Genomic DNA, 115377 nt, shown 5'->3' with positions numbered 1-115377 from the left:
TGTATTGTAGTTTTCACGACGACTAGATACAATAGAAGTGGGTTTTATTTTAAAATGTATTGAATGCTATTCCTTTATGCTAGTGCCTCTGTATATTGGCTTTGTTGTTTTGAAGTGACTGTAAACTGCTGTAATGGAAGTTATGAGTTTCTTTTCTTTTAAATTTTGTTGCTTTTTGGTGTGTGTGTGTGTGTGTGTGTGTGTGTGTGTGTGTGTGTGTGTGTGTTTGTTTTTGTGTGTGTGCATTTAGCATCAGTATTTCAAACGTTGGCTGGGTTCACTCTTGGATTCTGTAACCGGTGTGTCATTGTTGTATTATCGCTTTCTTCTGATGACATAGCTTTTTTTCCGTTATGGACTGTATTCGCAGCTCTTCGTACTGTACAACTAGTGCCTTTCTTCAAACATGTGGCTGACAGATGACGTTTTGCATTTATATCAAAGCAGTCAGAAAAATTTGTAGATGAATTCCTTACAAGGGGATCAACTCCTATTTTCACATCATGAAACCCCAAAGTTTTTTGTTGGTTAGACTAAAATGAGGTCTGAAAACAATCTTTTTTTTTTACAGAATCCTAAGATAAAAAGTATAAGTCAGGGAATGTTTTATGCGCTCACCAAGAACACCGTGCAGTACTCAAGAACATAGGGCCTCAATATACACAAATGCAAAGCTTTATTCTCACACCGTGAATGTATTTGTGAAAATCGAGATGGTTTTTGGTTTGCAAATGAGTTATTTGTTGCATTTCTGATGGCTACACAGAGTTTTCTCTCATTTTGTGATTGGGTTGTTGATAGTTCCTGTATGCAGCTATTACCATAGGTAGATATCATCATGTGTTTCAGTCGGGGGTTCTTTCAAAATGCTTTATCCATCAATCATACTCAAAGTTTAGGTCCAAAGCTGTCTCATCCCTGTCTTCAAAAGCATACTGCTGCCACTGTGACAAAGATATTTGTTCAGTTTTGTCGCTAGAGAAACTATTCTTGTTTTCCAAGATCTTACAAGAAATTATTTTAGTAAAAATGAATGACTGAATGAAGGAATTTGGCAACTAGTAATTAGTAAAAAAGATCTTGTTAAACATGAAAAGGATCTTGGGGAGGAAAACTATAAAAGTTTCTCATTTTAAGTGAAAATATTTGTCATGGTGGCAGGAGTACACTGCCGCACTCATTTACGTAATGTATTACATTGTAATGGTTTTTGCTTTGTTGCTTGTAATGGTTGGTGTATATTTGTGTATTCGTCTATAATGCTACTGTGTTGACGATCCTTAGACAAACGGGGGCTGCACTGTTCGGTTTGGAGTGCAGCCTAGAATTATAACTGAACAGTAATCTGTACTTCTATTCCCATATGTCTATGTGCTTTATGTCAGCTCAGCACCTGTGATGAGATAAACACATGTCCCACATTTCGATCCCGCCCCCACTTTGGATTGATTGCTTGGGATATATAATCCTGCCTCCCTGCAGCCTTTACGCTGAAAGTTGCATTCTTAAAGTCACCAGTAGATCACACAGTCCCAGATCCAAAGCTCAAAAAGCACATGAGCCCAGCAGCCTTAAGTAACAAAGCAGGCCTGATGACTGTTAAACATGTGTAAACAAATATAAACAAACAAAAAATACATAAATAATTTTTTGGGATAAGGCAATAAACAAGGATTGGGTCCAATCTGTGTTCATCAGTTCTCAACAGGGTAGGCTGTACTCTGCTGACGGAAAATATGTTTTCTAGTCCCTGTAGGCCTGCTTTTACTGGGACCTCACATGACAATTACCAGCTCAACAAACATGGCTCTGAGCATCTCATTTTGGTACTGGGCTGGAAAATGAGTAGTGCGAAATCTGACTCCTAAGACACATTTTAAGGGTAGATTTTGTACCACAACTATGTAATTATCGGGTTGACATTTAATGTATTTAGACACAATTGTGTGGACATGATTGCTAAATTGAAACTGTTACTGTTCTAAATGTGTGTAGATCTGTGTGGCTTTTATGAGTTTATGTTTTGATTTTTCTTAAATGCTACACTAGTTTGACATGTAGCAACTGCACTGTGCAATATTCAACAATATGAGGACTGGGAAAATGATTATTGTTTGGATGTAATAATGTGTGTCTTACCAGTATGCGGTCGTTTAATTTTCCCCCCTCTAGTTCTCAGTGAGTTTTAATGTGACCAAGCCTTATGTACTTTGTCACAAAAAGCGGGTTCCTTCTTGGTGACTCTTATTGGTGAGTGTCAAATTATGAATTGATGGTGTACTATGTCAAGATTCACTTTGAATTAAAAAAGATCTTTTGCTTCAGCCACTGTCGTCTTTCTTGATTTTCACTGCCATGTGGTTGTAATGTCAGAGATTAACAGACATGTATGTTTGTATATTTAAATGTCGAATGAAAACGATTTTATTTCAATAGTATTTAAACGTTAATCAGCAAGGTTTCTGTCCCTATAGCTATTTACCTAAATGAAGTTGTCACTTTCTTTTTGTGGAAAGATACAGTAATATATTAACATGGATGGTCACCTCTTTGGCTCTACTGGTCAATGGTGTGATCTCCGAAAGAGATTGCTTTTCAAAATTGTGCATTTGTTCCCTTGCTGTTATTGTTTCAGGTTGCTTTTTTGCTCAAGTCTCTTTGAACTTTGTCCTCTTACTGCCAAGCCACCAAATTCCAGAGAAGAGAAGATCTGAGATGCTAATAATGATGGATACATGTCTGAGTTGCCCTCAGCTCAAAGCAATGAGCTTAACGAGCAGCAGTGAGCAACTTTAGACCGCTTTGCCTTGGGGTTCACTGCTCAGGCTGCATTACAATTACAATTATAGAGGCTGGGGCTGTACAGAGAACTGCCAACTTTGTTTTCAGTTTAATATTTAATCTATATCTTTATTTACGGCTAATATGTGCCTTAGAAAAACAACACTATGAACACTTTTAAATGTGAGTGAAGCACGCTGCCTCTTCAATACAAAGGTCAACATATTATTTGTACTATTTGTATTGAGTGTAAGCTTGCTAAAGATGTGCTATTTGTGTGCTGATTCCAGATATGTGACTCAAGACTTTCAGTCCAAGTCTCAAGTCAAGTTACTTTTTCCCCACAAAGGATACATCAGGCTAACATGCTTTTCTGCTGTTAATAAAGAGAAAAGACAAGATATTAGTACCTGTCTAGTAATGGTATTGACTGATTTATTTAATCTGTTCCAAAAATCAGAAAAATAATTGAATTCCTATGTTGTTATAGTGTATATAATTATAACATTTTAAATCAAACAATATTTCATAAAAGCTTATTTATTTCTTAATCATTCTCAATCATATAGGCAATCACTTAAAAGGTGTAAAAGTAAGACTTCAAAAACTTCAATGAAAACAGATGTCATCATATCCCAAGTCAAGAAAAATGTCAAGTCATGTATTTTCTGTCAAGTTAAGCTGCAAGTCATCAGAACAGTGACTAGAGTCCACATCTCTGTCAGATGCTGACTTTTATTTTGAGTGTGTTAAAGGGAGGGACATTTTTTTCATCAGAAGAAGAAAAAAAATCTTCATTGATTGATTTTGATGACTCAATAAAGCAAATCAACAATCCGTCCTCAAAGGAACACAAGTGCATACTACATCTTTGCCACCTATCTAGCTTCATACGCAGCTCTGGGGGCCTCATTTCCCTCTTAGCACTTGTTTGTTCAGTGATGGAAGGGTATTCATTAAATAGATATTTTGTGAGTTTGTATTAGTACCTTAACAGTATTGGAAATATTACCTTTCTGAGTTTGGACGTCTTTCCCAAAACTACATAGTGCACGTTTTAATGTCTTAAATGCAATTTCATGTCACTTGTTGGCCACTTGATATAGAACAATAAGCTCGCCTGTTTATCCAACTCTATAAACAACCGAAAAAAAAAGCAAAGTGAACTGACATTCGGCTAGTTTAATGCAGGGGGCAAATAACAACTGGAATAATATCAACATAAATTAGCTGATAACATCAATACTTTAGAGAAACTTACCTTGGGTTCGGAATGGAAATCAACTCAAAACCTTCACTTGAATACACTCTCCTCACTGCGGACATCTGCAGGTGTAATTCACAAGCTCACGTGACGAGCTGCATCGCGTTATTTGCGGGAATGGCGCAATCATTGCTGCAGGCTCATTAGCCCCACCTGCGACACCGGAGCGGACACCGTGTGGCGCCAAAACCGTCGTCTCTGCTTCCCGCCGGTCAACTCACATTCAAGTCCTGCACACAGATTAACAACAGGCTGGTAAGACATTTGCTTTATCTAGGCTGTAAACGTTCATGTGTCATATTTTCATTCCAGTGAGCAACGCCATTTTCTGTTAATTCCCCCCTTGCATCATTTCCACACCAGCCTTACCAGTCTCCCATGAATAGCCTCCTCTCTGTCAAAGTACTAAACGAGCAATTAATTTTGCAGACTGTTGTTGTTATGAATGTCATAAAATGGTGATTACTATCAGGGGACAAATTCTAGCCTGCTTTTTGCTGACAGGTCCTCATGTCCGGTGTAGTTGGGATACTTATGACCGTGCTGAAATTATCTAGCCTTATTATTATTATTATTATTATTATTATTATAAGTGTGTGTGTGTGTGTTTTCAAATTAGTCCGTGGCATTTGGTGAACGTCGGCAAAAGTTAGTAGTATGCTAACGTTTTTTTGTAACGCTAAAGGACAAGCCGGTCAGATAACTTCTCATAGGCAGTTTTAGGCTAATGCACTGTGATTACATAACACAGTGTTTGAATGTAGAGAGCCCGCGACCCCCCCCCCCCCCCCCCAAAAAATAAAAATAAATAAATAAATAAAAATAATGATCATACCATTATTTATTGTACAGTAAATAGGCCACAATGGGAAGAGGAGTAACTATGAGTAGTGTTTCTCCCCGGGGGTGGCTGTCATCCTACTTTCGTTACGGTGTACAGGCAGTGTGACTGTGCCCTGAGCTCCCACCAGGGGCCGCCTGTCTCCTGCTGGACTCGATCTGCCGGAACACATACGACAGAACAGCGCTGGCGTCACTGCGCGTCTTGATCCTTGGTCCCTTAATGATGCAGCGGGCTTTATGTACGGTTTATTATAGAGAAAAGGCGAGTTCAAGCGAGTGGTCTCATCTAACGTCTCTGTTTTTTTTGTTTGTTTGTTTAAATAAATAAATAAATCTTGAAGTGGAGTAATTACTCTGAGCGTTACCACCGGCCTGCCCCTGCCATTGTCGACATAATTACACCAAACACGCAAGCTGTCTCTACCTGCTAGGAAGTGTCAAGCTGGCCGCCAGTTAGCCAATACACGACCGGATGTTGGATACGTTACCTATTAAAATGAAAGTTATTCATTTTATCTTTCCACAAAGTGATGACTGTCATTTACACAGCAAAAAAAACTAAAATAAAAAAAAAAAAAACTGTAGTTTTGGTTAAGAGATTCAAACTCTGAATTTTAATATGTACAATTCTAATGAGGTAATAGCATAAAAAAGGTTTAGGGGGAAAATAAGGTCCCCAACACCATCTCAAGCTAGAAAGGTGGCAGATTTGGTCTGCCAAATATAAACAGTAAAACAGTATGAAATCGTGTTGTCCTAAAACTACACAATACAGCTTTAACAATCAGTGCTAAAGACAACTTGGACCAAACGTAACTGTCCTCACAGGCTTTAGCTTCGTCCAGAGCTCTTGTGAGAGGCTGCCAGAAAGTCACGTTTTTTATGTTGGATGGTTTCAGCCAGAGTACCAACATTTCGTGTTAGTGCTCCAACCCACATGTTTCATTTTTACCTAACTAAAGCCTGCATTTCACAAGATAATCTGGCTTGTGGCCCTGCTTTAATTGTAAAGATTGACAGATCCAGATGTGTTAAGAATAAGTCCTTTGAGACAGCACCACTGAGGCTAAGCTGATTAGGTCATGAATATTCTAAACAGAAAACATACACCATCATCTTTTTTTGATCATGCTTGAACTACTACTCCAGTTATTGTACTTCCATTAAGTTGAGGTACTCACAAGAGACTGATTAAACGGAATTGGCATGGCCATAATGCTACTTGATGAAGTTTAAATGTGTCTCCAAACCCTGACAATCCTAATGACATCATAAAGATTTTCTCACCTATGCCAGAGCCATTTCCAAGCCTTTGGGGGCAGATGTCAATACTGACATTGGGGACTAAAAAATTATTCAGTATAGGTATATTGGCCAGTATTCTGGTATAGGTTGATTTTTTTTTCCAGTGATCCCTCAAATGTGGTTATCAAACACCTGTGTAAAAGATACATGGCTAAATAATGAAGGCAGGATAACTTACAAATAAATATTTACAACAATCAACTTACAGATCAAAATAACATCACTGGACTGAAGCAGTTAGCTGGTCATTTGCTAATGTTAGATTACCTCAAGCATCTTATTTTTAATTTGTTCTGTCCAACCAATTTAAAAAAAGTTGAGGCACATATGTTTTCAGACAACATACAGACCCATTCTGACAGGCCAAAATGGGCTGACCTAAAGTCACTCTCTGAGCCAACTTGTATTTATAGGCTGATTTGTGGGCTACCTATACTAGACAGATGGTGCAAAATCAATCCGTGAAAGGCGTCTTTGCCTACACCATGCACATCAGACAACTTAAACGCATTTATTTTGAAGGCAGCGGATGCTTGTTTCCGGTCCTGTCTCAGTGTATTGATGCAGCTGCCAGCAGAGATGGAGAGCGCTCTGCGGTCGCAGTAGGGACATCAGACTTCACAGCGCGCGTACACTCAGAAACAGGCACAGTGAGACGCGCCAAGGAAAAATAAAAATCTCTTTGTCTTCTCATCGATCCCCAAAGCCTCCAGCTGGCTCATGGAGAGGGGAGCCCTGCTTGTCCGCACCGGGCGCACGTTGATCGGATGCCTTTCACAACAGCAGCCCCGTTAGATGATTTCCATTCAGGATTAATTGGTTGACCAATGGCTCCCAAACATGCGCTCCTCTCCAGCAACGGCAGCAGTGGCCCCCGGGTTGAAGGTGTAAATAGGCCAAATAAAGGAGCCTCCTGTTCTTCTTCTCCGGCACCATGGACCCTGAATGCGGGGATGGTGGCCGTCTGTTCGCCGAGGAATGGGAAGAGGACGCGGGCGCTGGATGGGATGCTGGCCCGGTGGATTGTGACCATCGGCGCGGTGCTGATGCTGATGATGCAGAGCTCGTTGGCCGCTGACGGTAAGGCACTGATGCTGTTTTATCTTTCAACCTGTAAGAGTGGTCATTTAATTCCTTTATTATCAAACAAATCATAAACACCACATGAGCCTGTGTGGCGTTGAATTCTTTGACTCCCATTCCAGTCTCAAGATGGCTTGATATCATCTTACTTATTATATTATTAATGCAGCTGTTTATTAGACGGTTGAGGAGAAAATACGTGTGGAAGATTTCATCAGACTCTGTTAGATGTAAATGATAGCCACGGAAAACAACAGAAAAACAGGGTTGTATAAGATGTGGGGGTCATTTTGATGCGTCCCGAGCTGTTTTCGTGATCTCTGAGGGCTTTGTTGTTATTTCTATGGCCTATATATGTTTTGTTATTCGATGTTTTGCTCTTACTGCATTTAAATATGGTTGTAATTCCTGTAAAACATCGGTGTGGTCGAACAAAGGCCCTAACCGATGTTACGTCCCCAAACGAGCAGCCGGAGCGCACAGTGGACCGCCGCGCCGCGCCGCGCTGCGCCGCCACTACACGCTGACCGCGGCCGTGTCTTTGCATACAGGAGGAAACTTTTTATTCATTCATGGAGCATTGAGCCCCGAGGTCGCCAACCTCGAACAACATACATAGGGGACGTTTCATAGTCGGCACGGATAAATAATTGATGATCTCCGTGTCTCACAGCCATCCCAGGAAGACACAAAAATAGCATCAAAGACGTTTACATATTTGAGTCATACTGCTTTGACTAAGGCTCTTAAAGAGGACAAGACATTTTTATCTCAGTAAACAGACACGTTTGTGGTCTTTATAATAATGACAATAAAAAGGAATATATAGTTCCCTACTTTGACATTATTTTGCAGTTATGTATAATTATTCAACCCTACAAAAAGTTTTATTTAAGGGACACATTTGTTTTTTTTGTTTTTTAAAATAACTGCAATGAGCTTGACTGAGCTCTCTGGCAGCTTAAACGTGAACTCCAAACAACCTCCAGGCGCCACTGTTTTACATTAGCAATCCGTTTTGACTTGTTTAAATCTGGGACGAGTCAAGTTTGAACTGATTGTATATGTGGAAAGTTCTTAAAAAACAAATGAATGTCAAGGACAGTAAGCTGAAAACACACCCAACACGGATACACACCAAAAGCGAGAAAACTGTCAGACTTAATTGCATTGGAAATTCATTAGAAACTCCATTGCTTAGGTTAGGTCCATAAGTGCTCAGAGATGCAACTGGATATTATGAATCACTGTCGACAGTTTAAAGTTGAATTTTATAAGTAAAGGTGTGGAGATATTAGCCACTCAGACTTCTGATGCCAACCCACAATGGATGTGAATGTTATTTCAACTTTGGTGCTGGCAACACTGAAGATGACATTTGGAAACCTAAAGGTCACATGTCTTGTGTCTTTCCAGGAATAATGAATTGGTTTTCTCAGAATGTTCTACTGACGGATATAGAATGTTTCAGGATGAGATGGAGCGGCTGAAGTTTTAAAAATATCTATCAGCTTTTCTCAATAATAATGACCCAATAGAACCAAAACTAAAGAGGAATACAAGTCTGCATGTATGTTAGCTGTCACTCTACATTATAAAGTACACTTTGTACTTTGTAAATCCAAAGAGGCTAAGTTATCTCCTGCTAAAGCTCTGCTTTAAATACCCTAACATATATAAGGTCAACATCACATTTCATACAGAGTGAATACGCATCATATCATGTTTGATGATTTTAACTGACCTGAATGAAACCCTTGACTCTTTGTGATGGCAAATTTGAAATGCAGTGGCCCATATTTCCCCATAGTACCCTTCTCCTCACTACTAGGCCTACATGTCACTTGAGATCTATTCATTGGGAGGTATTTGAAGATCTTGTAATGTCACATATAAACTGAAAGAGACTTCTTTTTCATCTATTGAAATGATTTACTTTCATGGTAAACAAAATAATTCCTTTGTAGGCAAACCAAATTTGGCACCACACAACAATGTATCATGCTTAAACACAGCGCGCACAACCACCCAGCAGTCCCACAATACTTATAAAATAAAAAGCCTTTGACATCATCCTCCTCATTTTCTTAGAGTAATATGAGGACAAAAGCTGAGCAAATGGCCCGTTTAAGTTTTACACTGACATCATAAGTCTGGTTAAATTGTTGAATGGTTTAGTGGCAGCTCTGCGGGCTTGCTCTATATTTTGATAAGCATTTAAGTGATTGACTGGCTTAACTTGAGCACTGAGAGTCTGAAAGTCAGAGGAACACTCTCTCAGTACCACCGTAGCAATCTCTCTTATTAACTTTCAAATTGGAAAATAATGAAATACTGACTCCTCCTGCCACTGCTCCTCACTGTGTCATTTGAGGGTAATGTCTGTGCCCCTATGATTAGCACAGATGCATTGAACGCATGTCTCCTTGTGAGGCTCCGGATGGACAATGAAAGCAGCAATACAGATATGGAGAAGATTGCCAAAGTATTTGGAAAAAGACAGTTTATCTGCCCAGCCTACCCATTTAAATCAGAGCAAATCGCCCACTCACTCTCAACATATCCTCTTTTATATGATGCTGCTGTACCACTTAAGAGCGAGCTTTTCCACAGTATGGCTTGGGGAGATTTGACTTTCTCTCTCTTACCTGGTTACTCAAGCATTCAGCTGTTTCAGGTCTTCTTAGAGAGAATGTTCCCAATGTATTTTTGTATTCTCTATCTCCATTTATAACAACAACAACAAAAAATATGTTTTTTTGTTTGTTTTTCTGATTCCTAGCTGGTGTGTGTGTATGTGCATGTGAGCATTTGTGTCTGCAGGCACACAGAATATGTGTGTGTGTATGTGTGTAGGTGTTTTCTTTAATAGGTCTACAGAGATCTTCATCCTCAGTCAATAGCTGAGATCTATTGGTCCGTGTTACCATGGGAACAGATCAGCAGCTAGTGCTTTACTCACAGTGTGTCTGTGTTTGTCAGCCAGGGATTGAAATAACATCTGAGTAAGTGTCAAGTCTGTTACCTAATAATCAGCGCTCTCTGAAGCACTGGGAGATTTGAACTGAAACCCTTCCAGCTGTTAAGCATCCGACTCTGGTCATCTGAGTCATTCAGTGCTGTTGTTTTCTTAGAATTAAACATCATTTGTGAATGTGACCCTTTTCTCACATCTTTCTATACTCGAGGGTTAGGGTTAGGGTTCAGCATTTCAAACTGGAATCTGAGAATTACTCAGCCAATTATCAAAATAGTTGCCGATTGATTGAATAATTGATGACAAATCAATGAAATGTTGCAGCTCTAAATGGCTTTTCACAAAAGGCTATGTTCAGACAAACAGCGCTTGGTGAAAATGTACCCCTCCACCTCAGTGGACAAAAAATGTTTAAAAAAAAAGTTTAACCTGACTCAAAGCTTTGCCACAATGCATGGAGTGCGATAGCATCCAGCAAGGTAAAGCATTGGCTAGTCATATGTGTACATGCCTTTGAACATTCCTATCAGATTACTTTGTAACATGAATCCTGCAATCATACTTTTTTTCCTTCCAATCAAGAGAGAAGATTATATGATTGACTAAGTGATTATTTTCCAAAGATTTCAAATTCTCTCTCAGAGTATTATAAACCACCACCTGCAGTGTTTTGGCAACTGATAAGCCCTCCAACTGCATGCCATCATTTGGTACTTGCTAGTTAAAGAATACAATTTCTGCACCTACTACTGTACTACAGACACATTTCCGTCAGTGTCAAAAAATTATTTCAGTTAGACACTCCACTGTAAACATCTGTCTGAGTTTGGAGAAATCGAAGCAATGACACGTCTTATGTATTTCATCAAAATAATGCAGTGACTGCTCTGATACTATCATTGAAATACAGTTTAAGATGTTTAAAACCAAAAGCCTACCCCACTTGATTTTCATGATATTGGGAGGGATGGTGCATTCTCTTACTGGCTGAGAACATAACAACATGTTAACATACAGTAATTTATTGGCTTATAATGGAGGAATTAGACAAACCCTTGCAGTCTAATAACCGGGGCAGGACAGTGAGGCATTGAATAGCTGGCGACATTGCTAAATCTTCTGCTTATAATTATTTATCTGCTGTCATCAATGAAAGTGATCGATTGTGCAGATTGTGTACACTGTAGCCTGGTTCCTGTCTGTTTCCTGTGAAGGAGTTGGCCGAGGATTGCAGTTCTTAGAGTCTGCACTCTCACAAACCTGATTAAAAGTTTAATGTCTGTACACAGACCCAAAAGTTTCTGTGATGCATCTGGTCAGAAGAAAAGCAATGTGAGAAACGTGACTGTAAGCTGTTGTGTTACCTGCATATACAAGAGAGACGGAAAGAAAGAAAGAGAGCCGATAATCAGTCACATTCAGACATGCTCTGAGGGTGAATTTAAATGTGATTGCATGATCGATACTATTTCAGCTCAAAGACAAGATTGGCACTGAGGTGGTCTTTTAGCATGCTGCTGTACAACATCCATTCAATCATGCACACACACACACACACACACACACACACACACACACACACACACACACACACACACACACACACACACACACACACACACAGTCAACAGTGAGATCAGGATGTTTAAAGCTGATTTGGAAACAAAAATGACAATGACACATACCCAATCTGGGGTTGCATTGAATGGTCAAAACAATACAGTCTGTACATATTTATCTTGGCGGAGCGTTTTTCAATGTGACACGAGAATGACTTTTCTGTGTATTCTCCTGCATATGTCCATTTTTTGTAGTTTTGACTCATAATTGTGGTGATTTCCACAAGGTTCATGGGGCACTTAAGAGCAGAGCTTTTGCTTTATGCATGGAGACTGTCAGATGTGGAAACTTTGATGACGGTTGACAGATGAGAATGCGCGCTGTGCTACAACCAGCTTTATTTCATGTCAGCTACTTTGCCTCATAAGGATTCTCACTCACACACCATCGCTCAGTTCATCGGTTTAGAAACCCTGACAAATTGAATGAATGGCAGCACACGCTGTCCTCCTCAGCAATGAAGTAAATAACATTTCCGATATTCATTCCAACAAGTTCCCAAAAGCCACAGTTCACTTCTGCTCAATTTCAGAGCTTGTCTCTTAAATATATTAAGAATGATTTGTCGCAGAAAATGGGAAAATAAAGCACAGTGCTGTGGTAAGTTTGGTAAGAGCTAAGAGATGTTTTCTGGGCCATAATGGCAACACTCAAGATCCATAGGTAGGATCCTCACGCTCTTATTATCTATTCTAGGACATTTTTGTGGACCATACACATACCACCCAAAAAACAAAACCATCCGTTATAGCTTACAGAATCAGGAATGTAGTAGAGTGGAAGTCTCCTGACAATATTAAGGGACTTACAATCAGCCAGTCAGAGTCAAGTATTTTCTGTGGATGTGCTATAAATATCAGTTTCATAGACATAGTCATAAGAGTTAAGTCCAGTTCCGAATAATCTGTCACTAATGAGAAGAACAAGGTTTAAAGTTTTCAAACTAAATAGGTTTTTGCTTTTTAAATGTTTAAATGTTTAAATAGATATTTTCTGGTTTCTTTACTCTTCTGTCACAGTAAATTGAATATCTTGAGGACGTCATGTATAACTTTGAGATATACAGAAACATTGTTAATTTTACATTTCCTGACAATTTATAGACTGAACAGCTAATTGATTTTATTGACAAAATAATGGACAGATTAATCGACAATGAAAATAATTATTAGTTAAGCCCTAACGATCAGGAAATATTTCAGGCCGAGAAATAATCTAACTATTCTAGGTGATTAACAGAGCCAATTAAAGTGCAGCATCTACACATTTCGATACAGTGGGCAGATGTTTTTTTATAGTATCAGAGGAAGACGACGACTGTAATTTGCAATACATGTTCTGCAAGGACTCTTAACCGTTGGAAAAATAAGTTTTAACACAACAAATCTTATTAGAGCTGTGGAATAATAAATCATCAATTTCTGCTCACTACATCTTAGCCTTTCTTACCCTCAGGTGTGCATAAACTAAAAGTTAGGAACTTCTTTTTAAAATATAACTGGTCATTGGTATCACCACGAGAAGCAGATAATTATTGGTTAATGGTATCAGCTGAGAAAAATCCATATTATGGGTCCCTAAAGATGAGAAGTCTTATATTGTTAATCATTATCACATTTAAACCATGGCCACAGTCTCTCCTTCATTCAATAAACGCCAGGAAGTCCTTTGGAAGCAAATATTTTCTTTGTCTTTTATATCCTTTGTCTTTCCACAAGTGCATCAAGAAAGCAGAAAAGACCGAGGCTAAATGGTTCCAGACACTCAGTATCATTACCTCAGCCTCATGCTAGATGTTGGCAGACATTTCATCAAGATGAGTGACAAGAGTTGGAGCAGAAATGTGACAAGAGAGGGAGGAGATCAGCATGATCAATAGTTAGTGCCTCAGGGAAAAAAGTTTCATGTTGCAGCTTTAATTTACGCCAGCTACTCAAACTCTCACCCCAGCTGTCCTTCTTTGCCTCATCATACTGCTCGATTGTTTCCCATGTCTGAAAGAGCTCAGGTGATCAGCAGCAGTGCATCTAAGAGGAGGATTGCAGTTGGAATTGATCCAAGGCCAAAGACCCTGCATGTGGTCCCAGAGGCGGGGGTGCTCGAGCACTGCATCATCCCTGCACATGTTCTTGGCATTAAAGCAGCAGTGGCAATTTTTGCATCGCTCCGCTTGACTGATCTCTGCTCTGTACTTCTTTGTGCTGCTCTGATTATGCACTGCTGGAGCTTTTCACACCGACAAGGAAATAGAAATCGGATGCAGCAAAATACAAGGCAGAACTATGAGAGTATTTTGAAGGCTTTTATCAGAATGCAGTAGAAGCTTAATTCAATCATAAATGTTAATGATGCTGAATAAGAAAAATGTTTTAGAACAAGATGCTTGACACTTGTTTTGCCAAACACTCCTATTTTCTCACAGTGTTGTCAGTCTTATTTGCACTATGTTCTCGTTCATGACACATCTGTGCCTCAGAGACTCTTCGTCACTGCAGGTGACAGTCATTACTCCCACTGTTGCCAGGCAGAAACACAGAGAAGCAGCTTTATAATACAAGGAAGATAAACTCTGATGATAAGACTCTGCTTTACTTACAACTTTTTTTTGCGATTGTGACCAAACGAGCCAGGCTGAATATGTCTGACAGAACGTCCTTATCTGAGTTGTTATGCGCCTCAGCCGTTTACCTTCTATCACACACATAACTGCGCGCGCGCACACACACACACACACACACATGCAACGCATCGCTCACTTTCATCAGTGTAACAGACATCTAATCATTTCTGGAACTTGTGTGTGTTCGAGTTTGAGTGAGGAATATGGAGAGAGACTGGAAGTCAGAAGGGGGAGAGAGAGGTTTCATATGCAGATCATATTTCCCCAGCTTGTACATTTAATACATTATGCATGGCAGGGCCCTGTTACAAATCATACGGGTAGGCAGAAGCTCTTTTGGATAAATTGATTTTTATAATCCCAATTAGCCACACTTTGTATTTTTCTAATCTGCGGGGGCTGCAAGAGGTTGCATGTTTCCTCGCTGGTATGTTTTCAGAAGGTTAATTATTTTCCGACAGTCTCATGTGAGAGGCACTTTGATGTACAAAGGCATCTATACATGAGAACACTTCTCATGTTCAAAGCTCATTCATGTGGCGTCAGGCGATGCAGTTTGTAAAGTATGTCCAGAGAGAGTTCACAGAATGCGGAAGTGTGTAGGTTTTTTAGTAAACTAGAAACATCTGTGTGTGTGTGCATGCTTCATGTTTCCCTCCAGATGTTGTGTCATGTTAGACAGCCACTGCATTTCCATTGCTCTGTTTATTGACCAGTGAACCTCTGAAGTGCGTGTACCAAGCAAAAAGGGTAACATTGATATTGATTGATATAGAGGGTCAGTTCACACCAAATCACACAACTCACACACACACACACACACACACACACACACACACTCACACACACACACACACACACACACACACACACACACACACACACACACTTTGGCACAAAGAAAATATAATTTCTTACATAACTTTAGTATAGTGTTTATCTGCAGAAGTTTCAGGTTGCTTATCTGCTAAAGAGAAGGTGCCTTTTGATAATCCTTTTGAGACTTAATTAGCAGGTATACAACAGCTTTTATCACCTCCTGCATATTATTGCAATCTTGTGAAAAACATTTATCTATGTACATCTACATTTATGTATAAATATATTTACATTGTGGCTGTGTGCAAAATTCCTCCCTTGATCACTCATACACCACTCACTTTAAAATAAACAATAAGTCCGGCGTCCATGAAATGGACCGCATTGACATTATGGGATTGTTGGCACAAAATAATGAACGTGCCATGAAAACTACTTTATTCTTCAGGTTGTGGGCAATTTTGAGGACACTATACGGAACACTAATTTCAGTAAACCTTGTACTCTACTATAGAACTCAGAACACAGTCCTAGTGTTGTTCATGCTGACTCACTGTAACACTTTAATCACGCGGTGCAGTGTAACACCTGTGCTTTTCCTTTTGTGACGAGTCCAAATGTCTGCTGTGATAAAGACCAAAAAGTAGGCTACACAATGTGTGGTCACCTCATCAACATAGGTCCAATCATCTAGTAAAGTTCACAACACCTGTAGAGTGTATGTGTATGTATGTATGTATATGTATGTATGTATGTATGTATGTATGTATGTATGTATGTATATATATATATATATATATATATATATATATATTTATATATTAGGACTGTCAAACTATTAATTTTTTTAATCGCATTTTGTCCATAGTTAACTCGTTGCAATTTTTTTGGCACATTTCTTTCTGTTCTAAATGTACCTTAATGTATTTTTTTCATGTTCTTAATACTTTTAACAACATAAGAAAGGGCAAATATGCTTGCTTTATGAAAATGTTTATTCAACACTTCAGATCATGCAGGAAAATGAAAGGCTCGAAAAATATCCCCTTACCCTAAATGGGATCAAAACATGGTGATGTCTGCTTTTGGTGGGGGGGGGGGGGCAGTGGGCTCTCCGCATCTGCCATGTGTTTGGCTTGCAAATGATATTTGAGACTCAACGTACTTCAGTGGTAACTCATTTCATGTCGACAGTACGTGCAGATAACTTTTGTCCTATCGACCGAACCATCTGGCAGTGTTTTGAAAGTGAGTTTGCCGTTCATAAGTCCTTCCCCATTTCCTTTCACTTTCACTTTTCCGTCCACCGTGTTTTTCCCGAACGCCAACCCTGCTTCTTGTTCTTCTGATTCCCTTTCTTATTCTTCTGCCACCCTCTGGATCAAGACTACAGGTGCCACCGACGGCCGTAAATCAAACAATGCGCGTTTCTTCTTTTTTTTTAATACATATATTAATATATATATATTTATGCAGTGATTGATTGATCACATTTCTCCTGTATTGATTACTAATATTATTGATTGTGTAAATTAAAACTTTAACTTTAACAGATTAAACATTATCATATAAAACTGAAATGTTCATGATATTTCAAAATGCTGACATGTATATGAGAAAAGGATTGTTTGACATAGACTAATAATGACAAGAATGAGGTGGCCTCAGGTTTTTAGATCCAGGCTAAAAGAAACTAATGGACATTTGGACATTATTCATGAAAACTTCAAGTCGGAAGATCAGTTTCGTAAAAATCAGAAATCAGTTTTGTACCAGCAAGTTGAGAGACCAGGTACGAGGTGTGTGATTGAATTGACTTGAAAAGGATTAGGCATGACACAATCCTGAAATGATTTTCATGAGGTGGTGAACCCACCTGCACAGGCAACAGATAATAGATGGAGAATGATAGAGAGCACACACTGTCCCTGGTAATAACAACTTGAGAGATGAAGTGTCAACCCTGGAATTGGAAATGTCCTTTTGGAGGAGTCGAGGTGGATGTGCCAAGCCTGAATGACAGCGCTGTAAGAGTTCCATATCCTGATTGGTTAGATAGGAAGTGAAGAGACAGAAAATGCTACATGTGGAAAAAAAGACTGACGGCATGAGACAAAAACAGAAAATGGAGTAATAGAAGCTGACTTCCTGACTCATTAATTCCATCACTCCATAATAGCAGCGTCGTCATCACCATCATTAACACTGTTGCCATCATCAGCCCTGTCATTGCCATATCGATTCAAATAAAAGAAAACCAAAGATTCGAGACACATAGAATAGGTAAAAAAACTGAAAGACAAAGAAAGATTCTGAGTCCTTTTTCGCCCTCCGGAGTCTGGAGGGTCTCTGCATGATCAATAGTTAGTGCTAGAGAGTCAGACTATGAGACTCCTTGAGAGATTTTTCCACACTTTTGCCTTCAGCCAGCAGACCCTTAAAAAAATATTTTTTTGTCCTTGTCCCTGAAATAAAATGAAATGAAAACGAGATACATTGCTTCTGTCTGAACTCCCTGCTGTACTCGTGAAGCTTTTACTGTATAAAAGCAGACTGATTGTGGAGTGTGCCTTCAAAAGCTTCTGTGTTTTTGCACCGGGACTCACTCTGCCATCCTGTCTTCAAGGTGTGTTTGTATCATTCATTTGAGCCTAGTCACAAGTCGTTCTGCTATTCATTTCAAAATCAGCTGCTTTAGAAAATCTTCCAGAACACAGGAAATTCAATCCAGCATGTGATGACTGTGAGAAAAATCAATCAGAATCAAAAGAATCCTTTTCAGATGAGGCTTTTTTTAGCTAGACATTGAAGAGTTCCTCGTACCCACAGGAGATTGTTTCAGCCTCGAAACAGGCCAACAGACAGGCGGCAGGGATTTGTTTCTGCTTGAGCATCTGAAAGAAAAAGAAGGGGGAGCGGCAAGGAAAGCGAGAGACAGAATGAAAATTTAATCAGCCCTCGCTTCTTAAGGGTTGACTGGGAGCGAGAAGGATTTATAGCTGCTTGGCCTCCTCTCCTTTTACTCACCATGTATCAGTGCAGCTGCTCACCTCCCTCCTTCACTATGTGCACCCGTCTGTCCAAGTGTCTTTCCATCAGTGTGTGTCATGTGTCATGTGGCCTTGAACTCACAGTTGCATGTGTGTAACAGCCACATTTCTATTTCCTTTCTAAGTATGCTATTCAGGAGTAAGCTTCATTCGCTGCACCTGCATTGGTTTCAGAGAAAGAGGACCTGGGTCTTATTTTGTAGTATTTGCTATTTTTCCAGTAATAACAGTAATAACTAGGCACTTACTATGTTAATTGCCGAGATGTAAGAACAGGGAGACATCACAAAGAATACGTCAGGCAGGTCAAGAAACACAAAAAGTTTGATGATGAGTCAAGTTTTAACCAACATAGTAGGAACCCAAACTACTCAAGAAGAGAAAACAAAGGCAAACTGAAAACTGTCATAGCAGTTAATGGTCTGACATAATTGGTGGTTTGACAATGCTGATGGTTGAGGTGGATGGTTTAGCTTGGAAGCAGCTGTTGTTGACACTGTAGGTCTATGCTTTTTTCCTGTCACTTACAAACCATCAACATCACAACCATTTTTAAAATGGTGATGTTAAACTCTTGTTGAAAAATTGTTGCATTTTTCCTGTTGGATTTTATTGACATTTTTGGTGTGCTCACTGTCAGTCAAAAAGTGGTTTAGTTAATATAGATAAACTGTTGGCTTAAAGAGTAAATTCACCCAAAAATGAACAACTCCTTGTAGCCCTTGAAACATTTCTGGAGCTTGACTTTAAAATAGTGTCTTATCATTCTTCTAGTTGATTAGGAAATTGAACTGAACTCATCATTTAACACAAACCTATCGCCAAACAGAATTTTAAACAGAATTAAACAGGCCTGAAAAATCTCTTATGAAACTCAATGACGTTTCACTGAGAGCCAACTAGAGCCTCACTGATATATTGGTCAGGGTTAGATACATCAGTAATGGTGGATAATATCCTGCCTCCTTCACATATCTTTGTCACAACTGTTTAATAGCCACATCAGAGGGATCATTGCATGGGTGTAAATTGGCTGATTTATTGATATCTGGATTTTTTAATCCCTAATATCGATATCGTTCAGGCTCAAGAGCCAACCTCTCTTTTTAGACAGGAATGCCCTGATCACACTCACACAGTTACACACATTCACACCTGGAAACTTCCCAGTGCAACTCTGGAGCAGTTGTGGATTAAAAGCCTTGGCCAAGAGCACCTCTGTGCTGGTATTGAAGGATGGGCCAGCACTGTTGTATTTGTCCCATAGATTGTGATTATATCAAACAAAATATGTGTTGGGAAAGGTTATGATCATAGCTAATACAAGAAGAACAAAACAACAAAACAACAAAAATGAATTATTGGATTGGGACACCATAATTCAGCTCAAAAGACCCATCTGAATATGATAATATAACAGCTGCAGTGTGGTGATATTAGCCTAAAATTACAATTTACTTTTTTCATTAGATAAGCTCATGTTTATTTCAGTATGTCTCCTCTGTTTCCATGGTGATGTTTGAAATGTTCTCTCTCTTTGATGGGAATATGAAGATGCATATAAACAGCTTATCCCGAATTTGACCTCTGCCAGGATTTTGTGTATTATCCTGCACACTCAGTGCATGTAAATAGCATCAAAGCCTAAGCGCCTTCAGAACTGGGGTAATTCAGGCCACAACATGTTTGGATGGCAGATAAACTACAATATTCAGAAATTATATTGAGCTTAAATGTCAGTCGAATCATTAAAAAATGATATTACGTTTTCAGTGTATCTCATTTGAGGTTCAAATCAAAGTCCTACAATCAGCAGCAATTAAGAGAATCCATTTCCACATGGCAGCTTGTTTTCCTCATTATGTCTGTTTGTTGGACCGAGGTTGCATTGCTGTTTAAACAGAACAATTGTTTTTGATGAGGAAGGTAATTATTCCCCCTGGGTTAATCAAAGTCAACCTGTATAGTTCTGACCTCCGCACACACTCTGCTGTCTACACACCAGCGCACAGAAAAAAATCTGCTCTGAATATTCATAACTGTGCATAATCATACATGCTGTTCAAGACCAAGTGTTAAGAAGCTGTAAGATGCCAATGCATTCAACAACCCAGATTAGATGTGGGTTTGTGATAGGGAAATGTTGAAAAAAAGAAACACAAAAAAACAAAACAAAACCGTATGCCTGTTGGTTCAGATGGCTGCATGAAATTCAGAGTAAAGATCAGAGGCAGTTAGCTACAGAGACATTATCAAGCCTGGGCCTGAGTTTAAGCACTGAGAGGCTTAAGATGAAAGGTGAAAACAGTGGAGAACAGTGTCTTTGGTTGTATTTTTTATATGCGAGGAATGAAGTAAAGTGCTGTTGCTAAATTCTGCAGTAAAATCACATTTTTAAAAAAGACTTTCGAAGTCTGTGATGTCTTCTTAACAGGCACAGACTGTCATGGGGGATGTTGAACTCTGTCACACACTCTGTATGTGCATGATTTTATGGTTCAGACAGTTACATAACGGTAGAGACTAATTAGTGTCGACTTTATTCTCTTTACTGTGGTTTAAAGAACTGAGACTTTATTTTCATCAACATCCCCCTCTTCAGCATCTCAACATCATAATAGGGAGGAGGCAGCAAGTGACACAGTATGAGTCAGGTTAGGGATAACGCCGACTACGCTAAATCAGATTAATGTCTACAGCCAGTAATGAAATGGCACTTTGTACTCACACCATATGTGCCTTTATACAACACACACACTAGTACGCACACATAGATAGTGTGCCACCACAGGGGACACAGTAAGGGCAAACACACATCAGAGGCTCAGGGCCAATCAAATTCACTCAGCGCACTTATTGGCTTGTGCACAGTCACATGGTGCATCCTGCAGCAGTTTTGGCATGTGTTTCTCCGAAAAATCAATACTGTGTACACACACACACACACACGCACGCACGCACACACACATACGCACACACACACACAATGTTTCTAAATCATCAGCCAAAGTGCTAGAACAACCCACTATGATTATTGCTTTTGCATAAGCGCGTGTGTATCTGAATGAGTGAGTGTCTGAGTGTGTATGAGTGTTCACTTGTGCGACGACATGAGAGTGTGATGTGTTCTGTTTTGAGGGCATACTTCAGTTAATAGGAATTCATAAGCAAATTAGAGATTTCAACCTCCCTTCCTGTGTGTTTAATGTGTATAGAGCAATAAGTATGTAGTGTGTGTGTGTGTGTGCGTGTGTGTGTGTACGTGTGTGTGTGTGTGTAGGGGGTTAAACCAGAGGTTGCCAGGCTGCCATATTGAATCATCACCATATGGCTCACCTCTCATCAGGAACCCCATCTGGCTGCTGAAATACTTCATCCATCCATCCCTTGCTTCATCCACCTAAACTCTACCTTAACCTCACTCCTTCCCCTCCTCTTTCTTTTAATCTTTCTCTCTGTCTTCCTCCGCCATCTGCATCTGTTTTTTCACAAACTCCCTCATCCCTGCACCTTTGTGTTTCTTTTTCTGTTCCTTCGCTTTCCCTTATGAGAAAGAATGAGTCCCATAGAGATAGGAAGAGGATAGAACCTTCATATGAATAAGAAAGCAGCTTAAAGTGCTTAATGAAAAGAAAAAAGCTTTATTTTAGAAGATCTGTGGCACTCATTTCAGTCAGGACCAAAAAACTTCTAGATGTGACAGAGCCCCATGAATACGACACAGAGCCAACATTTGCTGGCAAGAAAGTGGCAACTGATGGACATTTGATTTTTTGTAAATGATAGATTCTTCATTCTCTTAAAAAAACAAAAAAAAGAAGATTTCTAGTTGTTTATTTGATAACTGTAATGATTCAGCAGCAACCATGTAAATTAATTCATGTTGAAAAGTTTCCTTAGTGTCTTAGATTTTCAGGACAAATTTCAGCCCAGTCCAGTGAAAATTAAGCTATTAGTGTGGCTGAGAATACACATACAAGAAATCACTAAAATGCTGAAATTTATTTCAGAGGGCCAAACTTCCAAAATTCATAAATTAAAAGGTATTTGGATTACAGCTGTAGGATTTTATAGGGTCCCATGGATTTAACAGAAGTTTCAACACGCTTTTTTTCAAGAAAATCCATGATGTGAACTGGCAAAAGTTCAGGAATTTGAGTAAATTGGCATTGAATGACACTTAGGTATCCCTGGTTCTCATTTTTCTCCAGGTTCCACTTCCCTCCTTGTTAATTCTCAGTGTATAATCCAACCAGTACATTCAAACTAAAGTCACCTCGCCAAACATGAATCCTGCTTCGTCGGCCTCAGGTCTGCAAGGCTGTACGTATGAGCTAAATGCTAAAATCCTACCGCTGTACTCTATACTTTTTAAGTCATGAATGTTAAAAGTTTGGCCATTTTAAGTTGTGATCTGCAAATTTCCCTAACCCAATGAAAACAGACAATAACAGAGGTATTAGACAGGTAAAAACCTTGAGGTTAACGCTGTACAAATATACACTGATGAAGTTAAACCACTGAATGTGACATTACAGCCAGTGAAACATTCTTTTTTTGAATCAGCACTTTCTTGACCAGCTGCATTTTCAACAACAAAGACAACATGAAAAACTAAGACTCATTTCCTCAGCAAGTTCCCAAGTTTAGGGCTACCAGGCAAGCCCCTCTGCTTCCTCTAAGATAAACGACACACACGCTGCCGCCTGATTGGTTCAAATGTTGTCTCACGCTCTGCTGCTGCGTCTGTCTAGTTACAGCCATGATGGATTTTTCCTTTTTACTGTAGCATGTGTTAGGGCCGAACTCTGCAAGATGTGATGCATGGATACAGTCTGTACAGGTGTGCGTGTCCTCTTTTATAGCTTTCCCATCGATTTATGTTTTTTTTCAAGTGACCAGAAACAGAGGTCCCCTATTAGATAGAAATTTAGTTCCCTGTTAGCAATATTGACGTGTGTGTGTGTCCGTGTGTGTGTGTGTGTCACACTACAAAGAGGCCTGTCCTCCTTTCAGATATTCCTCAGAGGAAATGGTGGTCTTCAATAATTTGACAGTTTCAACATGTTTTTAGAAAAGCAGTACTTTCCAGCTGACAAACACATGACAGCTGTGTGAAGGCACAACCAGATGTGACTGGATTTTAAAGTAATTTGAAATCTGCCCTCCATATCAAAGGGAAACTATGGCTGATTTGGTAGGACTGAAATTTCAGGGATCATTTTCTCGATTTAGAGTACTTGTGTTTGTACATTACAGTTACATCAGTTCGAACAGAAACACACTAAGAATTGGAACATCTGTTAAACTGAGTTAAATTATCTTGACACCGGATTTTGAAATTAAACCACAAACAAACTCATGTCATTCATTGTTGAGTTTGAATACTGGCTGCATGTGTTTATGTAATGGCATACTGATTTTAAATTAATTATAGTTCTATTCATGCTTCAGATGAAAGAAGCTAAGTTTGCTGCCACTACACTGCCACACTAGCTATAACATTAAACTGGTACTTGTATTACTAATAACACCTTAAAAAGTACAATGAGCAGAATGGGGATGGTCCATTTGATTTTAAGCTGCACTGTGAATATTTCTGCAGTTCCCCCCAGCTCTAAGGAGTGTTTTAGCACCTTGTAGCTCATTGTTTTGGTTCCACTGCATTTAGGAGGCCTCTTAGAGCAAGAAAGCTCAAAATGAAAGCCCTGAATGCTACCCGAACAGCACCAAACAACTGACCGACATGGTTGCAGCATTTAGATGGTAGAGAGCCAGCTGTTTTTCTCAGGGGCTGGTGGAGTCCAAAACAGAGCTAAAAGGAGTGTAAGCAGTATGAATTACATTCATCATGTGGACAAGAAGACAACTCCAACTCCATGCAATTATTGCAGCTTGATCTCTATAGGGATCTGTTTTTTACTACTTGTTATGCTGAATGCTTGTTAAATTATTTTGTCTCAAACAGATAGTGTTATTGTCAGGTTGGGGTAAAAGGGAAGACTATGGAAAAGGGGAAGGTGGACCCAAATGCAGTTACAGACAAGAGGCAAGGATATGGGGAAACAAAAGGCGAGCTTTATTTAAAAGCTGAACACAAGAACAGAAGCAGGCAAAACGGGGGGCGACAGCAAGTAGCAATAAGCAGGCAAGTAGCAACCAAAAACAGCAAGACAAAGTTCAAATCAAAAGGCAAAATGCAAAACTCAAATCCAAAACACATACCATGGGGAACAAGGATCAGACAGGAGCAGGCACATGGACGGAGCATGGACAAAGACAGGCGCTGACAAGAACAAACAGAAGACATCCAGAGTACATACAATGACCAGACGAGGAGTGAAGGGAACACAGAGACTAAATACACAGACACTGATGACAAGACGAGGAACAGGTGAGGTGGACCAACAGGTGAGACAACGAAGGGGAGGAGCACATGAGAACATGAAGGGAACAGGGCAATAGACAGAGGGAGCCAGAGGGAACATAGGAAAAAACACAGAACTTAAAGGACACATGAGGGCATGGGAAAAACAAGACACAAGACAAGATACAAAGACATGGAAATCAAATACAAGAAACCACAAGACAAAACCAGACACAAGAACACAACGAACAAGAATCTACAGTTATGATAAACAGTGATAGTTTTTTAACGTATAGATCTCCACATAAAAACCAATGTATTTTCAGTGGAATTTAAAATGTATTTTCTATCTGAAATCACCTGCATGTCAATCAATAATCCGAAACTTTTTTCTGCAACTTTCAGTCTCAGTTCGCTTTTATGAGACAACAATAAAGCACCATCCTTTGATGAGGTAAAACTGAGGCTCTCACACTATTTTATAAGTGTGTCTCTGATATTGCTGTCCGGATTCAATAAAACAAGATTGAATTTCCCCCCAGTGACAGACCCCTGCTCCAAAAACAGACACTACTTAAGCTAACAGACTCTGGCTCTCCATTTTACCTTAACCAGGGTTGAAAATTGAAACCTAAAAATAAAACATACTGCACTGTGTGCTGTTTTGTAGAAGCAGAGCACCACTAAAAGCCACTAAGAGGTATTTTGGAGTGTTCAATGACCTGTGCGGTAAACATCGCCAGCTGTTTCCCAAACTTATCAAAGTTTGTCCGAACCAACAGTAGCAGTTCATCAACTTTGGACAATGTGCACTTCAAGTGCAATAACTTTTTGACATTTGAACTCCAATACCCAGAAAATCTGTAAGGTGATGTCAGCCAATTGCATCCAGTATGTTCTAGTAGATTCATCATAGATTATTAGTCTATGATGACTTTTCTTCATTCATCATTTTCTGATGTACAGCTGTAAAACTGTCTTCCTCTGGGATATAAACAGTGGTTATGAAGGAGCCCAGTTTTGCCTGGACAGAGCAGTTCTTCCTGCAGTACAGATGACAAATTGGACTTGTCACTTTCTGTGGGTGGAGAAGATTTCCTACCAGTGACCATACCCAGCAAACAGGGCAATACTGTGGGCTGTGTGATAGGCAGGGGTGATTCCCAAGTTGAAAAGCCTTTCCAATGGCTTGTTAAACCTGAATATGCTGGTTTATTTAGCCACTCTGGGACAGCGTAAAAACAATCTGTTAACACAGATCTGACATTTTATCAATTTTAATTTCTAAAGACAATTACCAATCTGCATATTCAGCAGATACAGAGCAACATCAACATTAAATTGGAGTCAGGTTTCTGTCCAACTGGTGAACTCTTAGATGTATTCTTGTTTTAACTCTATTTTGGCATCCTCCAGCTCCTGGGGAAATATCACACTGCTTAGGAGCAAAATGCTTGTTTTTGCAAGCCAGGTGCCAACTAGCTTGTAAACAAACTAGTTGCCGGACAGGTAGTTCACAATGGATTTTTGGAGCTTCCTCCCAGGAAGCAGTTGCCTGCTTTATCTGAAACCAAAACTAAGAACCGAAACAAGAAAATGTGCTGCAGAATTGCAGAGTTAGGCCAAGTTTGTCACTTCAGTTGGCTTCTTTGACACATACATTGTATATGCAACTTCCCTCAAAACTTGGCTTCTTTCTGTAGAGAGCATACAGAAATGTGCAACACTTTTTGACACAAAAAATTCTACTGGCTCAGTTTATTTAGAACTTCACATTTGAATGCAGACAGTCCGGCTTTCGATTTTTATCACAAAAATGTGCTCTTCGTACTGACCAGCGTGTCAGAAACTCTTTCTTTTTCTAACTGTTGGGCATGTTTTGGGCATGTTTATGTTGTTGACATGAGTTAATCTCCTGAGGTTTGTTCAGACTTTCCAGATACAGTTGTTTCATTTTACTTACTCTGCTTCTCTTTTTAACCACATTCTTTTTCAGTGTTCAGCTTTGTTGAGCCTCAGGGATTGGTCCTGGTGCTGGAAAATGCTGTTTCAGAGGATGAGCAGCACTGACCCATGATGCACTGGGCTCCTCTTTCCCTTTTTATATCAGTACAAAGTTCTCGGCTCTGCTTCAAAAACTGCTCCATTTTCTCTTCCGTCTTTAATGTCAGAACTTCTTTGCTTTTTTCACAGAGTGTTAATTAAAAATCTTTGCTCTGCTCCACAGCAAGTTCAATTTCTCAGGCTTTCTCACATAACTCTTGCCTTTTGCTTTCATTATCACTGTTTACACTTTGGTTTTAAGTTACATTTGCTTAAATCCATTTTTTAATCCAAATCTTTGCCTGCTGGGGTTGTGATAATTTTTGTCTGCAGTGCCAGGTTGCCTGACAGATTTATTGGTACACAGCACTAAATTGGATTCACATAGTCCACAGTTCTACTGTGAGATTGTTGGCTAAATCCAAATGTGCGACTTGATTCCTTCCTGGTATTTTAAAATGATCCTGTTTGTTTGAAAATAGATTGAAAATTTTGTTCAGGCTGTAGATTAATCACACTCTATCAAGTGTGCTTTCCTCCTCTCTCAAACATCTGTTTTCATTCTACTCTGTGTTCTCACATGATGACTCATGGTGGATTATTTAAAAACCTGACAAACCTTCAGTCTTTTAGTTGTAATGCTGCTGAGACGGCACAGGTGAATGCTGAAAAAAAAAGGCCTATGAAACCATCATAGAAACATGCACATGCACACACGCATGCACACGCGCGCGCACACACACACACACACACACTTCATATGAGCACTTCCACAACGATCCGTCATCATCTGTCATCATAGAGTTGCTGTCACGCAAGTGGGGCCTCAGCAGCAGCAGGTTGGCTCTGGTAAATGAAGCAAGAGATGGGATCAGAGCTGGCGTATATGCATGAGTACGCCTCTGTGTGTGTTTTTCTTAAATTTGAATGCGTTTCCTGTGCTGAGACTTCTGTAAGTCTCTCTGTGCTCCTGTGTGAGTGCTCCTATATTTTCCATGTTTGTGTGTCTGCATCTGTGTGTGTAACTCCATCCCCGCTCTGATTGTTAATGTTTGCGTGAATGGATGTCTGGGTTTCCGTGTGTCTGTATGTGTCTGGATTTGTCGTTGGGTTGTGTGTGTGCCTGAGTAAATGGATTTAGGCAGATGATGTAATAGTTTTTGTCCCCTATGTGTGTTGCTCCACATGAGCTAAAGGCTCTGGAGTTCACTGTGTGGCACACAAACACACACAGTGATGTACAGTGTGTGTTTGTGTGTGCACGCCCGTGTTTGTGTGTGTCTGTGTCAGGCAATTTCACTAGATGCATCTTGTTAAAAAAGACAGGAAGGCACTCAGCTTAGCAAACCCATAATCCCTAATTGTTTGAAGTGCAGTATTAAAATGCTGAACCTCATGTTGACGTAGAATGATGTAGCTAGATGTTTTTTTATTTGACTTATTATTTGAAAGAGTGTGTGTGAACTGAAAAGGGAAAAAGGCAAAATATATTGAGGATGGATTTAACTCTAATATGTTAACAGCTATTTACGAGGCCAAGTGGTGTTTATTTAAACAACCATTAGAACCAATACATAAAACATATATTTGCATAATTGAGGCTGACATCACTTACTGTTCTGGAGAAAAGAGGTGAAATCCTTCAGCCTGATCCTTCATCAGGTTTATTGTTCTGCTGCTCTGCAGTCACTGAGCTGCAGTGCTTCATCAACTTGCATTATTCGAGCTGAAAGGACAACAGAAATGTGTAGCATAGAGGCTAAATACAGTCTTGTATTATTTTTGATTCATTTTGCTTTCCGCTTCTGCACGAGACTCTAATGCTTATGATCCACAGTCTCCACATGTTGTGCAGAATGACGAGTTTAGGGAGTGGATTAGAACCTATTAGATAACAGAGAGAATCAATTGACCTTTGCTGCTCCCATTATCTACAGCACAGTGAGCAGCAGTATTTCCATGATGAAGAGAGGCTGTATGGTATTGTAAGTGACGAGGGCTTTTTAGCAGTGGTTTGAGAAAATGAAATTCAAAATGGATGTGCCTCACATAGTAAATAAATAATGGAAAGATAAAAGTGAAAGCTTATGACGCAGAAGAACCTTCAGCTCTTTGTGCCTCTGTGTCTCTGTGCGCCTGTGGGTTGACACATGCATGATTTGATCTCCGTGGAAAACAAAATAGTTTCTGTTATCACCAGATGACCTTTGATTTCTCGATCTCTTGTTGTATCTGATATATCCAATCCTGTAGTATAATGGTCTTCATGCAAGAACAAAACAGGTTTGTTCTTACATGGCATTTGTGAGTGATTTAAGAGAATTTGTAGCACTCACAAATTTTCCCATAGTATAAATGTTTACACATGACATTCTGTAGTAGTGTCAGTCTAGGTCATAGTGGTTGGGTATAGACTTGCTAAAACAGACATAACATTTGTTTATTTAAGAATTAAATTAATTTTAAATCTCCTAAAATCAACTAAAATAAAAAACTTAAATGAACTTTATATATAAAATGAATAATGTATCACCCTCTTCATGGTTTGCAAGTTTAATGAGAGGTTTTTATGTGCAGACATTCATCATTCCCAAAGGATAACTCCCAGTGACTTTTGGTGATCCTCTGACTTTTTCTCTAGCTCAACCATCGGTTTATATGGTGTTGAGTAAAGTGTCCTAACAACCCGTCGATGGATCACCATAGGTACCCACTGATTGGGTACACAGATTCTCGCCCACTTAGAATAAAGACTAATGGTCGTGATCTATTAACTTCTCATCTGGTGCCACCATCGGGTCATATTTTCAGTTCATTCAATATAATTTTTCAGAGTAAGCTGCATGGAATCTGATAAATTGTTTCCAGCGATGTCACTCAGTGGCTAAGTTGCATTGAGAGTTATGTAAGTGTCAAGTTTTAAGAAAGGAAGAAGAAGTGTCCATAATGAGTCTGACAGTGTTGAAGGAGTGCACTGTTAGACCAGGCGACTGCTTATTAAAACGTATTTTATCAAATTACATGCAGCTTCCTCTGGAGCCACAAAAAGATTGAAAGTACTTTTTTTTCTGACATTCAGTAAACCTCCCCAAGACCTATAATGTGTAAATCATTACAGGTACCTAACTTTATAGCATATCATTTTGAGGATGTTAGCATAATTATGTAAGCATTTGCTGAAGCAGTGAAGTTCAGTCTGACAGAGCCGCTGGCTTGGCTGTAGACCCTTTAAGGTGTTATACTGAGGGCCTATTTGGCAAACTTTGAAAATTCCATAGTGGTGAGGAAATGTCTCTCACTCACAACTCATGGTATTAATACATTGATCACATGCAGTGATCGCTCACCAAGTCACACCTGGTCATGAACAGGTAGCATTTATTAAATTAACTGAATGAATGAATAATAAGTTTAACAACAAGCAAGAGAATTTGATGACTCTAATGACTCATGGAAATAAAATTTGTTTTTGAAAGGATTGAAAAACAACAGGTGTAGTGACAGTGGTGGAGTAAGGTAAAAAGACTTGTCTCAGATAAACCTTTCTTTAAAGTCTTCTCTGACCTCCTGCAGTGTATATGCAGACCCGTGTCCAGTTTAACAGTGCCATAGTCTCCCTGCCATGCCAAGATTTGAATAAGCAAATTGTTGTTGCTTCCTCTAAATGCTTTCAACACCATCCGGCCCCTCCCGCTGAGGGAATCTGCTCAGGACAGCGAGTGTTAAGGCCCCTATGGTGTCCAGGACTATAGACGATCACGCTGGCAGGCAGTGGTTCATGAGCCTCCACGGCTCGTGTGTAAATGCCATGAGTGCCAGAGATGTCTCTAAAATCCAATGAATAGCAATAAGCAAGGATGCTTGAATTTTTTGTTTTTTTGTGTTGTTTGATATTTTGGGTTTTTTGAGTCTTTTTAGATGGAAGAATGGAAAAGGTACACAGAAACTGTATGATGAATATGAAACTGAATTTCCACAGTCATTACCAAGACTGCCAATTCCTGCAAGCTTGTATCTTTGTCTGCCTTAAGGATGGGCACAGCTCTATGTGTGTGAAACATTGATTCAATCTTAACTAAGGTTAACGTTATAGTCATATATTTTATAATGGAACTTGATACTAATCTGACAAGTTCTTGCTAGTATAGCTGATAATAAGGCCTGAATAGAAGTCAACCAATAATGGTATTCTCACAAGGTAGATTTTTGTTGACAAGTGGATTCAATGTGAGTGGCCTTTTTTACGTGCTTGCCTGTGTACCTGGAAGATTATAGCCCGCTTAAGGATGAACGTGGCCTAATGGAGAATATTTCCCTTCAGAACTTCCAATTTAAAACATATCTAAGCCTAAAAAAGGCACCAGAGACGAGTGTTTTAGTCACTGATCTGCCTTTGTTGCAATCCTCAAATACTGCCCCAACTGTTCATGTTCAAGTACATTGTGCGTATGCATTGGATGCACACATGTAAGCTAAGAAAAATAATAGACGGTAATTCAGTTAAAGCAAATGTAAGAGTTTTCTGAACAGCATTGATTGTTGCCACAAGGTACAATAATGAGACATAAGCCGATGCTAAATAAAACATGGTGTGGCAGTGATACAAATAAAAGGTTCCATCAAGTCATGTGTAAACTGGCTAGTGTTAGCTAACGTTAGCCGCCATAAGCTTCTGGTCGCGGTCAAGTAAAACTCTAGCAGCAAAACCTCTGAGTGTGTTGAACTGAGCTGGAATGTGCTTAATTCTTTATTAATTTATGTTCTCACCTGTAAGAGGAACATTCTTTGGCTCGATAAAACTGTCAGCTTATATGTAACAGGAAAGGTCACATTTAATGTTTTCATGATCACACACTTGAATATACAAAGTAAAACAGACTGTGTAGTGTGTATTGTCGATTAGATGTTTCCATCTGTGGTGTTATGAGTGCTGTTGAACCTGTTTATCAGATATCAACAGTGAGACACAAAATGACTGAAAAGCTGCCAACGAACTGGGGAGGAATATGGATAACCAGCTCCGACCAGTAAATATCCTCCCTACTGTCAGTGACATGCTGGCTGTTCAGCATCGAGTTTGCGGTGGTCACCTCCCTCCCACAGCAGCTACAACACTGGCCAGATGGGAGGTTGTTGAGCATAGCTCCAGCATTAGCTTCAGCCAGCTGGAGTGTGTTGAGAAGTGTTTAGGGATGGATGCAGAATCTGTCGCTTCCTGCATCACAGCCCAAGCTCAGTCTGAGCTTGTCTCTACACTGCTACTGCTAATCTCCAACCCTGCTGGAGATCAAAGATGTTGCTTTCAAATATGTTTGAGTCAAGCTTCCACATTTTGATTTGTTTTGTCGGAAGTTGTTGTTGGTGGCTCTCCATCAGAAGCCATCTTGATCTGCCGAGATTTGCCGTGTTACTTTTGCCACACCCCTTGCCCTCTCTGCATTGTATCTCTTTGGTCTCCTGAGAGCTTTTAACGTAGTCCAAACTGTTTTCAGTTTCACTCAAAGTATTTGAGACTTGAAGCACAATTGAAAAAAATACTCTAAACCTTACAGTGTGACAGATAGAAACACAGATGAATAAGTGGAGAGTGTTGTTTTGTGTACATGACTGCTTAAAACTGTGTATGAATGCAGAGTGTGCGTGCCCAGTATAATTGTATTTTTGACGATAAAAATGTGAGTTTGCGTTGCCGACTGTTGCCGTGCTGGAGTCTTCTTCTACGCCTCAGAATAAATGTCTGCCGGCTTGTACAAGTTTATATGTGTGTTTGTGTTGGGTGTGCATGTGTCAATTAAGGTCTGTGTGCTCGTGTGTGTGTGGATATTTGTGTGTGTGTGTGTGTGTGTGTGTGTGTTTGCACATCAAAGCAGCCCAGGATGTCTCCCCAGTTTTGTTTATGCTAGACTGGCTGACCTACCAAGTGCCCCAGAGCTGTCACATGACCATGTCAGCCAGTCACATGGGACCCTGCGACAGAGCAGCGCAGATGAGGCGCCATGCTGCCTTCTGCCTTCTGCCTGCCTGTGTGTGCTTGTCTTAATTATTGCATGACTGGATACTGTTATATTTCTTGTGTGTGTGTGTGTGTGTGTGTGTGTGTGTGTGTGTGTGTATGTGTATTTGTGTGTCTGTGAAACCATGTGCCTTCTCCACTCACTGAACTTCTCAGATCAGGCTCTGTTGGTTCAAGTGTGTGTAGACGGTGTGTTTTTATGAAATCATCCAACTGAATCCTAAAGATAAACTTCCTCCTAGAAATCCAGGTTGTTCACAGCTACCCAGCTTCATTTTTGTGTATTGGTGCGGATCGTTTCTCATCAACCACAGGGTTGGGAATATGTTAATACAAAATCTAATTTAAAAATTGAAGGGTACCACAGTCTGCCATAATTTGCTATTACTGACCATAAAATTACATATCCTGTTGTGCGGAGTGATGCAGCAGACTTAAGACCGATCTTGACTCAGTCTGAGAAGGTTGTTGTTACTCACAATTATACAAAAAATCTCTTGTGTGTGTGTTTGTGTGTAATTAAAAAGATTAAGCTCATCATGCACGCTCAAAATGTTCTTCTCTGGTATTTGATCGTTAATGTAGACTTTATTGCCACCTACTTGCCAGACATTTGAGGATGTGTTTGCGATGCATTTGAGCACTTGGAATACATTTTGGATTCCCGTTTGTACAGATAGTATTTTAAAAATACTTGTGTAGAGATGTTTTGTTTTTTTTTAAACGAAGGAGAAAATCGCTGTAGTTTAGAAACATATCTGAATATGTGTGGACAGTGACAATGTGCTAGCACCTTCACAGGAAGCTAAAATCAATTTTATGATTAGCTTTTAAAGTGAGACAGTGAACACCAGTTACTCCTTCTGTCACATAACAGCCCGTTACATATACACTAATTTGATTTACATTTTTGTGAAACAAGACATAAATAATTCCCCAGGTCCAAACTTATATCTTTGAAATAGCTGGTCCGACAAAATAAGTGTGATCTGTGGTAATCACTGTTGAAAGATGTGTTTACTGCAGGATGGAGACTTTTTATTAATCTATGACCTCTATTAGCCTTTAATAAAAGCATGAACAGCGACAAGTGCTTAGCACATATTAGGCTGTTGTTCCCTCTGAGTCGCCTGTCAGACAGCAGCCTCCTACACAGCTGATTATTGCTGGACATTTCTCCTGCAATGAGCCAAGCACTGGTAATCAAAACATGACACCATGACTGTTGGTTCCCCCAGCTAGGCAACTAGCACACTGAGAAACTACAGGTTTCTTAGCAATATCAGTCAGACAGCAGGAAGACATGTTAAAGCTTCCCCAGGAAACAGGCACAACTAGGCAGCAGCCAGGCAGCCTAAAAAAATGCCAGACACTGCCAGATGCCAGATAAGAGGCAAAGCAGCCAGGCGGTTAGATACCAACCAGGCAATAATAGATATCCCAATGGACTGCCATGTATTAGTTTGCTTGCTGTTAGGCACTGGGCAGTTTCCAGCAGCCTACAAGGCGGTGTTCTTATTACACTGCTGCCAACTTTCTGACATTTCTGTAAAGCAGTGAAATAACAATCTGCCACTAGCTGTTTGTCACCTGTGGTTATTTTGACCTCCAACAGTGCTGTTCTCCATTCAAGGTGCAATGTTGATGATGATGTATATAAACGTACACAATGATGATGATATCAACAGCATGTAAAGAAATGAGTGTTGACCATATGTCTGTGTATTGTGTCGCAGAGATGTCTACTGAAGCTTGTATGCTAACCCGCTAGCCAGGCCTGTCCTGTCTTATTATACCCCTTTGTATCTTGAGAGATGTCCAATATCCCCCTGTGGTTTCAGCTGGGTAAGGGGGGGCTAGTTTGCCACTTGGTCTAATTAGTAAACAAATAATCTCGATATAATTAAATGACAAGAAAGGATGTGTTTTGTTTAGTCAAGAATCAGCCTGAAAGCTCACATGTCAGGGAAGAAATATGGTGAAATTTAATCTAACTAATAATGTTTAAACATTTCCCAGGGGTAGTTAAAATAAAAAAAAAAACATGTGTGGAAGAGTAGTGTGTGATGATGGCTTGCTGTGCAGAGAATAGAGGGCTGGGTATTTTGATGTAGGTCACCCAGTAGGAAGGCAAAGCTACTGAGCCCACATCAAACAGACGGCCATACAGCCTGAAGTCTAAATATAATCTCCAGCTAACTCTTATCAGTTTAGTTTACATCGCCACTGATCCCATCTGATGATATATGTCCTCTATAGCTACAATGCTGCATTTTTATTTTGTCTGTTTTCTTTCTGTAGTGTTCAGTATTCAGCAGCCAACTAATCCTCATTCCCCAGTCATAATAATTTTATTATGACTGGGGAATTATGATTAATAAGCAATTTATGGGTCAATTTATCATTTGTCTTTGAAATGTTGCCACAGTCTGTTAAGCCCTTGCATGCATATTCATCCTGCCATTAAAAATGATGTGTAATGCTGCCTCTTATCATAAGCTGAGTGAATGCAGTGCACTGAAGCGACTACAGGTTGGTCTGATCGATTTTCTGATAAATGCAGAGGGAGATTGTCATCTTATAGTTTGTTCTGACTGGAAGCCAAAAAGAATATCTCTAGTTTATTTTATCAGCACATATTTTCAGTCCATAAATCCACGACAGTGTAATTCTCGCCTTAGTTTTTAAATAACAGGAATTCATTTTGTGCTCTGCTTGCTTGCAAAGACAAAAGTTGTTGCGTGAAATTGATATTGTGTTTGTTCTGATAATATCGAGGCACCTTGTCGTTACAGCTGTATTTCGAGGTGATACACGACAGACAGGACAGACGTCACTCTGTTTCTTTCTTTATCTATGGTAATGGTTACCCTGGTGACAGCATCCCTGCGGTTGCTGTAGAGACCCAGCAGCAGAAACAGCCCTGCTGTCAAGCTGAACGAGGCTCTTGATTTACTGTTACCGCAAATAGGTTCAGGCTCTGCACTGACTCTTTTCATCTAATGATCGGTGGGGCATTTTGATGGCATTTTTTTTGTTATGATGTAATAGGTTGACATCTTTTATTGAAAGCAACTTGTAACAGTCAGTGTTTTTAACAGCCTGACTCAAAAGCAGCCAATCAGACTGGGAGAAGGTTTAAGGGAATTTTTTTCAAATTCAACGAAAGAGCAGGCAATAATTAGTAAGTTAAGTTGAATGGAGGCTCCGTAGATTCACTCGGGAGATGGGTAGTGCAGAAGCCGGCAGCGCAGTGATGTAGCGATGGAATCCGTGGGTAAAGGAGAGGAGGGGCTGGTGGCTAGGCTCAGAAAGATCCAGGGTGAGTTGGTGGTGGAGGTGCGTGAGGCTGGGAAGTTGGTGGCTTGAGGCTGGTGCTGGGGGTTAACGCCAACACTAGGGAGGCTGAGAAGAAACACAAGTTAGCTCGCTCACAAAATCAAGCTCGAAATAACTCATCTACCACAATGAGTAGTCGAAAACAATCTGGCAGCGAGTGAAGAGTAGATCAGGGTTAAGCAGGAGATAATGATGAGATTCACTGCAGGTAGCTATGTGAGGAAGGAACTCAGGACCTCTAGGGGAAACCACACCCAGCCTCGGAATGCACCTCTGAAACATACACAGGAAAACAAACACCAAGCACGGAAAAAACCCCACACAGCACCTCCAAATCATGACATGACATGATAATGCATCAAGGTATAAACTGTGAATCTCAGATCATTAGCACATTATAAGACTTTTTTTTTCGCTCTTTGATTTGGAAGACATTGAGCTATCAAAGCCTTGCTGTGCTGAAAGTGTCCTAAGTGGAAACTGAACATGTTTTGTTCAAAATCTCTCAGCTTTTGAATTTGTTTAGTATGCATGTATGAAACCATAGAGATGGAAAAGGAGCAATGATTACTCACCTTTTCTGCCCTCCTAGCAATATCCAGAAGGTACAAACTGCATGACAAAGAGCTTGACACAGCAATTATTTTATGTTAGGGCCAGAATTGACCCAAGCACCCAGAATGTTCGACTTAAACAGCTGTGAAAAATGACATTTCAGCTTGACATTTTGCGACTTTTTGTGCTTTCCCATCCCTATACCAGTCCAAAGACCACAAACACACACACACACAAAAGAATAAATGTATTCAGCCTCATGTTATATATATCGATGGCCTATTGAAGGGAGAGACAATAATCTGTAATGCTGCAGGATTCAATTATTCAATCTTTTTTAAACTGTTCCGTGCAAATGAACTCATACCAAAGTAGGACATTCTCACATTAGTCTTATATTGCATCAGGTCGAGTTTGGTACGATGGAAATGTACTGTTTTTTAAAAATCGTAAATGGAAAAATAAATTGACCCAGAACCTTAAGCGGGAAAATAATTCAGTAATTCAAGAATTCATGAAGAGTATACATTTCAAACAAAAAAAGAAATGACCCAAACCTTGATGGAGTGCAGTTGAGCTTCTAATGTAACTGTACTTGTTTGGATAGCTCTAACAAACAAACAGGTTGACAGTACTTAACCTGAAGAACTGTAGGCCTGATGGTTCAGCTAGAAATTGCTAACAGAAGCTGATAGTAATTGGCAGGTGTAGCAGCGTTGCTGTAGTGTTACTCCTGATATCTAAACAACTGGACTGACATCAGACTGAGATAATCATCATTAGCTACATGTTGTGACAGTGGATCTTCACAGAGAGGATAGTTCACCTAAATTGAAATAATTGGCACCATACAGTGTTTGAATTACATTTGCATTCCACTGAGGTCAATTTGACACCATATTATAGTATTACATCAGTTGTTAATATTAAGTCAGCTGCCATGTCAAGGCAATGCAGCTCCTATCTGATGTCCCAGGAGAAATAACATCAAGTCTGGTTCAGAACAATTGGTAATAATTAGTATGTCTTTAACAAGGTTTTCTTTAAAGCAGAGGTTAAGTCGTGCTAAATGTATAAATGTTTCAGGTTTATGCTTTATTATTTAATAGATTAGACTAGTAGACTGCATTAACAACTTTCTCTCATTAAATATGAAAAGATTAGGAGAATATTACAGAAATAGCTATTTAAATCTTTAAATCGATATTTAAATCCAAATATCTTTCAAAAATATTTGTGAGACAAATGACATTCTTCCCTTTTAGTTTTTCTATATTATGTATCTGAGCTACAGATGTAATTTCCCCCTGCTCTTCCTCCTGTGTTTTTAAAAGCCCCCACTATAGGGCTTTGATTATTTTAGACTAGTGCATTGCCTGTGGGAAATATATGTTCCTATAGAAAAGTGGGAGGTTAAGAAGCTTTTTCATGGAGGGCCAAATGAGGCTGTGTTTGAAGTTGGGACATCAGGGATATTTAGGTTTGTTGTGAAATCCGATATTCCAGGCTATATTTGGCCGTTTTTGACTATTTTTGATTTTGCCATTATATTTCACCCTAAAAACTATTTACTTGGTGTCATTATTTTCAGCACAACCTCACATGTGTGACTGTACAGTTATTTTTTCATTTTGACATACTGTATTAACACAATGGACCTAAAATCACAAAAAAACATAAAATCCGAGTAGGAAAAAGTTAGATTTTTTTACTGTGAAAACCACAAATATGTTTAAAAAACCAGTTTGTATTACTTATAATACAAATATAAATTGTTGTTTGCTACATATGTGCATACATTTTAAAAATTTACGAAGTTATATGTAACTATTTACATTTAAATGCAGGCAATGCTCAGGTCTGCCTGAGCTTCTTCCAGTTGAATTAAGAGCTGCACTGCCTGCTCCACACTTAGCAGTCTCCTCATTGTTCTGACTTATTAAACAAAAAACCGACTCCACTACACACTAAACACACTACACCAAACACTATATAACACACTAACTACACACTCCAAACACACTAAATGTCACAAATCTCTCAACTTTCAATATCGCTGTCTGTACACCGACCGTCGTTGCCTGTCAATCATCCGCCACCGTCCCTCCCACAACTTCCTGTTCCTCAACAACCAAACTTGCTGCTTGGACACTTTCGGGACAAAAGCCTGTTTTTACCGTTTCTTCCTGCACTAGACACAAAGCAAACGTGATGGCAATGTTCGCGAAAAAGCGTGGCGGACATTATTTACCCTAAGTCCGGTTTTGGACGTGCCGGTGGGTCCGGTCCGTCGCTTCGGGAGGTGGGCCGTGTAGGTTGGCTAGCGGCTAGCAGCTAGCTACACACGAACATCCACAGATTCCGATTCCACTTTGTTGTCTGTGCGTCTCCGGATCTCCTCAGACCCGAACAGACTCGGTCCGGACTCGTTTAGTCTCATTAATCCACAAAAGTCAGTTTAGATGCACAGAACAGAACGGGACCGAACCGCCGGCGAAATCCCGGTCCAGCTCGCACCGCTGCAGGTATAAATCTGCTTGTTTCTTAAGGTGGGGGGTCGCGGTGGGCTCTGCAGTGATTGGCTCTGGTGCGCACATGACTGTGGTGGCTCTGGTGGACAATGCTCGCGAATTTGTAAAGCATTTATGAAATAATTTATTAACAGTATCATTGCAGTCCAAACAAATGCAAAGTCGCACACCATTGAACCACGCAGCAGCCATGTTGAAAGTCTCAGGTCAGTGTGATCCTGATTCGCAGAGATATTTGACTAACACACTCACACACACAGACAGACAGACAGACAGACAGACAGACAGAGAATCCTTGCTTTTATCGAGAGATGAGCAAAATACCAGTTCAGACTTCCACGATCTTGAAGTTGGACCTGATTAAAGTTGACTTGTTCAAGAGCATACACCTGCACTGTACCTGCTGGAGGACAGTAGTTGTTTCTGTATGAACATGTCAGGTAACAGTGTACAGGTATCTACAGAATCTGTGTGTGTGTGTGCCCTTTTCAAATGCTGAAACAAAATCCGAAATACTTTATTGATCTCTGAAGGGGAAACTGGGTATATTACTGAGGCTCATGATGAAACTTAAACACAGACAACTTATTTAACCTAAAAATATACTTTCCTTTTATATTCAGTGTCCAGGCGTCATGCTATTCTGTTGCATTCAGTCCACACAATGGGTAGCTGTTGTCGTCAGGCAGTTTTTCTCACACGTTGGCAATTCTTTTGAGCATTACTGAGAAAAGATGGCACACTTCCCCTTAACTCTTCTCACTATTAACTGCTCAGAGAATTAAAAATGATCTACATGCAGTGGGAGAAATTAGTTGAAATACAATGTTTTTGATACCTTGGTACCATAATAATGACGATCGCCTTGTCATGACATTGTGCCATCCTTCCGTCCATCTATCCATCCATCCATCCATCCTGACACGTTCTTTTTGCTCCATCTCACACAAACAGATGGACAATCCGGATCACTTTGGTGTTGTCAGTTCCAGTCAAAGTGACAGCCCTGGTCACTCTAATTTGTTGGCAAATATGAAAACCTAAAAATGGCTGAGTAAAGGCTAATAAAAACAGAATGAACATAAAAAACATCTGTACATTGATTCTCCTTCCATTGTCATCCATTGATCTGTATACCTGGCCATCCATCCGTTTGACAATCCATCTAAATTGTTCTCTGTTTTCGCCTCCACACAGACAGATGGATGCCCTGAATAGTTTCAGGAAATGGTACATGTCCATCCTGTTGGATGGCCTCCCTCTGTTGGACAAGGCCTACTGGCTTAGGACCATCATTACTCCCACTGAGTCTCGTACTACATCGAATATATCTGCGCTTTGACTGGCTACCAGCACTCCCACTCTAACCATAAAGGCTTGAGGGAAAATCAATCAGTCATTTAAACACACTGGCACTAAAAAAAAGAGTCCTATTTTCTCATCCACATACAAATCACTCTTCTCATCACACGTGGTTGGGACGTATGCCGGCTATTTTTCTCGCCTTTCAGAAATGAACTCAACTAAAAACCCACAACTATTGAAGTTGAAGAATTTTATGTAATAAAATATATATAAATATATATAAACATACATAAAAATATACTTGCCTATCTTCTTGTTAAGAAATATTGTCAATGAATCAAATGACTGTAATACTAAATTATCACTTGTAGAGCTGGGCTCACTCAGAGATATTAACCGACTGTGCTGTTGTATGCAGATTTTAGTCCCTAAAAGAAAGCTAAACTTAACCAATACTAGTCCAGACTTGGACTTGTTAAAAACACAACTCCAATAGAATGTACGTGTGAGTGTAAGCAGAGATGGTGAAGGCATTTTTTTTTTGCGAGCTTTCAGCACATTGTGTTCTTTTGTTTCATCACTTTCAGAGGCTGCGCGATTTTCTGCCAGCGGCTGTTACTAACACCACTATATTTCTTGGACTAATGAGGTGAATCTACATTGTCTTCATTATTGTGGTTCATGAGACTCTGTACTGCAGCCCAGTCATATAAATTAGACTAGACAGTCTTAGGTTTTGTGGAAAAATTGTGCCAAGAACAGCTCCAAGATGGAGATTAAGACCTATTATTTTTCATCTGTCCTGTTTAATTATAACTATAATGAAAACTTGCCACCAGTTGGTTCGTTGGCAGATTCAGATAACCAGACTCCCCCTCCCCCCCCCATTTTTCCCTCTGAGCTTCATGGAACTGAGAACCAGCTGGCTCAGTACCATTCGCCCACTTCCTAACCACCTGTCCTGCTCACAACATGGATCATCTCTGCTTGGCCCTCAGCTCCAAGTGAACTACAAAGCACTGTGGAGGGCAAAGCCATAGCCATAGACTGAAGGCATCTACCATTATGCTATTGCTGGCACCTGGGAACAGCTAATCTAAATGGTCAGAAAGCTTGTAGTGACCTGGCAAGGCTTTACAGGGTTGTGTTGGCATCTACAGAGACTCAGTGGTGACACAAAGCCAACTGGCAATGCACTATGGTCAATAAATAACATGACACTAGTCTAAAGCCTTGTAAATGGCGAGTAGTGCTTTGTACACCATTTCCATGTGATGATTCTCATAATCTGCTGTAAGCTGAATGTTCTCACACAGAAATAGGCAAATAAATGCCCTGTGTGTTTTGTCCAAATAGATAAAGCAGGTCAGTCCTGCTCTGATCCACATTTATCCATCTTTAATCCACACTTTCTGTTCTACCAACCATCCACCATCCATCCTGTCCATATTTGTTCTCAGTGGAGGTTCATCTATCCTAGCGTTTTGACAGAGGTCTGATGGTAGAGTCACATATGTTGCTCTCAGCCAGAGCAGGTGGCTAGCTGTTAGAGGAGAAAACACTCAAAACACTGCTAACAGTTATGCATATGGTACAATCCTTCTCTCCATTGTACCATCAATCAATCCATTCATTAATCCCGCCGTCTATCCATTCATCCTTCCATCACTCCGATCAGACATTACTAATTACTTTTTAAAAACAAATGTTCTATTATCAACCAATTTCTTTTGTAGTAATGGTATGATATGGTATTCTTATGGTTAAGGCATGGATTGAAATGTGCTGGAACAATTTAAGAAGAAACTTAACACACTTAATTTATACATTTAAGATTTGAAGATGAGACATTTGAATAAATATGTAGCGTAAATATATACCCAAATCAGAGTAGGCAAGACCTTTTTGTAATTGCTCAAGAAAACAATTTTGGCTCTATGGAAATCAATACTCTGACCTAAAAAAAGTACAATTTCTTTCAGCCAGGACAGTAGAAACAAGCTCAACATTGACATAATGATAATGATAATAATATGATGCATTTTATTTAAAGGCACCTTTCAAAGCACCCAAGGACACTGCACATAACAACAGTACATAAAAAACAGGAAAAATTGTAGTACAATTATGAAAAGATGAATAAATGAATAAATAAATAAATAAATAAATAGATAAATATGAAGATGCAATTACAACCATTTACATCTCACAATGATCTACCAATTGCCTATTTGAACATTTGGCAGCCACAGAACAACATGAGCATTTATTCATTTGGAGTCATGTTTCTGTCTACCTGACAAATTCGGGGCTATTGCTAATACTAGCTAATGCTATCTATCTATCTATCTATCTATCTATCTATCTATCTAGCTAGCTAGCTAGCTATCTAGCTATCTATCTAGCTATCTAAGGATTCTTTTAAAACTAAAATGTGTGACATAAGTAGCAAACTCCTTTAAGGAATAACATAGTGTAGGCTGTTGGTGAATAAATGCTACAGCTTCTCAAGATCCAAGCCAATTTCCAGTGTCATGTTTGCCCACTTCTGATTACAACAGTCTAAAGTGACTGAAGGAGCACTTCTGATACAAACCTAGAAGGTGGAGAACGTGAAATATAAACTGTCAATAGATTAATTACCTTTTTTATTGACTTATATGATATATGACATCCTGTAACAAGGGACAGATTGCTCAGTGGTGGTAGTTAATAGCAGGGTGGTTGAAATGCTTTATAGCGGGTGTCTAGAGGATATCCAGCAGCTAAGCCTTGAGTTGGTTCTATAAATCCTCTCTTGCTCACAACCACTGTCTTTTAATTAACCAATCTTCCACAGAGACAAAGTGAGCGTGGGAAGTGTGCGACACACATGCACACTGAACACATTTGCAGGATGAAATGAGTGTGCGCTTTAACAAAAAAACAAAAAAACAACAACTCTGCCTTAGACTCACTTCCCAGATTTTACGTGAAGTGCAGGATAAACTCAACATCAGAATGGAGTAAGACCAAACCTAAACCTAAACCTTTCTACTTCAGAACAAATGAGTAGATGGAACAAACTGTGCCACCCAGTGAGGCAGCCAGAGAGCCAGTCAGACGGTCAGCCTTGTTATTTCTCATCATTCCGTCCCACTAAAGCAAGGTGCCTTTGAGACTGAATGTATTAGGCAGGATAATCGCCTAAGTCTGCCAAACCTTCAGGCTTTGTTTAGCTACAGAGAAGATGAAGACAGTTCACAGAATGGAGATAAAGGCAGAGGCTAAATGCTTTGACTGGATGACATCTTTGCTACTCCATTTCCAGAATCTGAGTCATTTGGTATCAGATTTAAAATAAACTACTTCACAGTACTGTCATTACATACAAATAACTCACACAGAACTTTGCATGAGACCATATTTCTGTGTCATCAGTACTGGTCTGAGTTATTAGCTGAGCTGGAGCCTGAGTGATTTTGTATGTTCTAGGAATAATAAATCCACAAGCCAGCATGGCAAACCCAACAGATCAGATTAGTATCTGTGAAATTACAGCTCTGATTAGGGTGTATGTGAGTGTGTGTGTCCTAATTTATGCTGTCTGGAACATCTAAATTAATTCCCTATGCTTTATCCTCTAAAAACACAAGTGACCTACTTTAGACATTATTACTATTGTACCACAATCCCTTCGGATACATGTGTGAGACAGAGGGGAGAAAGAAGAAGAATATGTATATGTGTGTGTATTTGCCCGAGAGTAGAAGTGAAGTGTGTATGCTCTCTTTCTCAATATGTGTGAGTGCAAGCAGGGCAGTTTTAAATCACCCGGCAGCTGGGCAGTTGTCGTGGCATTATGAGGACTAATGATTTGAGAAATCCAGCTCTGCGTGTGTGTGTGTGTGTGTGTGTGTGTGTGTGTGTGTGTGTGTGTGTGGGGGGGGGGGGGGGGGTGCGTGTGGGTGACTGAATGTGTTTGTGTGAATGGAGGCTCATATTCGATGAATTACAAAAAGAAAAGAAACTGATGTCATTGTCCAGCCTTTGGGGTGGATGACTCAAAGACTGTTCACTATGTTTATGCTGCCCATAACTCCTTATTATTAAACGCTATTCCTGCTTTCCTTTCTCCATTTCCCTCTCGCTTGTATTTTCTACAGCTGATGGAGGTCACCAGGAGTCAATGAGACGGGCTGTCTTTCCCCCAGACCCCGCAGTGCCCTCCCACCTCTCAGCTACCCATGTGATTAGAGACAAAGATGCAATGGTTGGGACTGATGTCGATCTTGGAGATGGACGCGGAGCTTGGCCTGAGGGTAAAGTGTTTGCTGGGGCTGGAGCAGCAGTTTGGACTGAAACAGAGGCCGAAGTTCGTGCTGGGGCAGGTGGCAAAGTCTTTGCGGAGACTGAGATTATGAGGGGAACCGGCGCCTGGGCAGAAGTCGGCGCTGAATGGAGACAGAGGGCCACAGAGGGAGGTGACCTGCCAAGCATGCCCAGGGAGCCGGCTGCCTGGCTGGGGCAGCAGACGCGTCGAGTGGGCCAAAGAGAGACGGCAGCGTTTTTATCAGTCCCCACCATGCTGGCAGAGACAGTGGAGCTGCAGGCACCAGTGTTACGAAAACCTTTAGGACTGCTGTCTAAAGCCGCTTGGACCAAAGGCTCCTCTTCATCATCATCCAAGACCTCCTCCTCTTCCGCCTCCTCGTCCACAACAAAAGCATCTTCTTTGCCATCCTCCTCCTCCTCCTCCTCCTCCTCTTCCTCTCCCTCTTCCTCCTCTATTTCCTCCTCCTCCTCTTCCGCTAGTAACAGAGAGAGTCAGACAGCAGCATCAGGCACCATCTCTCTGGTTGATGTCAACAGCAACTCCTCCAATAGCAACATCAGCTCCACTTTGGGTATGGTTCAGGGCTGTTTTGTCATTTAAAGATATTTCAACTTTTGCCTTTTACAGTGTAATTAATCATTCACAAACCCCTCCCCTGAACAGCGATTGGCCAATCATGGCTTAGCATCCATAACCAGGCAGCACACATGTCAAGCTTTTTTTTCACATTTCCAAAAGATGTTCATGGGGCCCTGAGAAGAGTTATACTATAATTATGGAAAAGTAATATTCATAACTATGTTTTCATTAGTTTCTAGCAACTTGAAACTAAGAACAGAAAGCCTGACAGGTGTAACAGCAGTAGGTAAGGGGGTGGGACATATGACATGGTCAGTTGTTTTCAGTACTTTAGCTTATTAAATTTGTCATGTTTGATTATGTTATTAATTATGTTTAATTTGATTATCCTACCACCAGTATCATCATTTTGTCATCACCTTTGTCATCTTGCCATCATGATTATATCATCACCTTTGTCGTCATCATCATCATCATCATCATCATCATCATCATCATTTTCATCTTCATCAACAGCATCCCCTTTGTCTTCATCATCACCACCATGTCCTGTCCCATGCCATGTCCTTCATATCTCCTGTCACTTCCTTTCATCCCAGTGAATAACAATGACATCATCAATAAGGTATTTCTCTCACATATATTTTAATTGCCGACACAAGAATGAACAAAAGCTAATATACCGTTCTCAGTATCTCCTATCACATTTATTCATATCACAGTCACAATACAACACATCCTCATGCAGTGATATGAGGAGAGGATAAGCAGGAAACTGAATCTCTCTCAGTCTGAAAGGATTGATTGCTTCTGTCTTGTTCACTCCAGCCTCCTTTACACCTCTCATCGACATATATCTGATTTTTCATTGTGTTGTCTAGAGATGATTTAGATGGATTAAATGAACCCCTGACATTGAAATGCTCCTCTGATTTGCACATTGGAAAACTGGAAATTTGGATAACAATGGAGCTTTGTGACAGATGTGAAGATATATCAGGCTGTACAGGCTGAACCGTCTTAAGAGGATAAATTCATTGTTAGTTTTTGTCTTTTCAATGGAGTAGTTGACAAACTTTGGAATGTCAATAGACATCCTTTAATATCAGGATTTCCAAATGTTTTTCTCCTTTTCTCCCAGCAGAGGATTCGGTGAGCAGCTTGCCAGCCTGGGATCTCCCCACTGTCCCCGAGTCGCTCCTGTCCACAGTGGGTGACCACGATGTCACACTTCCTGCCAATGTCACCAGCCCTTTCTCCACCCACCAGTGGAACACTACTGTGCCCGTGCACACAAGAAACACCTCACGGCACACGACCACATCAGCCACCACTTTATCACCCACCACCACCACCTCAACTTTATCATTATCCAGCACAGCAAGAGCACAAACGCCATCAGCAGCCCCCACAGTCTCTTACACCACAAGCCAGGACACTGTGACCAATGACAGCCTTCAGCTGACCACAGTAAACACGACGACGCCCTCAATGACCACTCTTACTGTGACTGCTACTGAAATGATAAGCCAGGCGATGACCACTAGGAGCGACATAACGGCACCAACAAACACCACTGCTGCTGCAACCGTGCAGCAAACAATGAGCCTCAAACCGACCACAGCAGCTACAACTCAGCCTACAACCACCACAACAACCACACCTCCCACGACTACCACCACTACTACTGTTGCCCCAACCACCAGCACCACCACTACTCCATCCCCCACTACAACAACTACTACACCTGCAACAACTACTACTACCACTACTGCTGCCACCACCACAACTACTACCACTACAACCACAACAACAAAGGTACCTGCCACCACTGTGTACATCCCCATCCAAACCACGCCACCTCCAACAACGACCACAGAACCTCCATCCAGTACCAGTGCAGAGGAAGGTCCTCTACCATGCAACGTGACTGAAAAGTACTGGGTCAGAACAGGTATGAGACTGAAACCCCATCACCACGATTGATAGAATAATGATGTATTTCTTAGACATTTAAACATATGTGGGAGATAAAGAACAAAGATTGAAAAGAGTAACATGAATGGCTACAACATCAGGGGCATTATCCCAAACAACACTGTTTCTGCATGTCCCTTATCAAATGACCTACAACATACTGCACATTATAGGCTGGCTCAGCCAGTCTTCTGGAAAGATTATTACAACAAAATGATGAATACTCATGAAATGCCATTTCAGAAGCTCAGGCACAATGTACCTATAATATGTCCACGATATAATTACATGCTCACAAATTAATTAAAACTTGCACAAAACAGGGCATATTTTCCTCAAGCATGAGCACTTACATTAATAGGAAGCTGGAGACTGTAACCTTTGATTACATTTACCAGAATGTTCAGGCCTTTTACTGGAGTTGGCTGCAGCTTTGCAAAGTGGCCAAGGAGACAAATTAGCCAGAGACCAAAGTCCAAGCTCCTGTGTCCTCAAGTGTCCTTAGGCAAGATATATGAATGCCCACCATCTCCACAGTGCTTGGGATGGATCAATAAAGTAAAGCTTAATATTATTATTAATTGAGCCAACAAGTCTGGTTTGGTGGAAGTGGAAATTGTCACAGATTTTTAACAAGCTGAAAAAGAACACTTTACTTCAAGCTTTAATTTTAATTTAAAATTTTATTTTTCCTTCACAGTTCTGTCCATTGAGATGCGTAGGAACCGCCTGGACCTGATTTTGAAACAGAACCTCTCTAAAGGACTGAGCCATGCCCTGCAGAGAGCACTGAATGACTCCACAGCCTCAGCACAGGTCAGTGTTTCTTACAGGTTCGATAACCACAGGCTAGTGGCTTGTTAGTGCAGCTCACTAGCTCATAACCACAGGTCAACAGCCAGTAACCACAGGTCAGTGACAAGTAAACAGGTACAGGTACAGGAGGAATAAAAACTGTCTACTAGTAAATTGACTTTTGAAAGCGCTACAATGCTGATCACATTCACCCATTCATACACATACATATGATGGCAGAGGCTGCCATACAGGGTGTTCAATATCTTGCTCATGGATACTTTGTAATGCAAATTAGGGGTATTGAACCAGCAACCTTCTCATAACTGGACAAGCCACTGTATCTTTAGAGCCGCCAACATCAGTTGCAGGTATATCAAGGTCAAGGTCAAGAGTAAATGAAGGTCAAAGCCTAGTAAATCTAAATCAGGGACTAGTAAAAGTTTGTACTACCAAGCAAGTCAATACACCTAGCCTATCTTCTTTAAGCTGGTTAAAATTTCATCCGTCTACATTTAACTTACATTTGTATATTCCATGAAATTATGCCAATATGTTGCTTAGGTGTCGTCTTATGGCATGTATGACAATTTTGGCCTTATTCAGCTGCTACTCCCTCGTTGTGAAATGGACTTCATCTATCAAGCTCTATAAGATCTCCTGCGAATGATAATACCATTTTCCTGAGAGTGAATTGTTCAGATGGAGGTGCCTTTACACAAGTTCATCTAAAAAATATAACCTTTTCTGGAGGAGGTGAGGTGTGCAGCAAAAGTTGCCTTGGCAATTTAACCTGGTAAGATGAAAACCACTGCCATAGCTCTGAAAATCAAGGGTTAACCCCGAAGTAACTTTGCTGTGCACGAATCCAGCTTTGTAGTACCAGCCTCAGTTGTCAATGGAATGTTAATAAAGGTTGCTGGCTAGTAAACAGATGTCATGGCTAGAAAAATATGGGTCAGTGACATGTTAATAAAGGTCACAGCCAGTGGCTTGTAAATAGGGTTGCACAGGACCTTCATTTTGTACATATTGTACAAGTATAAAGTTGTCTCACCTGAAGAACATTTGCAGATGTAAAATGGTTTTCACAGCTTTTGAATATGATATATCACTTTACCTTTGCATTCAATATACTCAACTCAAACAGGTCTATAAACTTTTGGGGTAAATAATATGACTCCAAATGTCTTTCTGCTTCATTACACTGAGTAAAAGTGCTTTGCAAATAAGATCACCTGAACTTTACATTTTAATTTTGACACAGTGTTTTGCCACAATTTTGCCTTCAGATATCCTGTGTTTGAGTGTGTCATCATTTGACAGCATTCATCACATTATTCATCATTTTCCTGTGCTGCTCATTCACCTCACAAGGACTGATCTGTGCGGTGCTAGAGACAAACTGAGAGAGGTGACTAATGCAGACAGCGTTTGATTGTGAATAGAAATAACCTGTTGAATAGTCTGGCAGTGTTTGCTCAGAGAGGTTATACACGCGTACGCACACACACGCACGCACACACGCACGCACACATACACTCTCTCTCTCTCTCACTCAAAAACATTGCTAATGGAAAGAAGTCCACAGCAAATTCTTTAGATTGGATCATAGCAGTGCAGTTGAAGTGTTTTTGTCTCTGTTTTGTTTGTCCAACCTCTCTTATGTTCCTTTTCAACTGAGCTATTTGTATTTCTTCTTTGTCTTCTCTGTTTCTCTTCTTCTTGAAATGTTCACCCTTGTCCTTTGTGTTACTCAATATTTACATTTCTCATATTGCTCCCTTCACCATTCCTCCTATTCGATTGCTCCCTCGGTTGGAGTCGATTGATTTTCTGCCAACCTGTCTGTCTCTCCTTTCTGTGGGTCTGCGTGTTGTGCCTGCCTTCCTGTCTGTCCACCTGCCTCCATTCATCTCACTGTCTGTCTGTCCTCTGTCTTCATCTGCCTGCTTTTTCTATTTTTATCCAGTTGTTTGTGAGCCTGCACAGAGAGTGACTAAGAGTCTCTAAGCTCCAGTCCACTTTCATCTAGCCCCTGCCACACACACACACACATACACACACGCACTCTTCTGTTGTCAGCCTCTCCATCAGATAACGTAGGCTATTATTTGGCGATCTGGATCAGTCTATCGAGATACAGCAGCAACACCAACAATGTATAAAACTGGCCAGAGCTTAAAAAGCCATGATATATAGGCAGTGTTTTGAGGCATTGTTAGCAGGCAAATATCCTATTTAGCAGAGACAGGGGTAGTCAAACAGCATAAAACTAGCATGCAGCAGTATTTAATGTTTTGCATTATTGAACAATGTGGTTAACCATAATTGCTTGCAAAATCTGCCAGTTTTTACAGCTTCAAAAAGTTGGCAGGGGGAAAGTAGTGACAGCAAGGGGTAAGGACAGGGTCTGTTGGTTTCATTAGGTATAGCGCTGTTTGTATGTAAAGTGAAATAAAAACCTTGCAGCTTCTGCAGTGTGCAGGGGTAGAATGAAACAATAGTAAATATACAACACACGTATGTATGTTTTCTTAATCCATCCATCTCGTATATAAACAGCTGATATATGGTTGTTAACACAGTATAGTTATATACATATAATCATATCTTCATTATACTTAAATAAAAGTCAAATTCATTATAAAACGCCTTCAAACCTGCTCTATATGTTCAGAAATTAAATGTTTAATACACACACTACTATTAAGAGTAAACTATGATGAGGATAACCTGAAATTTGGTATCTGTATAAATGATTCAATCATTGATCAACTATATTTGTCCATCCACCCACTGATGCTTTCTCCTTCTGTAACTATCAGTGAATGTCAGGAGTGTGAAGTTAGGAAATCGCTTATTCATATAACAAAGTTGGTGTGTTGTTTTCTGCTGAGTGTAATTGTGTACTTATATACTTAGTGTTTATATGTTCTTAACAAATATTTAGAACAAGGGTCTGTTACAGGAGGCAGATGTACTCTGGATAACTTTGCAGATTAAAACCTGGAAGCTGAAAAAAACTGAAGCATGTAAAAAGGCCTTTTCTGGGGATGACTCAGCTAAGTTATTCAGACAACTCAGTAAACCAGCTTTAAGCACTAATAAATGCACAGTGTTATAGTAACATCTGTAAGTTAGTGCACTATGCATGCTGTGTTTATACTAATAAATGCTTATATAATGGTAACTATGGATGACTTGTCAGGAGTATGTGATTGGACATTATAGTAAATACACTACATTATTAATTGCTGATAATTATTGTGTATCTTATGCACAAGCTGATGTATTATGATACATTATTGTAAATGCAAATCTGTCATTTGTATTGGAGCAGTCACAAACAAATATTGAATAACGATGTACTTTTTTGTATGATTGTTGTATATAGTATATAGACATACTTGCTTACTGTTTATTAGTATGAAAAAGAAACAATGAGGTAAGCATGCTTTTAAATGAATGTATGAATAATCCTATGATATTTCTATTTTGGCTTATTGTAGGGCTGTAACAGATTCATTAACTATTTATACATACAGATGTCTAAAACACTCCCAGGCAAGTTTATAAATGTTTAAGGTGCTAAAAAGATGTATGATTACAAAGGATGGATATAACTATTTTAGCTATGATTGGTACAACTATTTTAGGAGGACATAAAATCCCAAGTCCCTTCCAGAAATAATACAGCACCCAAAACATGGAAAGCAAAGAGTTAAAATTCCTTGCACATTGCATTTAAATTTAAAATGAAATGAAAAGGGAATTGAGCAAAGTAAAGATGGCAGGTAGGTATTGTTTGAAAAACAGGCTGAGTTTTGTTGAATTCTTGTTGATTCAAAGAGGAGAGGAGAGGAGAGCAAGGAGAGGAGAGGAGAGGTAATGAGATACAGTTTCATTTGGAGGGATGTTTTTTTTTTATAGAAAGACTAGCTCGGGGCAGCCAGCTTACAAAGGAGAGAGGAGGAAAGGAAGGATGAGGATAGAGGAAACAGCCATAGTAACAACTGCCACAGCTGCTCAGTCTGGTTGAAGGTGGAGGGTAGAGGAAGGTGGGCGGCGTATAGTTCTAGAAATATGAGCCTTGACTCACCACCAATTGTTGTCTGTATGTGTTTATCCAGGACACAGTTAGTCAGATTTATGACTGTTGAAGGCTCCTACTAAAATATTCCCTCGAGGCAGATTTGGCTTAAAAAAAAAAAGGATCATAAATATTCTTAGTCTGGTGCATTTGTATTCTAAACCTATAGCTCAACATGTGTTAGAAAAATGTGCTTTACACCTCGTCTTTGGTGTTGCTTCTGAACTCGTTTCAACTGGTACACCTGATTTGTTTACCTGATTCTGCCTGTCTGGTTCTTCTTTGCAGTGTGTGTACTTTGAAATAAGAACACAAATCATGTAGACATACTAGCATCACCATGTTTTTAGGATATATCTACACAGCCTCACTTCAAATACAGATGTAAGTGCAGTAAAAACAAGGCTGCAACTTGAATGTTTCTCCTGTCTTTCTCTGTCACAGGTGGAGCGTGATGACTGCAGCCCCAACAATGTGACGCTGGGTTACTACGTGACCAGCGGCAAAGCTGTCTATGTTTCCTCCTTGGTGGTTGAGGCACTGAATGTTTACGGTTTTGACAAGCTGCTGTCAGACATCAGGCAGCACACTCCGTTGGTCAAGGCAGTTCTTGTTCCCGTGGCAACCTGGGTGCCCATTCCAAGCATTCACCTGCAGCTGAAAACAGGTGATGAAAGTCAATGAAAAATAAGATAAGATAGATCAACCTTTACGTGAGAGAATCAAACAAAAATGGTCTGATAATGTTCATTCTGGAGTTTGAGTGCCAAAGGATAAAGAATAAGCAGAGGTTAGAGATGTGCAGAGAGGAGGAGAGGGGAATAGGAGAAGAGGGGGAGCAGAGAGATAGAAAATGCAATGAGAGTACAGGGAGGGAGACACAGGGGAAGAGTAGAGCAGAGACAAAATTAGAAAATTCTGATTACATATCTGTTCTCCTTTACTCTTCTCTGATACCCTAAATCCCATACAAACTCCCATGATTGCGGAGCAAAGGCAAATTGGTCCATTCATTTAGTCAGCCTCTTAAGCCTCTTTGCAAAAACACATTTGAGCTCATGCGCACACACACAGACACACACACACACACACACACACACACACACACACACACACACACACACAGGCACATCAACATCGAGTCTTGTGTGAACAACGGTGGAAAAAAATCTGCACAACTAACATATTGTCATTTAAAAGATACAGGTGCAGATATGAAACCCTTAACGTTTTGTCAGCTAAGAAATTTTTTTTTGAAATTGTTGGTACAGTGTTCAATTCTGCACTGTTGTTCTTTTAAGCAGTATTGAACCTTGCCATCACTTGTGGCACAACAGTGATGTGGTCAGGACAGTCATGCTTGCCTCTCAAAACATTTCTTTTTATTCTGATGTAATCTCTGTTTCCCTGACAATCAGTAATGCCCAGCAGGCTTATCTATAGACTATATGAAATCAAACCTACTTTACTACTCCAGCAAGTGGACCAACCCTTAGTAAGGACCTAGCAACAGAGATGATTTTCTAGTCCCTAGTGAGTCAGCTTTTAAATGACATTGATGCTGAACAGAGTTTCTGTGTGATCCAAACACTTCCAAAAACTCCAAAGCGTTGTGAAATCCAAAAGTAAAAATGTATTGAAAGAAATTCACAACATGTTTTAATCTAGCAAAATATGCTGCTTCAGTCCATATTTGTTGTCATTTAGCCTTTAGCATACAACATTTTCACCATGGTCGCTAAGCTGACCTGCATTAACAGGGCGGCCTAGCAGCAGTCAAACATCACCAATGCTTAAGTTGCATTGTGGGTGATGTTGGCACCAGGTTTTGAATAGGAAGAATAATGCTTGGAGAAAAAAATGAGATATCTCTGATTCTGGTGTAGCAATTTGTTTTTTTTTTAACTGTCCAGAATAAGTGCAACAGTGTTGTAGGAGTGTCATGCAGACCAGTAGACTGCTTTTTAAAACCTGGATCTACATTACCCATTATGCAATTTAGCTACTGAGTGACATAGCTTGAGACATTTTTTCAAATTCAGCAGCTTCCTCTTGAGCCACAAAAGGCTTTATAATACTACATTTTCACATATGCAGCAGTGCTCCCCAATACCTGTACACACAATAATGGTCAAGTTACCCTGTCAGTTCAAGTACCAGTGACAGTCTTGTTATTAAGTTAATAATTATTCTATAAATGTAAATTTAACAGCTGCGAGAATTAGCCAAACAATAGGTCAACATCTGCAGAGGCCCACTGTGGTAAGATTCATTTTAATGAGTAAAAAACTTTTCAAGAACATCCCTTGATTTTTTTCACAAATCACACCCTGTGTATTACAATGAATATATTGGTTTTTGCTCCAGCCCTGGCACTTCCAATGTTGCCATGGAAATGTCAAGAGTAATATTTTTAGTGATGAGAGAGGTGTGCTGTTGGGCTGATATGAGAATGCTCTAAATGTTTGGTTGACCAATCAGTTTAGCTTACTGTGTTTTAGATCCATGTAAAGGAACGTGTACTTTCTGATAACAGCAAACTATCAATTGTTGGTGTTAGAGTGGAACAAATCCTACACATACATGCTTTAATCACCAAATAGAAATGACTAATATCTGCTCTATGTCCTGTAATTACATATTTTATTGCTTGTAGTGTGATGTTTACTGCATTAGAGTCATCCCATGTTAGTGTGTAGCTGTGTTTGAAGTAGGCACTTGAGGCAAGAACAAAAATCCATTTCTGGCTTGTTCAGCTCATAAACCATAATACACAGTAGATGCCAATTTGCCATCCAGCGCACAATTTGCATAAGATTACCAACTGGGTCAACGCTGTTTGTGCCTGCAATCTGCAGACTATGAGACCAGTGAAAGATGCAGAGTATTTTTGCCTTTTTTCGGAGATGTAGCAGGCACTCATAAGCACCACCATGTCTGAATTTAGGTCAGAATATTGTTCCACCTATCGTGTCCCAGTCCTCTTAGAGGTTTTTAGAAAGAACAGAGCAAGACAGAGTGCCGGAAGAGAATGGAGGCCTGATTGCGGTAAAAGGACTAAAACAACATTAATAAAATCCTCTATAATCTGCTGATGGACTCAATATTGTTTACCCTGTTCATTCCCGGTGCGGCGCTGCGTGACGCTGACAGACAACTACTCTTTTCATTGTTCTCATTCTAAATAGTGGCAATAATCCTCTTTCTTTGTCTCACTGCTGAGGTTAATAAGTCACACAGACAGCTTTTATCTAGAGCTCCACTTTCAATGATACCAAAAATACAGCCCCAGACTCACATTCCAGATACAGCTTGAAGTAGATTGTTGGGGAGCTTTTAAACAATTCTCTTTCCTCACCTTTTTTCCAGTGCTTCAGTTAGTAATTCTGACATCAGCCTACTGTTGTTGCTGCAGATGCATGTATTAAACCGCTTGAACTGTAAATAATGTTAATATGTATTGAGAACAGAAATCTGGTTTTAGAGCCTGGGGAACTACATCACTGGCATCGATGGAAGTTGATCTGAACAACCGAATTTGATACTGTTGACCGTAGCTCACTGCTGCAAAAATTGGAAAGAAATGGCATTAGAGGACTTGCACAATCATGATTAAGTGGCTACCAGGAAAATGGGTATTAACATGTTGCAAAAAATAAAATGAATTTGAATTAGAATAAAAAAATCATTGCAATTAAGCGTTCCTCCAGGCTCAAAGTTTGGCCCATTATTGTTTATGTTGTATATAACACATAAATGATATATGGAAAGTAATTTTATATTTTTATGCAGATGACACCAATTTGTTTTGTCAGTGTAAGAATATGAAATAACATTTGGATATTGTGGAAAATAGCACTTTATTCTTCATGGAAATAACTTACTCTGTGGAAGTATGGGAAGCATTAAACAAATACAATTCATAAGATTTATATCAATTCATATCAAAAGAGAGTTATAAGAATTGTAAACCCACCTACTTGTCAAGAACTAGCAAACCACTATTAAGCTTAAGGCCCAATATTTTAAGATTTGTAGATATAAAACCGCGCAAATTATGTGCAGTATGACAAAAATGAAATGCTCATTTGTAGGGAGTAATTGTCATGTATTTTGTCTGAAAAATAGTTAATAATCAATTATATAAAATGTTCTTTGTTTTCTCCTCAGTGTTGAGGTTTGTTGGCCCAACAGATAACATCTACTCCTGCAGTTTCGTCCAGATGTTGGAGCAGAGGCTGGAAAATGCCTTTGAAGAAGCTCAGGACAAAGTACTGGAGACCTACAACAGACTCACTGTAGAGGTACTACATTTTAGGCTATTTTTAGTGCAAAATGCAGACAGCCTATTGTGGCATATTTGCATGCGGCATGCTAATCGGGCTAATGTGAATAATAATGCTCAAAGTGATATTTTGGACACTTACACAACCATACACTTTTTACATGGTTGCTACATAATGGACACACTGCGCCACTGTGCAAGTGCTTTACTGCAAATTAACACATAAAACACAGAAAATGGTTCTGTAACTTATTCAATGAAGGGTCATAAAAGTCAGACAGGTTTGATTACAATTTACACTTCAAGGAAGGGGAGATTTAAGTGGCCTTTAATGGTTTATTTCTTCATTCTTCTACAGTGTTGTTAATGGTTTAAACCCTTTCAGTTGTTTCTCTGCCTTTTGTTCTCTGCTTCTTTCTGTCTTTATTGATGGTTGTGAAGGTACTCTTATGACTGCGGGATATACATGCACACACCATCATAATCATAAAGTAGGTCTCAGCGAGAAGAGGCTGATATAGGGTCCATTCATAATTCATCCTCTGAAATATTAACACTCATGGAGGAATGTGATGAGAATTCCTAGTGACTTGTATCATCATCCACTTTACTATGGTTACTCAGTCACATTATTTTCAGAGTGCCACTCAAGTCTTATTGTAGAATGAAAAAAAATCGTTGTTCATTCAAAGTGTCATACTGTGTCTGGAGTGCTGTAATGCATTCTTAATGGGCATCTTAGACATTTGGTATGATACCATGAGATATTTGCGTATGAATGGTTGAATATTACATGTGACCACTGTGCCTGTATGCAGTTACTGTATTTATTTGTTATGAATAAAGAATTTAAAACATATTCTAACAGTGCACCTTTGGATCACATAGTTACTGACTTGATTCAAATGAAATATTGAAATGATGTATCTCTGCGATTATCTTCAGATCCAGAGTGTGTCCCAGGAGCCGGGCACTCCATCAGTCTCTCTGGTGTATGTGGTGAAAAATCAGGACGCAATTCTTAATGGGACGATCTCCAGCGGCCTCCTCAACCAGCTGACCGCAGAGCTGGTGGGATACTTTCTGTTCTACCCACCCCTGGTCATTGCTGAGCGTAAGTAAAAAACCACATTGTGCCCTAAGGTCATGAGTGACAGCTTTGGTTATGACATATATTTGAGTGTGTTTGCAGCTCTCTAGTTAATCTGCTGCTTTCATCCCTCTGTGCAGTCAATCTTAAAATGGTCTAGATAATTTACAAAATATTCTTATTATAAGTGCCCTGTGGTAGTTTCTTGTTATTTAACTGGAAATATTTTTACATTCAGTGTTTCTATCCTAGAGATTTAACAAGGAGTTTAATGCAGTTCATAAAACAGTTGCAAGCCAGAGTTTTTAATGTTTTCAATCTTGCAATGTTTGAATCTGTATTTGCTAGCTTCCAGTCTTGCTCTTCCTTACTTCCTGGCATATTGCTTAGTTCTTTTGTATGTTTATATCAACAGCTCTTGATCAGTTAAATGATGTGAAACCGACATCAGGAATCTGTATCAAGTCACCCAACACAAATACAGTCTATTGTCCTTATTGTCCTTAAAAAAGGAAAAACCCAGAATTACTCCTACCAACATGTAGTATGAATGTGCAGCTAAATAAAGAACAGGTCTTGTAGTCAGAGATGTTTATCATTCAATGAGGAAGTTTCTTAATCCTGAGCCATGAAAGTGGCAGCCTACAATCCTTTAAGGGCAGCCAGTTTTCTGAGGTAAAGTTATCTCTTTACAAATTAAAAGAAAAATAATAAGCTAAACCTGTGATTGGTCAAGGTAGTCAACTTGAATGTGCTGTTACGTTAACATGGCAAACTATGTATTAAAGCTGCCAGTGCTGTCCAAACTCTTTTGCTACCTCACCTGAAAGCTATGCTGTCACTACCCCACTACTATTCTATTGTCACTCCCAACTACCTGCAGAGCTGAACTCGATGTTTCCCTGTGGGGAGCAACTAGGTCAGAGCCAAGACACCAAATCTCAACATTGTACATATTCTTCATTCACATGATCATCCATTCCTTGCAGTTTTAACGACTTGGTAGCTAGGTATGCATATACTTTTCGTTTTGTTTTCCCAGGCCTACAGACACAGTAGGCCTATTCAGCATCCACAATAATAAAATGGCAATGAATACAATTTTGTTTGGAACTATTTTCAACCAAAAATGCCCTGTGGATTAGCCTGTGGATGTGTATCAATCCTGGTTTAGGGTAATGGGGGTATTGTTTGTGTAAAAACGTGATTCTCTTCAAAATGTTTGATTTGCTATCAAGAATCCACTTGATTCATGTATTCCTAAAATGTCATTCTATAATTAATCTAAACAGGCTTTCCACACAATGAAAGGTCACATAATTAATATGCAAATGAGTAAGTGAGGTCATCCGGGAACTACACTGGATTTTTTGAGCAGCCAGCAGCAACATGCGTTGGCATCAGCGCTCAAGGGCATTTTCTCCCTCACTCACTGCTAATTTCTCAGCAATCACAGTTACCAAGAGTTGCTCTGCTCTTACGGCTACGCATAAAGACTTGGCTAGCATTGCTTAACTCAGAATTAATGGTGTCTAGCCAACAAATTAAGAGTTCAGTCAGGGTGCTTAATACTCATTCACTTGATCTTCCCCCAAGCCATCGTATCAGAGGCACTGCTGGACAATTGTAATGCATTTGTAATTATTTGCAGAGGGCTGCAAGTGAAAATGAGCAATTTGTCTGTGGGAGAAGCACGTGGCTCTGACATTAATGTGTAGCACAGATATCCAGTTTGTGCTGTTTAGCTTAATGCTGTAGTAACACACTGACTTTTAAGCCAGAGCTTATTTCCATGAAATAATGAAAAAAGATGAAAAAAAAAGACATTATGTACAGCTGCAATTTTAAGAGTTTCATCCAAGCTGACATTTAAGTGCACTGAAGTACAATTCAACACAGGATTGGTGTTGACATTCTACTTACTTGACATTATGTTGTCCTAATGGCTGTTATTTTAGCTCACTCTCACATACAACCCAGACTGATGCTGTTTCCTTTACAGTCTGCATTCATTTTTTGTTATATGGTTGACTTTTTAGACATAGAAATCTTAGACAGAATTTTCATTGTCTCTTTAACTTACATTAGCTAATCTTCTTCATCATTTGCTATATTTTTTTCACACCTCCAAGGTAAGGACCACAGTTACAGACCTGGACTTGCTGATGTATGTCTTCTATCAAGATAATGTTACAGCAAAAAATCTTTAGCCACTAATGAGCTTATGTGAGGGTGCCATATATTTTAGGCCCTCAGGCTGTGAAGGTTCATTTGAAAAAACAACTACCAAGTACAGAAACTGTGCCCACATTCATACTGTGTGTCTTATGCGCTTTCAGAAGCTGGAAGGGAACACGTGTACAGAGCTGAGCTTGAATCCTAAAAAAAGGTTTTTGCATTCAGAGCTTTATTTCAGTCTTGAAAGACTTAGCAGACAGAGGTTGGAGGTAGGATGGAGGGCTGCCAGCAGTAAAAGATAACCGTATAGACACCAGAGGAACAAAGATATTTTGAGCTGAAGAGGGGACAGAAAATTACTTAACCTGTCCTAGCGAGCCTTGGTTTGGACTTCTTACCACAGTGCTAGACTTTAGAAAGAGTCTAGTACAGCCATTGCATAACTGTGCTCCTGCTTGTTCTCTGTAGCAGTATGTTGCTCGGCTGAGACAGACTTACATAGCCATATGTATGGTTCCCTCATCAACACTGCCCAGTGAGAACCATTGAGTCCACTGCAGGGCACTGCAGGATTCATGACTTAGCGTATGTTTGACCTGCCTCATAGGAGGAATTCTGGATTATTATATTATATTATATTATATTATATTATATTATATTCTCTTTTCAGAAGATGAATTTTGACAATTTTTGCTCCATGTAAATTACAGGGAAGTGGTCAGCACTTGATGAAAAATGATAATGTGTAGTATTTATGTGATACTACTTGTGCTTTTAGGATTACCTACAGTAGTTATAGGCCTACTGTTTTTATTCTTCACTATTATTGCATCATATGCCTAATGAGCAATAAAAAGACCATAGACTCCATAGATGAGCCACTTGAGTTGTGTTTGTATTCCACTACAGCCTTTAATGCCATCTGTGAGATTCTAAAAGGGCAAACAGCTGTACAGCCCCTATCATCTGAGTCATGCCACGGGCAATCTGTTATCCATGCCCTCCGAATGAGCTAATTTTAGCCTGGTGAGATTAGATTAGTATCTATTTGTGCGTGCTCTCAACACCCATAGGGCTAAAACATCACACTTCACATGGTCACCTCCAAACCTACTTAATGTCACCAAGGAAACCCTGTCTGTTCCCTAAAAAAACACAATTTCTCACTCATCATGAAACAATGAGTGAATTAATATAGAATTATTTAAAATGATGAAGTGGTTTAATGGTAGCCCAGAAAATGGCTGTAAATAGTGGTAGACGCATCAGTAGTTACACTGAATAGTCTAGACGTGTACTGGTGGAGACACGTGAGAGCGCAAATGGATAATTGATTCTCATGTGATCAAAGCAGCCTGAATATTGGCCTTCACTATCTACTTACATGCAAACAAGTCTATGTGGTCAGCTCCCACTATGTCTACAGCATGTACCTGTTTAGCCGGAGAGTACTCAGTACTAAAGTGATCTAGAGATTAATTCACCATCTGCACTTTGGAGGACAGACAGTACAGTTCTTTCTCACTTCCAATCCAACAATATAACAAATTTATCAACTACAAAAATGGTGATTAAAAGGAATCATATTCTCTTATTTTAAGAACTAATGGGGTATTCCAGCATTTTTTAATCTGGGCCCCATGTTCATATTTTGACAAGTGTAAATGAATCATAAATGTAAATTATTTTTACACACCAATCTGGCAGCAGCAACACATTGCTGCAACATAATTTCTTTGGGGTAACTTGGACTGTCAAAGTTGCATCAGCTAAAAGTGCTTGTTTTTGCCACTCAAAGACTGAGATTAAGCGTTTGACAACACTGGGAAGAGTGAGTGGTTTTTGTAACCTGAAACAGTCTTGCTCAAGGAGATGTCTCGCTCTGTAATCTTGCAAGAGGTGAGTGTTTACCTGCATCAATGATGGAAGAAGAAGCTGCTGGCAGCTGGCAGTATGTCCACAAATGTAAAATATGAAAAGATACAAACTAACAGGTAATGATTCTGATTCCACTACTCATGTGTTGCCAAAGCCTGATATTATTGTCTGAAAACTAAACACAAATACAGTATTTACTCCTTCTCGACTCAGTTTGGAAAAGAAAAAGAAATGTAATGCCCAGCTGATGGAAGGCTTTTTTTTCTTAAAATAAACTATATTTTTGTTGTAGCTTGTTTTGAAGATGTATATCCTCCATAAGAATAAATGAGCTTGGGGCTGAGTGCCACAAAAATGGTAGGGAAGTCATTCAGTGTTGAGGACAGATGGTTCATTGCTGATCTCAGTCTTTTCTCTGGATATGATGAGAGTGGGACAGAAATAGAATGACATTAGCCTTATCATGTAAATCTATCATCTTTTTTGTCAGACAAGAGCTGGAGCTTTTTCTCTTCTCTATTTTTTCGGAATTATGCAACAAAATGTTCCAGCTGCTGTGTTTATGACAAATGAAGCCTTTGGATTTGTCGGCACGTTGAACTGATTCTATAAAGGGCACTGAACGCATCTGAATCTTAACACTTCAGTGCTGTTTGTCTTAAGTGTTTATGTGTGCTTGTCGAAGTTGCAGACGAGCTCAGTGAATGTAGATTCGCTCACGTCCAGAGGCATCAGGAAAGCGGCAGCAGGCAGGGTGCAGAGCAGAAACACTCGCTGGTATTAACAGCTACCACTGCTGCATTGCCATTGACTCGAGCTAAACACTACTCTCGGCAGACAGCCAGCTTGGAGGAGTTAGGTGAAGACAGATGGTGGAACAGGCAGATGGGAAGTAAGGATAGATAGGTTGACGGATGAATAGCACACAGAAAGAGGTCGACAGACTGAGAGAGTGATGATGGCTGGATAAAGACAGAAGGAGACAGTTGTCTGGATGGAAAGGAACAAGCGTTGCAGGAAATGAATAGACTGACGGGTAAACAGGTAGAGAATGAGCAGGGTACAGAAACATGCAGGCAGAAAATAAAGCCGAGAGCTGGTGTAGATGGATAGAGGAAGCCAAGGCTGATAATGAGAGCTAAAAAGGAGTATTTAATCTGATTTTTATCATCCGTGCCAAGGGCCAGTGTTTCAAATCTCCTCCTGTTTAGATCTTTTTGTTTTGTCACAAGAAATAACAAGGTCAGACAGAGAAACAACAACTACCGCAAAACAAAAAGGGGAGAAATGATGTAGATAAGCTTAAGTTAAGGAACTAACTGTGTGTGTGCGTGTGTGTGTGTGTGTGTGTGTGTCTAAGGGTGCAGGGGAAAGAGAGAGTGATAAGCTGGACCTCTCTGGTTGACCTTTCTGGTCATGGACTAAGCGGCATTGGGATATAACCGGGACAAGTCAGGACAAACCAGCTCTTGAAGGGTTTTATAAATTGATCCACTTCTGATTTCTTCACACTTTATTTTATAAATTCACTTATCTATTTTGGTTTTATTTGATTTTGATTTGCCTTTGCCTTTCCTTATATACTGTAGAGGAAATTAGGGGATCGGATATAAAATTCTTCGGCACTGCAGAGTGTCTCTCCCGCCTAGTTGCTGACAGACTGTCAGCTAAGTCGGTCACAGTGTTCGGTACCAGCATCAAGTTTATGAGTCGTTCAGCCAACTTCGCTGCATTGAGTCTTGGAGCTCAGAGTATTGTAAGAGTGAGCAGAAACAAGTCACGCTGGCCTCTGATTCACTACCTGCATTTCTGTTTCCTTTCTGGTTAGATCTGTAGTTGGCTAGTTTTGAGAAAAGACTCAGTTTGTAAAAGGTGCTGCTGTGCTGATTATCCCATGTTGTTCTGAGTATTGGGATGCTGCTTTTGAATAAAGGTACAGGAACTTGACTATGTGGCTTTGTGAGGGATTAACATTTAGGGGGCAGCTGTAATTCACCAAAAAAACCTGGGTCCAGGTATTATTTTAACACAGTAGTACTGCATGGTTTCTTTGTGTCTGGTACATGTTATTTTATTTCCAATAAATAAAGAACTTACACTGACACCTAATACTGAGCTTTGCATCCGATGTGTAGTTCGGGGTTTTAAATCTGAGTGCCTAAACATAAGAGCAAAAACTGTTAATCTTGCTTTAGTTGTGAGCAGATATTGTGAAGTTCTCAGTAACTGTTTTGCAGTTATGTGACTTACAAATGTTTTGCCACTTGGCAGATAGATTTATTTGAAATGTTACTAGTTATGTAGATACACATTAATTTAATGCATGTTTTTTCTTTAATGAATAATAAAATTAAATGTGATATAAATTAAATACTTTTTTAGAAAATTGGGCTCAACTGAGGAGAGTAGGGAGTATGTGTGCAGTTTAGGAAATGCATTATAAACTTGTCTGGCCCTGGTCTTACACAGTCTTAAATTAGGCCTTCAAAAAGCTGCAAATACCTGTAACGTTACCTCTCTCTCTTTCTCTCTTCAGCTCTGGAATACCATAATCTCAACACATCGATGGCAACCAAGAACTATTGGGTGAAAACAGGTAAATTGCTCTTGTGCGGGCTCACATGCACGAACATGCACGTACGAACACACACACACATACAAAAGTGCTGCTGGGAGATCAGTGGTAATCAGGAGCCGCATTGATTGGACAGAACAGTAGTTAGTTAAATGTCCCGGCGCTCGCTGTTGTCCGATTCAGCAGAACAGTATTGGCTCTGTACGTTTTCCTCCCCCCTCTTCCCTCCCACCCCTTCCTCCTCTCGCCTGCTCGCTCTCAGTGCTCTGACTGTCTTTAGCCACTCTGTTCCTGGGAAAACCTATTGATGTATAATTCACAGCTTCCTGACTGGGGCAGAGGGAGAGATCACTTCACATCACATCACAGCCGGGTGTGAAAGATGCTGTTTTGTGTGTGTGTGTGTGCGTGTGTGGGTGTGTGTGTGCGTGCTTGCTTGCATGTGTGTGTTGGAGTCCTTCCACGGCTCTATCTCACTTATAGCCTCTGGTAAGAGACGCACTCAGCAACAAGATTGATGCAAGCACCTGTGTGGTTGTGTGTGTGTGTGTGTGCCTGCGCTGATATGTGTTTGTGTTTATTTCTGGATGAGACACACGGTGTGTGTCGCTGCAGCTGTAATAGAAGTTTCTGGATGAGCAGATTTTAAATGAAAGGGACGATCATCCCGTCCCCTTCCATATCCCACTCATCTCCTGTGTGTTTTTTCTCTTTCCCTTTCTCCTCAATATCAATACTGTCCTCAAATGATCTCCCTTTTCTCACCTACTCCCCCTACACACTCTGCTTCCCTTCACTTATCTTCTCCTCTCACCCGTTTTCTCGGTGCCTCCCTCTTCTCTTCTCCTGCCTCATGTTGTCGTTCCCAAACCATCCTCCATCCCCTCGGCCGTGTCCTCTTTCGCCCCTCTTTGCCTGCCTGAACGCCTGTTAAATCCCTCCTCTGTCCTCTTTCGTCTTTCCTCACAGTGATCCAGGATGTGGACAGCTCCTCCCTGGAGGCCAACTATCAGAGCTTTGCCAGCTTGATGGAGCAGCGGTTGGCTGAGCTGTTCTTGGTGGCCGGCAGGCAGGGTCCTCGGACGGTGCGTTCTCGGCGGGCCACCACTGTGGGGGGCTACACCGTGCAGGTTGGTGGCATTCACTTAAATGGAATCAATGAATCAATCATTCACATCACAGTACACTATTTTAATGTTGTATGACTGAGTAGATTAGGATCAGCTATGATTTTCAGGGGCTTTTTAGCACACAGTACGAGTTGACACAGGCAACTATGTCAGTCAACTATACTAGTGGCTCTGCAAGGCTAGACTTACATTAAACATGGCACCATTTTGAGCTCAATACCAGTGGCAGATGTTAACATGCTGATGCTGAAGCAGGTGTAATGTTTAACATGGTCATCAGCCTAGTTTAGCATGTTAGCATGCTTACACGTATGAAAGTCTCATTGACAGTAAACGTGGTATCCATGGGAATGTGATTGGCTTTGCAGACAGTTGGTTATAAGCAAATTCAAACAAATCAAATGCTTTTGACTCGTTGGTGGTGCTAGATTAAAAGTCAGGGTCAGTATGATTCATCCTTTGAGGACCCTAAATATCTGTTGGAGCTCAGATTTACAGTATACATGTATATGTACAGTAAATGATAAACCTGTTTGAAGGCAAACTTGTGATCGTCAGTGCCAAAAAGCTTCACATTCAGGCCCCTAGATAGCACCCTCTTCTCATGGGTGTCTTGAATAAAGCTTCAAGGTCTAGAATATTATATAATATAATGTAATGTAATTGAGTGCTCACATAGTAACTTTTCAGAAACATTATTTTCATTGATAGTTGGAATTAGACCTGAAATAATCAGTTGATTGACTAATCCATTAAACTATTGAACTGTTGTGATAATTGATTGATCACAAAAATCTGTTTAAATAATTGATGGTAAAAATGATGTTTAACTGTTGTCCAAATATAACCAATTTTTGTGCTGTGCTGCGTGGGAGCAGACTCCTAATTAAACTGTCCCTGGTTTTCAATAGGGAAATTAATCAGTGACAATTATAAGAATAATGTTTAATACATGTGAAACAGGTCTCATGACTGTGCAAGTAGATTTGAAATATAAGAAATGGCTTTCAAATGAAAACCATGGATTAACTCAACTAAAGCATGTGTTTGAATAGTTAACATTGTTCTTAAAGTATGGTCTTTTGAAACAAGGCAATGTAACCATCAGATTGAAGAAGTCAGATAGAGGGATACATGTACAGACTTGAGTTTAATTCAACTGAAGGCAGATGTACAAAGGCTTAATATGTTATTTTCCTGTAATTGAATTTTTGTTCCATATTGTGCAAATTAAGAAGAGTGACTCCTCCTGTGCTTTATCCTTTACACAGCCTCAAGGTTTTATGGGAAGTCACACATGACCAGTTTTATGGCTACAGAAATGGAGGAGTGAGGGACTTGGACAGAGGGGGGAGGGAGGTTTGTCATGAGGGGAGAAATCATCCAACCATTTAATGCGTCCCATCCCTTTTTTTATGAAAAAAATCAAATTATCAGACTTGATTAAACTGTCTGATGTGTTCGTCAAATTAAAAAAGGTGTTTGATGTATGATGAAAGGAAATTGAGTTTTCAAGTGACTCAGTTATCCTCGAGTGTCTTCCCCAAGTGCAGTTATCTTGCAGTAAATGGCTCGTTATGATCAAAGCAGCCTAGCCAGAATTTTGACTGGGCCACTGATACAGCAGGGACTATAAATGTGTTGGTGTGAAGAGATAAAGAACTTTGTATTAAATCTGGCTGTAGTTGGTATGTTGTGCTGATGTTGTCTGTCTTGAAGATAAACTATTATCAGCTTTAGATGTTGGACACTATGTTTGACTTTTCCAGATGGTGAGCATGCGTCGACTGCCTGGTCCCAAGAACCCAGCAGAGATGACATACTATGTCCAGCTGAATGGAGCACCCATCACTGGAACCAACGCTGCCAAGACCCTCAGCAGCCTGGACTCCCAGACCATGGCTCTGACACTGGGATACTTTGTGCAAGTGCAGGCTGAACGTAAGATTGTTTTCTTACTGTGCTGTGTTACATAACATTTAGAGCTGCAACCACAATTCTATCAGTCAATCAAAGAAAATGTGTTACCAACATGTTTTATATTTGATTGTTTCAGTCATTTTTCAAGCTACATTTTCAAACATTTGCTGTTTCTAGCTTCTTCTGTTCTTCTGTTTTTTTTTTTTTTTTTACTTTGAAAGTAAATATGGAGGCTTTTTAGGTAAAAGAAGCAATTTGAAGATAAACCTTTGGGCTCTAGGAAATGGTGATCAGCCGTTTTCAAATGTTTTAAGACTGAATGAAATGTAAAAATAATTGTGAGTTGTAGCCCTAATGCATGTAGCTTATATATAATTTTGTGAAGAAAAGAGCAAGGCACAAGAGACATAATGCAAATTAACAAATTCATATTGAAGTTATTACACCACTGATTTAGTATTTTTTTAGTATTTAGTATACTTCAAGAAAAGAGACATTGAAAAAAGTAGAAAAATGCAGTTGATATCCTGTCTTTTAGTTTCTAGTATCAGTCAAATGCTTGGAAGGACATTTCATGTCTCCAGATAGAGCCAAGCTTTCCAAATTTTGAAAAAGTGCCACGTGAAGAACTGGTGCATATCAGAATATCCTTGTCAGGTATACTTTAAAGGACAACTTTGACATTTTGGAAAATATGCAAAATATGAGAGATGCCAGAACTGTATTTCTTGGCCAAGGTTTTTTTTGGCATAATCCCCTGTAAAATATCCAATCATCATTTTAACACTTTGGTATTTGTACAGATTAAACAAACAAGACACAACATATTAATTAGTGTGGCTAAGAGGTGCCATTAAGTGGATGGATTAGCTTTAGACAGTGCCAGCTAAGCTGTTTCCTTTGGTTCTAGTCTTAAGGCCAAGCTCAACTGACTGGCTGGTATTTTCCCCAAAATGTTGAGCTACTCCTTTATACACTGTGCACTATTACCATTTTTTCTTTCCAGCAATAGAAACAATCAGCATAAAAATAGGAATAGTGCAGACTGTGTATTCCTTTCTGTATTTATTCTTTATTCCTTTCGATGTTTTTTGCATAAAAAAAAAACAGCACATATGTGTACATGAAATTCACATTCAGCTACCAATGTAGAGAAGCCAATCTTGTAAAAACTTTCCCAGTTTAACTGCTTTTTAGGGTTTATCTGCTGAACTCAAGCATAACATTCTTGGCTTACTGTAGCATTGTTAAGCATTCAGGTTTTCCATAAATTTCAATAATTTCCATAATTCCCAATGGATCCAAAAAAGCTTTAAAATATCCACACATTCAAAAATTCCAAATGAAAATTGTGTATCCACACTTACATGACGTTAAGTTCAGAAAATTGTAGTTCTGTATATTTGTTATTAGTGTCTGTTGTTATTTGTGAAGGCCTTGAGAGAATGTTTACCCATGCAACTGGATGTTCCTACTGTTGCTGCTGAAGAGGACTAAGTGTTCCCTCTCACCTTTCTCGCTCACATTTCCCCAGAATCTATAATTAACAACGTGGAGAGATACCAAGAACCATCACAACCCCTCACAACCCCTCCTAGCAGTCCTCAAGCCCAGCACTGAACACAATGTTCTTGTAAAATTAATTTAGTTTGCTATAACAGGCTCAGTGGAAACAAACTGAATTAGTCCTTCAAGTGAAAAACATTTCCCTTTGTCAAGCTCAAAGAAATATGTTCCATAGAAGAACTTTAGGTTCTAGTAATCTTTTTTTTAAGGTTGTACACTAAATCCAGTCTTCAATCATAATTTGTGTCTTTATTATGCAGTTTTTGTATTATATGAATTGATAGCCAGCCTGGCATAGAGTACATTCCAGTCCCCTTACATTGCATCTACGTTCGTCTAACTTGCATCTGAACTGTGTGATGAGAGAGGAAATGAGGAAATATATGAGAAATGAGATGTCCTTTCCTCTGAAGTATAAATACTACTGTAAATGAAACCTGTTATTGATGTGCACGTGTTTTGTTAAACAGGTATCAGGCTACAGAGAGAAATCACAGATGCTGATAGTCGTGGGCCTTAATTAGTTTGCAGACAAACATTTATCAAAAGCCTTGACAGCTGTTAAAACCGACTGATAGCTTATTCAGCTGTGATCATCTGCAACCGTCATCAGCAGTGGACATCACTTCACATGATGCTGTGGACTGTGTCCTGCTCAGAGCCATATGAACCACTGATATTCTGATTGTGAAATTACAATGTATTACCCAGAATATGATGATGATGTCTTTTGAACAATATCAATTATTTGCTCAGCTAAGTGTGCTAAATGTTTCATGGAAAATTGAAAGTATGTAACATGTCAAATCATTATCATTATCAGCCCCACATGTGAATGAATGAAAAGGGTGTGCTCCAAGAAATTACAATAACTGGAGTGTTTCTTGCTGGCTGACTTTCCTACTCTCTCTGACTTTAATTGTATCCATAGCTTAGTAAAGTGAATGGGGTAAATTACAGTCAAGTCAAGTCAAGTCAAGTCATTTATTCATGTAGCACATTTCATAAGACAGGCCCAGACTCTGTATGCTTAAAAATAGAAATACAAAGTAAAGTAAACACCACACATTACAAAATGGTATATGATAAAAACAAATGAGGATCACCATCAACATCAGAAAAATGTTGTTGCGGCCTACAGTTAACACAGTACTAGGCTAGATATTTAAACATAAAACAGAATATAAAACTTGGGAGAGATATACTTGAGTTTAATCTGTCCTTACTTCGTTATGAAACTGTTATCCAATAAGAGGGGCGTGTCAGCTGGTCAAAAGATTTCTGTGAGGGCTGCTAGCATGTATCCTCGCTCGTTGCTCTGCGGAGATTCCTCCATGCTTCTCAGAGCAAAATTAAGAGCTGCGGGATGGCCTGCAAGATGGAGGATCAGCACAACTTCAAATAAGGGTATTGGGATGTACCAACATAATCAAAGGGCCAGTAAACGGGGGACTGTAGCCTAAGAGATGCCATGGGGTAATTCAAGTCTCTGCTACTCTGCTTATTGATTTGAGAGCACGGTACTAACTGAAGGACGGTAATAACTTAAGGAATCTCAGATGAGTCGACCAAATTTTCCTCAGCTCCTCTTTTTCCCTCATCTGGATTTCGAGAGATTGATAGTAAGAAGATAGAAAGACTCAAGTGTGTTCTCTACATCTAACGAAACGGTAAAAGTGAGGGAAACAGGCCCCCCCACCCCAGCAGGAATCACGCCCTCCTTTGAACAGATTTAACAAACGAGATTTAAAGGGCAAGAAGGTTGATTTTTCGTAATAATCAGACATAGCCAGGCAAACTGTTTTGCCTTGCATCCAGACTTTATCCTAAGCTAAGTTAACCGCCTGCTGGCACCAGCTTCATACACAGTGTTCAAACATGCGAGTGGTATCAGTCTTCACTTCTAAATCTTGGCAAGAAAGCAAATGAACATATTTCTCATATTTGCTGCAATAATCTTTCAACTGTGTACAAATGCCAAACATATTCAGCCTAACCTGAAAAATGTCTTGTAGTGTATTTATTTCTGCCTGTCTTTGTAATCACTGAAAGGTCACTTAGTGGCTAAACTGCTCAGAATTGATCGAATGCACAGTCAAAGTCTGATGAATTGTATCCCTATGTTTATAGCTGTGGTAAAGACGCCGCCCGGCAACCTGTGGATCATGGCCGTTCTGACGCCTCTGTTCCTGCTGGTGGTGGTGATCGGCATGGTGGCCTTCATTCTTTGTCAGAGGAATAGGGTCATTTTCAAAACTGGCGCCTTCAGGAACTTCAAAACCCGCTCCAAAGTAAGATTGTTTAACTAAGACATCATACTGTATTACTTTCTCCAGCTTTTGTTTTCCTATCATCTTCTTTTTTCTCTTTCTGCTTGCTGGTCTTCTGCTTCTTCTATCTTCATTTACTGTTAATACGAATCAGCTGTTATATTAAAATATTAAAACATCACTGCTTCAAACCAACTCTACAGTGAAATTTCAATAAGATGATATAACTTGGTTCTGGATGAGTGACACATTGCACAGCAAACCGATTGGGTTAAATTGTTCCTTCAGGTCAGAAAAATATAATCCCATATGTGCGGGCCTCAATCATTTGTTAGGTTGCTGCCCAGTAGCCCGTGGTCATTTCTAATCATGCATGCTGTGAAGGCTAATCGGCCGACGAAAAATGGACAGGGCTTAGTGTACTGGAAGTGAACCTTAGGGTAGTGTTAGCCCTTTCACAATAACAGTGCTCATTCAACATCAACTCATAAATGATTTGATAAAAATCAATCATTTCAAAATAGGATGAGTATAATAGATTTCTAGCAGCTGGTTTGATCAGCTCAGGTTGTTTTCCTGGTCACAGTACAGTGCATGATGCCAGAACAACAGCTGCTTCTGTCACTGCAGTCAGTCAAGCGGTAAACAGGCTCATGAAGAGGCTTTGCTTTCTACAAAATTCTTTAGTCTTGAACTATGTTTTACATTTAATATCATGATGAGACTTCCACTGCAGCACAAATTTCTTCCATTCGCTGCACATCCACTGAATAGCATATTGACCATCTTTTGGTCTTTTCCAGGTCAAACTTTTGATACCTGGCAAAGGAATATCCCTATTGCTATGAATAAACCAATACACAGAATATTTCTGTCTCCAGATCAAAGACGACTCGAAAGTTTGACTGTCAGCAAATATTCCCTCCTCAACAGGACAGTAGTAGAAACAAAATATCTCTACAAATATCTGTGCAATGTTTCTAATATTCCTGACAAATATCCTGGTGGAGCAAGCAATCATACTTGTAGGCTGATATAGAAATGTACCCATAAGCAGTAAGATGGTTTCATACCAGGGTAACAGGTGTTGTAGAGCGGCTGTAAACTGGGCATCAGCTTTGTGATACCTGGAATTTAAGATTTCAGACACAAGGATGTTAACCCAAGATAAAGTTACTGATATCAGCAGGAAAGTATTCACTCCTATCCTCAATGAAACAGTTGAACACATGTCATTTGCATTGTAGGATAATTGGGTCATATTTGGTAGGCAAGTTTGATATATAATGAATGAAGTATTTGTAGTTTTGACCATCATTTCTCTCAGTTTTGATACCCACCAGGCTGCTGTTTGGGAACAGATATTTGACCCTGTTTAAATGATCTATACAATATTGTCTAAATTGCATGGTGTAAGTGCATTTAAGGTGTGTCCAACAGTGACACTGAGCTGTGCTCTTCATTCTCAGACATTTTTCTCTGAACAGAGTTAGGAAGTCAAGAGATCCACACACTAAATTGACATTAACAAAATGGTCATGGGGATGTTGACAGTAAAAAACATACGTAAGCCTTAGCATTGAAAACATCTCTGATCATCTGACTGCATCTGTTTCTTGCCCAGACACGTCTTTTTAACAATGTTATGATCTTCCCAGTTAATTTGGTAACAGGAGTAACTAGAATGATGGCCAAACTATGAAAATTAGACATGTCCTGTCCTATCCTATCCTATCCTATCCTATCCTATCCTATCCTCCCATTTCCTTTTCTATTCTAATCTATTCTATTCTATTCTTTTTATTTTTTATTTTTTTTGTCATATTAACCCCTCCATGACGTTGTCCCTCTGACTCTCTCCCTATTTAGACCTCATATCGAAGGGAGGGCAGTTACCACCACCAGGTATTCACTAAGACACTGGCTGGGTGGATTACTGACTCAGTTAATTCATGTTTTGATGAATGAATGAGTTACTGCTTTATTTCAGAACAGGAAGTATGACTGTGTTGATCAACTCGTGTGCAGCTGCCTTGTTGACTGCATATTTCTGTATGCGCTGCCTGTCAGTGTTGCTGGGCAAATTCTTGCATGTAGCTGCTGTGCTGTGGACATGACTTTTTCCAATGTCTTCATTGGCCTTTGGAGATCAATAAGAGGAGAGAGGAGGGGGACAGTGGTGAAAGATGAAAAAAACTAGCATGTCAAATTCACAAGCACGTTCCTTTAGATTTAAATTGTTTAGCTTTGAGTCGATCGGCTGAATTACCAAGGAGAGAGCTCGTAAAAAAGGCAAATGAGCTCTGTTCTGCCAACCAGAAGAGGCCATATTTAACCCGGCTCATAAACATGAATAGCAGAAAGGATGCTCAACACCTGTGAACCAAACAAATCTATTTTTATTTTGTAGCATCGGTAAAAATGTGACTCAAGCCTGTGTCATCAGCCTAGACTGCCTCTGTGCCAGTTCCCTTCCCTTTCAAGCCAGTCATTTTATCCTCTAAGATGAAGCCACTCTCATCCCTCAGTGGCTCAGCAGGAACCCTATACGGTCCCCCAACCCAATTCTTTTTTTTATGTGAGGGTCTCTACTGGATTATGCTAGCTATTTTATCATGGCTAGACCCAAAAAAGGGCAGCAATGGCCACAGAGCATGGATAGAAAATGCTTAAAAGATTTAAACTACAAAGGACCATTCAGAGGCCGGCCCTGTGGTTACTTTGGCTTTGGTGGAGCATGTCAGCTTATTTAGACACTGTCCCTTGAGAAGCAAAGTGTGCCTAGTGAAGAATGGTGGGATGAGTTAACGGTGTAGGCAGGACATTTTTGGTGGGTAATCGAGCTGGTGTAACACTGCACAGCACAGAGTAAAGACCCCAAATATGTGTACATGACGGGTGTGTGTGTGTGTGTGTGTGTGTATGTGTTTGTGTGTTGTCCCTGCTTTATTGTATTTCCTTGTACAATTGTATAACATTAACATTTTAATTTCTGAGATCAAAGGTTTTATTTGCTTTCACAATCGTTTGTAAACATTTATTATCATTTTTGTTTTGTTTTACGAGAGAGTGCATTAAATATTAAAGCGTCCCGAAATGAGATTTCACAAGTGGTGCCGTGAGGCTACAATAACTGCTCTTACCCACAGTGGTATTTATCCTCTTCCAATCCCAAGCTGTTGCATGCGTGAGCAAATGAGATAAATATTTCACACAGGGATTTAGTTTAGAAAGAGCTCGTGGCATTGTGGCAAACTTGAGGTAAACACTACTAGTTGTTTAAAGCGTAGGTCAATTTTTTCCAAGTCTATATCGATAAAAGATTCTATCTTACATTGAAAGAGTTACTGGCTGCTGTAATTGGTCCTACTGTCAAAACTGGCCTGAAACATTTGCTTTTTTAACTGAGAGATAACAGGAAATAAGGTGAAGAAGGGAAGGACATGGAACAAAGGCCCGCAGGTATACCCAAACTGAGGACATTGTGATTAAATGATCATCATCCTAGACCTCTAAGCCACCAGGATTCACAAAGCAATCCCTCCCTAAATGTGATTCCAGTGTAAGAGATGGGACTCACATCAGCTCCTAATCATTGCAACACGTGTTCCAACATAACGGTTGTTTTTGCACGTAATTCCCCCTTTATATTTTGCTAGTCAGGTTTTTAAATACAGCATCTTCCATGTCAATGCAACTTAATAAAAGAGTGCTACTACTTCACTTTGGTCCGATCTGATCAGAATATGAGCCATAAAACCTCTGATCTGGTCTGGATGCTCCAATTACATTCTGATCACAATGCATTTTGCCTGTATTTAAACCTGCATTGTGTATCATTGTCCTCAACTAGATCAAATACATTGATGCCAGGTGTAAACAGGGTCTATGTCAGAAGCCAACCCCAATGACTCATGTATACTATAAAGTTCCATAAATACTAACCAGACCTAAACAGAGTAATAGACTTCAAGCTGATCTACTGTGAGTATTTTTGTGTGTCAGTGCGTGTTTGTGTGTGTTCTGCACCCAACCCACTCAGACATCAGTCACCACGCAGGACAGGCTAAAGCTGCTGATCAATACTGGGGTTTAGACTAGGTCTGCATGTGTGTTTAAGCATCAGTGAGTGATTCTGCAGAGTCCGGCTCACTTCATCACTCTGCACGTCTTGTGTGCAGCCGGAACATTCTTCAAAATGGCTTTTGCTCCCTCTGTGCTGCCTTGTATAGGCGTGAAAGCCTCAGATAGCAGGCTTCCGTGTGGACTACAATGGAAGTGGAATCAGCAAAAGCAGAAGCAATCCATTTTTCATTTGTAAGGTGTTCAATGAAAGCACAATGCAGTGGCTGCCATTTAAAGGGCTCAAGCTATTTTGCATTTTGCTGCATCATGCCATGAGTTTGCCTAACCAGTTCAGCACCATGCTGATGTGCACCGCAGTCTATTACTTTGTGTCTCATTTTACTTATTATACCAACTCTTGGGGACATTTTTGTTTCAATGCAGCTCTGTGGTGTGCTTCCGCCATTCACCCTGCTAGAGCTGAATTTAAATCAATATGGCCGCAGGGGGAATAGAGCATATCTCATCCATCTGCTGTACCTCATTGAGCTGCTGTTGGCTGTTGCTCTGAGTTAAAATTAGACATCAGGAGAAGCTTCTGTTTGATAGTGAAGGCAAGGAAAATAAGAGTGGATAATTTGGTGCTGCAACGGGGTCATGCTCATGTCATTTCACATGACATCTTTAAGTAGAAGAAACAGCTGAAGGCCGTGTCACCACCTTTCTTACTTCTCTCATGCTCTTTTCCTCCATCGCTGTTCTTAATGGATGTGGAGAAAACTGTCATCCATCTCTGACAGACAGATCAGAGGCTCAGGCTTTACCACAAGCCCTGTCCACAGCCAAAGTCTTCATAAAACTGAGCTGCTTGCGCAAGATGAAAGATGGCCATTTGTTCAGTCAACATGCTGTCTGTGGACAGTGGAAGAGAGGGAGAGATGGTGGTGGAGACAGGGAAAAGAAAAGGAGGATTAGCAAGGAAGAAGAGGCAGAGACAGATGGGAAAGAAGGGAATGTGAGGATATGTGAGTGTGAAAAGAACAGAGAGAAAAGAGAGAAAGACCTTGAGCGAGTGTAGTAAAGCGCAAGTCGTGAAATGTCAGGCGCACTTTTCAAGGTTATGCCTCACGGCTCTGTCATTTCTGAGAATCCATACTGTCTCCGTGCACGACAGCCATTACCCATCAGCCAGTGAATGACACATCTTTTAAAGTCTATGTGCAGTACGTGTCAGGCTGTCTCTCAGTTCAACAGCACTGAAAGCACATTTAATTTCTGCTCCTCAATAATCTATATACATAATGCATAATGGTGGAGGGATATGTTCTGAACAACACATCTAATTCACAACCCTCCCTCCTGCCTCAGCTGCTGCCGTGACACACAGGGCTAAACCCCCCCTCAACCTGTGAACAGCATGAGGCCATAGGCAAATCACTGTTGCACTCTCCATACATCTTTTACACGATAGAGTTACTGTCATCGTACATCACTTCAGCGGGTAGAGGGTGTGTGCAGACACACGCACGCTCAATCCATATATTCATGGGGAGAGGGGTTTTTACCCACTCTCTCTCTCTCTCTCTCTCTCATAACCTGTGTGTCCTCTATGTGTTTTATATCACTTTCCTAACACTCCTCCACGGCTGCAGCCACGTGTGTTGGAGCTAGCTTATGGCACAGTGGTGTATATGACCGATTAATTATTAAAAATGCCGTCAGCCGGATGCCCACGCTGCTGCCTAACCTCACATGCACTCTGAATTCAGCATGCATCATCAGATGCATTAGGTGTCCCATTTCAGAGCCGCTCAAAATAGAAAAGGGGAGGCAAAAAAAAATCAGGGTTTCATCTGCTTTGTTGTATAACCTAAAAGGGGTCTTTCTCTCCTTTTTTCCCCCTCGTTCTCTATTCCATCAATTGAAAGGCGTTTAACTTTACAAAGAACGTGTCCAGGTCTCGGAGGCTTAGCAAAACTCGTCTACTGATGCCTTTTTTTCTTTTGTTTGTTTATGCCAAAACCCCCGACTTCAAAGGTGCTGTCAAGTTTTGTTTTTTATTTATTTTTCAACTTTTTTCTTCATGCCAGTTGTGTCGTTTGGAGACTGATAAACCTCCCTAAACCTCCCTAAAAAAAGGGAGGTCCATCCAATTACCTTTATCTAAAATGAAAGGAACACTTGTTGGGAGGTTTGTCTTTAATATTCAGGAGACCCTGTCATGTTTCTGTGAGCAACTCTGACATCTGTTCAGCCATGTTGGGCTGTGCAGTGCTACACCTTGATGGACTTCTGCTGTTGATCAGATCAGAGTTACAATTTACTTAATTTGATGTTCAACCAAGGACAGTTCAATCCCCTACTTAGATTTTCAATATTTATGCTTTAAAATCTCACCTTCATGGCAGCTACTACCTATCTTAATTTACATACAGAAGAAAATAGATCCTAAAAAGTTACATTATGAATTTAAAACTACAATAAACAGGAAACCTGTGTTGTAATGCCAATTAACTCCAAGCAGCAGGTTAATATTCATCAGCCCAACCAGCCTGTGGTGCATTTTATCAGAAAATATGAAATAGTTAGAGTCAAGTGATTTTATGATGGAGACAGCTTTCAGAAAATGGAGCGCTCACTCACTGCCAGTTTATTTTTTCATTGAGTTTTAATATGAATACAGCCACAGGTAGATGAACAACAATTCTCTTGAATATGCCACATAATTGTGTTGAGGGATGGTATTACATCATGGTGTAACCCAGCTGTTCTCACATCCAGCACATCAAATACAGCAGCCTGGTCAGTGGCCCTGCGCTCCTTAGTTTGACGCTGTAGTTACCCTTCGAGCTTCACTTCTTTGAAGCGCCTCTCTAGTAGCAGTCTGAATCTGACTGGTTTTGCAATATAGTTTGGCCAAGTGTTGAGAGTAATTTGTTTTCAGGTCATAGTCTGTAAGTAGGTCAACATACATTAATGATGTATCTAACATTACATAAGTGACTTACGGTAAATGTCGTGACTTGTCACTAATGTAAGTTAGGTGACTGAACATAGTTATTTTAACCCAACGTATAATCTTTTCCTGATCTAACCAAACCCTGACTATTAAAAGTCATAACAATGCTTCATTTTTTAATAAAATACATTTTTGATAATATTACATATTATGTGTGTATTATGTATATATTTGATGGGTTGGATATAATCCCAACTATAGAATGATTCTCTCTCTGAAGCTGTTTTTTTCACAATTGTTTTGGTTAGATTGAATTCAAACTGAAATTAAATTGGATGTTTGTTTTCCTCTCCAGCAAATGTCCTGTTGGTGGAAAAGATTAGGCAGAGGTTGCAGAAATGTATTTTTCATATTATTTGATTTCAGAGAACCAGAATGAATGCTGGGGCGGCTGTAGCTCAGTGGGTAGAGCTGGTTGACTGGTGATCAGAAGATCACTGGTTCGAATCCCGGCTCCCCAGGGCGGGACTGAGCTACATGTCGAAGTATCCTTGAGCAAGATACTGAACCCCAAAGTTGCTCCTGATGTGCAGTTGGCACCTTGTGTGAAGGCAGCCACTGCCATCAGTAAGGGTCCTGCGATGAGTTGGCGACTCATTCAGGGTGAACCCTGGCCTACGCCACTAGAATGAAACTGGATTTGGCCCCAGTAAGCCCCGCAACCCCTTAGGGGGGAAAAGCGGCAACATCCCGCAACCCTCACGGATAAGCGGAAAAGAAAACGGAACGGAACGGAACAGAATGAATGCTGTTACTATTCAGAACTTGTTTTCATACAATGAATCAAGTTGTATCTTGTGGTAACTTCACTGTTCTATCTTAGGCTTACTGAACAAGAGCCACAGGCTTTGAACAGCAACCCTGAATAGGTTTTCTACTTAACGTTTCTTTTTATTAATTACAAATGTGAATACACAATTAAGCTTACAAATCTAGCAAAAAGTGCAGGCCAGTTAACTTAATGTTTTGCTGTAGCACATCAAAAAGTCTGGTCTTTACTTTTCTCTCTATTTGGATTTTTTGGATTATTTTACTTGACACCAGAGTTGGAGCAAAAACTGTGAATCTACAGGGTATTATTTTGAGGTAATGGGACACATTTCGTAAACTGAATCACCACTAAGGGATTTAGGCTGATAGAATTGGATTGTTTTATATGTAAAATTATGCGTGATACATCTTTAATTCCTTTAAAGATGAAGATTTTCAGGAGAAATTGTAATTTAGTATCCTCAGAATGTCTGGGGAAATAATTTCCACACTACGTGCATCTGTCTGCTGGCATGTGCTTTGATTGTGGAATTATCCGTGTGACTCCATACCATTGGGACTGTCTTGCCAACATTAGCTGCAGTTTGCTTTACTCTGCTCTGCTCCTTTGAACCATGCTTCATGGTGTAAGTGCTGTATATTTTGTGACTGCTCTATCATCATTGCTCAATATTGTTGATTATAAATGACATTGGCCTTTCAGTCTGTGATGTGGAGTAAAGGTGTACAACTTTACTGTTGTACTACTTGTGTTACCTTTTTCCTGTCTTTGCATGTGCTTTGAGTCCTGGAAACGGATGCTTGTATTAATGCATCAAGTTAATCCAACAGGCAAACAGAAAACAAAGCACAAGAAACAATGCTGCATCTCTGACCTTTAAGTTACATTAAGGGTTTCTGACCTCTGCTGTATTATCTTTGTCTCTGCCAGCCTGTCCAGGGCTTCGACTATGCCAAGAAACACATGGGAAGAACGGGTGATGAGGCTATCTCTGTTACCAAGGAGACGCTGGTGCTAGGGCTGCCTGTACGAGATGCTCCACTGTCAATGTCATTGGATAAGAAGGTCCACCAGGATGGGACTGCCAGCAAGAGGCCTCCATCTGCTGACATACACAAAGGAGGGTAAGGCAGTTACTGACTGTTTTGTTCACATGTTTTCCTGAAGTGTTGTGGTAACGACATTGACCTCAGCTCAAAATCCAGAAAGTTGCTAACTTTGTTTGTTGTTAAGTCTTTGGCAGGTAGGGTAAAGCAGGTTTTTAAAGCACTATTCTCTGAGAGTAGCTGCTTGCTGCTGCTGGAAATAGGTTTTTTGAGTGAAATGAGACTGAACCAAAACAGTTGTATTACTGCAGTAAAACAAAAATCTGCTAAAAGATGCTAAAACGTCCCATCGAGCTGATAGAAACTAGTGAGTTGTGTGATGACTTTCTGTGAGATCCTCATTACGACTGATACCTCTTATGTTAAACAGTCTTTTCAGTCATTGTTCATATAAGGATATAAATAAAACTTTGAAACTACTTAATATATACAATTAAGACAAACATGCATTATAATGGGTGTCAGCTTTGATTATTATTATAAACATTGCAGAACACAACTTTGCATATTCAGACCCAATCCCAACATAACCCTTGCCCCTGACAGCTTAGCCCTACCCCTTCGTTTTGCATGTCCACGCCTAAGAGTAGGGTGTCCCGATCCTTGTTGGGATAGAGGGGTAGTGCGAGGTGTTAGGACTACATGATCAGGTTATTCAGAGGCAAACTTCAAATTAGGAACTGTGAAAGAGAGAATTAATGAGTCTGTTGTATCAATATATTAAGGTCCCTGTCTTTGAAAACCAAGCTGGATAGTTGGATGGGAGCCATCTGGGGGTTTATGGTTTGCATTTGGGTGTTCAACAAACTATTTTTGATACATGCGATAGTTGCCACTCAGACTTCGCCTGTATCACACTATTGACATCATAATATATAATTCATTACAAATGTAGATGTTTTTCGAGTCTGCTCATTCCAGTCACCCCTGTGGCCTGTGGTACTGTGCAGGTAAAGAGTTGAAATAATGAGCTGATTCCACATGCTGTTCCCAGCTGGAAGCTTTGTGAAGGGGAACCACAGAGTTCCCAAGCATCTGTTTCAGTCAGTGAGCAAGCCAGCAAACAAACCCAGAGCTTTTCAGCAGGACCCGCCACCAGTGTTTGTTTGTGCATCACTGTGTTAAGCCAGAGAGAAGCCAACAGTAAGCAGTGAAGAGTCTGACAGATTGACATGATCTAAATATAAGTCCAGTGTTAACGAGGAGCTGTTTGAAGACAATAAAAGGAGATTTTATCTATTGCTCGCCTGATGCTGGATTTGAGGCTGATACCGATATTGAGGGGTAAGAAATTCAGATATTGATATATGTGCGGACTTAAACATACTATATATATATTCATGTTTACATGCACACACATACAGTATTTGTGTGTATATATACACAGAATATAAACTATATAAACACATGTTTTGCATTGCCTCAAATATGGTTATCAAACACTGTCTAAAATGACATTGTTGCATCAAGACAGCAAACTCCACTGGGAATGTAATAATGATAAATGACCCGCAACATTGTTTTCTAAGTTTTGTTCTGTAAAATATAAAGTTTTTAATCATATACCAATACCTGTGAAAATAATCTGTGATGGGTCAGTAGGTCTCTTATTTTTCAAACACAACTTCATACTTAAATGACTGAATAGGTCAATTGCCAGTGAAGTCGAAGAGGACATACTGTATGTAACCATTCCCAAAATAACATATCCGTTGCAGTGTGAAGTGACAGACAGCCCAAATATTTGTGGTACGCAGCTTGGTTAGGTTTATGAAAACATTGTGAGTTTTGTGTTAAAATAACTATGTTACTTGTGTAAGTTCAGTTACAAACACATGGATGCTAGATACAAACCTATGTTGTGTTACGTATGTGATGTAATTTAACTCCGTTAGTAAATTGAAATAACCTATTGTTGACTTTTGCTTTCACACTGGACATGATCAGCAGCCTCACAGGTGAAAGTCCGGTTCTTGTTAACTTTGCACAAAAAATATTCATAATTGTTGTTTCATAGCTCTTCTGGGCTGGAAAAAGTTTTCTGTATGTATATGAATGTAAATGATTGTGTCTCCTTCAGTGAGGAACATATTGTAATGATATTAAGATTCAGAGGGTTTAATGGTCAGACATTAAGGGAGGTTTATTCTCTTCTCTAACTTTTCATCAGATTTGTCACACTGGGCAGAACAAAGATGGATGGATGGATGGATGGATGGATGGATGGATGGATGGATAGATAGATAGATAGATAGATAGATAGATAGAATTACTTTAATGATCCCTGACAGGGAAATTATTTTGTTACAGCAGTAGTGGGTCTTGAATGCTTGACTTATGTTGCGCAGGTGGTTTTACACTCGTAGTGATGATGGCACTTTTTTTGTTCAGTGTCTCTCACATTTTTTGAAAGACACACCATCTCACACCATCTCCTCATTTATCCGAGCTTCCGATCATGCCATGTGGATACAGTTCAACACAGAATAGAAATCAGTCTAGATTATGTTCACACCCACTGCCAGTTTAAATCAGAATACAGATGCACCAGTATTGCTGTGTTAAAATTCATTCAGGAGAGTAGAAACCCCAGATTTGCCTGCTTAAGCCCAGGCGATTTCTGTGGTTAAATAACATTTTGCATGAACAATTTACACATCATTTTCTGCAGGAAAAGAAACTATCCTCTCATTAGCAAGAATTACCAGCACTGGATTTTATACACCCTGCACACTAATGAATGTCAAGTCTCAACTGCTGCCCACACACTTGCATGCGGATGAAAATGGAATTAGACAGATCCTTAGTGCCAAAATCTTCAGGAGACTTACAAACAATTAAGTAGTGTGCAGATTAGTATCTATAAGAGAATGTCTGCAAAATAGTTTGTCTTGTATTTCAGATGGAACAAGTGTAATGCCCCTCTGACCCAGTGTTAGTGCCTTATGAAGACTTGAGCAAAGAATTGTTTTGCCAGTTAGTTTCTCTTCAAAGATGAGTGAAGGACATTCACGATGTCTTACAGGTCTTTGTTAGAAAGTGCACCACTCTTTTCCATAGTCTGAAACATGCACCCATTTCGTGATACAAAATTTCATCAAACTGATCAGTTGTCAGCTGCACATTCTCATTTCTATTCAGATTTTGTGAAAAAGCTAAATAAATGCTTGTAATCACCTAGCCCTTAAGCTTAATAGACAGTCATTTGTCATTGCAGGCACTGAGAAACTGTGGTGGATTAGACAGGTTTGCTGCTATTCTTTAGTATGTCTGAGATAATACAAGTCACAAAGATGGATGATGCATTTGACTGCTGCTAATCTTCATGTTTTCTGTTATCTGTCTCAATTTGGCATCTAAATAAGCATTGAGTCTTTTCCATATATTTCATCTGAAACTGTTCAGTGTTTTCTACACCAGTTGTTGTTGTTAGTGTCTTCTATATTTTATGCATGAGCAATGAATATAATTTATTTACATCTGTCCAAATCACAGTTTTACATGTCTTGACCAAAATGTCTTATTCCCAATAGACTGCAATAGGATTATAAATTATAATCTGCTCTGTACATGAAAATAGAAAACATTTAGTACAAAATAATGACACTAATTTAAAAAACTTTTCAATCCCCAGACATTTCTCTACTACAGTCTACACCCACACACCGCCACCCACATTCAGTGGTGACATCCTTCCATAAGGAAGTCATTAATGAGATGCATCATGCCTCTTCTCACAGAAATGCCAATTCAGGACCACGCACACAAGACAGTGCCTCATATTTACACACCACTAAATGAATTGAATGGAGGTGGGATTAGTTGTGCTTTGCCTCTCGAGTATGATAAACACATGTATATTTATAACCCTGGCTATAGCCACGCCAGAGGGAGCCATTCAATGTAACAATGATGACAGTTTAAAATCCTGGAGGAGCTGGCATAGTGCAATAATCAGCTTTACCAACCTGTACAAAAGCACATGTATATCTTATGGGGAGCTATTCTTCAAAGAAGGGTATACACTAATTAGAAAATGAGGCAGTATCTCATTCGCTAACTGGTGCAGTATGGAGTGCAGAGGGTTGAGAGGGGAAATTTCAAAAGCAAAACAACAACAAAGCAGTTATTCTAGGACTTTATAGTGATAACTGAACAGAGAACAAGACTGTAAAAACAGCAAGTGTTTTCTCTCTTTAAATGTACAGTGACTGTGTGTGTCATCAGAAGAGAAGGGAGATAATAAAGGAGAAAGACAGATGACTCGGACAAGAAACCCAAACTAAGGCTGTGTCTGAAATCACTCCCTCATTTACTCAGTAATTATCCCCTTTAAATATTTGACACTCAGTAGGTTACTATGTAAGGAGCCGTACAATAAAGATAGAAAAATGGCTCGATACAGACAACTACAGTCACTTCTATAAAATGACCTTTGTATTGTCTTTTTTTTTTTTCTTTAGCAAGCGTTAGTTTGCCAGAAACTCCTTCTCACTATCTTCCACTGTAAAATATTTTGATGGAACTTATTGTGCATACGTTTCACTCTTTTGAACACTTTATTTATAAAGTTTTTTAAGTTTAAACCACACAGAAAACACACAGAAGCAGAGCAACAAAATACACAGAGCACAACAAGACGAGACAAAACAAAACAAGACAAACTGCCAGCCCACAGTGATATAAACATTAAAAAAATAAATACAGTCATACAAGTCAGTCCGCGTACTGAATCAAGAGTAGAGGTAGATTTAAGGTCCAAGACAAAGTCCAAAGAGCCAGGATCAAGGGAGTTCAAGGAGAGGCTTGGATGTACAAAGCACAATGCAATCGGTACAGAACAAAATGAGACCGAATAATATAGTCCAGCGTAACTAGTCCAGGGGATCAAGTTTATCACTTCGAATGTATTCAATAAAGGGTCCCCAGACTTCAAGGAACTTGTGGTGAGTGTCTGACAAAGTATTTCGAATTTCTTCCAGGTAAATACAGGAAACCGTATCATTCAACCATTTTTTAAAACAAGGAGGGGAAGCCGATTTCCAGTCTCTAAGAATAACTTGTTTTGCTACGACCATACCAAACATGAGAGCTTGTTGTAGTGAAGAGGGAAGAGTGAGAGAAAATTTTGAAAAGGCCAATATTATCAGGAGACTGTCAGGGGTCAACTGTTTGCTGTATACAAAACTGTACAAGTTAAAGATATCATGCCAAAAAATCCTAAGCTTAGGGCAGGAACAAAAAAGGTGACCCAGAGTCCCGACATCTGATTTGCATTTATCACAGGTAGCCGAGACGGAGGGAAAGATCCTATTCAGCCTGGTCTTGGAGAAATGCAGCCAGTGGATGACTTTAAACTGAATAAGTTGAAGTCTAACATTGATAGAGCAAGATTTGATCCTAGTCAGCCCCTGTACCCAGGCTTCTTTAATGTGGAGAGAAGGGGCTGCCAAACTAAAAAGATTAACGAATTGAGAGATCAGGCGTTTGGAGGTGGGGGGTTTGGTCATTAGCTCATAGAAGATGTGTTGTTCAGGCAACGTTTCAAAATGAGGGATCGACTGCCTGACACAATTTCCGACTTGCAAGTATCGAAAAAAATGGCTGGAAGGGAGACCAAATTTTGTCTGCAGTTGGGCAAAGGTCGCAAAGCGGTCGTTAATGTAAAGATCTACGATGGCAGTCAAGCCTTTGTTGGACCATTGTACAAAAGCAGCATCCATCATGCCTGGTTTAAAATAAAGATTCTGACAAATAGGAGCGTAGGTGGACACTCCAGGAAGATCCAGCACACCCTTAATCTGTTTCAAAATCTTAAATGTATTACACATAACGAAATCATCCTTCAAACATCTAAAAGGTACATTTTGTTTGCATACGTTTCACTCTTAAAATTCAAACACTCACATAGAAATACATACAGTGTAGTGCATAGTGTAGTACAGGAAGGGAGTGATTTCAGACAGACTCGTGTAAACAGTTTAGTAAAGGGAAACTTAATATGAATGAACAAGTATTTGACATGTGCGCAGTGAAGATGAGAAATGTGAATAGTCTATGGTAGTAGGATTCCATCATGATGTCATCGTAATTTGAGGGAACAGTGAAGCCGTGCATGATAGGATCCTCCCCTGATGGGTCACTGGTGGTGGTGACTGGATGAAGAGAATGGCTGAGATCTTGATGGATGTGAGAGGATTGGGCTATGGTGAGCGCGGACCAGGGGAGCTGGAGGTGAATGCACAGTAGAGGTGAAATTGCACTGAAATGACAACTGACAGCAGCAGAAAGAAGACCAGATTTAAAGGTTGACAGCCACGATATGATTGGCTTTAGAAGACTGTGGCATAATCTGTCACGTCAAGTCAGTTTTATTTATACAGCCCAAAATCAAAATCACAAAGACTCAGTGGGCTTTACAATCTGTACAGTGAATGTTGTCCTCTGTCTTTAGACCTCAACTTAAACGGAAGGAGTAAACACACATGGTCAGCTGAAAATGAAGGAAGCAGGAGAAAAGAATGAGAGAGGGAAAGAGCTCACAAAGCTCACAATGAGGATGTATTGTTGAGGCTGATGGAAATGTACTTAGGTTGTTTTAGGTGTTTGGTCACAAACCAAAATATTTCAGACATTTAATCTGACTATGACACCAGCGGAGCAATTATTAACATGCTTACATCTGTGTAAATGTATCCACTACATCGTGCCCTCACAAATTTCACAACTGAACAAAAAAAGTAGTGCCCAGGTCATGGCTGCCTTCTGCTAACCATCCCACAGTATAATGCTGTGCATTTTATAGAGAATGGAATTACAATAAACATAGTGAATAAGTGAATAAGGGAACGATTTTGAACAAAGCCATAGATAAAACCTTTCCAACAGCTGACATGTTGACTCGTAGTGGGAAACAAAACATACGAGCAATGGCTCCTTTCTATTCCAGTAAGCTGTTACAGTGTTACAGTGAACCAGCATGCACAGTGCCAGGACCCTAAGAGTAAAGATACCTTTATCTGCAAATATGGATACACAGCAAAACACACACACACACACATTCACAACCAAACCAATAAACATAATCTTTACGCATTAAGGACATATCTGATAATTCTGATATCCGACCGATCTCTATACAGTTCACATGAATTCACATTCTGGAATACATATCTGCTAAACATAGTATGTGAATACAGATGTTTTTACTATTTGACATGCCCTGAAAAGTTCTCTTCAAAATGCACTTTTTTTCTCAAATGTTTTTCAGTTTAGTCTTGTTTATTTCTTAAGCAGTTTAACTTGTCCCTGAAAACAGTGATACAATTGTAGTCGGTAGTTCTGATGACTGTAGAGTTGTCTTGCCACAATAGGTGACGTGATTGGCACTTTCTGTTTTTCAGATGCAGGATTCAAGATGTTTGCTGGAAACCTAAAACAAGTGTTAGAATCAACAGCAATGATTTCAGCTGCGGATTGTTCACTTGTCTGAAGACAGAGTCAGATGCAGACTGAATGCTAACCATGGGGGGAGGTGGAGAGATGGGTGATAGGTAGAGCGTTTATTCTGCTCACTGCACCCTCCAGAGAACTACAATGTGTGAGGCACAAAGAAAAAAGAGAAGCAGGGAGTCGAACATGAATTTCCAGCAGTGTGATTATTGATTCTGTTGCTCCTCTCTCTGGCCTTCCTACACAGATTTATGTAGAACACACACACTGTTTTTTTTTTACCTTCATCCCTCCAGCTCTTTGCTTAATACCACAATTTTTGCTGTGACTTTGCCAGCCATTGACCGCTGCTCAGGCTGCAGTGTGTGTGTGTAAACTTGTGTATCTGTTCACAAAGACAGGGCGTTAGCCTTGCCTGAGGCTCTGTGATGTCCGGTCTTGCTGATCTGTGCATCTCACACCACCTGTAGACACGCCTGTCACATTGTGTAGCTGCTGTGGCTTACATGCCTCAAGGCTGTGTGTATGTGTGTGTGTGTTTGTGTTTGTGTGTGTGTGTGAGAGAGAGGGACCTGTATGTGGTTCACATAACAGTGTCTGTGAGGCAAGACAATACGCATTATATAGGTCTACATATATGTTGTTGCTTGAGTTTATTGACTCTACTGTAGTCAAGTGTGTGTGTGTTTGTGCGCGTGCGTTTTTGTGTGTGCGCATACATGTAGCCCTTGGCTGTTGCCCAAATAAATCAGGATTGTTTCTGCTGTACTTGTCCTTTACATTTGTCCTGTATTTCCAAACAGTTTCTATGCTTTTATGTAACATGTTTTTCATGGGATAAAATCTGTGAATAAAAGAATCCACCCCGAAATAACTGCAACCCCAAATTATAATCATTGCAAAATACGACAAAGAGCTACAGTACAACACAGGCTGCGGTACGACAGACAATATATTGTTGGCTTCATTTGCGGGTAATAACCACAATCAAATCACTGTTTGTGCCTGTTCTGTTGTCTGAGCACCAGAGGCGAGACATTTGAGGTGGCATGGGCCTGATTGCCCCCATAATTAACTGTTGAACGTTTTGGGTTGCTGTTATTTATAGGTGTTTGTGATCGCTCATTTTTTCAGCATTCAACAATTGATTGATTGTGAAAGTTAATTAATACAAAATGAACCCCTAATGTTTTGCCAAATTTCTATTATTTTAATGTGCTTTCTGTCCATTACACAGAATGCACACACAAACACCCACATCACATACAAACACCCAATATGTCTGAGTTATTCAAAGCTCAATTAATATAAGTTTCTTAACTATCTAAAGTTAATAGATATTTTCCCACTAGTATTAACTGTGAGGTGATGCCCTTTTTGTGTACAAGAGACTCATAAGCCTTCCCGCTCTTCTTATTCCCATGCCTCTCTCTGTTGCCATGGATACTACAGGCGGTTGCCAAGCGAGGAGGATGGCTCGATGTCGAGCAACGGCTCTGGGAAGCTGAACACTAGCAAGAGCTCCTCGGCCCGAAGGACGACAACCGGCAGCAGCAGCAAGAACGGCAAAGAGGAGCTGCACAAGAGAAGCACCAACGGTGAGGAGGACGACGGGGAAGAAATATGGAAAGGGGTTAGAAGAGAGAAAGAGAGAAGGAGTAAATGAGGGAGAAGACAGAAATGATTAAGCAAAGAACAAAACAGACAGACGGACACACTGATGGATAGATCAAAGACAGAAAATCTGTCACTCCTTATGTTTGCCCACCACAAAATCTGTCATCAGCAATTAACTAGTGTACATCACAAAACACTGAAACACACATACACCCTTCTGCCTCACGCACACACATTCCTTATGCAACTTACGTTACCCAAATACACACATACACATAGACACTCGTTGTCTCATACCATGTATTTTACTGAAGGACAATTAATATGAGCTCATGAAGGGGACATAATAGCTAACACACTCATACATGAAATGACTCAGCCACATGATGACAGAGTTACTCATATCACATAGTTTCACGTGCCTTTTTTATTCACACACTCATACACACAAACTGTGGACAACCGGCTCTTAATCAAAAGAGACGTTTCAGGAGTTTGTGTTTCAGTATTTCAAGTTTTTCAAGTCAGATTACCTCATTCTAGGATGCAAAGCTCAAATGATGTATGAAGATAAAAGCCAGCAGTTGACAGTGACTGGGCCATAAGCACCGCGTCAAGTTACTTTTGAAAGAATCACAGAGGAAAAATAGATGTGTGGGTGGAAAGTGAAGCTGTGATAGCATACTGTCAAATTAGGTGCTCTTGTAATCCACACAACCTGCAGCATTGGAAGAAGGACTCACTGTTAAATCAGAGACACTCAGACGGATCCCCATCCTGGGAGTTAACATGTTGATACACTTTGTACTTTTTGAAATCAGTTAGCGCTGTAATAAAGTAAAAGGGTGACTGTTTCCCTCAAAAAACAGTATTGCGGATTATATTAACCAAACTCCCAATTATGTCCAACTAAATAGATTTTACATCCTAACATAAACATAAACACATAGCACACAGGAAAATACATATTGATACGTACTTATTAATTACATCACAAAGAAAAACACCAGGATTTGACAGTACTGCAGTGAAAATGTTACAAGTAGATGGGGGGTAGTTTTTATAAGAAGGTCTTTATAAAGGACTTTTTAATCTGTAATACTAGCTTGATTAATGATGAATTAGTTTCTTACTAATGCTCCTTGCTGAAGTTTATTGCTGAGAGTAAAATCTGGGCGGCCAGTTTATGTGTTTTAGGCGGTCTTTATCCTCCTTCAGACACTTTAGTTGTCTAGCACGCCCATTTATTCTGAAGACGGAATGTTAGCAAGACATTAATAGTGGGTCATGCGAAAGCATTGCTAAATTTTTTATTAACCACTACTGAATTAATTACTTATTACTTATAAACCTCACACAGGAAGTCATATTTGAAAGTGGGGCCAGATCTTGCTGGGACCACACTGCAAGAGACATGATTAATATGTCAGTCAAGCTGAAATTGTTGTGACTTACAGAAAGTCTTCCTTTTCCTATCCCCCTCAAACTTGAATTGTTATTGAGCTGAAAAATTAATCTTTACAAAACAACAACGAATTCTTATTATGAACATATTACACATGCAGGAGATGCTTCCAATGTTGTGGATAACATTTGAAAGATTTCAATAGTAACTTCAGCAGCTGTAAAGCTGAAGTAGTTAAACTTTGCTGCAGTGATGTGATATTTATAAGTCTGGGGTGTGTCAATAAACTGTAGGGTGTGGTTACAGCAGCAACAGAGCACACTACTGAATGGCATTTTCCATTTATCATTTAAGGTATCAGATGTACGATATAGTGAAAAATGTATCCATGTATGATGGCTGCTACATTAGACATAATGGATTAACGAAATTTTGCACACAGCTTGATACTTGGTATTTTGGGGAGTATAAGCTCTTGACTAGGATTTGAATTAAATTCTTTGAATTTGTACAACACGTTACTGCAAAACATTAATTTCTAATAATAGTCTTCTTGAAAGGACAGAGAGGTTAAATAAATTGGTTAATCAAAAATGATGTTCTAGTGCTTGGAGTATTCATCTACAAGCTCCCTCTCCAGGGCCCAATGAAATGATACTTGGTAGCCCTATTTATACTTTGATTAAGATTCCTATTCAAATGTAGGATTATGAGCTACACTTGGTTTTGTCTAGAGTACCTGTTATCAATGGTAGCAGTAAATGTACCGCATCGTCGATAGGACTTGTTTAACAGATCACCAGGCAGATCTGGCTTCAGCTCTGCACGCGCTGCAGCTTGTTTCTGTGCAGTGACAATCTAGGACGCTGGGATTTTCAATCTCTTTTGCATCAGCAAACCAATGTTCACAGTAATTTTTGTGATTTATAGTGTTTATGCAAGCGAATGAATGAAACCCGGGGGAGAGAAGAGGAGGATGAGTAATTGTTTCATTTTCTCACTAATGTTAACAGAGAAACCGAGATGGACAGAAGGAGTACTGTTCTCTGAAAAAAAAAGTGGCAGAAGAAAAATAGTTTGGAGCACAATAGAAACACGGAAATGAGAGTTTGATAAAGTGTAAATCTAGGAAACTTGAAGCAAAGAAGGTAAATTCAACAAGAAAGAAGTATTGTAGATAAGTAATGTATAAACCAGACAAAGGTCATTCAAATAGGGAGGGGAAGGTGAAGAAAAACTTTATCTGTAAACATATTTATATGCATCCACAACCACCTGTGAAATACAACAGGAGAGCATGGCACAAGTGCATATCCTGCAGATTTAAAGATGCCTCCTTTAACCTGTTTGTGAAGTCTTGGTTGACATGTTCAGCTTTTGTTATGTCCTTGAAGGTAAGACTGGTTAAACATATAGTTTGGCATGTCAAGAAATACACTTATTTGCTTTAAAGCAGAGAATAACACTTGTCATGTGCACATGACCAATTTACATCTGCAGTCCCATTGGCAGGAAACACAAATATACAACATATGTGAAAACATCAAACATCCCTCAACAAATAAGAACAAGTAACAAGTAGCAATGTAATGCATATGAAATGTCCCATACACAGTGGCATACTCATCAACCCCCCCCCCCCCACACACACGCACGCACGCAATTAATTGAGAATTTTAATTACCACCTTCATGTTATTTGTCCTATTATTTATAAATAATGTAGTTAGTGTGTCAATGATCTAAGGTGATGATAAAAGCTCTTTGGTCGGTCAAAGGTTGATCTCTTGGTATATTTGAGTGCATCACTGCTGTAGGGTCGTGTAAATCTCTGAATCAGACAGATTTGCCTCTATTGGGGCTCCATTTAGCTTAGTTGGTTGAGAAGGCCTCCCATGTACAGAGGCTTTGTCCTCGCTGCAGCGGACCCGGGTTCGACTCCCAGCCCGGGTCCCTTTGCTGTGTGTCACTCCCCCTCTTTCTCAACCTGTGTCGTGTCCAAGTCTTCAGCTGTGCTATCAATAAAGCCAAAAGGCCCAAAAATAATTGCCTCTATTACTCACCTTCCATATGCTGATATGCGCAAGCCTGAAAAGTCAATTCAGTATAAAAAGAAGGCAACAGTTGAATCAAAATGTGTTCCAGGATATCATTTTCATTATAGCCACATTGCAGAGGACTTGACCTTTAACAGTTGACCGTATAGAGAAATGGCGAGGGTGAGAGAAAAGGAGGATAAAATGCAGCAAAGGTCCTAGTAAAGATCATGTTGACCTTCAAATTGAACTTTTTTCCTAAGATTGATCCTTGGCCTTTTACTGTACAGCTAAATGTTAATGACACTGGCCTTTCTGTAATTAATCAGATGAAAATTCCAAGTATGTTATTTCCCAATTTTTTTCTTAGACTGACTTTACCTTTCCTATGTCAGCCTGATAAAGCTCTCTTCTGATACTTGCCAGGGTATTATTGTAAATAAGATATTGTTCTTAATTTGTTGCCTGGTATGAGAAAGGTTAAATAAAAATAATACCCGAGCCATGAGTGTGTATAAAAAATGTCCATACTTGTAGGCAATAAGTACATCACTACAGACTTAAAGCAAGAAACTGTCAACAAGCAGATTGTTAAATGAGTCACAATGTTTATCTCCTCCTGCACAGTTAAAGTTGCCCTTAGTAACAGTTACCGCAAAATGCAGTTATTATATTCTAGTAATGCTACTGTGTATTTAGCAGCAACCAGATAAGGCCACATGGTGAGCTGACTCTATATTCCAGCACCACTCAGCCATCTCAGAAAAACATTTTACCTGTTTAATTAAAACAACAGACCGATGTTCAGCATCTGTTGTGACAGTAGTGGAAATGACCTTATGGCAGCCACCATTGCTCAGAGAGCACATTATTTACATGCAGTGTTGTGGTTTCCAATGTGGTTCACAGCCTCCGCTGCTTGTGACGCCACCTGTCCTGACCTCAACTGTCGCAGCCAGAAAGAGCAACAAATAAAGCAGACTGAGCTGCGGCCTGGATGAATGGTGACAGTGTGGGTTTGGAGCTGGTTTAATGGCAGACTGTTGTAACCGAAGCAGTAACGAAGCAGTCTGCCATATGATGTCAGTCAGGCTGTGAGTCACGCTGTCCATCTGCTACTCCCCACAATAACATAAATACTGAGAGCCTCATATACTGTAAGAAGCAGCTGACGTGTCATACAGCTGATGTTTCCTCACCAAGGCAAAGCAACATAAAACTGCAAGTGTATTGCTGTAATCTGAAATTTGCCATGATAAGTTAAATGTTCATTAGACATGTCATTGTTTTGGTAACATAGCAAGGGCCAATACACACATGTAAAGAAGACACAACACCTGGAACAAAGCAGACCTTCAGAACTGCATGATGAACCTGGTACAGATATATGAAATCCTCTTTCACACACACACACCGGCTGTACATACATACTCTCTGTGCAGTCCTATTAGGTTATTACATTCTGAGGTACTGACTGTATTTGTTTCTTTTCAGCACATTATTCATTTACTATGGTAGTTTTGACATATTTTGGTGCTACCTTACCTTATTTTGAACATGACTTTTTCTTTTTTTCATGTAAGAATAGGAGCCAAACTTGTGTTTAATATTATCCATACCTACAACAGAAATTGCACATACTGTAGCAAGCATCGCCAATCATCAGGCATGCACGCCCTCAATAGGCTCAATTTCAAACTCAATTTTCTGAAATCCTACAGCAACATAATTTGCTTACATCTAAAATTTGGTACAACTAAATACTTACTGATAAAAATTGTCTGAGGAGAAGCAGTTATCCCTCTTTAAAGGAATAGTTTGACTTTTTTGATCTTATGCTGAGAGTTATGTGAGGCTTGATTCCACTCCCATATGTGTTCATTCAATAAAAAAGCTACAGTCAGCTAAGCTCAGCATAAAGATGGGTTGAAAACAAACATAATATAATGCTGATTAAAAAACAAAACTCTAGCTTGATAGTTACTATGCAGTCAATCTTCACAACTCTCAGTAAGTGTTTTTCCCTAAGTTCTCTGCACCTCCTTTCTGAGGAATGACCAAAAGGATGCAGTACACACAGCTCTAGGTATCCTAAAACCCAACCTTACATGCATTCAAACAGAGGGTAAGACACCCCTTCTAGGGCTTCTTGGACACAAGTTTCCAGTTTGTGAGAAACTGTCATAATTGACAGATTCCTATGATAACAACATCACATCCTCCTGGAGGGACTGTCTTATTCTTTTCCAACCTACTTGTCTTCCTCTTCCTATAAGACCCTTATGAGGACCATTCGGGCTCCCTGCGTCTTATCACCATCAAACCCATGACGGCCCAGCCAACCTACTCCTACCCCTCCTCCTCATCCCACAGCCAAGACTCTGTGGTCATCAACGGGGAGGTGAGTCTACACACACACACACACACACACACACACACACACACACACACACACACACACACACACGCACACACACATACAGTACATACATAATACTATACACGCACTTTCAAGGCTGTAGCCCACTCAGCTGTTAGGTGAGTTAACAGTGTTGACTGTATAAGGCGGAGCAAAAACTAGAGCAGTGTCACCATCATGAGTCACAGATACATACAGTATAGCAGCATTTTATAATTCTGTTCTCCAGTGTGGCAGATATTTTCTCCTCATTGTTACTTTGTGTAAGTGATTCCTAAACAATACACAGACATAGGGTCATTGGAAAGATTGTGTTGTGACGCAACTAGTCTGAAAGAGAAATGTTTTAATTACAATTTAAATTGAAGGATATCCAATTATGGAGACAGCTGTAAAAGTGTAAATATATAGCTAAAATAATAATGGATACATTGTTCAAATATTTGACTAAAAGTAGTGGATATGTGGAGAAAAAGTTAAAAGTAATAGAGAAATAGTTTAAATTATTTTGGAAATTATTGGATAAATGGTCAAAAAATGTTTTTGTAGTATCTGATAAATAACCAATTCTCATGCTTTACATGAAATAATGGACAGCCATAGAGCAAGTCCTTGTTGAAAAATATTATGAATTTTAGGTCTAAACTTGACCTGACACCCTCGCAATGTTAAAGAATGTAAAGAAAAATCCTGGATCATTCCCTTTCTCTGGATACGCACCAATAGTTAATGGGGTTTATTCTGGTCCGGAACCCATCCTCCATCCAGGTTTTGTGGAAATGTGTTCCATAGTTTTTATGTAATCCTGCTGACAAACCAACCAACCAACCAACCAACCAACCAACAAATGGACAAGGGCAAAAACACAATTTCCTTTTGGAAGGTAAGTGTTAGGTAATAGATAAAACTAGCGGGTATATGATTGAAATAGCAAGCTAACTGTTGGACTGTTGAAATAGTAGGTTTAGTATTAAGAAAGTAGACTTGACCAAAAAACCCCAAAGACTGACAGTTAAGTTGTACGACAAACAAATTGTAAAAAACACCCATCTATATATATCCATAAGCATCAAATCCTCTTTTTGGAAGACATTTGGAGTATGAGGGGTGGCGTTGGTGATCGGGTATTTCAGTTCCTCTGACTAGGATGTCAGACAAAAACCTTGTGAACCCCTGCTTTGTGTTACATTCTACAGTTTCAGGCACCGCTTATTCTGCCCTGTGCTGTAGTATTATCATAACATCTCCTCTGGGACACTGATACTGAATTTAGCCGTTGTTTCTGCGAACACTATGCCTCCTCTCCTCATCTAGTCTCTCACGCCTCACTTTTCTCCCACTCAGCCTGTCACCTCTCACTCTCCTCTTCCTCTTTGTCCTTATTCCAACTCAAACTCTCTGCAGCTCTCAGCAAAGGACACAGCAATACACAGCCTGATGATAGAGTATCCCTCAATCTATTAATATAGGACCAGAAAATCCCCTCAGGGGCTCTCCAGTTTTCCTGTTCATCTGCAATTGATTTGTGCACATTAGCAAAAAAGATCATGTTCAGGGTGTGACACATTCTCAGATTATTGAGCTGTAAGGAATGTTTGTTCAAACACATTGATCTGCATTAGCACTGGAAAGAAAACAACAAAGAACTTTAAAAAACAAAAAAAAAGTTAATAAAAAAAATTCAAACAACACTTAAATGGCTGCTTCTAAGTGTATGGTTCCAGGAGAATATGACTTCTTGAGATCATAACCTGAATGAATTGTTTGCAGGCAAACCATGGTGGGTTGAAGCAGAAGTCAGACATCGAGCACTACAGGAACAAACTGCGTCAAAAGGCTCGGAGGAAAGGGTACGGCGAATTCTCCCTGTCTGAGAGCGGCAGCCATGGGTATGGTCACCGTGACACCAGGCACAGTCGCCATGACGGGGTCAAGGAGCCGATGACCGCAGAGGAGAAGAGGGCCTCCTTCGCGGGATGTCATAAAAGGTATGGAGTAGACTTCACTGTGCTTGTACCTTTATATGATTACAAATAATATTGATTGCCTATATTGATTTTTATAAATTGCGTATGAATGTCCTTTTAATAACAGGCTTCATTGGCATTCACTGCACTGCAGATAGTTAAAATCAACAAATCAAAACAACCAGAGAGATCTTTTCAGATGATGGCAGACATGGGACAAAATCTGACTACACGTTATGACAGTTAAATAGAAATGCTTGACAGTCCCAAAATTTGAGGATCGGACTTCACGATCAGAGCTAAGTCCTATTTCATTATTGAACCGACTAAAATTATTATATTTTTGTCCAATTTCATTTAATCATTTTTAGATAGTAAATTATCAAACAAAGTGCTGTACAGCTGACTGGTGTTGGCAGAATTCATCTGACTTTGATTAAACAGTTTTATGAATTAATTATTCGTTTTTTGTTTAATCAGTAATAATTAAATGTTAAAAAAACTGTACTTTTCCACCAAGAATTCTAACTCTGCTGTAGAGTAGAGTAGACTATAGTTGCTAAGCAACACATAAGGAGTGATTGAGTAGTGAGGGGTGATATTTAGTATTTTACATTTAATACAGAGTCTTTTTTGCTTCTCCTTGTCATTAGCTGATGAAACACATTCAACCTTTGCACAGATGATGAATCTGTTTATATCTGCTGTTCAGACACAGAAAAACATTTATTTTCTCTCTAAAACTCAACTAAGAAAATCATAGAAACACATACAATGATATCTGGGACCTAAACTGTAGAAACATCACAGTGCCAGAATTTTAATGTAAAAATAAGAATTTACCTAAATGTCCATTAAATTCCATTTAAATCATGCGATACAAGGCAAACGGATGTTTTGTGGTTTTATATTCAGTTACACTGTAAATGAAATGTATTGTTTGACACAAATAATCATCTCAGAAAAGTTTGGCTTCTTTCAGTAAAGCAATAAATCACAACTGTTTACTCCACAGTTGTTTTGTTTATGGGCAAGACCAAACAAATGTTCCAGTTATCCTTAGGTCTTACCTGTTAACACTATCTAAAACATTATCATAAAAAAACACTAAATATAATTATAACATGGATCATAAATACATCATTGTGTCAGTTGGTATCCCATTCATAAACTCCCAATTAGAGCTACAACGAATAAATATTAATCGATCAGTTGTCAACTATTACATTTATTATCAACCATTTTCAGTTGAGCAATTTGTTAAAGAAAAAAGGTCTGAATGTGAATGAATCTTCCAGCCTCCTAAATGTGAACATTTTCTGGGTTCTTTACTCCTCTTTGACAGTAAACTGACTATCTATCTTTGGTTTGTGGGTAAATAAAGACATCAACAGATTAATCTCCAATGAAAATAATCACTAATTGCAGCCCTGTTCCCAATGCAACTTGACCTCCAAGTTTTTCATTATTATTATTATTTCTCGAATTGTATAGATTTATTCAAGTAAATGCCTCCTCGTGTAACCAGCTAAAGTAAGAGTGTGTTGCATTGTGTGTCCCTCAAATCCTCCCAAAAAATATCACATGATGTGACATGAGTGTCAACCGAAGTAGCTGCAGCATGGCCCTGAGCTGTAGTTAGTATTAAAGTGTTTCTCCTCAGGTACTCCCACCCACGAGAGCCTGCCTATTGGAGCCGTCAGTCTCTGAGCAGCCCGAGCCCAGTAGAGACAGAGATGGACCTGCTGGTGCTGAGAGAAAGATCCAGGAGGGGCATCCGCAACAATGGCTATGATGTGAGTAACTCAATGAGTCTTGGACCTTCTGACGAAAAGCGAGTGAGCGAGCCTGAAATTAACTCAGCAGTATACAGGAGAACATGTCAGATACAGGAAAACTACAGTGAATAAAAACTGGTTAAAGATGAGTCTTAGAAATGATTGGAAGACCTCTAATACCCTTGGGTTTTACGAGAGCCAAGGTTGTGTTAGTGGAAGATGTGAGGGATTTACTGTGAAAGATACCCAGCGGCAAGACCATGCAAAGCTTTGAAGAATTTTGGAGTTGGATCCCATAATAAACTGTAATATAGCAGCTCAGGCCTGACCTCTGACCAGGTGAGTCATACAGAGCGTTGTTGAAACCATGGATGGATCCTTCCTCTTCCAAATAGATGGTGGTTGTGGCAAAGAAAAGCTCTGCCACTCTGTCAAACTAATAAAATAATCTTCTGAGAGCATTTATAACTTAAATCCTTCCTTCCTCTCCTTTTCCCTCCTTCTGATACTCCCAGCTCACACTTAGAAGATTAACAAATCACCTTTCGATGAACTTTATAAACCTGCAAACAGGGAGATAAAGACAGGGGAAGTCAGATGGAAAGGGAGGAAATGACAAAAAGATTAGAGAAAAAGTGATTCCTCTTTCTGCAGAAAAAGACGGAGAAAGGAAAGAAAGAGTGGAAGAGAAGGAGATAAAATGGGGCCAGATAGAGTGACTGTGAGCAGAATCTCTTTACGCTGCTGCTCTGCTGCACCACGGGAACAGCAGCGACCGTGCTACCTAGCTGAATGTCAATGACTCTGAATATGATTATAGCCTATTCATGGATTCAGATGGGAGGCTGGATAGCGGTTAATAGCCTTGGATGCAGCAACTGTTTGAAACGGCACATGAAGAACAGAGTGTGTTTGTGCACACTTTAGGATTGTTGCTACCGTATATGAAGCCTATTGTAGATACTAAGTATTTACAGTATTAAATTTATCTTGGTTTGTGACTAAAGCTGGATTGCCTGCTTTATGTGTTGCGGCTTTGTGCTCTGTGTGTTTGGGTATAGTATGCGCTCATGCTGCCTGATTTTAGATAACATTACCATTCATCATTTTTTATTGGAATCCTATTGTGATAAGAGGATCAGATTCCATATTAATAAATCCTTGCAATTTTATTAAAAAATGACAAAATTAGTGTCTGAAGTTTTCGTTACATATATTTTATTTTAATGTTCTGTAAATTTTAGAAAATATTCTGATTAAAAATTATGTGGGATTAACTCCCGGTACTACCTGCTCACAACTTTTATGTGATTTTGTATCTTACATGTTTCCTATAAAACAGTGGTTTTCAATTTGTGAGCAGTGAAATCAAAGATACATAAATACCTATAGTGTGTTGTGAATAAATGGTAGCATGAAGCCCGAAGATTGAGCCCTATTAATTACTTATTAAATCCATTTAACATTCTGAACATGTATCCTTGAATTATAGACTAAAAAGGTTGGAAACAAGCAGTTCGGTGAATTAATAAATCTAATACAACTTTCCTACAATAAATCCTCCTTTAAAGAGGTAATAATGTTCACTTTTATTGTTTTTGAAAGGCGTTTGATGCAATGTTGTAATCAATCTGGAGATGTAGTTTATGGTGCAGTTGAATGTATTGCTTTGTATTCTCTGGGGTTTCATTTTCTTCCCTCAGTGAGTGAAGTGAGGGTAAGCTGTATAAGGAAATACAGTTTAATTTGCATCACCATCTAATAAACTGGCAAATGAGTGTGCACTACATTTTGTTCTAAGTAAGATTTCTGTCTGATCCGATAAGACCATCGTCTCCAAAATCCTTCATATATTGCTCAGAGCGTTTGATTCTGAGGAATCCAGAAGTTTGATACAGTGGTCAGATATGGAGAACTGGTCTGTCAGGAACGCGAGCGATTTCATTTTCCATGTCCTAATCACTTAATTTACAAGCTGATGAATGCACCCCTGTCATCCTAACTGAGAGTGTGTTTGCTCTGCAGGGTGAACCAGAACCGTTTGAGGAGACCAACGTGGACCGTCTGATGAGCTCTCTGGGTTACGGAGGTGGATCTACTGGCACTGGGAACGGCAGCTTGGGGGTGAAAGCTCACCGCGGCTCCGACTCCTCCACACTCAGCTCTCAGCCATCCATTGACGAGGTCCGCACGCAGATGCATATGTTGCTAGGCAACGCCTTCAGCCTGGCACCTCCGGACCATGACCCTCCTTCTCCTCCAACCAAGTAAACTTGTGTTTTCATATAATATTTATTTCTTAGCACATCTGCATGAATACAGTGTTGTGTAAGAAAGCAAAAAGAGATGTGCGCTGAGACACAATTTGAAATCCCAGTGTTCATCCCACACAAGCAGTTTCTCAAAAAGTCGATTTTTCTTAACATGTCGACTTGATTATGCACTGTACACTGGGAAAGTAAAGAGAGTAGGTGTGAATCTGTTGACTTAACTTTTTTCTTTTTTTCTTTTTGTCTTTCTCTTCAGCAGTCACCACCATCACCACCACCATGCCCACAGAGCCTACAACCCATCCCACACCAGCCACTACAGTGACGGGGTGACCAGCGCCCCAGGGACCATGAACCATCCCTGTGGAGGCAGGCAGAGGAGCACAGGCTATGAAGACATGCACCAGTGTAGCTTGCCCAAACCAGTGAGTCCATGGAGGAGGAGATGGCTGAACTTTTTAAACTCACAATATCATCAATGAAGTTATGACAGATTATATAAACAATACTTTCTGTACATGGTCTATGTAGCTAAAGTGTTAGCAAACAGTTGCCTCCAGTTATTAAGTAATATTTACTCTCTTTAGCTCTGCTCTGGTCACCAACAATTTCAGGGAGGGAAATATTTGGCTCTTGAGCAGCTAAATGCCTCGCTATGTTCAACAGAAACTTGCTTACTTTGTCTTTCTGCTGTTTGGGGCTTGGCAGGTAATGTACAGACAGTTTATTGGAACTGACTAAAAACAACTGCATGCTGCTGCTGGAAACAGGGTTGATGAGAGCAGTGAGACTGAACCAAACTGTTTAGTTGCGGGTCGTACAACCGAAACGATTAACTAAAAGGTACTAAAACAATCTGAGGGGAACTTTAGAGTTGGAAAATGATCCTCTGTAGGTTCACATTTCCCAGACACCTTTTTACCAAAAATATAATAGTAGCTTTAAAGTATTAAAATAAAAGTGGCTAGCAGTGGCCTGGGTTCCAGCCTGTGGCCCTGTGCTGTGTGCCTTCCCCTCCTCTGTCCCCAAAAGCCCCAAATTAATCTTAAAAAGAGAGTAAAATTGAGTAAATTAAGTAGGAGATCCATGTCAGGCTAATTTTTCACTTCTAATGCTTCTTAACTTTTCATGGCATTATTTATAGGAACCAAGTTGCTGTCACTAAGTCTTTAAAGGGTTATGGAAAAAGAACAAGTATTTCTACATTTCTACATTTTTTTTTAAGTACAATGTCGCACAAAATGTGAACAAGTACTTTAAAATTGTAAATAAGTGTAGTATGTAAGGTAATCCGCACTGCAGCTTTTTATGTCATAAGGGCAATAAATGACCAGAGCATAATGCTATGCATGTAAAAACCATACAGAGCAAGTCAGAGGTTATCTAGCAGCACTGGTAAAAAATAAATAAAGAAACCCTCTATGAGCTTGTTAAAGTCATGCAAATATAGGTGCCCATGCATATGGGGTGTCATCATGTTTAAATCTTGTTATCTGTATCTATGTTGAATGTTCTGCAAATTCACAACATTCCATAAAACCTTAAATTGTTTGAGCACTCACTAGATCCAGTGAAATGTTTGCACACAGACTTGCACAAAGAGGTTGGACATCCAGAAAAGCTGTCGTTAGTGCTGTCTGTGTGTGCATTGCCAACAGCTGATCAGTCAGAGAGAAGCTTTGCAGAGATTAAAGTGACACAGGATTGAACACCCACCAACAAATACAATTGCCTCACGCAGCTTGAATCTGTGTCTTCTGTTTTGCTCTGATCAGAGACCTGTCTGATTTCTGAAGCCCTCTTTATTTGTCAGTGTTGGCTTGTTGTTCCTTCCACTTTGTGGATTTTGGCTTTCGCTCGTTTTAATATTATATTTTATACTCACACAACAGGGTCCAGATGGTAGCTAAATATATGTCTAAATGAAATTTGTGACCTTCTGCAGGGTTTCCGGTTCACACAGCTTCCTGATATGGGCATTGGGTCTCCCCCGCCACTGATCCCCTCAAGACCAGGACCACCACCTGGGACCTCACTACGACGGTAACACCCACACTCACAAATCCAGACTACAGGTGCTTCAATGATAAAATACATAAAAAACAATTATTTTTTTTTAAATCAAAAGATAAAATTTCGAGGAATTGTTCCCTTGTGGCATTTAAAAGCATTCCTGTATGACCTCTCAGCTGATCAAAATGTAGCTCTGTGGCCAACCACTGTGTCGGATAAATATATCACTTCCTAGCAGAGAACAGTGAAAAAACGCTACGGAATAGTAATGAGCATCGTTTGAACTGACTGCCCTCCACACTCACTCTCTATCTACGCCTTTCACTTCTCTCTCTCTGGCCCGTATGTTAGGCTGCATCATTTGAACTGAGCAGCTTCTTCATTTAAATGCTGTTGCTGTGTGCACCATGTTGCTGGGCACTTGAGCACTGCAGAGAGTGATCACTGTTGAGCTGCTGTGGCTCATGTGGAGGGACACGTTTGCCATCTAGTGGACACAGAGAGAAAATACCACTCAGTAGGCAGACATGTTCCAGCTGCAGGGTACTGCAGACTGACTGGGACAAACTCAACACTGCAAGAAAAAACACTAAAATATAATGTATTTATTAAATGACTTGCATATAATGAAAATGCATAGAAATAATGACATTCTGAATTTGACATTTTGAAACAACAGGTGCTTGACCATTATTCTTGCTTTAAAACCGGACTCAGAAATGTTTCAGTAGTAAATCAGTCAGCTCGTCATACATCAGTTCCTCTGTAGTCTCCGGGAGAGAGAGTGCAGCATTTGAATTCCTCTTTATATGCACTGTGAGACATTACTCTGCACAGTGCATTATGGTCTTGATCCCTGGCAGTGACATCATCTGTCCTCCAGTCTCTTACTGTAGTGTGACATGTAGGGTTAGTACTTCTATAGTGAGAGCAGGATGCTGCAATGTAGAAGAGGCTGTAAAGTTTAACAATAAAACCGCTGAACCCCTGTCGCACTAAAAACAGAAAAACGGGTCTACACATACAGCAATAACCGGTCTGTGGAACACGGACATAGACAGGAGGTCATGAGTCTGATGACCCAAAGTGCCCCAACATTTCAACCAGACACTAAAAAGAATTTCTCAAATGTTTCAATTATTAGGATTTCTTATATTTTGTTAATAAAGTCAGATATATTTCTGTAATTGTTACCTGACATGGAGGTCTAGTTTCTGAAATAATTTCTTTATTGCCAGGAAAACTATTCTTCCAGGGAGATACTGAATCCTTTAATTATTTGTGTTGATCAAAAGTGGGGAAATGTAAATATATGGAGATTAATTGTCTCATGCATATCATGTAATCAGCATAAAAACACCTCCAGAGATGTTTCTGCTAAGTGACTGTAAACTAAGGCTGCTAAAACTTCCTACATTCCAGAAATTTTTGTGAGTTGCATCTCCGTTCTAAAACAATAACAGATTGACAAGTGTCAAATGTTAATTTTATTTTAAAATTAAAAAATAAAACAAGTGATATCAACCAGACTTTTGCCTTGAGTACAGTGTGTGGTTATATTTTTATCCTAAAAATAATACAACCTTTCATACAAATTAAACTATTATATTTTATATTATTATATTATTATATATACTGTCTCTGGACAAAAAATAAATGTAGATCATTGTCTTTCTGTGGGAAAACAATATGTGAATATATTCAGCAGTATATCTTTACAAAGCATCAGTACTGCATGTTATAAAGAAGAAACTCACAGACCTTGGCTAAAATGTTTTTGGTATATTTACTTAAAACATTTGTTAAAAGGAAAATGCAATATGATGAAATATATCTTATACATGGATGTACTCTACGTCTGGTACTCTGTCTGCTGGTGCTGTGTTTGTTTTGAAAGGAAACACATACACTGCTCTACTCCTCAGCTGAAAGGTCAAACACTTCAACTGACAGTTCAACTATCAAATAATATCTCTCCCCCCTCAACTTTAAGTGATATCGCTTGTATTTCCTCTTCTTAAATGAAATTCCAACTGCTTCATCTTGAACAGGTCTCGCATACAGAATCACATCTCAGCTGCTTTGAGGGCTCAAACTGAATGCTTTCAGCGATTATACTTCAGACACTTCAAACCCTTTCAGTGCTCCACCTGTAATTGACCCTCAATTGTGTGTTTCAACCTAAACTGCAACTGCCACACACGCAAACTAGTCACATTTTTGAACACTGTAAAATGTTGCATCTAAAAATTTGATGTATGCTAGAATTATCATTATCATCATTCATTTATTTCTTGATTTAGTTTTGTACTGCTGTAAAATGAGTGCTTATTTGTTTATCGTCCTTCCTCTCCACTGGCAGTTCCACTCCTGATGTTAGCCTGAAGCCTCGTGTGTCGGAGGCGTCAGACCTGCAGGCCCAGCAGCACAACGGCGCCCCGTACCTGCCGCTGTCCAGGACCCCCTTCCCTGCTGTCACCGTTGACCAGTCCATCTCCACCTACTCAGGTGAGACAGAGAGGCTGTGTGTTGAAATGAAGACGGTAGATGTAAGTAAAGTCATAGGCTAAATCCATCTTCTCCCACCTCTCACAGGAAACCCAATAACAGCAGTGTACGCTATATCAGCCAACCGTCCGGGTTACTCAGACTACTTTGTCATGTCACCGCCATCCTCATACCGTAGCCCGTCCTGGATGTCCTACCCACCTGAGCCAGAAGACCTGCCGCGGCAGTGGAACGACACACCGGTGAGACATGTAAAACTTCCAGGTCATAAAGAGACACGAGACTCTAAAAGCTGCAAACCCTTTTTGTAACAGTATTTTTCAGTGTGTGAAGCAGTCCTTCTCTTCTCCCTGCAGAACTCACGTCATCTTGAAACCATCTGCTGAAGTCGTCTGCCTGTGACACTGAGTGGAAACGGCCAGTAACTTGGTGGGTCAGATCAGCTCAGCACTGCTGTGTTATGTTGTCAAGTTTGGAAAACAAGGCATCTGTTTTTTTGTGTGTCCTCTCATTGGAATCGGTCCTGCTCTGAATTAGATGCAATAGACTGTGTTGATTTTTTACTTTCGTATAAAAACAAACAAACAAACATGTATATACTGACATTATATACTTATTATATACATACTAACATGTTGACAACCATTACTTCTACCATAACTGTACATTTCCTGTTGACATGACACAGTGGTAGCACAGTAGCACGTTTTTATGTTTTGTTTTTTTTTTTAAGATGCCCTCAGCGAGTTATTTCAGCAAAAACATGATCTCTTTTGGAGGTCATATTGCAGACCAGCCTTCAGGTGAAAAGCTGACAGGATCAAATGTCTGCAGTGGTGCTCAGTGGAGGGCAACGCTTTACCTGCACAGATACATTCTGAAGTCACTGTCAACGATTTTTAAACTGAATCTGTGCAGGTTGATTAAAAGCTGATGTAGTTATAAAGTATTGAACTGTGTTTACAGGAGAGTTATCCCTTACATTAGATCAAGGGGGCTTGCTCACAAATACTAATTGATTGGAAAGAAGATTAAAATTGACAGCCAGCATCTGACAAAAACGAGTCTCTGAAATGAATTTTCTGATTCTGCTGACAGCAAGGCATCACAAAGCCACTAGACCGAATTATGAGGTTTTAAACTTCATTAAACTACTGTCACACCACAAAATGACATTTGCTTGTCCACATAAAATGGGTGGAGCCAGAAGATTGATGATGTAGTGACTGCTCACAGGACTAGCTGGTATCCCACTGTGGCTGGCATGCTAACTGTTAATTGTTCACCACTTCACACCAAGTCATACAGTAAGGAGTTACTGAAGATAGACAGAAAGCAGTTTGAGCTAATGAGCTTGCTAACGGTCACATAGTAAACTCATTTGTTCACAGTTTATTCACAAAACGTTTTGCTGGAGCAGTTTATACTCACCGTAGACAGTGCAACACAGCTACAGTAAAAGGTTATGATAGCTTCCTCTATTTTGGACTCTCTGGCTCTCCTACGTTGCAAACATCAGCACTGTCAAGACAGCTTGTTATTGGTCAACAGCACAAATTTACATGGAATTGGACCAAAGTTGGAATATTGCGGAATTTTGCTATTTTAAATGCTGGTGAGCACAGACCTTTTTTATGTATAGGACAGACAAATAACTGTTGTGACACACCGTCACAACTGCTGAGTGAAAACTCTAACTAAATCTCTAAAATGATGTGTTGGCAGTTCAGTCATATGTGCTCACTGCGTTTGTCTGCAGGTGTCTCTTTGGACGGACAGACAACCTCTCTCGGAGGAACTCTCTGGAGCTTTATCACCTCTCTTTCTCTCCGGCCCAGCGTTCCTCCTGTCTGATTCATTCATCCCCAGTGGACCCCACTCTGCCCCAACATCATCCCCAGCTCCACCTCTCTACACTGGCCTGGCCTCGGTTTATCCTCTCTCTCAGCCTGCTTCATCTGCAGCTCGAGCGATTCTCATCCTGCAGAACTCCTGTGCCCCATAAGCCCTTTCACCTGATATAAGCTCTCCTCACCACTGAAAATCTTCAGCCATAATTCCCTCTTTCTGTATTCTCTCTGCTCCCTGAGCCCCCGGCCACACTGGCCTTTATGGGCCCCTCGTCACTATTTATGTAGACTGCCTCTTCTGTGGTGACCACCACTGTACAGCAAGAGGCCCCTCACACTGCTGAACTAAACTGAGCTGAGCTGCGTGAAGCTGTACTGTGCTGCCCTGAGTAATAACACACACGTGCAGTGTGGATGAACAGGGTGAGTACAGTACAGTGTGACAAGGGCGACCTTCCAACTTGTTCTCTGTCCCAGCAATCATAGTACAGTAACTGCCATCTGCCCAGCACACGATGGCACACAGCGCTGCGTTAACAGTACAGTAGTGCCCCAGCAATGGCCGGTAGTCTACTCCTCTTCTGAGCTGGACTGGACTGGACCATCCTGGACTTGCCCTAAGGTCAACCACGAAGCCAGGAAAGCTGGACTGACTTAAAACTGTGCTTTTTTGATGAATCCAAATTCCTATGTAAACCCTCAACAGCTGGTTAATATGTGTATTTTAAACTTAAGTGAGAAAAAAAAATGTAAGGAAAAAAAATCTCTTGTCTTGAGCTGTCTCAATTTCAGTTTTTGAATATTTGTGTGCTTTTGTCTTTTATTTTTGTGCATTGATTATTATCAATGGATTACTGTACAAAAAAGATGTAGTGAGTGTTTACCGTTCACTCACTTTATTTCAAGGCAAAAAAAAAAGTTACATTCTTCAAAACAGAAATCGGCGGCTTAGTTGTCTGTGGTTATGATGGCATTTCTGTACTTTTAAAAAGAATTACTTCATTTACTTTTTTCTGTCATCAGATTCAGAAATGAAAACAAGAGTTAGTCACTATGTTCTGTCCATCATCTGATATGAAGTTTTTGTCTGCGAACCATTTGGCAGACCTGGGTCAAATGTACATAATTGAAATCCTCCTCACATGCAGTTGTGTTCTGTAGTGTTGCAGTCGCTGCAGGTTTTATTTGACTCGACAAAAGCTTAAGATTAAAACATTCAGCATTTGATGACTTGAATTTGAACTGATTTCAATTGTTGTTTGGCTCAGGTCTGTTACAATTATGTGAACACACCAGTATTCTTAGAAAACAGTTCTTTTACTTGAAAGGTGTCTACTGTAATCTACTGTATAAGGAATTTTGACTTTTGGTTATTTTGGTCACAATGAAGAAGGATGAATATTTGATCACTGGACTATGATGTGGTACTGATGAAGAGACCTGCCGGGCTCAGATGAGCCCTATATGTAATGATTAAATGTATTTCTGTATATAGCAGATGATTTTATGAAGAGATTTATGCAAGTTCTGTGGGAGGGATACTTCGCTTGACATTGTTCTGGCGCCATCGATCTTTTAGTTCCACTGCGTTTATGGACGGTCAGACTGTTTCTGAAACTTTCTGAGGGTTGCACACATTTCAGTCTCATCCAGATCATCTTTTCTCACACAAACAAACAGAAAGAACAAAGAAGAAAGAATATTACAGATTTTTACAAAGAATAAGATGGATTAGAGTGACATGTAGTAAAAGGGCACTTGTTTAGCAGATCTTACCCTGCATTTACACTATTATTTATGTTTGAACGGAGCTAATATAGCCATAATAGTTAAAATAATGCAATTTTTTAGTACAGAGAATGTCACAGTCTAAAATATGTTTACCCTCATTTTTTCTGAGGAGAAATGGGTATCTGTGAGCGCACTGTATGTAAGGCTCCTCATCATTTAGATGGTACTAAAGGAGAATATAGCCATATATTAACTTCACCAAGTGGACATAAAACAGCTAAGATATACAGTGTTAAAAGTGGCAGATGATACCAAATGAGAGTATATTAGATGAGGCAGGAAATATAGATAGATATGTATAACGAGGATAGTAATTATAGTTTAACTTAAAATGAGCACTTTTATAAAGAGCCCAAACAGAGATGAGCAGAACCAATGCAAAGATGCTGTTGTATAGCATGAAATATTCAGACTATATAAATCTATAAAAACACTTTGAGGACATAATTTCAATCAAGTCTGAAACTGCAAATGCATTTAATCAAAGTAAAACATTGTAAATGCCCCATTTCAGCTAGATAATGATCAGCAACAAGAAGTCTGTGGCTACAGATGACCCCACATAGGTTTAGTTACAATTACCTGAGGAGGAGTTTCTTTCACAGTCTGACAGGAAAAAGCCCTCAAAAGCCTGATTCTGCTAGATTTTAAGAATCAGATACTTTAACTTTGACTGGTTTTTGGTCACGTAGGACATATAGTTACTGTATGTCGAAAGATAACATTTACAGAAAATGTATTTTGACTTTAAAATTGATACAGGAAATGTGGCTCATCAGAATTTTCTTGGGGGTGGGAGGGAGTTGCAATGGGGGACTTTGTACTCTTGACGTCAATATTTCTAAAATCGTGACTACGGCCCTGCGGCTATTTTCATGACTTGAAGTTTAAATTTCCAGGAAAATATCCATGTATGGATACATACAATATATTTACATCTATTTAAAATAAAAAATACAACATTCAATATTTACAACCTGTCAAGAGAAGCCTGTATGTCATTTTCAGGTCAGACATTGTTTAAATTCCTCCCCTTTTTTAAATCTAGGCCTGCACATGATTAATATTCGATGTGGATATTTGGGGAAAAGAAAGTAAAGGTATGAGATGACAGTACTGGAGCATTATGAACGCACAACGGTGCTATTGGTGTTGATTCATCATCAGACCTGCAGCAACCATCACATTTTAAATGGTACTCATTGTTTGAACCCATGTATGGTAAAAGACAAAACACTTCTCATGTTTTATTTGACTCCATGTTAATGAGAGGGGCGGGTGGGTTTTGGTCTCCAAGCAGTAATTTAAAGAAGGACATTTGATGCTATGCTATAAGTTGATGTGCAATGTTTGTGCTTTACACGGGTAGCGGCGAGATGCTTTTATTGACGATGGACTCTGGGATGGACTGACTGTCAGTAGTTTTTTTCTGCCGTTTGAGCCATGGCATGACGCTGTGATGTCATGCCGGCACTGATGATGTCACACTATTGTCACTCGGGTGTTGATGAGGTCACAGTGACGACAACAATGAATGCTGTTGGATGTAGTTATGCAGAAAACTTTTTGGTGAATTTAAACAATAAAGACAAATTACAATTCTCTGCTCTTGTGCTTTTTTTCTGTTTGTGTTTGATTTAGTCTTTTTAAATCACTTTGCTCTGTATTAAATAATGAACAGCTGTGTGTGAACAGTATGCTGCAATCCTCATTGTAACGCCACTAGAGGGCAGCAGACACATACAGTACATCTTCAGCTCTCCGTTACACACCCTCCTTGAGTGTCCTCCACCTTGTGAAAATTCTTACAGCAAGTGATCGGAAGTATTTGTCTGTTCATATTTGTGTAGTTTGTGCCAGCGCCCACGTGCCAAAGAAATGAAATACATAGTGTCCTAAGGTGAGGCAGTAGCACCATGAATAAAACATGTCTGGAGAATCACTTCTGTCCCTGAGATGAGAGCTGAGCTGAGCTGCGGCAACAACCTTCTATCAGCAACCTTGACTCTTCAAACACAAGCAAACTGTTAGTTAACAGGATGAAATGTGGCTGCGGTGAGGACCGATTCTTGTACATCGCAACAGACACAGCCATGAATCACAGCACGGGCAACACGGCCTAAGATTGGAGCCTTGGGAAATAATACTTGAATCTTTCAAGAATTTTTGGAATAAAATGAAGGAAATAACTCAGGAGATAAAGGGGGTTGCAGTGTGTGTTTGGTCCATGTGACTGCACTAAGAATGAAGGAAGGTCCAAGGCTATTTGTAAATTCATCACTAAAGTGATGCAATGTTCTTTCTAAAGAGTCAAACATTTGAAAGTGAAGGAATGTCCTAGTAATGTGCAAATTGGTTGCTTGAAAACATCAGGAGTGTAAAAGCAATCAGCTGTATACATATGAAGTCTTCACCTTAAGGGCTGAGTAATATTTTAAATCTAGCAGCCAATCCTTTTTAAGGACAGTCCAAAATATGTTCTGCTCATTGGGGGATATTGTTGGATGTTTGAGTGTCACTGCGCTGAGTTTGACTGTTTTCAGTTTTTCTGTGCTTTTCTTGAATCTGATTTTGTGAGATTGTAACTGTTTACATGCAGTCATGGTCCAGTATGAAACTTAGCCTCAAGTGCTCACAGACTAAGAAGCTTCGACTCATGCAGGACACATCTTGTGACCAGTAGTTCAACTGTGTGTGTTCAACTGTGTTTGTGTGCAGTGTGGGAGGAGGATGGTTTAAGGTCCACTTTATCAGAAAAATAGATTTTATATTTTTCTGTTGCTGACGCTTTGGCCTGAAGATTGACCTGACCTACAATCCCAAAGCATCAGTATTTGACAAATTGAGAAAAAGAATCAGTAATTATTGTAAGTTTATATCTTATCCTAACTTAAACTTTGCAGAAACTGCAATATCACCATCACAATAGAAAGTTGTCATTGCTGATGTTTTATTTGGAGTTGAACCCATGTATGGCGTAAGTTTAAATATATTCTCCTTTTAGCTTTGTTTTGGTCTCCTCCAACCTACTATTTTTCCACTAAATGGTGATAATTCTCTGTGGGTTTGTCACAACAAGGGATTCCTTTACATTATTACACTTAGTTATTTGATGTTCTCTTTCAACCTTTGTTTCGGTGTCTTTATCACTATGGGACACGCCCCTTGCGCTTGTGCCCAGAAGGTATTTTCCACTACACCAGTCTTGACTGGCAGACAGATGTGATGTCCTCTCCCTGGAGGAGGGACTTTCTCCTCCTTATAAAATCCAGATGTAACATCAACTATTCAGTCTTAAACCTCTTCTCGCTCCCAGAAGCAAGCTATCAGACAGCAGGTGCAGCTGAACTAGCAATACACTTCAAAGAGCAAGCTAGCGACTCGGTCGCCGAACGCTACGTCACCTGAAGCTGCAAAGCTATCTGAGTGCAGCACCTAGACTGTCTCCAAACAGTAGCTGTGTTCACCCTTTACGGAGGAAACAGAATGTCGGAGCTTGTCCCTTTCCTCACCCTAGAAGTCGTCAAGCCACCGGTGAGGACATGTGCATGCGGCAACAAGATCTTGGGAGCAGACACCCACTCTGATTGTGCTGCGCGCCTGAGGCTGCAACATGCCACGGCCGTGTAACATCCCCAGCTTCTTGGGAGCACGCCTGTCCATCAAGACCTGCCGACGCAGGCTAGCACGCCAAGCCAACCCCCCGTCACATGAGTTAGTGGAGAGTCTTGAGGGAAACGCCATCCCTACAAGTGTCAGCTGGGGCTTCGACTCGGGGGAATAGTCCATCAGGGTCTGACAATGATGACGAGGACCTGGACTGCTCCTTTACACCCTCGAGGGCTGCAAAGCCTTTGCCTGAGGACAAGTCATGCAGCGGGTCTCCAAACCTGCCCTCCAGCATGGACCTGCACGATGTCTGCAAGAGAGCGGCTGTAAAGCTTGGCATCGCGTGGCCGGAAACCCCCACTCAGGCCACCACGTCGGTCTTCCCTGAGTGCATAGAGGAGGCAACACGGTCGTGGAGCAATCATATTTCCGCCAAGAACCTTGTCCAGGGAGGCTTGGAGCTGGACTGCTCGCATCCCACCTCCATCCCGCTCTCCCATCAATGGCCGAGTGTTTTCAGTCTTCACTGACTGAAAAGGGCTACAAAGCAGTGGCCATGTCGGTGAGGGCCCTGAACGCATCATCACTGCTACTGGCCTACCAGGCTGAACTGTAGGATGACATGTCAGCCTTACCCGACCCAGTCCTGTGGGATGAAGTGTGAGTGGTCACGGACCTCTGCCTACGTCTACACAGGTGTGCCGTCCAAGCCTCCAGAAGAGCCATGGCCCTCATGGTCGCTCAAGAGAGAGCTAGGTGGCTAAACCTCTTCAGTTTCTCTCAGAAGGTAGAGATCTCAGCTCCTCGACGTCCCTGTGGACCCGAAAGGTCTGTTCAGCCTGGTGGTTGCCACCATGCAGAGACGATGTGAGGAAAAGAATAAGGAGGGTGAAGAGCTTCAACTGTGTCTCCCCAGGAAGTTACTGCCACCCCCTCCCCCTGTAGCACCTCAGCAGGCATTTTCCCAAGTTGCGACCTGGCTGGGTTATCACATTTCCAAACGCCAGACCCAAGCCCAGGCGGCAACACAGAGCAAGCCACCTGAACTTAAGGGTGCATGGGCGAAGAAGACCTTTGCGGGAGAGGGTGGAAGCCTTTCGAGCTTGTCTGACACTTTTTTGAAGAGGGACGAGGCTAAAGTTCAGAATATGTCTCAGACTGCTGAGGCTAATGGCATCGGCCTTGATGGTCATTCCGCTCAGCCATTTGCATATGAGACCTTTTCAGCGGTGTGCCGGTGTGCCGTTGGAGTCGGGACGGGGTGCATCCTTTGCACCGGCTTTGCACCCTTGGAAACGCACAACTTTTCTCACGACATGAGTTACCATGGTTACTATCCTGTCCGAAAAGGTCATAACTACGGAAGCCTCTCTAGCGGCCTGGGGAGCCACTTGCGTGGGCAGGATAATAAATGGCACATGAAGGTAACAGATGCAGTTGTTTCACATAAACTGCCTGGAACTCCAGGCTGTGTCGCTGGTGCTGAAACATTTTTGCCCTTTTTGAGAGGGCAGCATGTTCTGGTCAGGACGGACAATACCACGGTAGTGGCATATATCAACAGACAGGAAGGGTTGTGTTCACGTCATCTGCACATGCTGGCACACAGACTGATAATGTGGAGCAGCTCACACCTATTATCGCTGAGAGCCACTCACGTACCAGGAGTATTGAATCTGGAGGCGGACTTGCTGTCCAGGGCAATCCTCGCTACAAGGACTGGAAACTCCACAGCGAGGCAAAGCAAAGGTAGATCTCTTTGTGTCAGTGCCCTCTGTTTTACTCCCTTACAAGCCAGAGCGCTCCGATGGGGTTGGATGCCTTGGCACACGACTAGGCTCATGTCCTCCTGTACGCTTTTCCCCCATTAGAGCTGATCACTCCTACTCTCGCCAGAGAGGGGTCTGAATCCTGATAGCTCCCCGCTGGCAGGGGAAACACTGGCTAGTGGAGATAGTGTCATTGCCATTATACAGTGCCAGAGCCTCCTCAACGCGCTGTGCTTGTGATGGCAAGTGGAACTCGTTTGAGGATTGGTGCCTCAAAACAGAGGTGATAGCTTTCCAGAGCTCCATCCCTGTAATCCTGACATATTTGCAGGAGCTGCTGGACAAAGTTTTGTCTTTCTCCACTGTCAAAGTGTACTTAGACGCCATATCGGCGTAGGATTTGGAGACAAGATGGCAGGTCAGCCTCCTAACGTTTGTCAGTTTATGAAGGGAGCTAGGCGCCTTCGACCAGTGTCAAGGAGCTTGGCTGCCCTATGGGATTTATCCTTTGTGCCTGATGCACTGGCGTGCCCACCTTTTGAGCCTTTGCATCAGGTAGAGCTTAAACTGCTCTCCCTTAAAACGGTTCTGCTACTCGTGTAGGCTTCAATCAAGCGCATAAGTGACATCTATGCGTTGCCGGTGAACCCGGCATGCATGCAGTTTTAGTGGGGGACTAGAAGTTTTCACTGAAGCCCATGGCTTTTAACCTGGCACTGTAATGCCGCCCTATTGAGCTGTCGGCCCTCAATCCTCCTCCTTTCTC

At 40.1% G+C, this 115377-nt stretch overlaps 1 protein-coding gene across 4 annotated transcripts; it reads left to right on the top strand.

Moving 5' to 3' along the window:
- Nucleotides 1–6736: 6736 nt before the first annotated feature.
- On the top strand, nucleotides 6737–110837 carry kiaa1549la (KIAA1549-like a). 4 transcript variants are annotated; one of them, XM_030425427.1, is made up of 24 exons: nucleotides 6737–7273; nucleotides 44661–45401; nucleotides 46551–47363; nucleotides 48087–48202; nucleotides 52719–52941; nucleotides 56445–56578; nucleotides 57505–57673; nucleotides 64242–64301; nucleotides 65250–65410; nucleotides 67180–67351; nucleotides 71027–71187; nucleotides 73036–73071; nucleotides 79953–80146; nucleotides 89033–89178; nucleotides 94914–95038; nucleotides 96827–97044; nucleotides 98687–98819; nucleotides 100827–101068; nucleotides 101331–101496; nucleotides 103017–103114; nucleotides 105447–105592; nucleotides 105680–105834; nucleotides 105949–106021; nucleotides 107352–110837. In XM_030425427.1, exons 1-23 carry the CDS (start codon nucleotides 7021–7023, stop codon nucleotides 105976–105978), a joined length of 4692 nt encoding a protein of 1563 aa, XP_030281287.1. In that variant the 5' UTR covers nucleotides 6737–7020; the 3' UTR covers nucleotides 105979–106021; nucleotides 107352–110837. The 4 variants fall into 4 exon arrangements, with proteins under 4 accessions (XP_030281287.1, XP_030281285.1, XP_030281288.1 ...); XM_030425425.1 differs by having other exon boundaries at nucleotides 101328–101496; XM_030425426.1 differs by having other exon boundaries at nucleotides 6738–7273; nucleotides 46554–47363; nucleotides 101328–101496.
- The last annotated feature ends 4540 nt before the right edge of the window (nucleotides 110838–115377 follow it).

Source organism: Sparus aurata, chromosome 8 (genome assembly GCF_900880675.1).
Source record: "Sparus aurata chromosome 8, fSpaAur1.1, whole genome shotgun sequence".
Classification (NCBI taxonomy): domain Eukaryota; kingdom Metazoa; phylum Chordata; class Actinopteri; order Spariformes; family Sparidae; genus Sparus; species Sparus aurata.
This window is presented reverse-complemented; position numbering and strand designations above follow the sequence as displayed.

Coding starts and splice junctions, on each gene's coding strand:
- kiaa1549la (XM_030425425.1), top strand. CDS start 7,021: ATGGCTCCCAAACATGCGCTCCTCTCCAGCAACGGCAGCAGTGGCCCC. Junction 7,274..44,660: donor GAGCTCGTTGGCCGCTGACG/GTAAGGCACTGA, acceptor TATTTTCTACAG/CTGATGGAGGTCACCAGGAG. Junction 71,188..73,035: donor ACTTCAAAACCCGCTCCAAA/GTAAGATTGTTT, acceptor CTCCCTATTTAG/ACCTCATATCGAAGGGAGGG.